This window comes from Nuphar pumila, chromosome 12 (genome assembly GCF_984573655.1).
Source record: "Nuphar pumila chromosome 12, dmNupPumi1.hap1.1, whole genome shotgun sequence".
Taxonomy (NCBI): domain Eukaryota; kingdom Viridiplantae; phylum Streptophyta; class Magnoliopsida; order Nymphaeales; family Nymphaeaceae; genus Nuphar; species Nuphar pumila.
This window is the reverse complement of record NC_143260.1, coordinates 73,532,626-73,676,804: the sequence shown is the minus strand read 5'-3', so window position 1 is coordinate 73,676,804 and position 144,179 is coordinate 73,532,626. Positions and strand designations below refer to the sequence as shown.

Below are 144,179 nucleotides of genomic sequence, written 5' to 3'. Positions count from 1 at the left end.
ACAACCCCTGGGTTGGTCTCCTTTTCTAAATTTAATTTTTACCAATCTTTTCCAAAAACAACCCCTGGGTTGATCTCCTTTCCAAAATCTGATTTTCATTCGTCCCTTCTCAAAATTCTATCTTCAAATTTGCCTTTTTTCAGCTTAATTCCAGGCCCAAAAATCCCCTTTCTGTATTAGAGTTTTCCTCCAAATCCAGCTTTATGCTGAACTTTCCTTCTAATTTCAGCTTTGTGCTAAACTTTCTCTCTAATTCTGGCTTTGTGCTGGAATTTCTTTCCAAAACCCGCTTTATGTTGGACTTTCCTTCCAATTTCCCAAATCTAGCTTTTTGCTAGACTTTCCCTCCAGATTCAGCCTTGTGCTGGAATTCCCTTCCAATTTCAGCTTTGGGTTGGGCTCTCCTTCCAATTCCAACTTTATACTGGACCTTCCTTCAAGATCTCTGCTAAGGATTCCATCAATTTAAATATCAAGTAAATTCCTTCACCAAGAATTCCAAGATATTTTGCCAATTTGCTACCAAAGCTATTTGTTGATCTCAAAATTTCATTGCACAAAAAGATCACCTCAAATTACCTCTATTATTCCTTTCAAAAGGGTGAAGCTCTTTGCAAAAAAGAGCAAAATTCAATTTATTTCCTATTGGTCAACCGAAAGGATGAAAGAAAAAGTCCCTGATATGGCCGCAAAGGAGCATTCAATAATGTTGAAAAGTCAAAAATGAATTGATATTGATCATAACTATGGCGCATTTCAAAGACAATTCTTTTGGCAATAAGGTAGTGCAAATATCCTAAGTGATAAAGAATCCACTCAATTTCCTCAATATAGCAAGCATAATCGATTATCTGCAAAAGAGATCTCTCAATCATCACCAAGTTGAAGGCGGATAGGCGAGTTAGACCCCTGGGGACAAAGAAGATTTGGATCATCTCCAAGTTGAAGGAGCATGTGACAGATCCTTTCAGGGAAAGTTCAAATCATCACCAAGTTGAAGGCTGATGCGATGAACCTCCCGACAAACCCTAAAAGATATTTGATTATCATCAAGAAATTTCAATCAAAGAGACAATATCATCAGTATAATTCCTAAGACAGAGAAGGTTTAAACTACCTCCAAGTTGAAGGAGCGTGTGATGTACCCTTCCAAAGAAAATCAGATCACCTCCAAGTTAAAAGAGTGTGTAATGTACCCTTCCCGAGAAAGTCAAAACATCTCCAAGATGAAGGATGATGTGATGAACTCCTCACCAAAACCCAAGAAAACTCAATGTCTCAAAAAGAGTATAAAAAATCATCATAGGAAAAGCTCAGATATCAAACTGCCAAAGTTGTCAGAAATTATCCTTTCTTATGTAAAATTCTTCCATCAATGTTCTTTCATCATTTGCTTTTATGAAACTGAGAATAATTCTTTTCTTTTCATATCAAGAAAATGAATGACGTCCTTGAAGAAGCCCAATAGCAGCAAAATTTGAATTTGACTCTTGAATCCATGGAGTTAATCTCGTTGGAGGAAATACTCTAGGTAAAAGAGGGAATATCTTTTGCACACACGTGTATATTTTCAATATTTGAATCAGTTACATTTTACTTTATTGGCAAATTTTTTTTGGCTTTCCTGATATAAAAAAAAAACTTGATGTCCATTTTGATATATCCTGGTGTTGCCTTTTTATTCTTTCACATAGTCGAGAGAGTGGCCTTATCCCTCTTCAAAAGTGTTGACTTATTCATCTTTCTCACTATCGAAAGAATCACCCTACTCCTCTGGATCGCCTTATTCATCTTTCGCATTGTCGAAAGAATTTCCCTGCTCCTCTGGATTACCTTATTCATCTTTCGCGCTATCGAACGAATCACTCTGCTCCTCTGGATCGCCTTATTCATCTTTCGCATTGTCGAAAGAATCGCCCTGCTCCTCTGGATCACCTTATCTGTCTTTCGCATTGTCGAAAGAATTGCCTCATATTATCTTATTCCCCTTTCGCGTTGTCGAAAGAATTGCCTCATATTTTCCTATTCATCTTTCGCATTATCGAAACAATTGCCTCATATTGCCTTATTCGTCTTTCGCTTTGTCAAAAGAATTGCCTCACTCATCTTCAAAAGAGTCACCTTATTCATCTTTCATATTTTTGAAAGAATCGCCTTGCTCCTTTTTAAAAGGATTGCCTGATTCGTCTTTCGCGTTATCGAAAGAATTGCCTCACTCCTCTTCAAAAATATTACTTTATTCATCTTCCGCTTTGTCGAAAGAATTGTCTCATATTACCTTATCCGTCTTTCACATTGTCAAAAGAATTGCCTCATATTACCTTATCCGTCTTTCGCATTGTCGAAAGAATTGCCTTATTCATCTTTCGCATTGTCGAAAAAATTGTCTCATGTTACCTTATATGTCTTTCGCGTTGTCAAAAGAATTGCATCATATTTCCTTATTCATCTTTCGCATTGTCAAAAGGATTGCCTCATATTACCTTATTCATCTTTCGCACTGTCGAAAGAATTGCTTGCTCCTTTTCAAAAGGATCGCCTTACTCGTCTTTCGCGTTGCCGAGAGAATCACCCTACTCCTTTTCAAAAGGATCACCTTATTCGTCTTTCGCATTGTCGAGAGAATCACACTGCCCCTCTTTGAAGGGATCGCCTTATTCATCTTTTGTGCTACGAAAAGAATCACACTGCACCTCTTTAAAAGGATTGCCTTATTCATCTTTCGCATTGCTGAAAGAATCGCCTGCTTCTCCTCGAAAAGATCACCTTATTCGTCTTTTGCATTATCGAAAGAATCACCCTTACTCCTTTTTAAGAGAGTTGTCATATTCATTTGTTCACACTAATAAATTTTCACCTTATACTTCTTCAAAAGAATTTCCTTGTTCATCTTCCAATTTGCCTCCTGCTATCTCACTTTCCTTGCCTTTTTTTGCAACCCCTTTCGGATCCTTTGTGCAAAATCCGAAAGTCCCATCATGGTTTCCCCATTCTCACGAGAAATCCATATATTTTTTCCCTTTCAGGTTAAGGGCTAAACCTGGACCTCATTTTTCGAGGTGTTTCCTTCCCATTCAGATAAGGGTAAAACCTGATTCTCATTCTGATGAGGTATTCCTTTCAGTCCCATCATGGTTTCCCCATTCTGACAAGAAATCCATATTTTTCATATCTATTCAGGTAAGGATTGTACCTAAGCCTCATCTCATGAGGTATTTTTTAAAAATATCCCATCATGGTTTTCCCATTCTGACGAGGAATCCATATATTTCTTCTCCTTTCAGGTTAAGGGCTAAACCTGAACCTCATTTTTCGAGGTGTTTCCTTCCCATTCAGGTAAGGGTAAAACCTAAGCCTCATTATGATGAGGTATTCCTTTCAGTCCCATCATGGTTTCCCCATTTTGACGAGAAATCTATATTTTTCATATCCATTCAGGTAAGGATTGTACCTGAGCCTCGTTTCATGAGGTATTTTTCAAAAATGTCTCATCATGGTTTTCCCATTCTGACGCGGAATCCATGTATTTCTTTCTCATTCAGGTAAGGGTTAAACCTGAACCTCAGCTTTTGAGGTATTTCTTTCCCATTCAAGTAAGGGTTAAAACCTGAATCTCAACTTTTGGAGATATTTTTGTTCCATCCAGGTCAAGGGCTAAAACCTGAATCTTTTCAAGAAGGCTATTTTGTCTCAGCCATGAGACTTCATCAAAATCTCTCTTTGTCACAATTTTAGGATTTTCATCGAGAGTCCCATCATGATTTCCTTATTTTCTTTTATCTAATTATTTCATTCTCGAGGATTTCGTCTTTCTCCAAGCCATTCAGGATAACATACTAAACCTGGGAATCATTTTCACAAAACAATTCTTCCACACTCAGTCTAGATTTTCTGACTGGGGCATTTTTTAAAAAAAAATTGGTGTGTTTTCTTTGCTACTAAGCTCGGTTTTCAACCGACTTAGCAGCAAAGAGGGGCATCTGTGAACACCCCAAATTTTTCAAAATTTCAAAAATCTTCTTTTTGCCCCTGGCCCCCACCTTCTGAGCAATTGGGTCAATAATTCTCGGATTCACTTGTTGAAGATCTAAAATCCAATTTCATTCTCTATATTTGACCCAATCCCGGATCTAGATCAGATATCTAAATCCAATTCTGAGCCCGGATCTTCTATTTTCAAAAATCTAAAATCAATTCTCTGTACTGGCTAAGATATTTGATCCAGATCCAATCTCCATTTGGATCCATTCCTCTCATTTCATTTTCTCAGTTCGAGATCCAAACTCGATATTTGCTCAAAACCTCAGATCCAGATCCATTTTGAAACTCATTTTTTTTAAAATCAATTCTGCTATTTCACAAAACCCTTCTTTTTGTAAATTCCTCAAAATTTCAAATTTAATATTTTTGTAAGGCTTTCAAAAACCTCATTTGGATCCCATTATTTAAAGCCCTCACATTCCCCTCATATTTCTAGATCTTTCTTTCAAAAACATAAAAGAAGAAATTTTCAGAAAGTAGCTCTACCCTCCTTTTTGAAAAACTCTTTTTAAAATATCTTCTTTTTGAAATTCTTTAAAACATTGAGGGACCAATTTTGAAAAACCTATAACGACTTCTTCCTATAAACAACCATCGAAGGGGAAGCCTCTCATCCATCGACCACCAAGCATCACGATCCATCCCTCGCATCTTTCATCCATCGCAAGGCACCAAGCCTTCTCCCCTCTCTCTCTTCCTCTCCTTCTTCCTTTTCCCTCTCTCTCTCTTTTTCTTCTGTTCTTGATCGACCAAAGGAAATCAGCCTTGCAACAGTAGCCAAGGTAAGACGATCCCCTCTCCCATTTTATCTACTGTTGATTTATGTTTTGATGCCTTATTGAATTCATTACAGTTTGTGCATGTTAATTCCATGTTTTATTCGTTATACATCGTTGCATCTGTTACATTTTTCCGGATTCAGTGGCTTTATCGCATCATATAATTATTTTTGTGGTATACATCTACGATTTTGGGAATTCAGCATCAGATTGGCATTGTCTATTGCAAATCCATTATATTAGTTGTTGTGGTTTGCATCCATGACTGCATCACATATTGGTAATCGGTGATGCTCGACAATGACATCATCGATTCACCAGAACATTACATTCCAAGCCAAATCATCGTCCTTGATTTCGTAGCATTTTCCTTATTATTGATTGTTTCAGCATCATTCGCATCATCTGTGTATTTTCGCATTCATTTTCTTAGCAACCCGTGTGTTTTTCATTCATCACAGCATTCGTGTGTCTTTTATTCATCACAACATTCATGTGTTTTTGATTCATTACAGCCTTATCTATGCATTTGCATATATCTTCCTAAGCATTCGTGTGTGTTTTATTCATCACAACATTCGTGTGTTTTTTATTCGGTATAGCATTATCCATATCATCTATGCATTTACATTTATCTTCTTAAGCATTCGTGTGTTTTGATCTGCTTCATAACATCACTCAACACCATAGATTCATCCATTCATCTGGTCATTTACTGTATTCCTATTTCCCTTCTGCATTTGACGCATAATAGCTTTCTCTGTTTTCTTGCATCGTTTGCATTCCACCAAATCACTTGTTGTCTCCACTGATTCACCTGTGGTTTTCACTGATTCATTTGTTACTTACTTGATTCACTGATTCACCTGTTGTTGAGTCAGTGAATCAGAGAAACACACCGAATGTGCTCTGCTATGCTGTGACATTATTTGCAAGGTATATTTGTGTCACAGAGCCATTGCATCATCATTTTACCCTAGCTGCATCCATTTCTACCTATGTTGCAACTTACTTGTGCTTCAAACTTAATATCAGTCATTGCCTTGCACTTACATCATATCTTTCAGTTTCCATTTTCTTTATTTTGAAATACAAGAGTGTTTCTAAATTACAGCTTGCCAAATCCCAGTCACTTTACTGTCCTTTCACGGGCAATACCCAGATGTGGAGAAGAATGCCTTAGTGATACCGTGAAGCATTCCTTCACAAACCATTATTCATCAAATTACCTAGCACATCAGAAGATTTATCAGACAGGAAAGGTTTAGAGTCTGATGGGGTGATGTTTCTTTCGCATTGGCCTTCTACTGGCTTATGTTTAATGTGCTGAATTCCATTTGTTAATGTGGCTGAAACCAATTGGTTGATATTGTATGAGATACATTGGATAAATGTTGTTGAAATCTATTTGACAATACTGCTGCAAATTGACTTGCTATTGCTGAAAGGTCAAATGAGTTTGAACCTTTAAATTGCCCAAAGCAGCCTGCTTTTCCATCATCACTTTCTGGAACCACAACCGGTAAACAGAAACCTGAAGCTGAGACAAATTATCCTCAAAGGCTTTGTAGACTCAACATCTAACCTGCAAGTAAATCTGAGGAGAATATGCAGCCTATTGATCGATTCGTTGTGGAGGAGTATTTGTTGGATGTGCTTTTTCTTTGTTTTTCTTTTCTTAATGGATATCGTAAAGAATATGTTGGATACATGGTTGGCCTGCTTATACCATTTCGATATGAGTATCTGATAGCTGAGACATTATTCTCTCAGCTTTTATTACTCTCACCTCCACCATTCAAACTGTTATATTATACACTGGTTATCATTGATCTTTGCAAGATGTGCAACAGTATCCTTCAGCCAGGTGTTGTAGCAGAGGTGCTGGAGACATTGATTTCATCTGCAGCTACAACTGTTGATGAGGAGAGAGGAAATCCATATTGGCAAGCATAAGCTGACTTTTATATGACATGTATTTTGTCTTGCCTTCCATGGGGAGGAGAAGAGTTGGTCGAGCAAGCTCCTGAAGAACTTGAGAGAGTTATAGCCGGTATTCAATCATACTGTAATATCAGAAAGCATGCTTATGATGTTGGGTTTTCAGCTTTATCATTCGATGATGAAAGTGCCATTAGTAGGGATGGATTTGAGAGTATCCATGGAGGCTATGGTATAGGAGAAAGAAACGATAGTGGAGAAAGGATTTTAGATTTTGGTTTGTCCTATGATATGATCTTAGCAAACATTTGGTTTAGGAAGAGGGAGTCTCACCTAGTAACATTTAAAAGTGGGGTTAATACGAGTCAGATAGATTTTTTCCTACTTAGAAAAAGAGATAGGGGTTGTTGCATCGATTGTAAGGTTATACCGGGAGAAAGTGTAGCTACACAACATAGAGTCTTAATTTTAGATCTTAGAATTAGACAATGCCGCAAAAGGGATAGACATAGGATACAACATAGAGTCTTAATTTTAGATCTTAGAATTAGACAATGTTGCAAAAGGGATAGACATAGGATAGATCCTAGATATAAGTGGTGGGCACTGAAAGGAGCTAAACAATGAATGTTTGTAGAGCGGGTAGTTAAGGAAGTTGATTGGTGTCTCAAGGAGGATTCAAAATCTATGTGGAATAAGATAGCGGGTGGCATGAGAAAGGTGGCTAAGGAGGTATTGGGTGAGTCTAAAGGCGGTGCACCGCTAGGTAAGGATACATCGTGGTGGAACGAGGATGTCAAATTAGCTATTAAGGTTAAAAGAGAGTGTTATAGAAATCTAAGTAAAAGTCGTGATAATGAGAATTTGGAGAAGTATATGATAGCAAAGAAGAAAGCTAAAAAAGTAGTTTGGAACGCGAGGGATAAGGTATATAAGGAGGTTTATGACAAGTTGGATACCAAAGAGGGTGAGAAGGATATTTATAGGCTTGCAAAGATGAGAGATAGGAAAACGAGGGATCTGGGTATGGTTAGATGTATCAAAGATGAAACGCAAAGGGTTTTAGTCAAAGATGAGGAGATTAAGGAGAGATGGAAAGATTATTTTGATAAGCTATTTAATGAAAGTCATGCTCAGGATCTTGGAGACTTTTCAATTCCTTTTCATGAGATGAATCGTGACTTCATGTGCAAGATTCAAAAGAAAGAAATTGCAGCGGCTTTGAAGAAAATGAAATCAAGAAGGGCAGTTGGCCCAGATGGTATACCTATCGAGGCTTGGAAATGCTTGGGAGAGAAAGATTTAGAATGGTTGACAAATCTTTTTAACAAGATTTGGCGGACAAATAAGATGCCTAATGAGTGGAGGAAGAGTACTTTGGTGCCTCTATATAAGAATAAGGGTGATATACAAGATTGCACAAACTATCGTGGTATAAAATTCATGAGTCATACTATGAAACTTTGGGAGAGGGTGATTGAGTCTAGGTTGAGGAAGATTGTCATGATATAGGAGAATCAATTTGGTTTTATGCCTGGAAGATCAACTATGGAAGCTATACATCTTCTTAGACAACTTATTGAGAGAAATAGAGAGAGGAACAAATATTTGCATATGGTTTTTATTGATTTGGAGAAGGCTTATGATAGAGTACCTAGGGACGTTCTCTGGTGGACAATAATGAAGAAAGGTGTTTCTCTCAAGTACATTAGTATAATTAAAGATATGTATGAAGGAGTAGTAACCAATGTCCGCACTTGTGGAGGGGTGACAACCAATTTTCCTATAACGATTGGGTTACATCAAGGATCTGCTTTAAGCCCTTTCCTATTTGCTATAGTGATGGATGAGCTTACGAGATCAATTCAAGAAAATGTGTCGTGGTGTATGTTGTTTGCTGATGATATTGTTTTGATTGATGAGTCTAGAGCTGGGGTTAATGCTAAGTTAGAACTATGGAGACAGACATTGGAAGCAAGAGGTTTTAAGTTGAGTAAGAGTAAGACAATACATGGAATGTCGATTTAGTAAGCAACAAAGTAGTGATGGGAGTGTAGTGAAGCTTGGTGAGCACGAAATATCGGTGGATGATTCTTTCAAATATTTGGGATCTATCATTCAAAAGTATGGAGAAATTGATGGAGATGTAAATCATAGGATAAAGGTTGGTGGATGAAATGGAAGAGTGCAACTGGAGTATTGTGTGATCGTAGAATGCCATTGCGGTTGAAGGGAAAGTTTTATAGGATGACTATTAGGCCCGCTTTACTATATAGTACGGAATGTTGGGCTGCCAAGAGACATCATATTCAAAAAATGAGTGTAGCTGAGATGCGTATGCTGAGATGGATGTGTGGAAATACAATAAAAGATAAGATTCGGAACGAGGAGATACGTAAGAAGGTAGGCATTGCACCCATTGAAAATAAGATGAGAGAGAATCGTTTACGGTGGTTTGGACATATTCGACGAAGGCCTAATGATGCTTCAGTTAGAAGGATGGAGAAATGGGAAAATATATTAGTTAAAAGAGGTCGGGGTAGGCCTAGGAAGACATAGATGGAGGTGATAAGAAAGGATATGAATGCTTTGAACCTCACCGAGGACATGGCATTGGATAGAAATGAATGGAGGAGAAGGATTCATGTGGAAGACCCATAATGATTTTCTTTGTTGGTTCATATCGCCGACCCCAATTGTTTTGGGATGAAGGCGTAGTTGTTGTTGTTGTTGTTGATGAAAGTGCCATAGGTTCTAATGAAAAGGATTTCTTAGAGGACTTGTAGGATTGCATCCAAAGTCTTTCCAGTAATGGATGAAAAGTAAATAGTGTTCTCATACCACATCTTTCTTCATTTAGCAGCATACGCATTGCATTTGCAAGAACACTTGCATTTGCAGGAACACTTGCATTTTTCCCTTTTAGCAACACCCTTGCATCTTCCATTTTAATGCACCTTCAGCACTTATTTAGCCTGGTAGTACTTGCATCCGCAACACATCATTCAACCACATTATTGTGTGTTGCAAGTCACCCAATTGCACTATTGTGTGTTACAGTTCAATTGCGTTGTTGTGTGCATATTAATCATGAGCATATCTTTCACCTGCACAGTATAGTAAATTAAATTAGCTACTTACTTACACATCACACACTTAGGCACATTGTTCACCTGCATTGGTTCACATTAGTTAGGCATATTCACATTCATCTTTGATATACTATTTTACCTGCACCTTAGTTAGGCACATTACTTACCTGCATTCCCTGCATATTATTTCAATTCATACATTAGTTTAATACATATTGATGACACTCACCTGCAGATAAGCATATCACTCAGCACTTAGTTTAATCACCTACATATTAGTTAGTCATTTGCAGATGAATTTTGCATATGCATTCCGTCCAATGTATATATTTCAACAACATTTTGCATATGCATTTAGTTCAGCTATGCATTTACATATCATTATGCATTTCTTCATAAGCATCATACTTAGGTAGATGCATATGCATTCTTTCATTAGCATAAGCACCGTACCTAGGCAGATGCATATGCATTCTTTCATTAGCATGAGCATCATACTTAGGTAGATGCATATGCATTCCTTCATTTAGAATAAGCATTGCACTTAGGCAAATGCATATGCATTTCTTCATTAGCATAAGCATTGCACCTAGGCAAATGCATATGCATTTCATTCATGCATTAGGCATCGTATCTTCATTAGCATATGCATTTCCATTATAGCTTAGGCATAACCATATGCATGTTAGTTTTGACATGATATTTTCAATTTCTTTTCTATATTTTGCATTTTTGTTGCCTTGTGTTATCTTGTGTTTGCAGGGAAGCCTGGAAGATGCTGATTTCTTTTCCTAGATTAAGAATTTCAATATTCAATTGTAATAATTTCATATTAATAAGAATTTCTATTTTTCTGTTTAGAATAAAATATATGAGCATATAGTTGCATTTTAAATTCTCATAATTACCTGTGGCATTTTCTTTTATTTTATTCTTCAAAAAGCACTATAGAAAAACACGAATGACACATGCAGCATTCTAATAAGAGGTAAATAACCCTAAGTAAATGATTTGCATTTATGGCTATAGTCAAAATGTGAACAATACTTAGAATTTTTATCTTTTATGGAATAAAATTTGACATACACTGATCATGCATATAATTCAGGGTTATTTTATATAAAAAATATGCATGATTTTATAAAATAATGTTTCAAAAACCCAATTTTATGTTAGTTTTCGAGTAAATGTGCTAAAATAATTTAAAAATAGAAAATGCATGAAAAATAGTTTTATTTTACATTTTTATGCCTATTTTAGTTTTTGTTATAAGTCATAGTAGTTTAGTTTTAGTTTTTATTAAAAATAAAAATTAAAAAATTAAAAATGGAGAAAAATAGTTTTATATTCATTTTAAGTGTTCGTTTTTTTTAGAAAAGAAAAAAATTTATATAGTTAGATTAGTTTTTGAGTTTCTTTATAAATAAAGAGTTTTGTTTTTTTTTTAACTTTTGAAAATTTTCATAATAAACCGATTTATACGGTTTTCTTTACTTTTAAAAATGAAAAAAAATATATAATAATAAAAACAAACCATTACATGGTTTGTAATTTTTGAAAATTGAAAAAAAAAAACTGAAAAAAATAACACAAACCGGCTTGAACCGGTTTGCATTTCTGAAAACTGAAAATATAATAAGTAAACCGGTTCCAGCCGGTTTGGATTTTTTTAAAACAAACAGCAAACCGGTTCAAAAATCGGTTTGCTTGTTTTTAAAACCCAGAAAAAACGAAAAGGGGGGGTCTTCCCCTGTGCGCCAGATTCTTCTTTTTCCCCTCTTTTCCCTCTCTTTCTTCCCTCTACCACCGACCATTCTACCCTCCTTCTTCCTCTTCTCCCTAGTTTTCTGTTAGTTCACGCCGGTGGAGGTCTTGCAGTCGGATGAAGGCATACAAGAGGAGGCCGACTTCTTTTCTAATCCTTCCAGGTGATTCACGGTAAGTCATCCGATCTTCTTCTACTTCTTCTTCTTCTTCCTCTTCTTCTTCCCCTAATCTGCATCTTCTTTTTCTTCTTCTTCCTCTGCATCTTCTTCTCTCTTCCTAATCTTCTTTTCTTAAATTTTTTTTTTTCTACTTCATTTGTAATTACAGTAGTCGATCAGTTTCATAAAATCAAAATAGAAAAAAAAAATGAAAAAAAATTCTGTTAGAGTAATTGTTGTTTGATTCTAAATTTCATTTTGTTCTTAATTCTGCATTTTGCAATTGAGTTTTAAAATCAGCATCAACATTATCATAATATCAAATGGTGAAATCGGATTGAATGATCGAGCATTGAATTTTTTTTTCTTTCGGCAATCTGTGTGGAGATTAATCGATCATCTGATCGATTATCATAGTTTTATCATATTAATCCGTTGATATTGTTCCAGCTACAGAGGCTAATTTTTGAAAACATTTGTTCTGAAAGCTAAATTTGTATTTGAGAATAAGTTGATTATCAATTGCATATGGTTGATAAACATGTGTTCCGGCGATGATAAATTTTCCGGCAATGATCTGGAGATTCTGGTAATAATCTGATGATCGGATTATTGCTTGCTTGGGTGAAGAAACATTCTGATCACTTGTTCTACTGAGCATCGGTAGTGAATGGAGTTCTGATCCATGACTGAGATTCCGGCAATTATTATGTCCATCTTGATCTGTCGGCACCTCATTTTTGCCGTGAAATTGTAATCTAGCAACAACAGTTCGTTTATGTGTTAATGTGTTGTGGATCGGTATAACCGGATAGCTGGATCCAGTTTAAGGGCCTAAACTACTATCTCTATTGTTGTTAATGATTTCTGAATTTCTGGTGTAATTTCCAGCTGATTGGATTAATGTTAGCAATGATTTTTAGAGGATTTTCATATTTTTCAATGATTGTTACTTACTGATTTTTACTGAATTCCATTGTTGATTTTTAATGAGCTTCATTGCATGTGTTCATTAAGTATTAGCTGGAGCAAAATTTGAGTTTCATTAAGAATTGTTGAGAATTGGTTGTTGATGTTTCATCTTAAAGATGAGTAATTCATTAGCTTGTAATTGTTTAGTTTAATATAACAATAGTTAATTGTTAGTTCATTAATAATTAGTAATTAGATTAATCAATTAGTTAATAGTAGATTTGATTACCATCTTTTGTAATAGTTAGCATTTTATTTCATGTCAATTAGTAGTTAGTAATCGTTTTTTTTACTTAGGGGTGTCATTTAGATTTTATAATTCTTGTAGTATAGTTTTATTCTTTTATCGTGTACTGCTCGTGTCTTTTGAATTGTGCAGGATAGCACGGGATTGGAGCGGAAGTGATTACGTGACACGAAGTACGAACAATAAAGCTTCTTTTTTACATTTTAGTTTAGAATTAGGAATTTAATTGGGTTTGTAAATATTGCACTTTACGCCCTCTGCGAAGGGTATTCATTTGTTGTAATAGTTAGTTGTTTTACTCTTCTTAAACATTTTACATTTCAAATAATTCGGCAATAAAGATTAGTTTAGATTTGTGTACTTGAATACGATATATTCTCGTTCCCTGAGTTCGACCCGGTCTCATCCACTAGTGAGAACCGGTTTTTATTATTTGATGTCTGGTTTTCACATGTTTTACATTTAAAAATCTTTTCAAAATTACAACGATTTAAAAGAAGACATCAAATTTTTGGCACCGTTGCCGGGGAACGGCGTAATATTAGTATTCACTTTATTGCCTAGTGTTTGTGTTGCATGTAGGTTTAGAACCAAGTATGTGCATATCTTAGAGACGAGCTTATTTTTCTGCACAGCCCACCTACTAGGAACTCCTTAGAGGTGACTGTGTAAGATTGGTACCGTACACATAGTTTTTATATTTCTTTGCATAATCTCTATTATGTGTAACTGCGTGGTGTTTGTTTAGTTTTTGTTGTTTTTAGTTTACTCGCTTTGTGGTTTGCGTGGTTTGGCCGCTTAGTGCGTTATTTAGGTAGAAAACCCAAAATTAGGACAAGTGTTACATCGGTCTACTTCAAGGTGTATGCACAGGCAACGATCACTCGACCCGAGCTAATTGAGTCCCGAGTTTCTTGTTAGGAGAACTCCTCATCTTATCACCATGGCTGAAAATCGGTCGTTGTTCCGTACCCTTAAGGAGTACTTCATGCCCACCATATACACTCCCACCTCCTGCATCACGAGACCTGATGTAGGAGCCAATCAATTTGAAATAAAGGCCAGTATCATTCAAATGTTACCATCATTTCATGGCCTAAGCAACGAAGACCCATATAGTCATATTAATGATTTTCTGGAGATCTGCTCGACAGTGCGGATCAACAACTTTGGAGATGACGCATTGAGGTTGACGTTGTTTCTGTTCTCTCTCAAAGATAAAGCTAAACATTGGCTAAAGGCTCTCGATACGGTTCAGATTACCACTTGGGAAGGAATGCAACGCGAATTTCTTAAAAAGTACTTCCCAATTGGTAAGACGAATCAGTTTCGTAAAGCCATAATCAGTTTCTCGCAGATTGAGGGAGAACAATTCTACGAGACTTGGGAGAGGATGAAAGATCTTCTCCGCAAGTGTCCCCACCACCAGGTGCCTCATTGGCAACTGGTGCAGTATTTTTACGATGGTCTGACCGAGAAGGACAGGCAAATAGTGGATTCATCATGTGGGGGCACTTTTATGCTAAAAAGTGAGGATGAAGCGTGGTCGCTTTTTGAGACATTGAGCGAAAATTCGATGCACCATGCGACAACTTCACGGTTCGATAGGGCTGCACCTGCACAGGATAGTACTAAGAAGGCAGGTATTTTTGAAATAGGGATAAACCTTGAGTTAAGCAACAAGGTAGACCAACTGTCCCAGAAATTAGATCAGTTTTTGTTGGGTCCCTCTCCTGTCATGCAGGTGTGCGCGTTGTGTGCGAGTCCTGCACACCATATTTTACAGTGCCCAGTTGCGCCACAGTATCCTGAGTTTGTCCAAGAGCAAGCTCAGATGGCTCAAAACTTCGCTAGGCCCGCACCCAATCCATTTTCCAACACTTATAATCCGGGCTGGCGAAACCATCCCAATTTTTCATGGCGCAACTCACAGATCCAACCCCCTAACCCTTCCCAGAGTCAACCCAGTCAAGGCGGTTATGCGCCTGGATTTCAGAGATCCAGTTATCCCCCAGCCCAACCTGTTTATACTCATCCCCAGTCTCATGAGCCTTCGCATAGTCAGTCCTTCGAGGACAAGATGCTACAAGCATTTTCTGATATTAAAGCGAATTTGAGCTCGCATAATCAGTCTATTTCAAAATTAGAGACTCAAATGGGGCAGCTCGCCGAGGCGCTTAGCAGGCGAAGTGAGGGGACACTGCCTAGCCAGCCTATTGTCAACCCTAAGGGAAAGGAACCCATGCGTAGCTTGCATATGACCAATGCACATAAAGAGCAAGCTCAAGTTGTAACCCTTAGGAGTGGGAAGCAGTACCAAGCGAGGGAGGCTGCAGAAGAAAGAGAGAAGATAAGTGAGAAGCAGTCTGTCCCTAAGGTTTTACCTCAGGAAAGCGAGAAGGTTCTTCCATCGAAGCCTTCACCATCCTACATTTCTAAAGCCCCCTTTCCTGAGGCGTTAGAAAGGCCGAGAGCATTAGGTAAGGCTGGAGTGAACATGCAAGAGATGCTTGAGATATTCAAGCACGTTCAGATAAACCTCCCCTTACTAGATGCCATCCAACAAGTACCTGCATATGCAAAGTTCCTCAAAGAACTTTGTACGCAGAAAAGGAAGTCGATGTCCCATGTGCAGAAAAAGATTTATTTAACCGGGCAGGTGAGCGCAGTATTGCAACATCAAACCCCACCTAAGCTCAAGGACCCAGGGACTCCTATCATCTCATGTGTCATAGGAAGCATCACTGTTGGGCGTGCATTGCTCGACCTTGGGGCAAGTGTTAACATCTTGCCGGGTTTCTTTTATGACCAATTTGGATTGAAAGAGATAAAACCTACACCTATGACTCTTCAGCTCGCAGATAGATCTATCAAGGTCCCAAGAGGGATACTTGAAGATGTTTTAGTCAAGGTGGAGGATTGTTATTTCCCTGTCGACTTCGTGATATTAGATATGGAGGGAGTTGATAGCCCACAGCAGACTCCTATTATTCTCGGTCGCCCCTTCCTAGCTACCGCCAATGCGTGCATCAATTGCCGCACTGGTGCGATGGATGTGCCATTCGGAAATAGGAAGATGCGGCTGAACATTTTTCGTGCTGCTATGGGGCCTGCGGTTGAGGAGGCTTCTTTCGAGGTTGATGTCATTCAAGACCTCGTAGAAGCAGAATATGCTTGGTTATTGAGTGATCCACCTCTTGAGCAGGATAAGGAATCACTAGAAGAGGATCACCTAGAATTACTTGAGAATCAGATAGGTGATTTGAATTGGATCGGGCACTTCGAGCCATTCAGAGGTAGACAGGATGGGAACACACTGCGCAGTGTCACAGATGACACTATTTTTCATAGAGAGCCCGATTGAGCCTGACTTCATGTCCATTGATCTCATGGACGATGAAGGATTTTTTCGAGGATCCGTCTGGCTGGGGACGTGAAACTTAGCACTTTATGGGAGGCAACCCATATCTTGTATATTATTAGGTTTGCTTAGAATTTATAGATTTTATTTTGTTTTTACTTTTTCATGAGTTTTTCATGTTCTTTTTGTTGCATTCTATGAGTTTCATGTTTTGTCATGTATACATTGCATTCATTACATTCATAGAACGTGTATTTTTAATTCATGTCAGGTCATTCTACTCTTTTCCCTCATTTATTTCTCTCATGTGCATTCACGTAGTTTCATATAAGCATGGGGGAGTGCCACTGGGACAGTGTCATTCAAGCATGGGGGAGGGTGTAGAGTGCACACATTGATATTTCTGTTTACGTTCTTGCACATGTTTACACATTTCTCATGAAAAGTAGATTTTTAAAGAAAGAGTTTGAACTTATATGAATGTTATTTCAAATCTGATGTTTTTAGAGGGTTTTTAAGCCCCACGAAATTTTTTTCTGACAAAGATCTAAAAATTATGGTTGTTTATGTGGATTTCAAAGAAATGATGATAGATACATGTTAGAATTTATTTTGAATCATAAATATGAATATGCACAGTTCCATTTTTGAAAAACTAAGCAAATGAACAAAAGCAAAAAAAATGAGCTCAAAAGAGAAAAAAATAGCATGTGTTGGGTTGTTTGGATAATTCCACAATCCTTAGTAAATGGAATTTAAATGTAAGTTGAAACTTTTAATTCCATTTCGAAAAGGAGAGTGGAAAACTTCGTGATCCTAAGTAACTGAGAACAGATACAAGTTGAAATGTTTGACTCTCACGTTATAAAGGTGAATGAAGGAAGTCACTTTTATGTCTTAGTTGATATCTTTTGGTATGTATTGAAAAAGTATAGAAGATATTGACATTGCACAAGGCATAAAAGCAGGCTACACGCAAGCTATAAGAGAAGAATAAGTGCGCAAAAAGAAAAAGAGTAAAAAAATGAAAAAAAAAGAGAGAAAAGAGCTTAAAAAAAAAAAAAGTTCAGTGCTTAGAAGTAATTGAGAAAACCTGTGCAGAAGACATATGAGTGAGGATAAGTAAATAATAATATGTTTTTATTGGATTTTCTAAGAATAAAACATAAATAATTATGATATTTAGAAAAGTGAAAGAAATTCTTTTTCTGTGGTGGTATATAAAAGACTCTAATTATGTTTGATTTTTTTTGTAACATGAAATATTTGTGAAAACAAAGTCTTTAATTACCTACTGCTTATGAGGATGTGTAATATTTTGCATACATGACAGAGATGTTTGTGGGTAGCATCACTGCAAACCCTCACGAGACCTTACTCGTCCACTGGGGTAACCCAGGGGTTGAAAGGGCTTGTTGCATGAGCTAAATGCAACTGTGATTCCTACGAAAGTGAGTTAGGTGATAGTTTGATTTCTTGCATTTTTCTAGTTTGCTCGAGGACTAGCAAAACATAAGCATGGGGGGGGTATTTGATCATGCATATAATTCAGAGTTATTTTATATAAAAAATATGCATGATTTTATAAAATAATGTTTCAAAAACCTAATTTTATGTTAGTTTTTGAGTAAATGTGCTAAAATGATTTAAAAATAGAAAATGCATGAAAAATAGTTTTATTTTACAATTTTATGCCTATTTTAGTTTTTGTTATAAGTCATAGTAGTTTAGTTTTAGTTTTTATTAAAAATAAAAATAAAAAATAAAAAATGGAGAAAATAGTTTTATATTCATTTTAAGTGTTTGTTTTTTTTAGAAAAGAAAATATATATATATAGTTAGATTAGTTTTTGAGTTTCTTTATAAATAAGGAGTTTTGTTTTTTTTTTAACTTTTGAAAATTTTCATAATAAACCGATTCATACAGTTTTCTTTACTTTTAAAAATGAAAAAAAATATATAATAATAAAAACAAACCATTACATGGTTTGTAATTTTTGAAAATTGAAAAAAAAAACTGAAAAAAAATAACACAAACCGGCTTGAACCGGTTTGCATTTCTGAAAACTGAAAATATAATAAGTAAATCGGTTCCAGCCGGTTTGGATTTTTTTAAAACAAACAGCAAACCGGTTCAAAAACCGGTTTGCTTGTTTTTAAAACCCAGAAAAAACGAAAAGGGGGGGGGGTCTTCCCCTGTGCGCCAGATTCTTCTTTTTCCCCTCTTTTCCCTCTCTTTCTTCCCTCTACCACCGGCCATTCTCCCCTCCTTCTTCCTCTTCTCCCTAGTTTTTTGTTAGTTCACGCCAGTGGAGGTCTTGCAGTCGGATGAAGGCATACAGGAGGAGGCCGACTTCTTTTCTAATCCTTCCAGGTGATTCACGGTAAGTCATCCGATCTTCTTCTACTTCTACTTCTTCTTCTTCTTCCTCTTCTTCTTCCCCTAATTTGCATCTTCTTTTTCTTCTTCTTCCTCTGCATCTTCTTCTCTCTTCCTAATCTTCTTTTCTTAAATTTTTTTTTTCTACTTCATTTGTAATTACAGTAGTCGATCAGTTTCATAAAATCAAAATAGAAAAAAAAAAGGAAAAAAATTTTGTTAGAGTAATTGTTGTTTGATTCTAAATTTCATTTTGTTCTTAATTCTGCATTTTGCAATTGAGTTTTAAAATCATCATCAACATTATCATAATATCAAATGGTGAAATCGGATTGAATGATCGAGCATTGAATTTTTTTTTCTTTCGGCAATCTGTGTGGAGATTAATCGATCATCTGATCGATTATCATAGTTTTATCATATTAATCCATTGATATTGTTCCAGCTACAGAGGCTAATTTTTTAAAACATTTGTTCTGAAAGCTAAATTTGTATTTGAGAATAAGTTGATTATCAATTGCATATGATTGATAAACATGTGTTCCGGCGATGATAAATTTTCCGGCAATGATCTGGAGATTCTGGTAATAATCTGATGATCGGATTATTGCTTGCTTGGGTGAAGAAACATTCTGATCACTTGTTCTACTGAGCATCGGTAGTGAATGGAGTTCTGATCCATGACTGAGATTCCAGCAATTATTATGTCCATCTTGATCTGTCGGCACCTCATTTTTGCCGTGAAATTGTAATCTGGCAACAACAGTTCGTTTATGTGTTAATTTGTTGTGGATCGGTATAACCGGATAGCTGGATCCAGTTTAAGGGCCTAAACTACTATCTCTATTGCTGTTAATGATTTCTGAATTTCTGGTGTAATTTCCAGCTGATTGGATTAATGTTAGCAATGATTGTTACTTACTGAGCAATGATTCTGGTGTAAATGCATTTTCCTCTTTTATCAGAATTAAGAGTAAAGATTAAATCAAGATATGTTTGTGGCCATAGTCATAAATATATCAAAATTTAATCTTGCTTTAAATTCTATAAAAGCGCAAAATCTATTTTAATCTTTCTTGGAATTTCAATAAAGATTAAATTAAAATATGTTTGTGACCATAGTTATGAATATATTAAAATTTAATTGTATTTTAATTCTATTAAAGAATGAAATTTGCTTTTAAAATTCCTATTTTAAACAAATTCTTTCAATGCATTCTTCATTTTGCATCATTATTTGCCATCTTTCCAAATTATCTCAAATCATTTTCGAAATTCCAAGTGATTTTGAAATGAATTTTCAGAAATATAGTTTTCATTTATAAGATTAAAAATCATTTTTTTTAACTTCCCTTTTATAAATGCAGATTTACCTTTTATTCCTCGACTCCATTCAGTTTTAAATCTTATTTCAAAATTCTAGTTTTTAATTCTTATTTCTGAACTTCACATTTTTGAATTTCATATTTTGACTTTGAATTTCATTTCAATTTCAAATATTCAATTCTTTACTTCTTTTTCAAAAATTCAAATTTTGAATTCTATCTTCCATCTCAAATTCAATTCTGAATTTTCATTTCAATTTAATTCTTAATCAAAGTTTGAGATTCACTTTGGAATTCCAAATTCAGTCTTTTATCACTCTTTTCCAAATTCATTTTCGACTTCAAACATTCATTTCCAACTTAGATTTAAGATTCCAAATGTTGACCTCTGAATTTTCACAAGTTTATTTCAAACTTGCAATTTCAACTTTTGATTTCAGTTTCAAAACTTCAAATTTCTAATTTCCTTTTCAATCTCAAAAATCACCTCAAACCCAAGTTTTTGGATTCAAATTATTCAAATTGCAATCTTCTTCAAATCAAGTTCAATTTCTGAACCATTTCCTAAAAAATATTTTCAAACCTAATTTCAAAATCACTTGGAAAATCCAGGTTTCTGAAATATTTTTAAGAAAAGCATACACATTTCTCAAAGTTCAAAAATTCATAGCACAAGCATGATTCCATGTGTATTTAGGATTTCAGAATAATCGCTCAAACAAATTTAGGCAAAGCAAAAGGCATGAATTCGAGCCTTGGTTGAATTACCCCTGGTAAAGGTGCCAGGAACGGTTGAACCTCGTACCGATGAGTGAATCATGTCTCTCCATTTTCCCGCAAAATTTTAAAACGAAGGCAAATAAATTTCAAAACATCTTTTTCAAAAGGTCAAATGAGACCTTGCAAAGGGTTTCTCTTCTCCTCTTTCTTTTTCCCCTCAAAAAGAAAAGGAAGAAAGGAAGAAAGAGAAAAAATTTGTAACAATCACACATATTAAATCCTCATTTAAATAAAAAAATATTGTTTTTACATCGAGACCATTAGAGCTTCAACATATAGATCTCTTTGGTCCAACTAGGACTAGTAGTCTTGGTGGAAAAATCTTTGGTTTTGTAATTGTGGATGATTTTTCTTGTTTCACTTGAGTTATTCTTCTTGCTAACAAAGTTGATATATCAAATGAGTTTATTAATTTTTGTAAGCATACTCAATTAGAAAATGGTTATTCAATATACATTAAAAGTGATTATGGTATAGAATTTGAAAATTTGGAGTTTTCAAAATTTTGTGATGAGAATGAATTCTTTCATAACTTTTTGGTACCTAGTACTCCTCAACAAAATAGAGTTGTTGAAAAGAGAAATAGGACCTTAGAGAAAATTACTAGAACCATGCTTTATAAAAACAATCTTTCTCGGTATTTTTGGGCCGAAGCCATAAACACATCATGCTACATCATAAATAGGGTTATGATAAAGCCTATCCTTAAAAAGACTACATATGAGCTTTACAAGGAAGGAAGCCCAATATTTTATATTTTAAACCTTTTGTTTGAAAATGTTTTATTTTGAAGAATGGTGAATATAATTTGAACAAGTTTGATGCCAAAAGTGATGAAGAGATACTCATTGTCTTCTAAGGCTTATAGAATGTTTAATAAAAGAACTCTTGTTGTTGAAGAATCAATTCATGTTGTATTTAATAAATCTAACCTCTCTCCAAATGAGAACAGTATTAATGAGGATATATGTATTTTTGAAAGCAAGGAAGATGGTGGAAACATGAACTAAGATAAAAGTGCATAAGAAAAGATAAACCTGCATTTGAAAGATTCGTAAAAGAAGAGAATCCAATACAATGATCTTTCTAAGGAATGGAGGTATGTCAAGGATCATCCAAAGGAAAATATTCTTGATAATCCAAGTGAAGGGATAAGAACCCGACTTAATTTTAATAATGTATGCAAGTTTCTCGGTTTTGTTTCTCAAATAGAATCTAAATCTCTTGAAGTAGCCCGTAGTTATGAATCTTGGATAATAGATATGCAAGAAGAACTTAATTAATTTAAAAGAAATTATGCTTGAGATTTAGTTTATATGCCTAAAGATCATCATATTATTGAGACAAAATGGATATTTGGAAACAAACTTGGTGAATCTGGCAAAATAATTAGAAATAAGGCTAAACTTATTACCCAAGGATATAGCCAAGAAGAAGAAATTGATTTTGTTGAAACATATGCACTTGTACTAGATTAGATGTAATTAGAATGCTATTAGCATTTGCATGTATATTTGACTTTAAATTATATCAAATGGATGTCAAAAATATATTTTTAAATAGATTTATTAAAGAAGAAGTTTATCTGCAACAACCCCCCAATTTTGGAGATCCTCATTTCTCAAACCACATTTTTAATTTAAAAAAAAATCTATGGTTTAAAATAAGCCCCTCATGCTTGGTATTAAAGGCTTAGTACATTTTTAATAAATCAAGGTTTTACAAAAGGTCAAGTTGATACTACTCTTTTCATAAAAAAGAATGAGCATGGCATTTTAATAGATTAAATTTATGTAGATAATATTATTTTTGGTGCTACTAATATTTTTATGCGTAAAAAAAATTCTATACTTATGCAAAGAAAATTTGAAATGAGTATGATGGGAGAATTAAACTTCTTCCTTGGATTTCATATTAAACAAAGCAAAGAAGGTATCTTTATTAGTTAAACTAAGTACACAAAGGAGATACTTAAGAAATACAGATTGCATAACTCAAAAGGAAGCTCACCTCCTATGTCTACCTCAACAAAATTAGAAAATGATGAAAAAGGTAAGCCTATTGACCCCAAACTCTATAGAGGTATGATAGGTTCATTATTGTACTTTATGGCTAGTAGACCAGACATTCTATTTAGTATGCGCTTATGTGATAGATATCAAATCAATCCTAAAGAATCTCATTTAAATGTCGTTAAGATAATATTTAGATACCTATTAGACACCTTGGACTTAGGTCTTTGGTATCCAAAAGGATATCTTTGTGAACTTATGGCTTACTCCGATGTGGATTATGCCGAATGCAAAATAGATAGAAAGAGCACAAGTGAAACATGTTATTTTTTAGTAGATGTTTGATTTCTTGGTCTTCCAAGGAGCAAGACTCTGTGGCATTGTCTACCATTGAAGTCGAGTATGTGGCTGCTAGTAGTTGTTGTGCTTAAATTTTATGGCTTATGCACCAATTATGTGATTTTGGTGTGAATTTAGATTATATTTCTCTCTATTATGAGAATACTTGTGCCATAAATCTTTAGAAAAAACCAATTCAACACTCTAGATCTAACATATTGAGGTTAGACATCACTTCATTAGAGATCATGTAAGTAAAGGTGATATAGAACTAAGGTTCATTGACACCGATAAATAATTAGCGAATATATTTACTAAATCCTTGAATGAAGAAAGACTCACCATAATTAGAAGAGAGCTTGGAATGTGCATGGTTCATGATTTTCTATGTAAATTTATGCTCTTAGATGAATATGATGCCTACTAACAATTGTGTGAATCTTTCAATGTTATGAGATTGATTTGTTTGCTAAATTATTTAAGATATATATATATATATATATATATATATATATATATATATATATATATATATATATATATATCTTTTGTCATTCTCAAAATATGCTTCGATCACATACACTCATCACTTTTAGGATTCAAGCCTACTTGAATCAACTCATGTCATCTTAAAAGTCGACCCCTTATCAATTCTGTCCTATTGAGTCTCAATTGGAAGCTCTGAGAGTCGATTCATCTATTTTAAGAGTCGACCTATCGCATGTTATGAATCAATTAGTCTCAAGAGTCAACTCACTGAAAACCTTGAGTCAACCCTTCATTGTCATTGAGTTCAGAACAAAGAGAGTCAACTCCTCTCTTTCGAGAGTCGAACCCCCTGATAAACCCTAAAATGCCTATTTAGGGTAGAGTCGACCCCAATTCTTCACTTTTGCTCCCTATTTCTCTCTCTCTCTCTCTCTCTCTCTCTCTCTCTCTCTCTCTCTCTCTCTCTCTCTCTCTCACCCAACTTGTGCCTAAGGCTTTGGCAATTCCAAACCAACACATTCCCTGTCAGGTGTGGATTCCTCATCGTCCATCGCGTGCATTTGCCCGTGTTCATTAATGGTGCAAATCCCTTGAAGAAACTGAAAATAGTGTGAAAAAGCCTTGCAGATAAGAAACACATGGCTCCTTCTTTATCCAAGAAAAGAGAGATGAGCTTAAAGGTGTCTCAGGAGACATCAAAACAAACAAGGAAAAGAAAGGTCCATTATAAAAAATCTCAGAAAATCCCTACTACTCCTTCCACATCCAACGAAAGAGAGGTCAAGTCCAAATCAAGCCAAGACACTTATGTTCCTCCATCTTCCTCCAAGCAAAAAGAAGTCAGAACAAAGGCTTCTCAAGACATATTAGCTCTCTCACCAGATTTCAACCACCGATACTTTCCAAGTAAGAATCATCAAGCTCTATTTGAACTTAAGTTTAGGAATAGGAGGGTGTTAAACAGTAAAAGGACCATTTTTACTCTAATATGAAAATGTTTGATAATGGATTCACTATGTTTGTAAAAGGGAAGCAAATAGAAGTAAATAGGGACATTTTCAATCGTATTTTTCATATGCCAAATAGGGGAATGGTAAATATGGATGACTTTGATAGGTGTGAAACTATAAGATTCATTCTGAAAATCCATCTTCATTTGGAGATGAAGTATTAAGTGATACAAAGTTTAGGGTGGATTATCGACTAATCCACTACATCATTGTCTCGATTCTGCTACTTATTAGTGGAAAACTGGGTGGAGTTTTCCTTCTTCAACTAATGTTCTTAGAAAGCATCATAAAGGGTTTGAATTCGTTCTTCAACACATGATGAAATCTTTCAAAGGTAGAGGAGGACCCTTGCCCTATGGGTCAGTTATTACTCTAATCTTGATATACAATGATGTAAATCTAAGAGAAGAAAAAGCTATACCTTTAGAAGGAAAAGATGTATATAATCAAAGTACTATGCATAGAATGGGTTACATATAGAAAAACCATAAATGAATTTTGAATGTAAGAAGATAATCAACATATGTTGAGGGAGAGGACATGCCTACTGAGACAAAGAAGAAGGTGCCTACTTCAGATGCACCTTTTACTCCTACATCAATTACCAAACCTTTATCTTCTAGGAGAACACAGACTGAGGGGGAGCATGGACATGACACCCAAAGTCAGAGGGATCAGTTGCTTCACGCTATTAGGACTGAGATCTTATTTGAATTGACTGACGTTTGGTAATTGTTAGTTGAGCAGCATGGCCACATCTTTGATCTTGAGGGTCAAATGAGGGAGTTCCAACATGAGATAAGGGGAAGCCTCACAGATATCAGAAGGGAGGAGTTTGAGAACCTCAAAATTCAGGCATCATCACAGAAGAAACATTAATAGATTCCGGATCATCTTCGCTCATTCGGAATTCCCTTTTCATCATCATGTTTCTCCTGTGTAGTTTAGGACCTTTTTTGGCTTTCGTGGCCTGTATGTGTTTACTGACATATACTGACTAATGACTATGTATTTTGTGGTCATTATGAGATATATCTATGATGGATACCTTTTTTGGATCTTTATATCTATTGTGCAATAGTTATATACAATGTTTTATATCTTTTGTGCATCACCTTTTTTATAGTGTCAAAAAGGGAAAGAGATGGTATCAAATGAAAATATATGAGCTTAATCCATATATGAAAATGAGCAATATGAAAAGAATGCAAAAATAAAATAAGAATGTTAGACTAGTTATATTTATCTTCTTATTGAATTATAACAAATTCACATTTGCATATTTTTTTCTTGCATCATTATTGGAAAGTTTTGTCATCATAAAAAATGGGGACATTGTTGAGCTCCTAGATTGATTTTGATGATTACAAAACTCTCCAAGGGTTAATATTTGAATCATAAGTATGTAGGGATTTAAGCTTAAATCATATGCCTATAAAGCTAAAAATGCAACTACAAATATCCAAAATATGTTTAAAAGAATATGTATATTTAATAGAATTAATTAGAGCAAAGTTGGCAAAGTATCTTGACTCTAGCGAGCAAGAGTCAACTCTTAAAGAAACTTCTATTCATATGAGTCGACCCAAGGAAAGACTCAAGCACATGCATGGATATTCACACTAAGAGTCGATCCTTAAGTGCATCAGAGTTGACCCTCAAAGAAATGCTATTATATCTATTCCAAGCAAATGGACCATATATAATGCATCTGTAGGCATGGTTGGCAAACTCTGCGAGTCAATTTTTCAGAAAATATTTAAATAAAATTCATGAAGCAATTACCGATAAAAATAGCATTTTTCTCATAATGTGAAACGAATCAATTCTTGCAAGCCAGTTATACTTAGGATGTTCGTCAATTCAAGAATATAAGCTCAAACACTCTAGAAGCCATAGCTTCCTACCTGATCGAAATCAAAGGATTCATGCGAGCCAACTTTCTTAGTTGCATCAATACGAAGATAATGGCCTACTTAGAAATTTTCAGAAAAAAATGCCGAAAAATCAACTTTTTTGCGGGACCCGCAAAAATATTGGTGGAACCCACAGAAATATTTCTCAGAAAAAATTCTAGAACATTCCAGGACCTTCCAGCACCTTCCAGAGAATATTCCATGGAATATTCCTTCTGGATAAGATCAAACAGTCAAATGGATAAGATCAAACAGTCAAATGGATAAGATCAAGCTGGATTTCTGAAAAATCCCAAGGGCATTTAGGTAATTGGGGTTGCTTAGCCCCTAAGCAACCTCCCCTATAAATAGAGGAGGCCCCCCTTTAGAAAAAATCGCCACCCCCCCTTTTGCTCTCTCTCTCTCCTCCTTTTCTAAACCTCCCCTACCTAGCCTAGCCCACCTTAGCCTGCCTGACCTGGTCCTAACCCACCTGACCTAGGTCTGAACCTACCTGACCTAAGTCTAAACCCAATTGACTTGACTTGAACCTGGTTTGGTTCAAAGTCAAAGTCCAAGTCCTTTTTTGTTTGAAGGTCGGAGTTGATCCTTTTTCGAAGTCGAGCCTCGTTCGAAGCGTTTGAAGCAATCGGAGTCGTTTCTTCCTCAAATTGAAGTAAGTTTGCTTCATTAATCCATCTCTCTCAAGTATTTGATTGTTTGTATATAGCATATACTTTCTGAAGTAGTGTCTTGCTTTAGTTCTTGGTTGATCCCTCTAGGACGCTTCGATGTTCACGCGCTCGCCTCGTAACTATCGTCGGATATATATATGTTCGAATGCGCAGTATATGCGTTCTTCAAAATAATATCTCACCCTAGTTCTTGGTTGAGCCCTCTAGAACACTTCGGTGTTCACTCGCTCGCCTCGTAACTATCGTTGGATACAAATCTAGGTGTATATCTGTTGATTCTGCCGATGCGTCCTATATCACACAGGCTATGTAATTTACCTTTGTCGTCGCGTCGTATGATGTCAAGGCTCCTGCTTTCTGCAATTTACGATTACTGCACTTCCGATTATGCATTTACTTACGCTATCGCGTTGAATGACGCCAAGGCTCCTGTTTTGATATATATGTAGAATATTTCGTTCAGTTACACACCCTGAACAATAGTATATGCATTTCCTTTACGCCGCCGTTGTATAAAGCACAGGCTTCTGCTTATACTACATATATGGCGCGTAAATGAGCGTTCAAATGGAGATCAACTCCAAATCGCCAATGCAATCCCCTTACCACTCCTCATTCAAGATTCTGCTTAACGAATGAAGCCTCTATTGGAAAGGCTTCGCTTTTTGGCAAAATGCTCTTTACGTAAAGACTAAGTCAATTACGTATGGCCTGGCTATGGCCTAGGGTTCCTGCAACCTAGATGGATGCCAAGTACTCACAACGGTGCGCATCCATTTCCCGAGTTAAAGCTTAGAGATTTCCCACCAAAGAGGGGAGATGCCGCTGAAATGGATAAAGGAAAACGCATGCTTTCTCTGTTAAAGAGAGGAAGTGCTGCTGAAATTCCTGAAGGTGCTAAGAATAGCTCAGAAAGAACATAGCAAGAGTGCTACCTAATTCATGGAACGCCTTCTACGATGTAGAAAGGTTCGTCACACCACTGCCGATAGAGCAGAGGAGGTGCTGACGGAATGGTTGGCAAAAGAACTGCCAAAACCAGTTAACTGGCACAACGATGCCCTTTGTTGGAACGATGTCAGAATGACTCGTCTCCCTGACACCTGCAAGAGCAACATACTTGTAAGAGTTGTTGCGCCAAAGTAGTGGTAGCGCCTTGACAAGGTCCTGAGCTTGTTGCGTAAAAATCCGCCGAGTAGCCGATCCATAGAGATCGAGTCATGTGCATGCTCATTGAGAATTATCAGACAACCAGACTCGTAAGGGCCTCTAAGCCGAAGTGTGTTGTTTCCACCGAAAGAGGTGAAGTGCTCGTCAAGGCCGAAGTGCCGAGAGCATAGTTAAGCATGCATATGAATAAAACATTTGTTCCACGGTGAAAACCGTGTGGTTGATTGGGGTCGGGTACATACTTCTCAAAGGCTGCCCTATAGGCATGCAATGTTCGTCAAGTAATTGTAAGACCGGCAGGCCCCTTTCAGAATTTCTCACCGAGGAAGACGGTGATGGAGCAACCTTGAGTGACATATATTTCACCCGAACCTGATAGAGTTCATTGATGGCTTCCGTCACTCAGAGGTATGGAGGTTGTGGTTGTCCTTAAATATCTAAGGATTGAACCCAACTACTGCAGTAGCAGAATACATTCGGATACCTAGTAAGGATCTCTTCTGGTATGTTGTACCATCCTACTAGGGGATGGGGTCAACAGGCCTATGGGGTATCTAAAATACATAGAATAATCAACCCCCAGATTGTCGCATTGTCGCCCAGATATGAGTCCCCTAAGCCCAGGGGGAGGTGCAATTATCGAAACAAAGCATTAGCTTAGGTACAGAAATACTTTGAATGTATGCGTGTATGTACGTTGTTGAGTCAGTCCTGCATAACCTTTGTGAAGGTGTCATGGTCGGTATACTACTGGATCGATTGGGAAAGAACTCCATTGATATTCGTACGACTAAGCGAAGCTCGGAGAGTTGTCCTTAGATTCGTAGGATACGGATGTGCCAAGCATAAAGGCTTGAGCTAGACATCCATTCGTGACCCTGAAGAGGTCAAAGCTAAGTCGTAAAGACTTAAGCGGTTATTCTAACTCACAGCCCTGAAGAGGCTTATGTAAAGTCATAAAGACTTGCGTGGATGTTCAACTCATAGCCCTAAGGAGGCTCTTGCGATATACGCTAAGTCTTGGAGGCTTGAGCGTTGTTATTACGAATTGCGACCCTAAGTGGTTATCGTATATACTTGAGTTGAATGGACGTATGATTGCATGCTTACCAGACCATCAGTGGTTCTGACCCAGTTTAATGGGGATTTCAGGTGTTGGACCTGCGTGGCGATATGCGAAGCATGGCGGCATCAAGTTTGAGGGTTTCTCTAGACAGGGTTATACGACTTCCTTTTATTGAACCTATAATGTGTTTCTAAGCAGTAATGTTGTAATAAACATGTGGTTTTCGATAAATGGAACACTTTGGTGGTCAATGAGTTGCTTGGCCACATACCTGCAACGTGCTTGGAGTTTTCTAAAATCGACGACTCATTATCGTCTGATTCCGCTGCTAAAAGCTTTTGTAAGTTCCGTTGCAAAGAAAAAAAAATAAATTCATAAAAATTGTAACTTAGCTTTGTTTTGGAAATCCGGGGCGTTACAGAATTGGTATCAGAGCCTGAGTCTGAGAAACCTGGTTCGAGATCCGTCTTGTCCACCATATCGCACTGTAAGTATATTTTATACTTTTTGTTCTGATCTGGGTGCATCTTGGTATAGATGGCAACTCATGACTCGAGAGGATACTGCTATCATTGCGGGATCATGCACGATGAGTGGGTATGCCCGTATGAAGTCCAAGACTGCCAGTTTTGTGGCGAGGATGTGCATTCCGCCAATGAATGCCAAAGGAAATATACCGCCGATATGGGTCGGCGGGGATCGCTTGGTCTTAGGGACGAGACCTCGCGTGTTAGTGGATCACACCATACAAGTGTTGGGAGTAGTCACACCCCCATTGACTTCAGATGAACTACCATCTCTGGTAGAATTTGACTTGAACTTCCTTGAGGGATTCAGTCAATCGCAAGGCTATCAACAGGCATCATGTACGCCTAGCTTGCACAGTCGGGATGAAGGATGCAACAACTCCTTCTATAATCCCATTATGATTTCGGATTTCTCGAATCATAGTGCTATTATATGGGGGAACGGAGCGGCTTCACAAGCGTCGAGCCTCAATAACCAAGGAGAGAGATATAACTCTTATTATCCCGTTATGATCTTGGACTCCCCGAGTCATAATGATACTGAATGGGCAAGTGGACCGACATCACTGATCTACCCACAAGATTCGCTTGAGAGTGCGGAAGTGCCGCCCAAGCCAAAACTCGTTGTGCCTGCACCAAGGCAGTGTGGAAGTAAGCGATATTTCGGGTTGTTTGGGTCAAGAAAGAAATCCAGTTCTTAGGAGAGACTGGTAATGTTTTGGAGTCAATAGACTCATGTATATAGTTTCTCAACGTCTAAAAGTTTGTCAGTGCGGCATGACGTTTTGTTTAAGGCAATGCTTGTGTAAATATGATGTATATTAAGTAAATAAAGCTTTGCTTAAGTATATACATTGAGAAACTAAAACTTGTTGCTTGTATGTGATAGATAAATGGCTCCTACGACGAGAAGAACCATGCCGAGCGAGGAGTCTCATACTCAAGGATTCCTGCTAGAAACGCTCAACAATCTGGTTACTGCCATCCGAGAAACAAGGTCAAAACCAGTCGCACATCGAAATGAGAACCTTGGGGGAATAACCTATGAAAAATTCCTCAAGCTCGATCCACCAGTCTTCGTCGGTAGAGCCGATCCTGAACTGGCAGAGAGTTGGGTCGAAGAGACAGAACGTGCCTTCCTGGTACTGGGAGTACCAGAAGAAAAGAAGACCAACTTTGGCACGTACAGGCTGAAGGACAACGCACGGAAGTGGTGGGATACCACTAAGATTATCCAGTTCTCAGAAGTTGAAGTCATTCCTTGGACTGACTTTCAGAGAGCTTTCATGGATAATTACTTCTCGTTACACTCCAGAAACAAAAAGAAAATGGAGTTTCTGGAATTGGAGCAGGGTGGCATGAGTCTGATCGACTATACCACCAAATTTCAAAATCTTGAGCGATACTGCTCCCGGTTATTTGAGACCGACCAAAAAAGGGCCGACAAGTACATCAACGGACTGCGAGAAGGGCTAAGGTCACGGGTTATCACCAGCATGCCCCAAACTTTTCAAACCGCTGTGGCAGCAGCTTCGAAAATATAAGTGGATTGGGAGCGATCAAAAGTGATCATAGCAAAAAGGCCCGTAGTTGATGGTGGGAACAAGAAGAGAACGTTCCCAAGTGGCCAGGGTTCACGACAACCCTTTCAAAAGAAAAGGTTCCAAGGTGGGAATGTTACTCAACAGGTCGTGAGGCCAAGGCAGAACATGGCTCCAAACAATCTGCAGTCCAACCCAAACTGCCCAAAATGCCATGTGAATCACGCAAGAGGACCATGTCCACGTGACACAGGTGGTTGCTTCTATTGTGGCAAGGTAGGCCACATTGCAAGACAGTGCAGAAAGAAGCTTGTTGATGAGTAAAGAAGGAATGTCGGATCTGCCAGACCCTCTCAACAAATACCACAGCGAACACAAGTCCAACGACCCCCACCTAGAGTAGAACAAAGGCCTGCTGCGGGTCGTGTATACGTTGTAACGACTGAACAAGTCGAAACCGGTGACCTCATTGAAGGCATCATACCTGTTAATGGACATGCAGCTTACGTCTTGTTTGATTGTGGTACTACTCATACATTTATCTCCGATGATTTCACCGAACAACTCCACGCTTCGGTGCAACCGGTGGATAAAATGATCGAAGTATACAACCTGTTGGGTTCACGCACCAAATGTATCCATTGCATCAAGAATTTAGATATAGAGATAGTTGGGCAACATTTGCCTACCGATGCCATCCTAATCGATATGGTACAGTACGATGTCATTCTGGGAATAAATTGGTTAGCCCAGAACCATGCCAGGATCTTATGCCGAGAGGGCAGGGTGATTCTATCACGACCGGGAATGCCTAAGATAGAATACCGGATATCCAAGCCAGTTCCACAAAAGCGGCTTATATCAGCTCTTAAGGTACATAAATACCTTGGAAAGGGTTGTGTAGCCTTCCTACTTAGCTTTTCAGCGGAAGGCTCAAATATCAAATCCCTTGAGAGTTTGGAAGTGGTTCAGGAGTTTCTCGAAGTGTTTCCTGAGGAATTGCCAGGACTTCCACCACTTCATGAGGTTGAATTTGGAATTCAATCCTTATCTAGGACTGTGCCAATATCCAAAGCCCCTTATCGTATGGCACCAGTTGAACTCAGTGAGTTGAAGTGCCAGTTGGAAGAACTGATGGAACAAGGGTTCATCCGACCAAGTATGTCACCATGGGAAGCCCCGGTGCTGTTTGTAAAGAAGAAGGATGGATCCCTTCGGTTATGCATCGATTATCGGATGCTTAACCAGACAACCATTAAAAATAAGTATATGTTGCCTCGGATTGAGGACTTATTCGATCAGCTCAGAACAGCGAGAGTGTTCTCCAAGATTGACCTCAGGTCTGGGTACCATCAGCTCAGAGTTAAGGAAGAGGATATACCTAAGACTGCCTTTAGAACGAGATATGGCCATTATGAGTTCGTAGTAATGCCTTTTGGACTCACTAATGCATCTGATGTCTTTATGGACCTGATGAACCGAGTGTTCAAGCCATACTTGGACACTTTTGTCATTGTCTTCATCGATGACATTCTCGTATATTCAGAAAATAAGGAACAACACAAAGAGCACTTGAGAATCGTCTTGAAAACCCTTCAAGATAATCAGCTATATGCCAAGTTTTCAAAATGTGAATTCTGGTTAGACAAAGTGATGTTCCTTGGCCATGTGATCTCAAAAGATGGAATCGCAGTAGATCCTGCGAAGGTCGAAGCTGTGATAGACTGGAAGCAGCCTGAAAATATCACTGAGGTCCGCAGCTTTCTTGGACTTGCCGGATATTATTAGAAGTTCATACAAGACTTCTCCTGAATCGCCGTACCGATGACGAAATTGTTGAAAAAGGGAGTCAAGTTCGAATGGACTGACCAGTGTAAGGAGTGCTTCGAGGTTCTCAAACAGAGGCTTACCACTGCCCCTGTCCTTACCTTACCTTCTGGTCAGGCAGGCTTCGTTTCTTATATCGATGCCTCGAGAACAGGTCTAGGTTGTGTGTTGATGCAACACGGCAAAGTGATCGCCTACGTGTCACGACAGTTGAGAATTCATGAGAAAAATTACCCAACCTACGATCTTGAGCTTGCCGCGGTGGTGTTCGCCCTTAAAATCTGGCGACACTACCTATATGGAGAGAAATTTGAGGTCATGTCGGACCATAAAAGCCTAAAATACCTCTTTTCTTAAAAGGAACTCAATATGCGGCAACGGCGATGGCTGGAATTCCTCAAAGACTATGAATTCACGCTTTTCTATCACCCTGGAAAGGCGAATGTCGTAGCAGATGCCCTTAGTCGCAAGACTGTTGGCACTCTGGCCAGCTTAACCGGACAATGGAAGTTGATGGAGGATTTCGTCAACTGAAAGTCATTCCTGGCTGATACAGGCATAATACGATTGTCAAGCCTGACAATACAACCTGAAATCATGCATCGGATCGTAGCCGAACAATTGAAAGATCCCCAGTACATGGAGCTAAAAACTCGTGCTGAAAAGAATGATACCTTCTTCCATTTGAAAGAAGATGGGAGAATATGGATGGAAGAAAGGATTTGGGTTCCAAATAACCCTGAGCTCAAAGAGGAAGTACTCCAGGAAGCTCATAGTAGCAAGTACACTATCCACTCTGGAGGTACCAAAATGTTCAGAGACTTGTAGAGAAAGTACTGGTGGAGGGGAATGAAAAGGGACGTGGCTACGTTTGTCTCGAAGTGTTTGATTTGCCAGCAAGTTAAGATCGAACACCAACGACCTAACGGAAAGATGCAACGAATCGAGATTTCGGAATGGAAATGGGAAGGCATTACGATGGATTTCATCGTTGGATTGCCTCGATCCAAGAGACAACATGATTCCATATGGGTGATTGTGGATAGACTCACCAAGTCTGCTCACTTTCTGTCAATCAACACCAGATATTCAACAGAAAGATTGTCGGGAAATCGTCAGACTCCACGGAGTGCCGACCACGATCATATCTGATCGTGACCCGAAGTTCACCTCCCACTTCTGGGAGCAGCTACAGAGAGCCCTGGGGACAAAACTCAAGTTCAGTACAGCGTTCCATCCCCAAACAGATGGGCAATCTGAGCGGACCATACAGACTCTCGAAGATATGTTGAGGGCCTGTATGCTGGAATGGAAAGGTGATTGGGACTCCCATCTAGCGTTGGCTGAATTTGCTTATAATAATAGCCACCATGCTAGTATTGGGATGGCACCATATGAAGCCCTGTATGGACGACCCTGCCGATCACCAATCCATTGAGGCGAAGTGGGTGAGCGAACCTTGGACTCGCCCATTGTCTTGCAGCATTACACTAAGCAGGTCCACATGATCAGAAAGAAGCTACTGACTGCTCAGAGTCGACAGAAAAGCTATGCCGATCAGCGGCGTAGGAAACTCACTTTTGCGATTGGAGACAAGGTCTTCGTCAAAGTCTCTCCAACCAAAAGTGTTTTCCGTTTTAGAAAGAAGGGGAAACTCAGCCCCAGATTTGTTGGTCCCTTCGAGGTTTTGAGCCGGATAGGAGAGACCGCCTACAGAGTAGCATTGCCACCGCAGTATACGCAGATACACAACGTATTTCACGTGTCAATGCTTAGAAAATATGTTCACGACCCTTCCCACGTCATCCAACATGAAGATATTGACATCCGGGAAGATATGACTGTGGAAGAAAGACCTGTTGAGATCGTGGACCGTCGGGAACAAGTGCTTAGGTCGAAGGTCATTCCACTTGTTAAAGTGAGATGGCAATATCACGGAGTCGATGATTGCACTTGGAAGCCTGAATTGGATATGCGGGATAAATATCCTAAACTCTTCACTTTGTACTCTTAGCTGAATTTCGCGGACGAAATTCTTTTAAGGGGGTAATGATGTAAGACCCGCAATTTTTCAGAAAATATCTAAATAAAATTCATGAGGTAATTACCGATAAAAATAGCATTTTTCTCATAATGCGAAACGAATCAATTCCTGCGAGCCGGTTATACTTAGGATGTTCGTCAAATCACGAATATATGCTCAAACACTCTGAAAGTCATAACTTCCTACCTGATCGAAATCAAAGGGATTCCTGCGAGCCAACTTTCTTAGTTGCATCAATACAAAGATAATGGCCTACTTAGAAATTTTTGAAAAAAAATGTCGAAAACTCAACTTTTTTGCAGGTCCCATGAAAATATTGGTGGGACCCACAGAAATATTTCTCAGAAAATATTCTAGAATATTCTAGAACATTCCAGGACCTTCCAGCACCTTTCAGGGAATATTCTATGGAATATTCCTTCTGGATAAGATCAAACAGTCAGATGGATAAGATCAAGTTGAATTTCTGAAAAAGCCCAAGGGCATTTAGGTAATTGGTGTTGCTTAGCCCCTAAGCAACCTCCCCTATAAATAGAGGAGCCCCCCCTATTAGAAAAAATCGCCACCCCCCCCCCCCCTTTTGCTCTCTCTCTCTCTCCTCCTTTTCCAAACCTCCCTTACCTAGCCTAGCCCACCTGAGCCTGCCTGACCTGGTCCTAACCCACCTGACCTAGGTCTGAACCTACCTGACCTAAGTCCAAACCCAGTTGACTTGGCTTGAACCTGGTTTGGTTCAAAGTCAAAGTCCAAGTCCTTTTTTCGTCCGAAGGTTGGAGTTGATCCTTTTTCGAAGTCGAGCCTCGTTCGAAGCGTTTGAAGCAATCAGAGACGTTTCTTCCTCAAATTGAAGTAAGTTCGCTTCATTAATCCATCTCTCTCAAGTATTTGATTATTTGTATATAGCATATACTTTTTGAAGTAGTATCTTGCTTTAGTTCTTGGTTGAGCCCTCTAGGACGCTTCGGTGTTCACGCGCTCACCTCGTAACTATCGTCGGATATATATATATATATATATATATATATATATATATATATATATATATATATATATATATATATATATATATGTTTGAATGCGCAGTATATGCATTCTTCAAAATAATATCTCACCCTAGTTCTTGGTTGAGCCCTCTAGGACACTTTGGTGTTCACTCGCTTGCCTCGTAACTATCGTTGGATACAGATCTAGGTGTATATCTGTTGATTCTGCCGACGCGTCCTATATCACACAGGCTATGTAATTTACCTTTGCTGTCGCGTCGTATGATGCCAAGGCTCCTGCTTTCTGCAATTTACGATTACTGCACTTCTGATTATGCATTTACTTACGCCGTCATGTTGAATGACGCCAAGGTTCCTGTTTTGATATATATGTAGAATATTTCGTTCAGTTACACACCCTGAACAATAGTATATGCATTTTCTTTACGCCGCCGCTGTATAAAGCACATGCTTCTGCTTATACTACATATATGGCGCGTAAATGAGTGTTCAAATGGAGATCAACTCCAAATCGCCAATGCGATCCCCTTACCGCTCCTCGTTCAAGATTCTGCTTGACGAATGAAGTCCCTATTGGAAAGGCTTCGCTTTTTGGCAAAATGCTCTTTACGTAAAGACTAAGTCAATTACGTATGGCCTGGCTATGGCCCAGGGTTCCTGCAACCTTGATGGATGCAAAGTACGCACAACGGTGCGCATCCATTTCCCGAGTTAAAGCTTAGCGATTTCCCACCAAAGAGGGGAGATGCCACTGAAATGAATAAAGGAAAACGCACGCTTTCTCCGTTAAAGAGATGAAGTGCTGCTGAAATTCCTGAAGGAGCTAAGAATAGCTTAGAAAGAACGTAGCAGGAGTGCTACCCAGTTCATGGAACGCCTTCTATGATGTAGAAAGGTTCGTCTCGCCACTGCCGATAGAGCAGAGGAGGTGCTGACAGAATGGTTGGCAAAAGAACTGCCAGAACCAGTTAAGTGGCACAACGATGCCCTTTGTTGGAATGATGTCAGAATGACTCGTCTCCCTGACACCTGCAAGAGCACCATACTTGTAAGAGCTGTTGCGCCAAAGTAGTGGTAGCGCCATGGCGAGGTCCTGAGCTCGTTGCGTAAAAATACGCCGAGTAGCCGATCCGTACAGATCGAGTCATGTGCATGCTCATTAAGAATTATCAGACAACCAGACTCATAAAGGCCGCTGAGCCGGAGTGTGTTGTTTCCACCGAAAGAGGTGAAGTGCTCGTCAAGGCCGAAGTGCCGAGAGCAGAGTTAAGCATGCATATGAATAAAACCTTTGTTCTACGGTGAAAACCGTGTGGTTGATTGCGGTCGGGTATATACTTCTCAAAGGCTGCCCTATAGGCATGCAATGTTCGTCAAATAATTGTAAGACCGGCAAGCCCCTTTCAGAATTTCTCACCGAGGAAAACGGTGATGGCGCAGCCTTGAGTGACATATATTTCACCCGAACCTGATAGAGTTCATTGATGGCCTCCGTCACTAAGTGGTATGGAGGTCGTGGTTGTCCTTAAATATCTAAGGATTGAACCCAACTACTGCAGTAGCAGAATGCATTCGGATACCTAGTAAGGATCTCTTCTGGTATGTTGTACCGTCCTACTAGGGGGATGGGGTCAACAAGCCTCTAGGGTATCTAAAATACATAAAATAATCAACCCCCAGATCGTCGGGTTGTCGCCCATATATGAGTCTCCTAAGCCCAGGGGGAGGTGCAATTATCGAAACAAAGCATTAGCTTAGGTACAATGATACTTTGAATGTATGCGTGTATGTACGTTGTTGAGTCAATCCTGCATAACCTTTGTGAAGGTGTCATGGTCGGTATACTACTGGACCGATTGGAAAAGAACCCCATTGATATCCGTACGACTAAGCGAAACTCTGAGAGTTGTCCTTAGATTCGTAGGATACAGATGTGTCAAGAATAAAGGCTTGAGTTAGACATCCATTCGTGACCCTGAAGAGGTCAAAGCTAAGTCGTAAAGACTTAAGCGGTTATTCTAACTCACAGCTCTGAAGAGGTTTATGCAAAGTCATGAAGACTTGCGTGGATGTTCAACTCATAGCCCTGAAGAGGATCTTGCGATATACGCTAATTCTTGGAGGCTTGAGCGTCGTTATTACGAATTACGACCCTAAGTGGTCATCGTATATACTTGAGTTGAATGGACGTATGATTGCATGCTTACCAGACCATCAGTGGTTCTGACCCCGTTTAATGGGGATTTCAGGTGTTGGACCTGCGTGGCGATATGCGGAGCATGGTAGCATCAAGTTCCAAAGTTTCTCTAGACAGAGTTGTACGACTTCCTTTTATTGAACCTATACTGCATTTCCAAGAGTAATGTTGTAATAAAATGTGGTTTTCGATAAATGGAACACTTTGGTGGTCAATGAGTTGCTTGGCCACATACCTGCAACGTGCTCAGAGTTTTCTAAAATCGATGACTCATTATCGTCTGATTCCGCTGCTAAAAGCTTTTGTAAGTTCCGCTGCAAAGAAAAAAAAAAGAAATTCATAAAAATTGTAACTTAGCTTTCTTTTGGAAATCCGGAGCGTTACAGAGTTGATCATTGACTCAACCAAGGTGTTAAAAAATGAATCAATTTAAAGGTCTTTAAAAATTAAAATGGCTAATAAAAACATTATCAGTTTCCAAAACAAGATTTTGGAAAGAGTTCCATACTTAACACTTTCCAAAGTAGGATTTTAGAAAGAGTTTATGGAAAGTCATTTTGCATTCTTCGTGAGTAAATTATGGTATTAATGGGGGAATGAGAGAGAGAAAGAGTAACACATTCCAACCTTAGATTTTTTGAAAGATGTTTTTTACTTTTCGTGAATGAGTGAACTTTATTAGTATAGAGAGCAAGAGAGAATTAAATTATATTATTTATATTAAAGTGAGAATTAAATATATCAGTTTATACCAGTTTACATATTTTATTAGTTTATATATTGCAGATTTCCTTGATTGAGGGTAACTAAAATATGTAAACTGGCATGCACTGAGATTTTTATAGATTTTTTTTATTTTTTCTAAAATTTTACTATACAAATGCGATCTAGATGCATGATTTTATAAAAACATACTCTTAGATCATCCAATAATGATGTATAAGAAGGATCTTTTAAGGATTGAAAATCAATGGCTCAGATTTTTTGTAAATATGAAAGCATAAAATCACATTTCTTTATCAGATTGTAATGATCCAATATTTGATTTCAAGCAAATAGACTATGCCGAATGCATCTGCAGGGTTAGATTTGCAAAAAAACCTATGAAAATCTTGGTTTATACCAGTTTACATATTTTGTTAGTTTACATATTTCAGTTTCCCTTGATCCAGGGTAGCTAAAATATGTAAATTGGCATACACCGATATTTTTCTAGATTTTTTTCTAAAGTTTGACCATACATATGTGATCTAGATGCATGATTTTATAGAAACAAACTCTTGAATTATCCAATTATGATGTATAAGAAGGATCTTTTAAGGATTGAAAATCAATGGCTTAGAATTTTTATAGATATGCAAGCATAAAAATCATATTTCTTGATCCGATTAAGATGATCCAATATTTGATTCCAAGGAAATGGACCATGTTTAATGCATTTGTAGGGCTAGATTTGCCAAAAAAACCTATGAAAATCTCAGTACATACCAGTTTACATATTTTTGTTAGTTTTTCTTTGATTCAGAGTAACTAAAATATGTAAACTAGTCAAATATGTAAAATGGCATCCACCAAGATTTTCATAGTTTTTTTTATTTTTTTTAAAAAAATTCACCATACGGATGCGATCTAGATGCATGATTTTATAGAAACAGACTCTTGGATCATCTGATTATGATGTATAAGAAGGATCTTTTAAGCATTGAAAGTCAATGTTACATAATTTTCGTAAATATGCAGGCATAAAAAACCACATTTCTTGATCTAATTATGATGATCCAATGTTTGATTCCAAGCAAATGGACCACGCTGAATGTATCTGCACAGTTAGATTTGCAAAAAAACCTATGAAAATCTCGATTCATACCAGTTTACATATTTTGTTAGTTTTCTTTTGATCTGGGGTAACTAAAATATGTAAACCAGTCAAATATGTAAACTGGCATGCATCAAGATTTTTCTAGTTTTTTTTTTCTAAAATTTCACTTTAAGGATGCGACGATCTAGATGCGTGGTTTTATAGAAACAGACTCTTGGATCATCTGATTATGGTGTATGAAAAGAATTTTTTAAGGCTTGAAAATCAATGGCTCAAAATTTTCCTAAATATACAAACGAAAAAATGAACACAAACCTGATATATATATACAGGTAAATTTGCATGCTAAAATGGATATTTTCATCTCTTAAAGTCGACTGCTAGCAAAAGTCTGTCAATTCTGCAAACTTTTCATGATTTTTGTATTGAAAGTACACTTTTGCAACTACAATCGCAAAACTCTTGATGAAATTTGCACGTAATGGATTTTAACAAGGATTGTCACAATTTTAGTACTATATATGCAAAAATCATGAGGGCTTTTTGCATCAGATATCGAGAAAAAATAGTGATTTCTATGAAAACATTATGCAAAAAAATAGGCCATGATTAATTATTGTCGGCTATTTTTTTTATAGCGACGATAATTTATCATCGGCTATATTAGTTTTAAAATTAAACAAAATGGATATAGCCGGCGATAACAATCATCTGTTATATTACTAATACCGACAATAAAGTATCATTGACTATGTTAGTTTAAAACCGATGATAAATATCATCGGCTATAGAATTTTGTGCCGACAATAATTATCATCGACTATTGATTAAAATCTACAATAATTATTGGCGTCTTATAATTGGTGATGATTCATTATCGTCATAATTATAAAAGATTTTTTGTGATGATTAATTATCATCATAATTTAAAATTGATGATAATATCGTCGGCAATATCTCTTCCCGACCTCTTTCTATTTATATTACCAACGGGATAAGAGTGATGATAAAATATCGTCTGCAATAGATATTTTTATTACAACATTATATGTCATCGGGATTAAATTATTAGTGACGATGATAATTTATCGTCGCTATTTTTTTGGTCGATAATAACCTATTTTCTTGTAGTGTAATTACAATCATTGGGGGCAATGTCTACATGTATGCTGATATTAGAAGTACTGAAAACTGATAGTGAGTGCACCAACCACCACCTATTATCCATGGTATATATATATATATATATATATATATATATATATATATATATATATATATATATATATATATATATATATATATATATATATATATATATATGTGTGTGTGTGTGTGTGTGTGTGTGTGTGTGTGTGTGTTTTGTTTGTACATTAATTTTAAGTTCTGTTTTGGCTGCAATTCAACTTGACATACCTTATAGGTTGGCATACATGTGAGAAAGAGAGAGGTTATGACTTTGGCATAGACTGCACCTTAGATTACTTCCTAGCATATAATAGTCAAAGGAAAGTGATGCTTAAGAACATAAAACAAAAAAAATAAAGATGGTTCACTAGAAAAGTTATAGAAGCAGTAGAAACAACTCTTCTTTTCAAAATAAATGAATGAACAAAATTGGTGGAAGCCATCTGAAATTCCAGATATGAAACCCAAGGAAGCATAAGAGAGATGTCTGAACCTGAAAAGAGTTACAAGTTAAGCTTCTTGGTTGTTAATTTGCTTCCTCAGTTTCTCAAAACCAGCAACACAACAACAATCAATAATGCAACAAGTTAAGATGTGAGAAAGGGAGAGAACCAAACATAGAAGGCAACAAAATCTTTATTTTTTGGTATCTTAGAAAACAAAGTGAAAGGATAAGTTATGAAGAATCTCAATAGTCATTTTTCAACTAATCCAACAATTTCCTTCTCCCCAAAAATTTATAAAAACCATATTTTTTAAAAACTTTTAGTTTGGTTCATAAATAAAGTGGATTTGGGTATATAATTGGGTTGGGTATGGGTTAGTTTGACTATATAATCAGATGGAGTATGAGTCGGTTCAGTTTAACATTATGTAGAATCATTTGGGCCAGGAATAAAATGTGGGTTCGGTCAAAAAAGGCTGGGTCTTTCATTTGCAATACCCAAGACCGACCCATTTTTCTTGTGAGTCCACATTTTGGACCCAACCAAAACCCATGGGTCTACTAAGATTGGGTCTGGTCAAATATAATCAGTTAAGGATGTTGGATCGGGTTGTATACACCTGACCTATTTATACCCCTATAAGTACTATAGTTAGATTGTATTCTAAATCATTTGATAAACAATACATTTACTAATTAAATTATCGTTAGTCGTTAATGCAAAAAAAAATATTTTATATGTAACTAGTGTTACAAAAAAAATATCAATAAAAGTTTTGCTTATCAAAGGACTTGCAACATTATCATATGCACAAATTCAACAAATATTTACTCCTTTATGTGAAAAACATTAAATATATTATAATAGAATATCTAATAAATGTTAATTCTTTGCATAATGTAAACCTTTAAAATATGTTTTCTATAACATGTACCAACAAGAAATGTGAATATGTATGTATAATCATATTTGCCATCACATGAATAAATATAAATATTCACACATGGACAATATTATGTTAAAGTTAACAAAAAGAATAACATATGAGTTTTTTTTAATGAATAAGCTAGGAAAATAGCATTATCCTACTTTCATTAATAAAAAAGAGCATTTCACTTTTTATGATCATGTAAATGACAAATAGGCTCCAATTATGAGGTTTACTTTTTCAATACGATAAGTATCTAGTTTGTGAAAGAAAGAAGTAATTCACATAAAATTGGACTAGGCCCTCAAACAAGTGCAACTTGTGCTAGCATGTCCTAACTTTCTATGCCAAAGCCAACAATCATACTTGCCATTGGATATAAGACATACATTTTTTTCATGCAATTTATCTAATTTAATGACATACACATTTCTAAGGAAATTTTCATAAAATTTCACAATATTAGATGAATTATCTATTATTCTACAATGTAATTCATCAAAGTATACTTTATGTCATTTATCACATAGTTGGCTAATGCTAAGAAGATTGTATTTTAGTCCATCTACATAAAAGATATTTTAAATAAAGGTAAAACTTTCGTTACCAATGGTTCTTACCCTAATGATTTTTCCTCTCCCATTATCTCCATAGACAACCGATTTTCCATCTTGCTTGATGCGAGAGTTGAAGTAGAATTTATCCCTGGTGATATGCCTTGAGCATCCAGTATCCAAGATCCATGCATCATCATCATCCTTAGCTCCAAGGCATACCTACAAGAGAGATAAGTTCAAATGCATGTTTTTGGTACCCAAATGTATTTAGGTCTACCAGTGTTAGTCTACAATTTTATTTGATCTCTAGGAACCTATATAGTTTTTACTTTGTGATTATTTTTTCAGAACTATCAAGTCTTATACACATGTCACTTTTTACCACAAAAATTACAAGTAACAAAAGGTTTACTAGATAATTTAGTTTTGGTAAATATATACACACTCCCTTTTGAGACCCAAGTACAATAGCTAATTTTTTCTTTACCTCCTACAAATTTTGTAAGACATTTGTTCAAATTAATGATATCTTTCTCAAGCAATTCATTTTTGACACAAAAATCAATTTTCTCTAACATCAAGTCATTTACTTCACCTTGCAAGCTTTCGTTGAGTTTAGTTAACCTTTTAACATTCTTCTCAAGGTCTTTGTTTTCATCTTGAGATTTAACAAAAAATTTTAATAATTCATTAAAGGCTTCTAAAACTTCATCAAAGGTAAATAAAGGGTGATCAAAATTAGTTACCTTCTCATGGATGTTCTCGTTGGCCATGAAACATACATTTGCTACTTCATGTTCACTTTCATCGGATGATGAGTCATATTTATCACTCCAGGTAATTATCATAACTTTCTTGCCTTTTCTCTTTTCCTTTGATTGTTCTTCTTCAATAAGAAACAATCTATTCTAATATGCCCTGGTTTCTTATACTCAAAACAAATAATTTCTTCTTTAACCTGTTTTTGATGATCTCTTTGTGAAATTTCTACCGCTTCCTTTGCCATTCTTTTATCATCTAAGAAATTCTTTGAACTTTCTTGATATCATAGCAAACTCTTCATCTTCACTCCCTTTTTTTTCTTCACTACTTGATTTAAGGAGACTTGATGACTTTGCTTTTAAGGCAAAGATCTTCTTTCCTTTTGTCTTGGTTTCATTCTCCTCTCTTTTTAAGGTGATTTCATGAGTGATGAGAGAACCCATGAGTTCATCCAAAGGCAACTTGTTGAGGTTTTTGGCTTCATTAATAGCTGTTAGTTTCGGGCTCCAAGTTTTGAGAAGTGATTGAAGTACCTTACTCACCAACTCCAGGTTTGAGTATTTTTTCTCAAGAGCTTTGAATGTATTGATGATGTTAGTGAACTTTGTGAACATTTCAGATATTGTTTCTTCGGGCTTCATCTTGAAGAGTTCATAATCATATACCAACATATTCACTTTGGATTGCTTCACTTGAGTAGTACCTTCGTGGGTAACTTCAAGTTGGTCTCATATCTCTTTGGCACTCCTACGAATAAACACATGATTAAATTTATTAGTATCAAGAATACAAAATAACAAATTCATAACCTTAGCATTGATGGTTAGTTTTTTGAAATCGAATTCCATCCATTTTGACTCATCTACCTCACTTGGTTTGAATGATACATTCATTATAACCTTCTATACCTCAGTCAATGGATTGAATAAAGATACGCATCCTAATTTTTTAATAGTTATAGCTAGATCCATTGAATAAAGGAGGTCAGATAGATAAAGCTCCCTCACTAAGTGGAGTTCCTACGATGTTTGCCATAAAAATCTTCTTCTTTAAATGGTAAAGTCCTTAATGAAGAAGTCAGGCTCTAATACCAATTATTGAGTTCTAATATGGTGAAACACCCAAGAAGGGAGGGAGGTGAATTGGGTTTTAAAATTCTTTGTTTCACACAAGAAAAATTGTTAGAGATAGGGAGAAGAAGATAATTCAAGACACTAAATTTATAGAGGTTCAGCCAATCCTGACCTACGTCCTCTCAACCTCATACTTAATCCACTAGCTTAACGGTGTTAGTAACCAATACAATTGTTTCATATCCCATGTAAAACAACAACATGAACTTTCTCAGCTCATGGTAGTTTAACCCTAAAGCTTACAAACAAAAATAGGTTGAAAACAAGTCACTCTTTTATAATACAAGTTTTGTATACAATAACAATCAAGAGTGAAATAAACTCAAAGCAAAATGCCTAAAATATATCCAACACAAGTGAAGAAATTCAAGATAGTTCATTGTCAAAAATCTTTGAAGAACTTGAATGCTTGAAAGCTTTAAATATTTGATGTACTTAAAGGTAGATATGATTTCAATTGTCCCAAAGCATTCCTTCATCATAGTTTTATAGTTGAGAATAAAAAGTAACCATTGGAGAGTCGTTGGGGTTAAAGAACACCTTTATCCAACAACTAGAAGTCCGTTAAAATCCTCCTGTTACATTTAGGAAAGGATCAACTCTTCTTTCACCGAGGGGCGACTCTCCACTTATGAGAGTCAGCTCTTGTTAATACATTGAGTTGACTCACATATTAGTGAGTCGACTCTTAAACTTGAGGGTCGACTCATTCAAACTCAGGAGTCAACTCAAAGATTCACAGTCAAAGAGAATGCATTATGTTGCTTGAGGGTCAACTCATCCTCCCTTGTGAGTTGACTCATCCTTTTCTGAGGGTCGACTCATGATCTGTAGGGTTGGTCGACTCATTCTACATAGAAAATGTGTTTTTCATTTAGATCTTTGAGGATCTACTCGTATGCACTTAAGGGTTGACTCTTAGAGTGAATATATATGCATGTGCTTGAGTCTTTCCTTGGGTTGACTCATATGAATAGAAGCTTCTTCAAGAGTGTACTCTTCTTCACTAGAGTCAAGATACTTTGCCAACTTTGCTCCAATTAATTCCATTGAATATGAGTATTCTTTTAAACGCATTATGGATATTTTTAGCTGCATTTTTAACTTTATAGGCATATGATTTAAGATCAAATCCTTGCACATTTATGATTCAAATATTAGCCTATGAGCTAAACCAATTTTCAACTTTATAAGCATATGATTTAACTCACTTATTTGTTCTAAACCTATGAGCTAATATTCACAGATGAACAGCAATGCAATATTGAAAAAATGAGCAATTTGGCTTTCCTCTATATCTTTACAAACATAACATCTATTAGGCAAAACAAATGCCTTTTGTCCTCGTATGGTCTTGAGTTGGTAAGTTATAAATATTTTCAACATAAGTTGTCCACGATGCTCCAAAGAGTTGACTGTTACGTTAGACAAAAGCATGACACATCTGAGTTTGGGACCTACTTCTAATGGAATTTCAAACTCTCTCACAGAATTCAGGTATAACTCTTTCTTGTTCTTACAAAGAAGGGTGGATTTTTCATCTAAAAGCAACAAAATTAAAGTCTAGATTGGTATAACGGAGCGAGATCATGAAATATGGACAGACCATTAGCCTTTTAAGCACATCACATTTGAGATTTCATCACTATAATTCAATAATATTAGTAGTTTGCGAAATTTATACAAAGTCGTTATGTTATTTTGTTTATCACATTATAATAATACATTACCTTAAAATTAATCATGAAACTAAGACATTTAAGCCCACATTTATACATGTAAAATTGTGTATTATATTGCATGTATCTTCTTAAATATGAGCTTATCAATAAACACACATATGAGTTGAATAAGATAATTAGACTAGTTATAATCACATTATCCTAACAGAAGAGTATGATATTTAAATCTCATTAGTGGAATTTTTTAGCTTGCTATCTAATTAAGCAAGTGTCCACACATGAACACAAACACTTGTTAAGTTCATATGATGCTAAAGTTCATTAAGCAAATTTCTTTATATTATCATTTACCATATGTGATTATTGTAGAATAGATTTGTCTGTGCATTCGATTTATCGTGTAAAATCACAGTTGAGTAAACTTGTCTGCACTATCAAATTTTAACAAATAAAATGAATAATTTGAACTACCAAAATTTGCTATTATCAATACGGGTGACTTATCAAACATGTCTTTGTAAGCAATATATTTTGCTAAATGTTAATGCTATTAATTATGAGCTTCTTTGTTAGTGAAAACTTTTATATATCATCCAACTATAAACATGCTTCTTCTTCGCAGTAACTAGACACCATTGTTACAAAAAAGAAAAACCAACATTTTACTTTGATACTCTATTTTGAAAAATAAAGAATAAAAGCTGTGATTGTTGGTTACAAGGGCAATCTTGTGACCAACTTTCACAAGATTCAAGGTAAAAACAATCCCAATTAGCAATCACAAGTTGTACTTTTCTCATGTTTAACTAACCTTGAGGAAGTGTTGTGATTGCGATTTACGATCACAGGATCAAGAGAAAATCCAAGAATTACATGGCCTTGTAAACATGCTACAAATCTACATTTTCTTTGCACAAATTGAAAGTGAATTTTGTACACTTGAAAACACAGTTCATAATACACAACACGATACAATGCGCTTATATTTCACGGGCATATTTCTTCATTTTTTTTCTTCGAAGAAATATTTCATGGGCATTGAAAGAAATGCAATGAAACCCAAGGCTGGGGTTGGTCTTAGGGGAAACATGAGGAGGTCTGCACTTGGAAGAAGGTAAAAAATTGCATGCCTGGCCATGTAATGTCTTGAAAAAGAAACGGGTCAGGGTTTTAGTAGCAAGTAAAATCTGGTTTTCACTTTAGTTTACAAGATTCTCTGAGAGAGAGAGAGAGAGAGAGAGAGAGAGAGAGAGAGAGAGGTGTACAAGAAGAGCAGGACGACAACTAAAAAAGGAGAAGAAATTTTATGACGAGATTTTTGATATTGATTGCATCTCCCAAAGAGGCCTACGTTACCATTGCCACCAGCAGCGGTTCTTAACATAAATCAAGAGGGGTATCTCTCCTCCTTTCTCATCCAGTTGAATTGTGTTCTCTCAATCGACTGCGAATTTGGTTGTGGGCAATCCTTTTTCTCCTCGAAAAGATCCATTTTGCCTCGCGATTCTGGGCTACCCAGTTGGCGTAATCGCGTTCTGGTGGTGTTTGGAGGGGTTTCTAGGTTGATGAAGGACTGGGTCGAAGGAATTTCGACCTGAAAACAAGAGGGTTCTATTGATAATTGTTGGGTTTAGGTTCGTTTTTTTCTTTTCCGGAAATTGCATGGGCGATCACCAAGCTTGGGGGCAGCCCAATGGCGGATTGGCAGAGGAGAATCCCCACCCATCCACGATCGCTCGTGATCGGTGGAGCCGAGTGGAGGAGCAGACGCTCGAGATAATATGCCGGATTCAGCCGACCGTCGTCTCGGAGACAAGGAGGAAGGCGGTCGTTGATTATGTGCAGAGGCTTCTCCGTAGATGCCTCGGTGCCGAGGTGAGATTCACTCTATTTTTTTTTTCAATTCATCCTTTTTTCGCCCCCCCGTATCTTGTATGCATGACCTTCTGTTTTTCTCTAACGCGAGTAAGTGGTTTTTGTTTTTACTTTTATTTGTGTGTTTTTTCCCTTAATAATGATCATGCCGACCCTAACTTTTGATTCAGTTCAAATGGTTGTTGTGTGGGTTTTTGATTTGTATGTGACGCTGCTTAATTTGGATTGTCAATGGAGCATGCGTAATTTGATCAAAGGTGGTAGTTGCTTCCTTCTGATTAATCAGCAATTGTGTTAGATTTTGACATGGGTGGTGTTGCATTATGGTCCGAGTTTCTTAAGATGGCATTTTTTTGACATGGGTGTTGTTGCATTATGGAGTGACTGTCTTAAGATGTCGTTTAGGTGAAACTTCGATGACATTCAGTATGCAGATTTATCGTGTACAATCTGGTCTTTTTAGTTCTTTTGGAGTTGCATTAGCTTGGAAGAAAGGATCAGGCATGTATCTGAGGACTAATGCCTCTAGGTTACCATCTTCCTTCAGCATGGTGTGGGAAGAGGAGACTCCAGCTTAGAATTAAAAGATTTTTCATTTCTGGTTGGAGAAACTAATACTGCTCTGGTGAGCTAAATGTTGTAAATTTGTATTTTTTGGCAGTTTTATTGTGAGATACTGCATAACTGTTGTGCAGGGCCTGAAGTTCTAGTGCACATGCCTGTATAATGCTTTTGATCTTTCATTTTGGCTCAAGGATTTACAATTGATGGATGGATCACTATTTAAAAAAAAAATATTAATGTAGGCATGGTTTCTTACTGCTGCCTATTCTGGTGTCGCTCATTGTAACTTTGGCAGGCATGCTTGTGTCTGTCAGCGATAGCGATCCTATATCCTTCTATCAATGTTTCCATAGAGTTAAGGCATAAGCGATTCTTATTGTTGTGCTTCATGTTATTTATTTATAACTTTAATACTGCAACCGTTATCACCTGATAATTTTAACTCGTTATGGCTAAATAAACAATTAAAATGACAATTCCTGCTTTAACATTTTTCTTTAAACTCCATCTTTGAGGACAATGTTTTATATATAATAATCTTTAGATTTTTTTAGGATTTCTCTATTTTGAGTTCATCATTTTGTTTTCTTCTGAGTGCTTTGTTTTCTGTGTTTTAAATAATTAAGATTTCGAAATGCTTTCACCATTTTGAATTTTGATATGCCAAATATTTAACTGTTATATTATTGTTTCTTTTGACTTCCTCTTGTAATAACATATCTTACAAGGGTCAATCATTTCTTGAAGATATTCAATGTCTATATCTGCAACTTGTCCATCCATTTACCATAAAAGGCATAATCTGTGTTTGTAATCAATGATCAAAAGTTTCTGTCCAAGATACTGACCATTTCTGCTTCGAATTTGTGGATCTTTGGAAATATTTTCTGGTTACCAAATTAGGGACCATTTGGCTGTCACCCAAAACAGCATTATGACAATGAGTTTACCAAAGTAGAGTTCGTTTAATTCAACATTATGTGTTTGCTGTCAAATTGAGGTAAAAATTTATTTTGAAAAATATGTTTTGAAGTCCCAAAACTACTTTTTAGGAAAAAAAGAAGACCCTTTTTTCCACAGGAATCATTTTCCTTTTGAGGGTTATTTCCCTTCTAATCTCCTCCCCTTCCTTGTTGCAATCCTTCACCAATGACCGCATGTATCCCCTTTCATTTTCTGGCATCCCTTTAACCATGGGTTAACTTGAAATGATTAGGGATGGTGTCATTCTACAACAATTTTGGAACCCCACCTCAACACCTACCCTCTCTGATAACTAGAAATGGCTGGCTTTATCGTGCTTCGCGATCCTCATTGTCCTCTTCCCTATTCGAAACCCCAACCTCACTGTCCTTGCAGCAAGTTTTCATACAATGTGGGATATGGTTTGTGGCCAGGAATGTTGCTCTCAAATTAACCTTGCAAGCTTACTTTATTGGGTTTGCCAGCAGAATTGCTCACCCATCCATGTGGGGTGATCCAGTTCACATGTGGGTTGATGGACTCACCAAATGACTCACCCATCCCCTTCTAGAACAGAAGAAACCAATGGATTGAACTGTAATGAAATGGTGGTCTTCAACAAATGCACAAATAACTCACAAACAAGTGTCTATTGGAGACACTACAAGCATGACCCTTGAAAGGGTATAAAAGGAAGAACACTTGAAAAATAAATAATACTTTATTCATGAACAAAATGCTTAAGAAGCATGGATGGTTTACATTGAAGGGGTTCACCCCTATATATACAAAAAAGTGGAAGAGAGAGGAAAGCTCATTTTGAGCTCTCCAAAAGAGACGTTGGATTCCAACGTCTCTTAATATAGCTGTTGGACTACAGTCCAACAACATTTATTATTATAGCTGTTGGACTATAGTCCAACAACATTTATTATAGCTGTTGGACTACAGTCCAACAACTATTTGCACAGTCAAGTTCTGGATCAAATATCTAGTTTCTATTGAACTAGATGCTAAAAAAGAAAATAAAGAAAAATAGAAAAAGAAAATATAATAATATTAAATAATATATATATATATTACAGTTTACATTTTAACACTCCCCCTCAAACTTACGGTACAATGAGCGAAAGTTTGTCTAAGAGGAAGTGAAATCTGGGAGCAGCGAGAGGCTTGGTGAAGAAGTCTGCTAATTGATATTCTGATGTAACATTATGGCAGATCAATGGTTCCATGTAAGTATTCCTCTCTGACATAGTGACAGTCCATCTCAATGTGTTTAGTGCGCTCATGGAATGTCCGGTTGCTTGCAATGTAGATCGCACTTTTGTTGTCACAACACATCTTTGAAGCTTGCGTTGCTTTAGCTCCCATATCCGCTAGCAATCGTCTGAGCCAAACAACCTCCATAGTGGTGGTTGCCATGACTCTGTATTCAGCTTCGGTGGATGAAAGAGAGACTTTCTGCTGCTTCTTGCACCTCCACGAAATTAAGGTTTCACTTAGGAACACACAAAAACCAGTAGTTGAGTGTCTATTATTGGGATCACCTCCCCAGTGAGCATCAATATATGCAATTAAATTTAATGAAGATGAAGCAGACAAGAAGAGTTCTCGTGAAAGAGGGGATTTTAAGTATCTAATAATACGCAAAATCGCTCCCATGTGCACGGAGGTGGGAGCATGCTGAAACTGACTGACTGTATGAACCACATGAGTTATATCTGGCCTAGTAATGGAAAGATAAGAAAGAGCTCCAACAAGCTGTCTATAAGGAGTAAGATCATCAAGAAGTTCTCCATCATCAATTTTCATTTTAACATTGACAACTTCTGGAGTGTCTACTTTCTTATCATCTGTAATTCCAAACCTGGAAACAATATCAAGAGCAAATTTAGATTGAGATATCAAATACCCCCGAGGGGAATAAGCAACTTCAATGCCTAAAAAATATCTTAATAAACCTAAGTCAGTCATTTCAAAGTGAGTTTTAAGAAGAGATTTGATATTTGCAACTCCCTGTTTGTCGCCTCCGGTGATGATCGTATCGTCCACATAGAGAAGAAGAATAATGATGCCTGCATCAGATTTCTTAACAAACAAAGCAGTGTCAGTTAAACAAGGTTGAAAATCAATATCAAGCATAACATGACTAAATCGGTCATACCAGGCTTTTGAAGCCTGTTTAAGACCATAAAGAGCTTTTTCTAGACGAAGAGCTTTACCCTTAGAGATACTAATACCAGGTGGGGCTATCATGTATACTTCTTCAACGAGATTCCCATTCAGGAAAGCATTTTTGACATCTAATTGAAAGATATGCCATGTTCTAATGGAGGCCAAGGCTATTAAAGTTCTAACAGTGGTCATACGGGCCACATGAGCAAATGTTTCTTCATAATCGATGCCATACTCTTGGGCATATCCTTTTGCTACTAAACGGGCCTTATATCTTTCCAGGGTCCCATCACTTTTGGTTTTGACTTTGTATACCCACCTACAACCTATAGGTTTCTTACCTGGAGGAATATCTTGTATCATCCAAGTATTGGCCTTTTCTAGTGCATCCAATTCTATTTTCATGGCTTCTATCCATTCTATATGATTTTTTTTGCTTGAGAATAGGATGATGGTTCAACATATGATTGTATTAATGTAATGGCGGCCCTATACGTGGGTGAAAACGATTCATAAGACACAAAATTTTTTGGAGGTTTAGAGATTCTAGACGTTCTTCTAGGTGAGACTTCAGAGTATTTTTGTAATGCACATGGAAGATTTTGCTCTCTACGTCTTGAATATTGTAGACTAACATCCCTATGGATTTGCTCTTCATTATCATCATTTTCAACAACAATAGGACTTTGATCATTGTCAAGGTCACATCCAACATCACATTCATTGGATTTTGAAGTTGGATCAATTAAAAACGAGTATTCAGTGACATCCTTGGATTTTTCAAATTCAAAGAAGCTTTCTTTTTCCAAAAAAGATACATTTCTTGACACATATAATTTGTCATTTTGAAAATCGAAACACCTGTAGCCTTTTTGATTATCAGCATATCCTAAAAAGGCACATGGGATTGCACGAGGAGAGAGTTTGTCATTTCTGTTGGTGAAAACAAAACATTTGCATCCAAAGACTCTTAATCTAGAATAATCTGGAGTTAAATTAACAAGCTTTTCTATTGGAGTTGTATTCTTTAATGAGGAAGATGACATCCTATTAATGAGGTAGGTGGCAGTTAGGACCGCTTCAGCCCAAAAACTTTTTGGAACTTGATTTGCAATTAGCAATGTCATAGTAGTTTCCATAATGTGCCGATGTTTGCGTTCGACTAGGCCATTCTGTTGTGGAGTGTGTGGACATGATCTTTGATGTGTAATACCATGTAAATTGAAATAGTCTTTGAATTCGTTGGACATAAATTCTTCCCCTGAATCAGTGCGAAAAACAGAAATATCATTTTGAAACTTATTTTTAACCATTTTATAAAATATTTGGAAGTTAGCAAAGACATCAGATTTATGTTTAAGAAAATAAATCCAAGTATGTCTAGAAAAGTCATCAACAAAAATGACATAATATGTATAACCACCTTTGGAAATAACTGGTGCGGGGCCCAAAACATCCGAATGTATTAACTCAAGTGGTCGTGAGGAAACAAAAGTTCTACTAAGAAATGGTAACCTTTTCATTTTGCCAAGAATGCAGTCTTTACAAGAAAAATTTTCAGAATTACAAAATTTTTTCAAACTTGGAAAATATTGAATTTTAGATATATGAGGATGGCCAAGCCTTTTGTGCCATAAATCCAATTCTAATTTCTGAATATTATTACAAAATACATTCTTGGGTAATTCCAAAAAGTCCATGTAATAAAGTCCTCCTTCTCTATGGCCTTCCCAAATCAGCTTCCCTGACTGGCGATCCTGTACCCAACAACCATGAGAAGAGAAGGAGATATTACATCCATAATCAGATATTTGCGAGACAGATAAGAGATTCAAATTAAGTTTAGGGATATATCTAACTTCTGGGATAAAAAATCTTTTGGATTTTTGAAGATTTTCAAAACATCCTATTCCTTTTACTTCAAGAGATGTGCCATCGACTGTGAAAACCTTTGACACACTTGAGTTATTTTTAAGACATTCGGATAGACTATTAACATTTGGGGTCATATGAAAAGAAGCACCAGAATCTAAAAGCCAAGGAAAGTTACCTGGACCGGAGAAAGATGCAACTGCCGCTCCAGTTGAGGCTTCGGTTGAGGAGGATACCCCTTTGAGAAGAGGTTGAAGGATTTCCATCAGTTGAGCCATAGACACAGGTGCATCTTGATCTTTTGACTCAGATTCAACAGATGCAACTCTTTTTTCTTCTTTTCTTTTTAACCCCGGTTCATGACAATGATGACAAATAACTTTTCTTTTATCAAAGTCGCCGTTTTGCCTTCCAAAATGAGGCGGCTTGTAAGTACGAGTATGATTCCCCGGTCTAGATACAACTAAAATGGAGTCATCATCAACTTTTGGAGTACTTTTTCTAAGTCTATTTTCCTCCATAGTGAGCTCTTCTATAGTATCAACAATAGAAGGAATTTTTCCACGATGTAAAAGGGCCGATTTGGTGGATTCAAACTCCGGCCTTAGACCATTCACAAATTGATAGAAATGTTTCATATCGAGTTGCTATTGGCGAAGCTCGATGTCTTCGGCACAATGCCATTTGGGCTCAAGAAGAGCCAACTCTTCCCAAAGTTCGGACAACTCATTATAATATTCTCGAATAGTTTTATCTTTTTGAGTCATTGTCCGAACTTTATCTTGTAAATTACATACATGTGCAATATCTTTAAGGGAATACATGTTTTTGAGGTATTCCCAAGCCTTATCGGCATGCTCAAACTTAGCTAGACTAGAGCATTTTTTAATGTCTATGCTATTGATGAGCCATGACATAATTTTTGCATGCCCTATCCTCCATTCTTTCCATTTCTTTTCATTAGTGGCTAACGCCTTACTCTTCTCTTCTTTCGTTAGAGGAACCTTTTTATCACCCTCTTTCTTGGTAAGAGATAGTTTAGGTTCCAAATCGGAACCATCCACTATACCCCATAAACCTTTTCCCCAAATGTGGTGTTTCATAATTGAAGCCCACATTACATAGTTAGTATCATTTAGCTTCATAGGAATGATGGTGATCTTATCATTGTCATCCATCTTTTACAAGGGTAAGAGAGGAATAAATAGGAGGAGAGAGAGAGAGAAAAATAAAAAGAAAAGAAAAAGAGTAGACAAAGGAATAAGAGAGGATACAAAACCAAAATTTTTTGTAGCACAAGTTCGCCTTTCTTCAAACAAATCTTCTTGAGCCAAGAACAAGGTGATGAAACACCTTTTGTAAATGTGGCACAAAAATCGAGGCAGAAGCACTTCAAGATCTAAGGATTTCTGATACCATGTAATGAAATGGTGGTCTTCAACAAATGCACAAATAACTCACAAACAAGTGTCTATTGGAGACACTACAAGCATGACCCTTGAAAGGGTATAAAAGGAAGAACACTTGAAAAATAAATAATACTTTATTCATGAACAAAATGCTTAAGAAGCATGGATGGTTTACATTGAAGGGGTTCACCCCTATATATACAAAAAAGTGGAAGAGAGAGGAGAGCTCATTTTGAGCTCTCCAAAAGAGACGTTGGATTCCAACGTCTCTTAATATAGCTGTTGGACTACAGTCCAACAACATTTATTATTATAGCTGTTGGACTATAGTCCAACAGCATTTATTATAGCTGTTGGACTACAATCCAACGGCTATTTGCATAGTCAAGTTCCAACAGGAACTTGATTGGATCAAATATCTAGTTTCTATTAAACTAGATGCTAAAAAAGAAAATAAAGAAAAATAGAAAAAAAAAATAATAAAAGAAAATATAATAATATTAAATAATATATATATATATATATATATATATATATATATATATATATATATTACAGTTTACATTTTAACATGAACCTGAGACCCTTGCCACCACCTTGTTGTTGGGATACTTGTCTTTGTCCTGGATACAGGCCCTCTTAAATTTTAATGAAATTTTTATAAAATAATTTTGAAATCAAATGTCATTAAACATGCATCTAAACTATGCTTTTGTTAAAAAAATGAGTTTTGCATAAATCATTTTTTTAAAATAATTTCATCAAAGATAATTTTCTAAATGTCATCCAAATGGGATCTTAATATTTAGTGAAATTATTTTCTACTTATATGTCATTTCTTCTTTTCCATCTTATTTTCATGAATAGCTCTCTGTTTTTAAGAAAATTTGGATGATGGCTCTATTAGCTTCAATGTCAGATGGGCATGTGATTTATGTTTCATTGCTAGTTTGTACTTTTTTGGCTTATACAGTTTTGTCTTTAATTGGAAATGTTTCAGAAAGTACATATATGATCTTAATTTTTATTGTTAACCCACGAATCTTGTATAATTTTTTATTCTATGGACTGATTTATTGCAGTTACCAACTTGTAGCTTTGATTTTTTTGGAAATTACTGTTAGCATGGAAGGCGTAGAATGTGTCTTTTTTTTTTAATATTTCTATGGGCTTATCTATTGCACTTACCAAGGTGTAGCTTTGGAAGTAATTCTTTGGAGAATAGCTGCATTTTTAGCGAAATATGTGACCATCATTGTCCACCATTTCACTGCTTGATAACCTTGGAGATGGCAATGAGTGGCTATTTATTCTCACAAAGCTGATTAATTATAGTAGAAGAAATAATAGTTGGGGTTGTTGGTTTGTAATGTGGAGGGAGGAAAAGCATGGACATTTTATCCGATAATGCTTATAACTTTCCAGCCTGTATGTTGTAGTTTTGGCTAGAGTATATGTGCAGACAACTAAAATTGTTGCGAGAAACAAGTGATATGCGACAAGTTTGTGGGAAGGAAATTTTTGGATCCCATGTGGCACAGACTATGGGGCAAAGCAAATTGTGCATGTGCTTGGTGATTAACAGCAATCTTTTTGGTAAACATGTCTGGTTTGATACATTGTTATGTAATTACCTGTGGACATCTGAGTTCTGGCTGGGGACGTATCAAATTCTAATGGATTTCAGACTCTCCTGTCTAGCTATCTTTCTGCTGGTTGCTTCTTTATTGACATCCTCTCTCATGCCTAAAAACTTCATCTTCAATGATACTACAATCCATCACCAGAAAAATGATTAATTATGGTCTTTTATTGAAGTATAGAAGTATATGGTTGAGAAACTGAAAGATTGAATGGTTTCAACCATTTATGTGCTGCATACGTTTTTTTTAATTTTACTTTTCCCCTTTTCCATTTTTGGTCTCTTTTTGAAAAGGAATGAAATTAATGTTAGTTTATGCAAGGATACATTAGGCATTTGAGTTTCCTGGAGCCCTAATTCCTGCTTACCACTTTTACCTAGAAATGTTTTTCACTTTTGAGGATGTACAGCACCTGACGATGTTGAGGCCACTTAGTGTAGACCTAGCTTCTTAGTCCTGGTTATTATTTGTGACTGCAATTTTCTGTTACAATCTAATTTCATTTAGCTGGCCTTTTGCATTCTGCTGGTTAACCATTGACATGTGGTAGACTAAAATAGGTTAATTTTAGTAATTCTAAATGTCTGGAAGTATTATCTTGTGTTTGGACTCAATAAAATACGAGTAATTGTGGCCTATTTTTTTCGGGTGATTCTTTGAAGCATCTTTCTTTTTTTATGATATGCTACTATTGGATGCATATTCCTGTTAAAATATATATACTATGTATATATGTCTCTCCTATATATATATATGTATATATATTTTTGTATTGCTCACTAGGGGTATTTATTCTTTTTACACCTTGTAATTAGAACTGTCCACTAGGGACAGTTTTGACTTTTTTGTATTTTTCTTTTTTCTTTTCTTTTATTGATTGACCAAGGGCTCTTTGTTCTTTAACCATAGATCCATTGGGAGCATCCCCAACGGCTCTATGGGAGCCCCCCCTTGGTCCCCACTTTGTATAAATAGGGGCTGTTAGCCCCCTTTGTTTCTTAAGCTTTTCTTAAGCACTTAATACATTATTTTTATTATTATCGTGTTCTTGCTCTACTTTAAGTGTTAGTTGTGTTTCGCCCTTTGTGGCTTCTTGTATCTTGCCCATTAGTGGTTTCTTGCTTATGTGTGTGCACTCTTTGTAGCCCTTTGAGGCATTCTTCTTGTGCACTTGAGTTTCATTACATGGTATCAGAGCCCCTAGGTGTTTGACACTCATGGGCCTCAACTTATTGTTTTGTGTAAGACATATTCTTTTCTTCTCTCCCTTTCTCTTCTTCTGTCATGGCCGACAACAATGCAAATATAGATCTCTCATTCAAATTGAATGGATCCAACTATAAAATATGGGCAGCCACTATGGAGACCAACCTCAAGGAAAAAAACTTTGGGGTTATGTATGTGGTATGGTTCCCAAGTCACAATTGAAGCTCACCAAGGAGGGAGATCAAGAAAAAACCTTGAGTGATGAAGAAAAAAGAAAAAGCTATTCAAGACTAGTAATCCAAAGTAGAAGATTGAGAGAGTGATCATGCTAAGACACTAGCATGGTTCATGAGCAATATGGAGCTCAAAATTTATGCTAATCTAGCTAAATTTAGAAAAGCAAATGAAACATGAATCATTATGAAAGATATGTATACTCATAGAGACTTTGATAGACATTATTTTTTATAAGAAAAAGTGAGAAATACTAAGCAAGGTGACATGAGTATTAGAGACTATTATAGTACTTTGTCTCCTTTATGAGACAAACTGGCCCTTCTTGAACCTCAATGGTCAGGAAGTGCTATTGAAATAAGGCAACGAGAAATGAAAAGAGAGATTCTTTCAATTTCTACATGGCCTCCGTCCCGAATTTGAACAACTAAGAGGATCATTACTTCATAGGACTTCTCCTTCTCTTAATGAAGCTCTTCTCGAGCTTTGTCAAGAAGAAACTCGCTTTGCTATGATCAAAGATAGTGATGAAGTAGATGCAGTTTTTAGGCCCGGGAATAACATGAGAACATATAAACCTTATCATTTTGTGAAAAATAACTACAATGGAGGAAGAAAAATTGTATGCCATTTTTGCAATGAGCCGAGACATATCAAACCGGATTGTCCCAAGCTTAAGTGAAAAGTGGCTTTCATTGGAGAAAGGCCCCCCAAAGCAAATGAAGAATCAAAGAGGGATGGAGACATTAAAACATCCATTGCTCAACTTATAGAAACTCTCCAATAATTTATGAAGAAAAACTCTACTCCATCTACATCCGGTGTTGCGGTCTCATCACCTCCTGGTATGTCTTCTTGGATACTTGATTTGGTTGCATCCTTTCATATAAATCCGAATGCATCTCTTTTATCTGAACAAAATACCATCTCTTTTAAACTATGTCACATGGGTGCGGGTGCGGGGATTCGACACTTTCAAAAAACCCGGGTGCGGGGGTGCGGCAAAAATATATATAAAAAAAATATATATAAAGTCCAAAAGTTGGACATAAATGACCCTGGGTGCGTTGACTGCACCCAGGGTCAGGTTGACCGCATCGGGTGCAGGTGCGGGTGCAACACCTAGTTGGAGATGAAAGATTTGCAATGCTCGAATTCTTCCATGCATGAAAGCTGAGAAACAGAGAGAGAGAGAGAGAGAGAGAGAGAGAGAGAGAGAGAGAGAGAGAGAGAGAGAGAGAGAGAGAGAGAGAGAGAGAAAACCGATGCCCAAAATTGTATGGGTCAGCTGCTATTCTAATCTCTTTATAATAACATACTAATACAAAGATCAGGGTACTAAAATACCCTTATTACAAGAGAATAAATTACACAGTGCCATTAATGAAATGGCAATGATCACGGGTTTGGATCTCCTGACCCGTGACCCGTAACAAGAGATACACTTCTTTTCACCAAGGTTTTAAAACCCGTGACTCGGAACTCGACTCGTTCTTTATTGACTCGTGACTCGGCGGGTCAACTCGGTGACTCGGCGGGTCAACTCGGTGACTCGGACCGGGTTTTGTTAACTTTTGATTTTAAAAGAAAAACAATATATAAATTGTCAGTCCATGGGAAAAATGTATTATTCAGTACAAGAGTGATTCATCACGCCAACACCTTCATAGCCCTTGGGCACTACATGATCCCAATGGCACTGGTATCCTGTGTGATTATGGATTGCAGTCACTTGGATCATGCAATATACAGAGAATGGCAGGTCGAGTTAAGAGATTTATTATTTTGGACAAATAAAGAACACATAATGGAGTTGGACAGATTTTCTGCACCATGCATCACCTTGAAAGAATTCAAACAGCTATTAGCAGCTCGAAAGAAGATAGAATAAAATTTTCGATGCCTAAGATTAGAGGTTAGGAAAAGTGAAATTGCTGCAGGCCTTAGATTCATGATGCCCAGCTCTTAAATAAAAAAGATTCCAATTAGACAAAGGGCAGAAGCAGAGACAGATGATGTTGGTAAAATGGCCCAGAAGCTGCACCAAATGCTACAGACTGGGGAAAAGTATCATTGTATAAGATAAACTATCATTTACAAGAACATAAAGTGGAAAACTAGACGTTGCCTTGGACCTCTAGTGGTCCACGGAAGGGTGGTGATGGGGCAATGTTAGTTATAGAGGCAGAGTTTTTTTATGAAGTTGTATCATCATGTATGTAAAGTAATATGCGATATTCAGATAAGGAATCCTTAGGTCCTAACTCTCCAATCTCCATGTGTCTTGAAAGAAATCCCCGCTTTTAGATGCATAGAATTCTTTGTTAATTGGGTTTATAGACTAGAATGCTTTGTTGTTTGATTTATATACTATAACAGTTATTTGTTCAAAAAGATCTTTCCTGACAGTCCATGGGAAAGATGTATTATTCAGTACAAAAGTGAATATGTGTGTGAAATACCCAAAAAATCAAATTTCAAACATCCCAGAACTCGCCCGAGTCAAGCCGAGTCAGCAACCGAGTTTTCGCAGCCCGAGTTAAGCTTGCCGGGTTGACTCGCTGGAGGGCCGAGCCGAGCCGAGTCACCGAGTTGACTCGGCGAGTTTTAAAACACTGCTTTTCACCCTCCCTCAAGTTGTGCATGGTCTTGAACCATGAACAACTTGCCTTTTAACATCCAAAATCCGTCTTTTGTCAGTCCTTTTGTAAATATATCTGCCACTTGATCTGTAGTTCATACAAATTCGGGCTCAATCTCTTTCTCTTCTGCTTTTTGTCTCACAAAATGTTGATCTATTTCAATATGTTTGGCACAACTGTCATGGATTGGATTAAAAGACATACTAATGGCACTCTGGTTGTCACACAAAAGAAGTGATCGAGATATCGATTCTCCTACTTCTGTCAGTAAATGTCTAAATCCAAGTAGCTTCAGCAGTGGTGGCTGCCATTGATCTGTAGCCTCTATAGTGGATCTGGCAACAACCTTTTGTTTCTTACTACTCCAATAAACCAAATTCATCCCAACAAACACGCAATAGCCGGATACTGATCTGCGTTCATCTGGATCTCCCGCCCAGTCCGCATCAGAATAAACAGTGATCTCATGTGCATTTTGCCCATTGGTCTTTCTCTTATATAAAAGGCTATCCCCAATCGTTCCCTTCAGATATCGAAGTATCCGTTTAACCGCTTCCATATGCCCTTCACATGGTGCATGCATAAACTGAGATACTTGATTCACAGAGTATACTATATCAGGGCGAGTAAAAGTGAGGTATTGTAACATACCCACTATGCTACGATATTGTGTAGGATTTTCATATGGATCTCCATCTTGAGAGCTAAGCCTTTGGTGAAGAACGCTAGGAGTTCTCAAGGGCTTGCAATCTTTCATACCTGCTTTATTGAGAACATCAATGGTATACTTATGTTGAGTGAGAGTCATCTCTTCAGGGGTACTGTCGACTTCAACTCGAAGAAAGTATCGTAGTTTGCCAAGGTCCTTCATTTTGAATCTCTGATTCAAGAGATGTTTGACTTCTTCAATGTGCTCATTGAAATTACCAGTGATGATAATATCATCTACATATATCAACAACAGAGTAACTGTGTCTTGGTTCTTAAATATAAATAAGGAGTGGTCAAGAAGTGATTTCTTAAAACCATATTTTTTTATTTCAAGAGAAAAACTATCGAACCAAGATCGAGATGCCTGCCTCAATCCATATATCGCCCTTTTTAGTCTGCATACATATTTTGTAGGATTGCCTTCTGCGTAACCAGTGGGTTGTTCCATATATACTTCTTCTCTCAAATTTCTATGAAGAAAGACATTCTTCACATCAAGTTGGCTAATAGTCCATTGATGTTCAATAGCTAAAGAAAGTATGACTCTGATTGTCCCCATTTTCACCACTGGACTAAAGGTTTCATCATAGTCCTGTCCTTGCTCCTGTGTAAAACCTTTGGCTACAAGTCTCGCCTTGTATCGCTCTATAGTCCCATCTGGTTCATACTTTATTTTGTACACCCATTTCGAACCAACAATATTTCTGTCAGGTGGTCTTGGTACAACATCCCACGTACCACATTCATGTAGAGCTTCTATTTCCTCATTCATTGCTTCAATCCATCTTCTGGAATTTGATGCTTGGGAGAACGTTGTGGGTTCATCTTCTTTGCTCAAAGTTGTTAGAAAGAGTTGAAAATCTAATGAGAAATTTTCATAACTGACCCATCTTTCAATTGGATGACGAGAACGAGTGAATCTTCTAGCATCAACGATGTTGGATGTAGAGGATGTGTCCATTTCTGGATTAACTATGGTGGGCGGCTCTCTTTCTCGTCGAGTGTAAACAAGACCTTTATACCTTTCTGGATCCAAAGTTGGGTCTGTATTTTCATGGGCAATCATCTCATCAGCAGACACAGATTCCTTATCCTTTTGAGTACAATTTGAAGGGCAGACATCACTAGCTCCAGAGAAAAGTTCATAATTCAGCTAAGGATAATAAGTCTCAATTTTAGAATTTGATTCTGAAGAGCTAGTACATCGACAATCAAAATTCAATTCATCGAAGATGACATTTCTTGATATTTTGATGCGCTTGCTCACCAGATCATAACACCTGTACCCTTTATAGTCATCAGCATAACCCACAAACCTGCACTTCAGGGCCTTGTCCTGAAACTTATGTCTCATTGAACTATCAACATAAACATAGCATAAACAACCAAACACACGCAAATCATGATAGTTGAGATGTGCACCAAATAGAGAAAAGTAAGGAGACTTGTTTTCCAAAATAGTCATGGGCAATCGATTTATCACATGAACTGCAGAATGAAAGGCCTCTGTCCATAAAGTAATCGGAAGATTACTATCATGCATCATGCTCATCTCACTCTCAACAATATGGCGATGCTTCCTTTCAGCAATCCATTCTGTTGAGGTGTGTGTGGGCAAGCCACCCTTCTCCTTATCCCATTACTTTGAAGAAAGTTAGTAAAGTCAATGGAAGAAAATTCACCTCCTCCGTCACATTGGAAATTAAGAATGTTTTCAGAAAATTGGTTTTTGACAAAGGAATGAAAGTTTCGGAACAACTTGAAAATCTCAGATTTGTGTTTTATGAAAAATATCCAAGAATAACGAGAATAACGAGAATAACTGTCAACAAATATAAGATAATATCTAGTTCCAGATATGGAAGCAACTGGGGCAGGCCCCCAAACATCAGAACAGATAATCTCAAAAGGTCTTGAAGCTCTTTTATTTATAGAATGAAAAGGTAAGACATGACTCTTACATAAGAGGCAACTAAAACATTTATTGTCATTGACATTTATTCTTAAACTTGACTTGGGAATGAGGTTATTTGAAATAAGCTTTTCAATGAAACTACTACTGCAATGACCTAGACGACCATGCCAAAGATTTGGCTTATTGATTTCAGAGACACTAAAGACACATGTAGAATTCTCAGAAGGCAACGATGAGTGGAGCTTCAAGTTTGGGTCTACAGGGCGAATATGTGCTGAAGGATCTTCTTGAAAAACATACATATTGCCTTGCCGTTTTTCTCTAGTGAACGTCTCCTTCGTGCAGAGGTCCTTGACAAGAACAGAAGATGGAGTAAATTCAACTGAGGCTTTGATATCATCAACAAGTTTAGAAACTGAAACAATGTTTTTCTTGATGTTAGGAGCATAAAGAACTTTTGAAAGGTTGATAGAAGATTCTGACAAGGGTATAATGGAATTTCCAATATGAGAGATAGAGTGGTGGGATCCATCCCCAGTAACTATACTACTTCTACCAATGTAAGGAACAAGGTTTAGGAGCTTACCGGCATCACCAGTAACGTGAGTTGCTGCGCCAGAGTCCACGTACCAAGGACCTTGCTCATTCTGTTTCAGATTCAATCCTGCTAAAGCTGACAACAATAACTCCTTTACTTCTTCGCTAGTCCTTGTAGTGTCTGTGCCTCTTTTTGCTTCAGTTTGTATTGATTTTCCTTTATTTAGGGGATTGAACCAGCAGTTAGCTTTGATATGCCCCTTTTTATTTCATAGAAAGCAAGTAGGAATTGACCTTTGTCTTTGTGGATTGATATATGTGTTGGGTGTAGGCAATAATCCACGACCTCCTTGACCACTTCTCCCTTGTCCTCCTTTTCCCTTGATATCATAGTTTCCTCGTCCTCGTGCATAAGTAATCCCTGTAGCAAGAACTTCTTATGCCCCAGTATGCATAGATGATTCTTTAGAAAATCCCTTTAGGTTCATCTCATATTATAATAATTTTGCACGCAGATTTTTAAAGTTGGGCAACTCAGGTAATGTAACGCCCCAAAATTTCGACTTGTGATTTCAAAAACATTAGCGAAAAACCTTTCAAAGATTTAAAGTTTTTACTTTTAAAAACAACAGCGGAAGACATTTAGAAAGGAGCACAAGTCAATAATCCTGGGTACGTTAGCTGAAAAACCATCACTCACATGAACAACTTAAAGGAATGGAGAAAATAAGGTAATAAATTAAAAATCTGCAGTTTATTACATAATGAGCATTTTTCCAAAGTTTCCTAATAAAAAAAAACTCTAAAACTCAGAGCCAAGCTGCCAGCAGAAAGAAGATAAATCTTGAGCTATATTGCACCACGCCATCGGCCGCCCGTGAAGTCCTACTCCTCACCTGCCCATGAAATGGGTCAGTTTCATAACAAACCAGTAGGTGCACGAATAGATAAGTAGAATGAAAATAAAACAGGATATTCATGAGATAAGCAATTATTATATTAAAACAATCAATACAATTGTAATCTATTCTAACAAGTGTAATATTGCAAAGAGCTATTGTTCGAAGCAGTTCAAGCAGTGTAAGTCTCAATCAGCTACAACTATTCAAAAATATATTCTTTAAGTTTTGATATTAACTGGCTTGTTGGTACGCACAAACGCGAAACGTAGAAACAGCTGAGACCGATCCGGGGGTTTATTATGTTAGGTGTTTTCATTAACCCGGATGGCTGACTGAGTCCGCTCCTAAGGGAACAGTCAGTGACTAAGAGAGTAAATCCCCAAAGGCATTCGTGGCCCATGGATGCATCTAACTTCTGCAGAAGTACCTGAGAGTTACCATCTAGGATAATTTATGGTAATCCCATTTCCCCTAACTCCGATGACTGGGGAAGCTGAGTCTTTTACCCGTGGGGTGGTTGTTAACAACCTGTCCATCGGAGTTTTTGTACCATCCATCCTCTCCCTTGATGAACCGTGAAGGTCGAATGGGTACGACGGGGGTTTCTTAACCGCCGCCCCATCCTACATGCTCTGGTCTATTAGACTCACTCGAGCATCTTGCCTGTGAAGGCGAGTTGTCACCTTTTATGTGATCTCAACATTGTGTTAAATGCACGCATCGAGGTTGCTACAACCTCGTCATTTACCCATCGTAACACACATGGGACATACTTATCCAAAAGTACGATCGTACCCACCCAGAGGTACAACTACGATGAGAGGGCAACATATAATGTTTTATGATTCTTTTGGTTCATACATGACATGTATTGCTCTTTGAGCAATTGGCCTGTGGAGGCCGGTATTATCTCATTGATATCAATAAAGTATTGATGGTTCACTTCGAGGTACTCAATGACCTCCCATACTATTTGTATCATACCTGTCTTAAGGTTTGATTACGATAGTAAGTTCATGGGTTTCTCGATAGATAACCCATCACAGTGTTTCATAAAAATCAGTATTATACTTAGCATGCTCGAATACTAAGAAACAAGAAGTCTCATACAAGATTCATTAGACAATAACCAGTAAGGCATCTACAGTAACTTACAACAGTGAGCAAGGCGGAAGTACAATAATAAGATCTTTCTAGCAACGAGTCTACTCGTAGAGCTCTCAATAAGCATGAAATTTCAAAAGAATACGGATGCGGAAACACAACACAGACAATCACCAGTTAAGTAATCCTATAGGTAAGCATGTATGCCAAATAAACCATTCGATCATGAAATCCTTATATCTTATTTCATTCATACAAACTCTTCGTGCGACTTTCCCCTACCTCGGGATGTCGTGCAACTGCGTGCGTCTACGGGTGTAGATGATACGAGGCTCAGGCCGCGGAGCCAGAGCGGGGTTCGATACGAAGTCTGCAAAAGTGTGAGTATTCAACGCTACATTTTTTATCATGTGAAGAAAAGAAAGTAAGGCCTGTCGATCGAAAAAGAGAGAGGCAGCAGGGGTGTGCCCCTGTTTGCCGAAATCAGAAAAGCGACAACAGCGGGGCGACAGGGGCTGAGCCCCTGTCGAAAGCACCGAGGCGGCAGGGGGCCAGCCCCTGCCGACAGCAACGAAGCGGCAGGGGGCCAGCCCCTGCCGACAACAACGAAGCGGCAGGGACTGAGCCCCTGCCGACAGCCACGAGACGGCAGGGGGCCAGCCCTTGCCGACAGCATCGAAACGGCAGGGGCTGAGCCCCTGTCGATAGCCACGAGACGGCAGGGGCTATCCCCTACCGACATCAACAAGGTGGCAGGGGCTAGCCCCTGCCGATAGTCAAGAGGCGGCAGGGGGCCAACCCCTGCCGACAGAGAGAGGGAGAGAGATCGGGACGGGGGTGACAGGGGGCAACCGAACTCCCGTCGGTTTCTCTATCACCCACAGGGGAGAGGGGGGTGTCGCAGGGGCCATTGCCCCCCTGTCGGCACTCCGACGACCCCCCATAGAGAAAAGGGGACGACAGGGGCCCCGTAGGCCACTTGTCGGGCCCCTGATGGGCACAGGGGAGGTGGGAGGCCGCGACAGGGGCCGTGCGCCGCCTGCAGGCCTCCCGACGAGGTGACAGAGAGGGGGGTTGAAGAGGGAGGAGAACGGCGTACCTGGGAGGCGGTGGCCGGTGTCGGCGTGGGTCGCAGCGACGGCGGCGCTGGTTGCGTGCCCAGGGAAGGAGGGGTGGTCGGCGCGATGGGGGCGAAGGGCTGTGTGCCTCCCCTTGCCCTCCTGCAGTGCTTTTAAAGGCCTCAGGGGGGGCGATGAATGGGGAAACCCCGATGGGTTTCTCTTTTCCTCCCGAAATCGCAGGAGAGGGGGGATGCGGCGCTCGGGAAGAGGATTTAAAATCCTCTTCCTGAGTCAGGTTACTAAAACCCTAATGATGAGGGGCCCGAGTCCAATACAATATTTTTTTTTTTTGAAATGTGGGTTTTACATCCTACCCCTCTTAAAAGAATTTCGTCCGCGAAATATTTATTGCCTTAAAGAGTCAAAATACAGGTCAGGATATCTTTCCCTGATATCGTTCTCAGGTTCCCAAGTACATTCGTCAATTCCATGATGTTGCCACTGAACTTTTACAAAGGAAATGGTCTTTGATCTTAGCACTTGGTCACGACGATCGACGATCTTCACAGGTCTTTCTTCGAATGTCAAGTCTCCTCTAATGTCCACATCATCATAATGAATGATGTGCGATGGATCGTGAACGTACTTCCTTAACATGGATACGTGAAAAACATTATGGATCTGAGCGTACTGAGGAGGTAACGCCACACGATAAGCTGCTCCTCCAATTTGCTCCAGGATTTCGAACGGTCCGACGTATCTAGGACTTAGCTTTCCCTTCTTCCCGAACCGAAATACGCTATTCGTCAGAGATACCTTGACAAAAACCATCTCGCCAATTTCGAAGGTAAGCTCCCATCGACGTTTATCTGCATATCTTTTTTGCCGACTCTGAGTGGTACGGAGTCGTTCACGAATCATTTGCACTTGTTGAGTATAGTGTTGCAAAACTATAGGTGCCTCCAATCTTCGTTCGGCAACCTTGTCCCAGTAGACAGGTGATCGGCATGACCTCCCATATAAAGCTTCGTATGGGGCCATCCCGATGCTCGCATGATAACTGTTGTTATACGCGAATTCCGCCAGACTGATGTGGGAATCCCACTCTCCCTTCCAATTCATCATACAAGCTCGAAGCATGTCTTCCAAGGTCTGAATCGTACGTTCCGACTGTCCGTCAGTCTGAGGGTGAAACGCAGTGCTGAACTTCAACTTTGTGCCCAAAGCCAGCTGAAGTTGCTCCTAAAACCTTGAAGTGAATCTAGGATCACAATCGGAGATAATCGAGACTGGAACACCGTGCAATTTCACAATCTCTCTAACATAGAGATCAGCGAGACTATCCAACGATTGGTTAAGACGGATAGGTAGAAAGTGAGCAGACTTGGTGAGTCTATCGACAATCACCCAAATCGCGTCATGCTTCCTCCGCGTCTTCGGTAGGCCGACTATGAAATCTATGGTAATATCTTTCCACTTTCATAGAGGGATCTCTATCTGCTGCATGACCCCACCGGGTCTCTGGTGCTCGATCTTGATCTGCTGACACGTTAAACACTTCGAGACATACTCAGCCACGTCTCGCTTCATACCGTTCCACCAATAACTCCGTTGTAGGTCCTTGAACATCTTCGTGCTGCCAGGGTGAATGGTGTATCTAGACTTGTGGGCTTCCGCCATAATTTCATCTCGTAAGACCGGGTCATCAAGAACCCAAAGGCGTTCCTTCAACCATATACTTCCATCCTCCTTCAGACGAAAAGGTGTATCTGCCAGTATCGCTTGAGCCTTCAACTTCTCGTAGCGTGCATCCGTTTTCTGCCCATTGATGATCCTAGTTAGTAGCTCAGGTTGAGCAACAAGGTGGGATAAACCGATTGAACCTTGAGTGATTGCGAAAGGTTCTCAAGAGGCTAGGTCTTCGACCAACCTCCATCCAGCAAATAAGGCATTAATCGAAACTTCCGTTGCTTTGCGGCTGAGGGCGTCAGCCACGACGTTCGCCTTTCCTGGGTGGTAGGAGAGGGTGAAGTCGTAATCCTTGAAAAATTCTAGCTAACGTCACCCCTATATATCCAAAAATGGATAACACCCAAATCCACAAAGAGACAACACAACATAAAAATATAAATGTCTCTTATTAAAAAGAGAGAGAGCTCTCAAGAGTGAAGAATATAAGAGCGGTTCACCCCTATATATCCAAAAAAAAGGAGAGTGAGGGATGACCTTATGGACTTAAAAGAAGAGCCACATAGGGGGCTCCCCATGGAGTCGTTGGGGGCTCCATCGACTCCATGGTGGGGCCCCTTATGTGAGTAAAAAACAAAAAGAAAAAAAATAAAGTGCAAAAATAAATACAAAAGAAAGAAAAGAAAGGGAAAATAACAAGTACCCCTATCGGGTACTTGTGAAATGACTAAAATACCCCTATTGGGTATATTAGACAATATATATATATATATATATATAGAGAGAGAGAGAGAGAGAGAGAGAGAGAGAGAGATTACATGTATTTTAACACCCTCCCTCAAGCTTTACGGGGATATAACCAAAAGCTTGTTAAGGAGAAACAAAAAACGAGGAGCAGCAAGGGCTTTAGTGAAGAAGTCCGCCAACTGGTCCTCGGATGTGACGTAAGGTAGTGCTATGCTTCCTCTTAGGTATTCATCACGTACGTAATGACAGTCCATCTCGATGTGCTTAGTACGCTCATGGAAGGTGTGATTGCTTGTAATATAAATTGCGCTTTTATTGTCACAACACATCTTCGAAGGAGTAGAGATGACAATGCCCATATCACTGAGGAGACTTCTTAGCCATACAAGTTCCATGGTTGTAGTGGCCATAGCACGATATTCCGCTTTCGTTGAGGACAAGGATACTTTGTGCTGCATCTCCAAGAAATCATAGAGTTACCTAAGAAAACACAAAAACCCGTAGTTGAGACTCTGTCATTGGGATTTCCTCCCCAATCAGCATCAGTATAAGCAATTAAATCAAGTGATGAAGAGGAGGAAATAAAAACTCCCTTAGTTATGGTGTTTTTGATGTATCTGACGATCCTTAAGACTGCACTCATGTGCACGATTGTAGGTGCATGTTGAAACTGACTGATAGAGTGGACGACATGAGCTATGTCTGGCCGAGTGATGGATAAGTAGGTTAGAGACCCAACAAGTTGACGGTAGGGAGTAGGATCCTCGAGAGGTGTTTCATCTTCCAATCTTAACTTTGCATTGATGACTTCAGGGGTTTCTGTCTTTTTATCATCGGAGATACCAGACTTGGAACAAATGTCAGCAACAAGTTTCATCTGAGAGAATGTACCCTCGAGGAGAGTACGCCACTTCAATTCCTAAAAAATATCTTAAGAAACCAAGGTCAGACATGTCAAAATTTTCTTTTAAAACTTTCTTAATATCATTAATTCTTTGCTCATTACTTTCAGTGATGATCATATCATCAACATAAAGTAGTAGAATAACTACTGAAGACCCTGCACTTTTCACAAACAAATCAGTGTTAGTATAACATGAACGAAAATTCAAACTTGTCATTATATTACTAAATCTATCATGCCAAGCCTTTGGGGCTTGTTTCAAACCATATAATGCCTTTTTAAATTTAAGAATTTTATTTTTACCAATACATATTCTTGGTAGAGGATCCATGTAAACCTCTTTATTTAATTCACCATTTAGGAATGCATTCTTAACATCTAGTTGATAGATAGGCCATTTTTTGACTGAGGCAACGACGATAAGAGTCCTAACACTAGTCATCCTAGCTACAGGTGCGAAAGTTTCTTCATAGTCTATACCGTATTCTTGAGCGTGTCCTTTTGCTACTAATCGGGCTTTATAGCGTTCTAATGAACCATCACTTTTAGTTTTAATTTTGAAGACCCATCTACATCCAATCGATCTCTTTCCAGTGGGTAATGAAGTTATTTCCCAAGTTTTTGCCTTTTCAAGGGCACTAAGCTCTAAGTTCATAGCTTCGACCCATTGGGGAATGTTTTTGGCTTCATTATAATGTGAAGGTTCATGAAATGAGTGTAACGCAATTAGACACGCTCTATACCTTGGAGTTAGAGACTCATAGGAAACAAACCTATTAGGAAGATTGAAGATTCGGCCAGATCTCCTTAAAGAGGTTTCTTCTATGTTGGACCCTTGAGAGTATTTTTCTAAGGCGCTCATTTGAGATTGTTGACCACGCCTAACATAGGTTTGGATTGGTCTATCACTTTCATTTTCAACATTGTTAAGAGGAATATCCTCTAGGTCATTCAACGACTCATTAGAGATTTCCTCTTCTTGAGGAGTCTCATCTTCTTGGGAGAGAAGATTAAATAAGAAAGCATATTCACTTTCGTCAATATCTTTAGTTTTCATACAACCATTTTCATTTTCCAAAAAGGTTATATCTTTGGTTACATAGAGTTTGTTATTTTTCAAGTCAAAACATCTAAAACCCTTTTGATTTTCTCCATATCCTAAGAAAACACATTCAATAGCTTTAGGAGATAATTTGTCTCTTTCATGTGTAAGGACAAAACATTTACACCAAAAAATTCTTAATCTATTGAAATCGAGTGTTCTTTCAAATAGTTTTTCATATGTAGATGCATTTTGTAAGGATGAAGATATCATTCTATTTATCAAGTTGAGGTTAAGGCGGCTTCGGCCCAAAAACTCTTTGGAATTTCCTTGGAAATAAGGAGTGTCCTAGTGGTTTCCATGATGTGTCTATGCTTTCTTTCGGCTAAACCATTTTGTTGAGGAGTCCTAGGACACGATCTTTGATGACAAATTCCATTTATTTCTAAATAATTTTGAAATTCATTTGATAGATATTCTCCACCCAAATCGGATCTAAGAGTAGAGATATTACTTGAAAATTGATTTTTGATTATCATATGAAATTTCTTGAAGAAGTCAAAGACTTCAGATTTTAAATTGAGAAAGTAGATCCACACATACCTAGTGTAGTCATCAATGAAAGTAACGTAATAGGAGTATCCTCCTTTAGACATGACCGGAGAAGGACCCCAAACGTCCGAATGGACTAACTAAAATGGTCTTTTGGACACAAAAGTTCGATTTGGAAAAGGAGTGGATTTCATTTTGTCAAAAATACAACTCTTGCAAACAAAATGTTTCTCATTACAAAATTTCTTTCCAAATGGAAAGGAGTACATTTTTGAGAAACTTGGATGTCCAAGTCTTTGATGCCAAATTTCAATATTTTTATCTTGGACATGGTTACAAAAAGAGTTAGTGGGAAGTTTCAAGTTGCTCATGTAATAGAGATCTCCCCTCCTATGACCTTGCCCAATCTGCTTCCCGGACCGGAGATCCTGTATAGAGCAATCCTTAGTTGAGAATGAGATTTCACATCCATGATCACATATTTGAGCAACAGAGAGGAGATTTAAATTAAGTTGAGGTACCACTCTCACGTTTGGCACAAAGAAATCTTTGGAAAAATTTAAAGTTCCAAAACTTTTTACTTGTAAAGATGTAACATCGACAGTTGAAACATAGGAGTTTTTAGAGTTATTACACAAATCGGAAAGCTCATTTTCAAGAGGGGTCATATGAAAGAAAGCTCCAGAATCAAGGATCCAAGAAGACATACCTGGAGGAGAGGAAGAAACTATGGTGGCACCCGAGGTTGATGGTATCTTGAGTAGAGTTTGTAGTGCTTCTGATAGTTGAGCAAGAGAAAAAGACTCCTTCCCTTTGATAGTTTCTTTCTTCTTTTGAGTAGCTTCTTCAACGGAGGCAACCTTATTTTTAGGTGCTTCATTCAACTTAAGGCAATTAGGTCTTATATGACCCAGTTCTTGGCAATGATGGCAAATGGCTTTTCTATAGTTGCCATTATAATTATTTTGCCTTCCAAAGTGTGGAGACTTATAGGCTTTCACATGGTTGCCGGGTTTAGATATGGCCAAAACGTCATCTCCTCCTTTAATCATGCCAAGACGAGTTTCTTCTTGGCATATTTCAGCTATGACATCTTCCAAGGGAAGAGACTTAGATCTATGAAGAAGGGAAGATCTAACTTGTTCATATTCGGGCCTAAGCCCATGTAGAAATTGGAAAAAGTGTCCTTTTTCCATTTGTTCTCTTCTTAGTTCCACATCCATACTAGAAACCCACTTTGGTTCTAGTAAAGATAACTCATCCCATAAGGGTCCAAGAGTGCTAAAGTAATCCCTTACACTCATTTCTCCTTGCTTGATAGTCCGGATTTTTTCTTGGAGGAAGAATTGACGAGCAAGGTCTTTTTGAGTAAACATACCTTTCATAAAGAACCATGCTTCATTAGCCATCCGAAATTTAACAATGTTGGCGCAAATTTTGAGCTCCACATTGTTCATGAACCAAGCAAGAATCTTCGCATGCTTACTTTCCCAATCTTTCACTTTAGATTGGTGATCTTTAATGGCCTTCATGCGGGCATTTCCTTCAAGAGCTTTTTCTTGATCACCATCCATCTTGGTGAGTTGGAGTTGTGGTTTCGGAATGGTGCCCATAACGTATCTCCAAAGTTTTTTACCTTTGAGGTTGTTCTCCATGGCGGCGGCCTACATCATGTAGTTGGAGCCATTAAGTATAAAGGAGAGATCAATCTTTTGTTCCCCTTCCATTTAATCTCTCACAAGAAGACAAACAAAGAGAGATACAAAAAGAAAAAAAACAATATATAACTACTCAACTAGCTATATTAAGAATCAAGAGCATACACAAGGCTTTGAAACCATGTAATGAGATATGCGGAAAAACAAAGAGTGCGATAAGCACTTACAACATCCACCAATGGACAAACGAAAGGGATAACACCCAAATCCACAAAGAGACAACACAACATAAAAATATAAATGTCTCTTATTGAAAAGAGAGAGAACTCTCAAGAGTGAAGAATACAAGAGGGGTTCACCCCTATATATCCAAAAAAAGGAGAGTGAGGGATGGCCTTATGGCCTTAAAAGAAGAGCCACATAGGGGGCTCCCCATGGAGTCGTTGGGAGCCCCCAACGGTCATAAATGTGACCGTTGGGAGCCCCATCGACTCCATGGTGGGGCCCCTTATGTGAGTAAAAAACAAAAAGAAAAAAAAATAAAGTGCAAAAATAAATACAAAAGAAAGAAAAGAAAGGGAAAATAACAAGTACCCCTATCAGGTATTTGTGAAATAACTAAAATACCCCTATTGGGTATATTAGACAATATATATATATATATATATATATATATATATATATATATATATATATATATATATATATATATATATATATATATATATAGAGAGAGAGAGAGAGAGAGAGAGAGAGAGAGAGAGAGAGAGAGAGAGAGAGATTACATGTATTTTAACACTTGTCAGCTCTTCGGCAAACATAAAGAGAGAGGGAGGGCATGGCTGGGGCTGCTGGCATTCTGGCGACCCTCCGACGAACACAGGAAGAGAGGGAGGGAGGGAGGCAGGGCGAAGGCAGGGCCTCGCCTTGCCTTCTGCGAATCCAAGCGACAGGGGCGAGGCTCCCTGTCGAACGAGATTCTCCAGCGGCAGGGGTCCAGGTCCTTGCCGAACGAGAGAGAATCGAAGAAGAAGGAGATAGAAGAAGAAGAAGAAGAATACCTGAGAGGGTCGACGTCGTCGGCGCTGTCGCACGCAGGGAGCGAGAGATAGATAGAGAAGGAGGAGGGAGGCGCAGGCGATGGGAGCCCTCCCTCCCCTCAGTGTGGTTTTAAAGGGGGATCGGGGGATCCCAACAGGGAAACCCCAAAGGGGTTTCCTGTTTTGCAAGGGGAAAAGGAGGAGGGGGGGGGGGGAGAGGGTTTAAATGAACCCTCGCCCCCGCGGCTTTTAACCCTAGCAGGTTAACGGCCGAGTCTGAATTATTATTATTATTATTATTTTTTATATCGTGGGTTTTACATTAATACACTCCCATAAACTGCATTTTTATAATGAGCTAAAGATAATCCGTGATGGATAGAAGTTGTGAACGAGCAGATAGCTGTACCGAGGACATAGTAGATCATCCGGATGATAAAAATGTGGTAGGATCCAAATTGGTTTTTAAGATCTAGTATAGATTTGATGGGAGTATGAAAGGTACACGACTCATTATGTTGAGAAAGGATGTATGCAAAAATGTGGCCTTGACTATGATGAAGTCTTCATTCCCTTAATCCAAATGGGAACCATTCACACAATGCTTTCTCTAACTAAAACCTATGGTTGGTACATCAAATAACTTGATCAAAAAAGCCTTTTTGTGTTTGAAATCTCATTTAACAGGTGTATGTGAAGTAGCTGGTTGAATATAATAAAGAAGATGTTATACACAATGCATGTTAGTTAATAAAAGCAATCAATGGACTCACATAAATGTCAAGTTCTTGGTTTGGGAGTTTTTCATAATGCTGTTCTTGAGTATGGATTCTATCAAAATCATATCGATTACTTCCTATTTTTGTATATAGAAGAGTCAAATGCATCACAACCATTTTGTTTTATGTAGATGATATTGTTAGTACAGGTAATTTCGAGCAGCTCATAACTAAAACAAAGCAATTCTTTCAAGAGATTTCACATGGAGCTTGGCCTATTGAGGTACTTCTTCGAATTTGAAGTAGATTGAAGGCTTGATTTTGTAGTTTTATCTAAGTTTGCCAAATTCGAATTTGAAGGGGGAAATGATATGGGAAATGGAAGTGTGAAGCGATGAATTTTAAAATTTATAGGAAGCAAGAATCGAGGCAATTTGAAAGTGAAGTGGGAATCGATGACGAAGCGATATAAGACCCAAATGAGAAGCGAATAGAAACTAAAATAAAAATGACTATTAGTACATTTCATGACTTTTTAGTGTAAGAATTAAATTTTTGTCAAAATCCAAAAATAGTAGTTACGAATTTAGAGAAAGCATGTGGAAAGTGAAGGAAATGTGACAGGAAGCACATAGAAAACATGAAAAGAAGCATGAGAGGACATATGGGGAGCATGGATGAAGTGCATGGGAAGCATAGAAGCGTGGGGGAATCAAGATTCTCATAAAGTTTTGGACGTGTGGAGGGAAGCACGTTCCTCATCTATCTAGGAAGCTTCCGATAATTCTAGTTTTATCACAGCATAAGTATGCTAGCAATTTGCTCAAAGATCAGGCGTGACCAACAACTTTACCAACATTAAAGAAATACTTGCTTGGGAAATGAACAGTAGTTTCAGCACCCAAAAAGATATGGTAGTATTGCTGGTGTGCTACAATATCTCTCGACTAGACCTAATATCATATGCTATGAATCAAGCCTTTCAATGTGTGAAATGAAATTAGCAAAACTACAATAGATGGCCACTAAGGGCTACAAGAAACCACAAACACAAAGTGGTCACTAATGGACCAAATACAATCCCACAAAGGAGATAGTAAAAAAAATATGATTGTGTTAATTCACAAAATGCTTAGACAAGCATTACTTTACAATAGAGAGAATGACCCTATTTATAGAGCCAAGCAACAACAAAGGGAGGCAGTCTCCAACGGTCATAAACATGACTGTTGGGAGCAGTCTAACAACTAGTTGGACTGCCCCAACAGTCATATTGACCGAAAAAACAAAAAAAAATAGAAAAACTGAAAAATAAAAAAACAAAAGAAACAAAACAGCCTCTATTAGGCTGTCCCTATTACATTGGAGTAAATGACCAAAATGCCCTGATATATATATATATATATATATATATATATATATATATATTTTAACACCCCCTCAAACATGTGGTGAGATCAGTGAAAGTTTGTTAAGAAGAAAAAGAAAATGCAATTAAGTATTTTGGTGAAGTAATCCACGATCTGAAATTCATATGGTACATATGGTAAATCAATAGTCCATTTCAAGTGTTCTTCTCGAACATAGTGGCTATTCTTCTCGAACTTAGTGGCAATCTATCGCAATGTACTTCGTTCATTCATGAAATATATGATCACTGACTATATATATACCCCTTTTGTTGTCATAGTATAGTTTTGAAGGTTCCGAGACATGTACTCCCACATCTTTAGGCAAAGACTTCAACCACACGACCTCGGTTGTTGTTGTAGCCATTGCCCTGTATTCAGTTTTCTTGAAAGACAACTATACCTTCTATTGCTTTTTACATCTTTAGGATTAAGGGAGTCACTTAAGAACACACAAAAACCCATAGTTGTGTTAAAATGTAATAAACATTTGTAATATATTTAGTTAGTTATTCTAGTTGCATAGTCTAGTTAGTTTGTAATTAGGATTAGGTTGTCTTTTTTACTTTTTGGACTTTAGTGCTTTTTGACCAAGTCAAAAAGCACTTATTTCATTAGAGTCGTTGGACCCCCCAACAGCTCTATTAAGAGCCGTTGGGAGTCCAACGACTCCCTCTTGGCTCCCTATTGTGAGCATTATAAATATGGGGTAAAACCCCTTTGTACAGTATACTTTTGTTTGGGCTTTATCCCACTTTAATGAGAAATATTTTTCACTCTTTTGTGTGCGCACTCTTTTGAGTATTTCGGTTTTTATAAGTGTGTTGTATGAACCAATGTTTTAAAACTCGCCGAGTCAACTCGTTGACTCGGCTCGGCTCAACCCTCCAGCGAGTCAACCCGGCAAGGCAAACTCGGTTTGCCAAAACTCGGGCTTGACTCGGCCTGACTCGGCCGAGTTCTGGGATGTTTGAAATTTGATTTTTTGGGTATTTCAGAATAAATTTTTTTTCTTGCATCAATAGGGAATAATTAATTGGCTTGTATAATTTGATCAGTTGTCTTGAGAATTTCTTCTTTGATTTTGTTATGGATTTTCTCACACATAGTATGTAACCCATACCTTCTCTCAAATATCTTTCTATTTTTCAAATTACTGAAATGACTATAATGTTAATTTATTTTTTATGACTGAATAGGATCATAACATTGAAAAGAACTTGTCTTTAGCTATGTGTAGTTGGAAGTGTACACTACATGAGCAAGTTTCATGTGCTTGTTATGACTGTGATTCTTGAGCCTATAGTATGGCTGAATTTCTCTTACAAAGCACATTGGATATCCTTCATAGTTTCATCTCAAAAACTATAAGCCTCGGCCCCTCATTCTGCTGTTCAATATTGTCTTTTATTAGATGATTTCCTTGTGAGTCTATTCTGCATAATCAGATACTGTAGCCAATTTTTTCTGCCAGTCATCCTAGTGCAGCTTAAAAGTGTAATTCTATGTTGTACATGGTTACTTTTGATATGTGGGCATGTTTCATAATGCACAAGTCCAATATTTTCTGAGTCAGGATCAAACTCTGATTTTGAAGTGGATTGGGCCTACAAAAGGTAGAACCTGGTGAACTGGCCATTACAACATTTATGAGTTGGTCAGGTCTCATCAACTTCAGTACAGACCAAGCATGGACCATTTTAAAAAGTCCCGACTACAGACATATTTTGCCTAACATGAGTATATGAGTTTATCATCTCTTGTTTATTGAAAAACATGGTTTGAGACAAATTATATATTATTTTCTTTTAAAATAAAAAGTTAACAAAACCCGGTCCGAGTCACCGAGTTGACCCGCCGAGTCACGAGTCAATAAAGAACGAGTCGAGTCCCGAGTCACGGGTTTTAAAACCTTGGTATGAACCATTGTGTTCATTGTGAAAGATCATTTGTGAGCTTCTTTTGAAGTTCTTTTGTGAGCTTCCTCTTCTTACATGGTATCAGAGCGATGGTTGTGATCAAGTCATTTATTTCGGTGCATTGGGAAACATGCCACTCAAGTTTTGATAAATAAGAGACATTCTTCATCAAGATGGTAGAGTACATCTCCTTTCTCTATTATTATTTTTCTTCCATTTCCTTATTAAAACCTTGTAAAATGGATGACAATAATAATGTCACCATTAAACCCATCAACCTTAATGATTCAAACTACGTCACATGGGATTCAATTATGAAGCACCTTATATGGGGGAAAGGGGTTGTGGGGATTAGTAGATGGAACCGACTCAGAACCTAAACTAATCCTCACAAAGATCGATGGTGAGAAAGAAATACCTCTTACAGAGGTAGAAAAGACTATAGCCATTACCACTTAGGAGAAAAAGTGGAAAGAATGGAGAATGGGACACGTCAAGATTATGTCTTGGCTCATAAGTAGTGTGGATATAAAAAAATGTTCAAGTCCTGCAAAGTTTGAACATGCAAATGATGCTTGGGACTATCTTAAGAGAATGTATTCTCTCAAAGACATTACACATGTGTGCAATCTACAACATCAAGTTCGAAATATGGTTCAAGGGGACAAAAGCATTAAAGAATACTATAATGGCTTGTACGAGTTATGGGAAGAGTTAGCTCTTCTCGAACCAAAGTGGCATTGTCCACAAGACATCGAACTCCGCTAAAATCAAATGAATGCGGGGCACTTTTTTTAATTTGTCAATGGACTAAGATCGGATTTTGAAGCTACCAAGTCCATTCTTCTTCATCGAGGAAAGGTTTCTTCAATTGAAGATAAAATAGAAGAATTGAGCATAGAGGAAAATTGGCTCAAAAGTAGAATTGACAAAAGTGATGATGACTCGGTTCTAGCCGTATCTAGACCGGGGAATCATGTTCGCACTTACAAACCTCCAAACTATGGATGAACGAATGACAGAAATGATTTTGAGAAGAAAAAAGTAATTTGTTACTACTGTCGTGATCCAGGACATGTAAAAACTTACTGTCCAAAACTAAAGAAACCATATGAAAAGAAGGTTGCCTTTGTCGGACCTCCACAAGAATCCAATGAATCTTCTATTGAAAGCATGTCTCTAGCACAACTAGTGGAGGCACTTCAACCATTGCTCGAGGGGGCGTCTTCCTCTACTGGAGCTGTGGTTTCTTCCATTAGCACCTCAGATCCAGGTAAATCTCTTTGGCTTCTTGACTTAGGTGCTTCTTTTCATATGACCCCAAATATTAATGTTTTATCTAAATGTCATAACTCAAATGGGTCAAATGTGTTTACTGCTGACGGAACATCTCTTGAAATTAAAGGAATATGAAATTTTGAAAACTCTAAAAGGTTTTATATTCCACAAGTTAGATATATTCCTAAACTCAATTTAAACCTTTTATCTGTTTCACAATTTAGACCATGGATGTAATGTTTTCTTTTCTTCTCGTGAATGTCGAGTGCAGGATCACCCGTCAGGAAAGCTGATTGGGGAAGGCCATAGAGAAGGAGGCCTGCACTACATGAATTTTTTGGATATACCTAAGAATACATTATGTTGTAGTGTTCAAAAAGTTGACTTAGACTTATGGCACAAGAGACTTGGACACCCTAGTGTATCCAAGCTCTAGTTATTTCCAAAGATGGAAATTTTTTATAATTTTGAGACCTTTAAATGTGAAAAGTGTATTCTGGGCAAAATGAAAATACTACAATTTCAAGAGAGAACCTTTGTCTCTTCTCGACCACTAGAATTAATACACTCAGATGTGTGGGGCTCCGCACCTATTAGCTAAGAAGGTGACTTCATTTATTATGTAATTTTCGTAGATGATTTCACAAGACACACTTGGATCTATTTTCTTAAACACAAATCTGAAGTCTTTTCACACACTTTCAAATATTTTATCAGTTAGTTAAAAATCAATTTAAATATGATATTTCAATTTTTTGCATTGATTCAGGGGGAGAATTTTTGTCCAAAGAATTTAAGGATTACTTAAACTTGCATGGCATTATACATCAAAAATCATGTTCGTATACTCCTCAACAAAATGGGTTAGCAGAAAGAAAGCATAAGCACGTCATAGAAACAACAAGAACCTTACTGATCACACATCAAGTACCAGAGTTTTTTTGGGCCGAAGCCACGTTAACCACAATTTATCTTATCAACGGGATGCCATCATCTTCCTTAAACAATATATCTCCGGTTGAAAAACTTTTTAAACAAATCCCAAATTACTCCAGGTTAAGAGTTTTTGGGTGCAAATGCTTTGTTTTTTCAAATAAAAATGATAAATTCTCTCGTGCTATTTCATGTGCTTTTTTAGGATATGCAACTCACCAAAAAGTCTATAGATGCTTTGATCTCAAAACTAGAAAATTATACGTCTCAAGGAATGTATCCTTCCTGGAAAAAGAAAGTTTTTTTGAAAACGTGAACTCTAAGGAAATAGATGAATATTCTTTTCTATTGGATCTAGTTCCAAAAATTGTTGAAGATGATATCACTACAAATCCAGAAGAACAACTCAATATGACAAATTCAGAAACTCTTAATCCTTCTGATTGCATTAAGTACTCTAGGTAAAGTAATTTAGAGACACCTTGTGCTCTCGAAAAATACACTAAAGAACATAACAAGTACCCACTAGAAAATCATCGAGAGTCTCTAAAGTTCTCAAAAAATTTGTGTGGTACGAGTCTTTTTCACCAAAGTATCAAGCCTATATTGCAGTAATACATTCCTATATAGAACTCTCTAACTATGATACATCAAAAGAACAATCTGAATGGGTAGAAGCAATGTCAGTAGAATTAAAAGCCTTAGAAAAAGCAAATACTTGACTATCCAAGATCTTTCATCAAAAAAAAAACCTATCGGATGTAGGTGGGTGTACAAAGTAAAAACGAAGAGTGATGACACTCTTGAAAGATTTAAAGTTCGTTTAGTTGCCAAAGGCTATTCCCAAGAATATGAAATAGATTATGAAGAAACATTTGTTCCAGTTGCTAGAATGACCACAGTTAGGATCCTGATAGCTCTAGTATCTTCAAAGAAACAACATATATATCAAATGGATGTTAAAAACACATTCCTCAATGGGAACCTAGTTGAAGAAGTATATATGAAATCACCACCTGGTACTAATATTCCCAAAGGAAAGGCTCTTCGATTAAACAAAGCTTTATATGGACTTAATCAAGCCCCAAAGGCTTGGTATGATAAATTTAGCCAAGTTATGATTGATTTTGGTTTTCAATTTTGTCTTACTGACACTGCGTTGTTTGTTAAGAATTCTAATGCAGGTATCATCATTCTTCTTCTCTACGTAGACGACATGATCATTACTGTAAGTGACAAGTAGGGAGTTGCTAACATTAAAAAATTTCTCAAAACACATTTTGAAATGAGTGATTTGGATTTTTAAAATTTTTTCCTTGGCATAAAAGTTGCTTATTTTTTTAGAGGCTATTTGCTAACTCAGCCTAAATTTGCCTTGGATATTATTGGCAGGTCTGGTATCACGGCCGAAAAAAGGTTGACACTTCCGAAGTTGTAAACATCAAAATGAAGATTGATGATGAAAAACCTCTTGAAAATCCAACACCTTACAAACAACTTGTTGGGGCACCGTCTTACCTCTCTATTACCAGACTTGATATTATACATGCCGTCCACACAGTGAGTCAATATCAACATGCTCCTGTTAAATTATGTAATCAAATAATGTAATCTAATATATATTTATATATATTAGGTAATACATATACATAATATATGTATATGTATCTACCTATTATATATATAAAATATATATTTATTTCACCTTAGCCGTAAGGGTATATTCATCATTTTACACATATTTTCCTTAAGAATATGTATATAATTTTACCTTTTTTTTTTCTTTTATTTCTTCTTTCTTTTTTCTTTTTTATTCTTTTCTCTTTTGCTTTTGGCACATGGAGGGGCCCACCCAACATGATCGTTGGGCCCTCCAACGGTTATAATTATAACCGTTGGAGGGGTCCCAATGATCATATTGGGAGCCCCTCCATGGCTTCTCATTATGGCTTTGGGTCAAAGCCCAAGTATTCAATAAAGCTTTTATTCATTTTTTCATAGTGCATTTGTGAGACTGCTTGGTTTGTGCTTTTGTGCAAAGTGTTCTTTGTGTTCTTATTGTGCATATGTGCACTTGTCTTTCATCAAGAACATTGGGTCTTGATTATAGTATCTTGTTAAAGATATTTTTACATGGTATCAGAACTTGGTTTGAGGAAAAAAGCTCGTGCATTCTCCACATTCTTGGGTGCCTCGAAAAGTGTGCCTTTAAGCCATTAGAGATTGGAATGGATTATTTCTTTCGGCCAATATTTTAGAAGTCTTCTTTGTCAAGAAAGACTTAAAAATCTATTGCGGTACGTGTTCTTTTTGTATTTCTATCATCTCTAATGGGCGAAAAAGACTCCCACTTCTCCCTTGGTTTAAAACTCAATGGTTCAAACTATCATGTTTGGGCCGGTAATATGGAAGCTCATATTAAAGGGAAGGGGCTTTGGGGGTATGTTCAAGGTTCAATACCGGAACCCGAACCAAAAATTACCATTATGGAAAAAGGAGATATAAAGATTCTTGAAAGAGAAGAAAGGCAAAGAGCTCTTGAAGATTATTCAAAGAAACATGACAAATGGGAAATTAAAAGCTTCAAGATCTTATCTTGGTTTTTCTCATCCGTTGAAACTAAGATCAATGCCAACATCATCAAATTCAAGAAAGCTTCCGAAGCTTGGTTATATCTTGAAAAAGTGTATACATCAAGAGATTTATCACACAAATACTACCTTTAAAAGATGGCATTAACCCTATAACAAAATGAGATGACTATTCAGGAATACTTTGCCGAATTGTCTTCCATTTGGCACGAGCTTGCTATGCTAGAACCCAAATCGAGTGGTGAAACTATCGAGCTTAGACACAAGCAACTTGAGGAAGATCGTTTTTTTAATTTCCTAAATGGCCTTAGACCCGAATTTAAACAAATTTGGTTATCTCTTCTTTCACGTCTCCCTCTATTGAAGATGTTATTACTAAATTGAGTGGGGAAGAGACCCGTATGGGTATTAGTAAGAGCAAACCTAGCATCCTTGCTTCTTCTTCTATTCAAGAAGAGAGTGAAGAGTGAATGCCGTTTCAAGACTGGATAACAATGTGAGGACTTACAAACCTCCTCACTTTAAGAATCAAAATCAAGGAGGAAATGGGCACAATGGAAAGAGAGACTATAACAAACTAACTTGTCATTTTTGTAAAGAACCGAGGTATATCAAACCTATTTGCCCAAAATGGAAGAAATTGCTTACAATGGCTACCACATCTCAACCGGAAAAACGACCATCATCTTCAAATGGGTCTCTATCTTTACAACAAATTATGGAAGCTCTTCAACCTCTTCTCAAGGGAGGAACTTCCGGAGCTGCTATGACAACCTCTTCACCCTCGGTAAGATATTTTGGCTTTTAGATTCCTGTGCATCATTTCATATGACCTCAAGTGCTTATTCTCTTTCCGAATATTCTAAAAACTCTTTTCCATCTTTTGTCTCAACGACAGATGGAACATCTCTTGAAATTAAAGGCATAGGCAATTTCGAAAAACAAGAATTTTTTATTCCAAAAATTAGATTCATACCAAAACTAAATTTGAATTTGCTTTCGGTTTCTCAACTCTCGGACCATGGTTGCGATATAAAATTCTCTTTTGATAAATGTTAGATACAAGATTGCCGGTTCGGGAGGTTGATTGAGGAAGGCTCTAGGAGAGGAGATCTCTACTATGTTGACTCTCTCCAAGTTCCCAAGAATCAATTTTGTAATGTTGTCCAAAATAAGGATATTCATGTATGGCATAAGAGACTTGAACATCCCAACATTGTTAAAATTTCATATTTACCTTTTGTTAAACACCTTTGGAAATGAGATTTTGTATGTAATGAATGTATTCTTGGGGAAATGAAAAGTTTACCCTTCTATTAAAGATCTATGTTTACAACAAAACCTTTTGAAATCGTTCATTCCGACATATGGGGCCCGGCTCCTGTGATATCTAAAGGAGGATTCTCATATTATGTGATTTTTGTTGATGATTACACTAGGTATTGTTGGATATATTTTCTCAAACATAAACATTAAGTTTTTTCGACTTTTAAAACTTTTCATATGATGATTTTAAATCAATTCAATAGAAACTTAAAAATTCTTAGATCCGGCTCCGGAGGAGAATACCTCTCAAATGAATTCAAGAGTTATCTTGAAAGTTGTGGTATTCTCCATCAAAAATCTTGCCCAAAAACTCCTCAACAAAACGGATTAGCCGAACGAAAGCATAGGCATATTATTGAAACAACTCAAACTCTCCTTATTTCACAAAACATTCCAAAAAACCTCTGGGCTGAGGGAGCCCTTCAGTCTATCTTATAAATAAACTTCCATCAAAGAATTTAAACAAAATTTTCCCTTTTGAAAAATTATACGAGAAGGAACCTGACTATAGCAGGTTAAGGGTTTTTGGTTGCAAATGTTTTGTCCTTACGGATAAAAATAATAAGCTTTCTCTAAAGGTCATTTCTTGTGCCTTTCTTGGTTATTCGGAAACCCAAAAGGGTTTTAGGTGTTATGATGTTAGAAATGACAATTTATATGTATCCAGAAATGTGAGTTTTTTGAAAAATCTTAGTGGTTTTGAAAGTCTAAAAACTCATAATGAGAATGTGGATTATTCCTTTCTGTTTGAATTGTTAGCTAAAGATGATGATACAAGTGATGATGAGTCAACTCAAAATGACTCAAGCGATAATGAAATCGAGGAAACTATCACTCCTCTGCTCTCTCTGCCACATCAACATATCGATGAGGGATCATCTAGAGATCTCATCACCTATGTTCATAGAGATAAAAACACCTTCAAAAGTGCTCTTGAAAGATATGATGACACCAGTAGGCCTGTCCCTCCTAGAGAAGAGAACCTGCGAAGAACCGAAAGACCTAGGAAAACTCCCTCTAGGTTTATCTCATAGGACTCTTTTTCACCTAAATATAGGGCCTGCCTTAGTGTCATTCATTCTTACGTAGAACCTAGAAATTTTGAGGAAGCACGAAAATGTTTTGAATGGGTAGAAGCTATGGAGAATGAATTTGGTGCTCTAAGAAGAGCCAAAACTTGGGAGTTCCAAGATCTCCCTAAGGGTAAGAAAGCAATAGGATGTAGATGGGTATTTAAGGTAAAAATTAAGAGCGATGGATCCCTTGAGAGATATAAGGTTCGTTTAGTTGCAAAGGGATATAGTCAAGAATATGAGATTGACTATGAAAAAACTTTTGCTTTTGTGGCCCGAATAGTCACTGTCCGATGTCTCATCACCGTTGCCTCTATCAACAAGTGGAACATCTATCAAATGGATGTTAAAAATGCATTCTTAAATGACGATCTGAATGAAGAGGTATATATGGATGCTCCACCTGGAATGGGCACTCCCAAAGGGAAGGTGCTTCGCCTTCGAAAAACACTTTATGGTTTAAAACAAGCTTCCAAGGCTTGGTATGATAGATTTAACTCCGTAATGTTAGAAAATCTTTTTTCTTCCTATTTCACTGGCACGACCTTGTTTGTTAAAAAAACCAATGCAGGGATTGTAATCTTGCTTTTGTATGTGGATGATATGCTTATAACCGGTAGTGATTTTAAAGGGGTTAAAAGCATAAAATCAATTTTGAAAGATAAATTAGAAATGTCTGATTTGGGTTTTCTAACTTATTTTTGGGGTATTGAAGTATCATACTCTCATAGAGGGTATTTTTTATCTCAAACTAAACTTGACTCTGAGATTATCGATAGGTCTGGTATTACAGATGATAAGGTTTGTGAAACTCCTGCTATAGTAGGAGTTAAGATGAAGATTGATGATGGTATTCCTCTCTCCGATCCCACCTCTTACAGACAACTTAGGGGATCATTGATGTATCTAAGTACTACTAGACCAGATATTTCTCATGCAATTCATACTGTAAGTCAGTTTCAATATACACCAACATCAGTTCACATGAGTGACATCTTGCGGGTCGTAAGTGTTAAAATGTATCTCTCTTTATGTAAATATATATGTCTCTTTTTTCTTGTAAAACCCGAAAGGGTATTTTAGTCATTTCTCTTCATTTTGCGCATATTCATAATTATGAATATGCTGTAATTCTTTTTGCTTTTTTTTACTTTTCTTCTTTTCTTTTCCCTTTTTTGTCTTTTTTTTTCTTTATTTCTTTGTTGACTCAAAGTCAACCTTGGAGGGCTAACACTAGCTGTTGAGCCTCTCCAACAGTTAGAATTCTAACCGTTGGAGGGGCTCCAACAGCTAGTGGAGCCCCTCCAAGGCTCCTTTTCCCTCTTATAAATAGGGGAGTTCCCCCTTTGTAAACTTCACTTCTTGGAGCTTTTGTTCTCCATTCTTCTCAATAAAATTCTTTATATTTTGTATGCCTTTGTGTATTTGAGTTTCTTTATTGTACCTTTGTGTACATTTATGCACATTGGTGGTGTTGTGCTTATCGCACACTTTATCTCATTTTTGAGATATGTTCACATGGTATCAGAGCTAGGCTTAAAGGAAAAGAAGATCGTGCTTTTTTTCTCTTCATTGGAGTACCTCGTAAAGCGTGCCATTAAGTTGTGGTGGTTGGAGTGAAGATTCGGCTCTTCATCCTATATTTTAGAAGCTTCCTACATAAAAAAGGGACTCATTTCGCATTGTGGTACGCATTTATTTCTCTTTGTATCATCTCTAATGGGCGAAAAGGATTCTCACTTGTCTCTTGGCTTCAAATTGAATGGAACGAATTATCATGTATGGGCCGGGAATATGGAGGCCCATATAAAAGGGAAGGGGCTTTGGGGATATGTTCAAGGAACTATTTCCGAACCCGAACCAAAAATTACTACCCTTGAGAGAGGGGAGATCAAGGTTCTTGAGGGAGAAGAAAGAGAAAAGGCTTTTGAAGATTACAATAAGAAACATGAAGAATGAGAAATGAAAAATTACAAAATACTCTCATGGTTCTTCTCTTCGGTTGAGACCAAAATTAATGCCAACATTCTAAAGTTCAAAAAGGCATATCAAGTATGGGAATATCTTGAAAGAATGTATACTTCAAGAGATTTGTCCCATAAATACTATCTCCAAAAGAAGGCTTTAACCCTTCAACAAGGAGAAATGTCCGTTAGAGAGTATTTCGCCGAGTTATCCACTATTTGGGATGAACTTGCCCTCCAAGAACCTAAATGGAGTGGTGAGGCTATTGAATTGAGAGCCAAACAATTAGAAGAGGATCATTTCTTTAACTTTTTAAATGGGCTTAGACTCGAGTTTGAACAAACTAGATCCTCTCTCTTGTCTTCTTTCTCTTTTCCTCCATTGGAAGATGTGCTTACCAAATTAAGTGGAGAAGAAACTAGATTGGGAATGAATAAAACCAATCTAAGTGTGTTGGCCGTTCCCTCTAAAGATGAGGATGAGGGTGCTTATGCCGTCTCAAGACCGGGGAATAATGTTAAAACCTATAAACCCCCTCATTTTGACAAAAATCAAGGAGGAAGAAAAAATGGTGGGCATTATGGAAGAAGAGATTATAGTAAGATCATATGCCATTTTTGCAAAGAACCGGGTCACATTAAACCGGTATGCCCTAAATGGAAGAAGATGGTGGCTATGTCTACTACTTTTCAATCTACCAAGGAGGAAGGTCCATCAACTTCCAACCATGCTACTTTGACTCTCAATCAAATCATGGAAGCTCTTCAACCACTCCTCAAGGGACCAGTTTCCGGAGCCGCCATGACCACCTTCTCTCTTCCCTGTAAGACTCTTTGGCTCTTAGACTCGGGTGCATCCTTTCATATGACTCCAAATGTTTTTGCACTTTCTAAATACTCAAAAAATTTGTCACCTTCTTTTGTCTCTACCGCGGATGGGGCTTCTCTTGAAATAAAAGGAATTGGTGATTTTGAAAGACAAGGTTTTTCTATTCCTAAAGTTAGATTTATACCAAAACTAAATTTAAATTTGCTTTCCGTCTCTCAACTATCGGATCATGGGTGTGATATCAAATTCTCATCAAATAAATGTTGGATACAGGATCGCCGGTCCGGGAAGTTGATTGGGGAAGGCTCTAGGAAGGGAGATCTTTATCTCATGGAATTTCTTCAAATTCCAAAAACCTCTTTTTGTAATGTTGTCCAACATAAGGATATAAATGTTTGGCATAAACGCCTTGGGCATCCAAATATTGTCAAGCTTTCATATTTACATTTTGCTAAAACCTTATGTAAAGACAATTTCAATTGTAATGATTGTATTCTTGGTAAAATGAGAAGCTTACCTTTTGGACAAAGAACTATGTTTTCAACTAAGCCTTTCGAAATTGTGCATTCGGATGTTTGGGGACCGGCACCCGTTGTGTCTAAGGGAGGTTTTTCGTATTATGTTATTTATGTGGATGATTTCTCAAGGTATAGTTGGATATACTTCCTCAAACATAAACATGAGGTTTTCTCTACTTTTAAGGTTTTTCACATGTTAATACAAAATCAATTCAATAGTAAATTACAAATTCTTAGAACCGATTCCAGGGGAGAATATCTCTCAAATGATTTCAAAAGTTATATTGAAAATAATGGGATTGTTCATCAAAGGCCTTGTCCCAAAACTCCCCAACAAAATGGGTTGGCCGAACGAAAACATAGACACATAATTGAAACTACAAGAACTTTGCTAATTTCTCAAAAAATTCCAAAAAGATTTTGGGCCGAAGCGGCTCTTGCATCGGTTTATCTCATCAACCGACTTCCATCCAAAAACTTGAATCAAATATCTCCATATGAAATCTTGTATAAAAAAGAACCCGATTACAATAGGTTAAGAATTTTTGGTTGTAAATGTTTTGTTCTCACCGATAAGAATGATAAATTATCTCCCAAAGCTATTCCTTGTGCGTTTTTAGGATATTCGGAAACCCAAAAAGGTTTTAGGTGTTACGATATTAAGAATGATAAACTATATGTTTCAAGAAATGTAACCTTTTTAGAAAACATAAGTGGTTTTGAAGAACACAAAACCCATGAAGATAATGCCGATTATTCTTTTTTGTTTGAACTATTATCTAGAAATGAAGATTTTTTTAGCGATGATGAATTAAATGAGAATGAGGATATAAGTGAAAGTATTCCTCAAACCATTCATGATGAAGAAAAAATGATAAATGAACCAATTACCTATACTCATAGAGATAAAAACACTTTTAGAAGTGCAATAGAGAAATATAGTGATTTTAGTGAATCTTCCAACAACTCTTGAAGAACTGAAAGATCTAGGAAAAATCCTTCTAGATTTATATCCTATGAGTCTTTTCTCCAAAGCATAGGGCATGTCTTAGTGCCATTCACTTATATCAAGAACCTAGAAATTTTAAAGAAGCTAAGGAAATGATAGAATGGAGGGATGCCATGGACAACGAACTTAGAGCCCTCAACAAAGCCAAAACGTGGGTTTTTCAATGTCTTTCAGAAGGAAAGAAAACAATAGGATGTAGATGGGTTTTTAAAGTCAAAACCAAGAGTGATGGCACTCTCGAAAGATATAAAGCTCGTCTTGTCGCAAAAAGATATAGTCAAGAATACGGCATCGATTACGAAGAAACCTTTGCTCCTGTTGCACGAATGGTTACTGTAAGGTGTTTGATCACCATTGCATCTATTAAAAAATGGAATATTTATCAAATGGATGTTAAAAATGCATTTCTAAATGGGGACCTTAATGAAGAAGTTTACATGGATGCTCCCCCTGGTATGAACGTACCAAAGGGGAAAGTCCTTCGTTTGCAAAAAGCGCTTTATGGTTTAAAACAAGTCCCTAAGGCTTGGTATGATCGATTTAATGATGTGATGGTTCAAAATGGTTTTTCCTCATGCTACACTGACACTGCTCTGTTCGTCAAAAAGTCTGATGCAGGAATTGTGATTTTACTGTTGTATGTTGATGATATGTTGATAACAGGTAGTGACATAAAGGGCATCAGAAACATTAAAACCACTTTAAAAGAAAGGTTTGAAATGTCAGACCTGGGGTATCTGACTTACTTTCTTGGTATCGAGGTAGCCTACTCTCATAGAGGCTATTTTTTGTCTCAAACTAAACTTGCCTGTGAGATTCTTGACAGATCAGGTATTACTGATGATAAAATCTGTGAGACCCCAAAAATTGTGGGATAAAAAATGAAGATCGATGATGGGAAACCTTTGGAGGATCCTACCCCCTACCGGAAACTTGTGGGATCTCTAATGTATCTTAGCATCACAAGACCGGACATCTCTCATGCCGTGCATACTGCAAGCCAATTTCAGCATGCTCCTACATCCGTTCATATGAGTGCCGTTCTCCGAGTTGTCAGCAAGGGAGTTTTTCTTTCCTCATCTTCTGAGTTAAATTTGATTGCATATACTGACTCTGATTGGGGAGGTGACCCAAATAATCGTCACTCCACTACAGGCTTTTGCATTTTTTTAGGTGAATCCCTGATCTCATGGAGATGTAAGAAACAACAGAAGGTGTCTCTATCATCCACCGAAGCAGAATATCGAGCCATGGCGTCTACAACTATGGAGATTGTCTGGATTCATCAGTTGCTGCAAGACATGGGGATTCCAATTCAAGAACCCACAAAGTTATGTTGTGATAATAAGAGTGCAATCTATATTGCTAAGAACCACACGTTTCATGAGCGGACAAAGCATATTGAGATGGATTGTCATTATGTCCGTGAGGCATATCTACAAAAAGTCATCGATCTTCCTTATGTAACGTCAGAATATCAGTTGGCAGATTTCTTCACCAAGGCGCTTTGCTCTCCAAGATTCAACTTTCTCCTTAGCAAACTTTCGGTCATTGTGCCCTAAGTTTGAGGGAGGGTGTTAAAATGTATCTCTCTTTATGTAAATATTTACATATATATATAAAGAGAGATACATATACATATATATACATCACGTATATATGTATATGTATCTATCTATATATCTATATGTAAATATATGTCTCTTTTTTCTTGTAAAACCCGAAAGGGTATTTTAGTCATTTCTCTTCATTTTGCGCATATTCATAATTATGAATATGCTGTAATTCTTTTTGCTTTTTTTTACTTTTCTTCTTTTCTTTTCCCTTTTTTGTCTTTTTTTTTCTTTATTTCTTTGTTGACTCAAAGTCAACCTTGGAGGGCTCAACACTAGCTGTTGAGCCTCTCCAACGGTTAGAATTCTAACCGTTGGAGGGGCTCCAACAGCTAGTGGAGCCCCTCCAAGGCTCCTTTTCCCTCTTATAAATAGGGGAGTTCCCCCTTTGTAAACTTCACTTCTTGGAGCTTTTGTTCTCCATTCTTCTCAATAAAATTCTTTATATTTTGTATGCCTTTGTGCATTTGAGTTTCTTTATTGTACCTTTGTGTACATTTGTTCTAAGTGTTCTTATGCATTTGTGCACATTGGTGGTGTTGTGCTTATCGCACACTTTATCTCATTTTTGAGATATTTTCACAGTAAGATACATAAAAGATACACTAAATAAGGGAGTATTCTTATCATCTTCTTCTGAATTAAAATTAATTGCTTATACTGGCTCTGACTGGGGAGGTGACCTAAATAACCGTCACTTCACCACTGATTTTTGTGTATTTTTAAGAGACTCACTGATCTCATGGAGATGCAAGAAACAACAGAAAGTGTATCTATCCTCAACTGCAGCTGAATATCGTGCCATGGCAACTACTACCATAGAAATTGTATGGATTCATCAGCTACTAGAAGACATGGGGATCACATTAGAAGGGCCCACTAAGCTATGCTGTGACAATAAGAGTGCAATTTATATTGCCAAAAACCATACCTTCCATGAGCGGACTAAGCACATTGAGATGGACTATCACTATATTCGAGAAGCCTACCTGAAGGGAGTCATTGATCTTCCATATGTTACTTCAGAATATCAGTTGGCAGATTTCTTCACCAAAGCATTGTGTGCTCCGTGATTCAACTTTCTCCTTGACAAACTTTTGGTCATCCTACCCTAAGTTTGAGGGGGGGGGGCTGTTAAATTATGTAATCAAATCATGTAATCTAATATATATTTTTTAGATATTAGGTAATACATGTATCTACCTATTATATATATAAAATATATATTTATTTCACCTTAGCCATAAGGGTATATTCGTCATTTTACACATATTCTCCTTAAGAATATGTATGTAATTTTACCTTTTTATTTTGTCTTTCTTTTTTCTTTTTTATTCTTTTCTCTTTTGCTTTTGGCACATGGAGGGGCCCACCCAGCATGATCGTTGGGACCTCCAACTGTTATAATTATAACTGTTGGAGGGGTCCCAACGATCATATTGGGAGCCCCTCCATGGCTTCTCATTATGTATAAATAGGGGTGTTCCCCCTTGAGTTTGGTTATGGCTTTGGGTCAAAGCCCAAGTATTCAATACAACTTTTATTCATTTTTTTATAGTGCATTTGTGAGACTACTTGGTTTGTGCTTTTGTGCACAAGTGTTCTTTGTGTTCTTATTGTGCATGTGATGGGAGCTGTGTTATGCATTATTCGATATATCAAAACTTCAATTTTTTGAGGACTTTTTTTATAACTGCTTATACTGATGCAGATTGGGGAGGTGATCCCAATGATCGACACTGAACTATTGAATTTTGTGTGTTTTTAGGTGAATCATTGATTTCATGGAGATGTAAGAAGCAACAAAAAGTATCTCTCTCGTCAACTGAAGCCGAATACAGAGCGATGACTACAACCACTATGGAAGTGGTCTGGCTAAGGCGTCTGCTTCATGACATGGGTGTTGAAAGTACAACAGCATCAAGACTATGCTGTGATAACAAAAGTTCTATTTATATTGCTAGCAACCGGACATTCCACGAACGCACCAAGCATATCGAAATGGATTGTCACTACGTACAAGAGGAGTTCCTTCTATGAGATATCGTAGGAGTTTGTTCAGCCTGCACAGGAAACAAAGAAAAGCTAGAGAGGGAGATGCACAATGGCTGGGGCAGCAGACGTAAAACTCAACCTCGAAGCCCTAATCTCTTTACATTAAAAGGCTTTTACAATGGGGACTAAAATATCACACCATAACATTCATCCATTAATGAGAGAGACGCCAGCTGCATAGTTAAAAGGATTGACGTGCGTATGGATCTGGATCCAGATCCAGATCCAGATCCATGCGCATGCTCTATTTTAACACCCTCCCTCAAGTTATACATGATTTTGGAGCATGTACAACTTCTTCAATGGCCAAAATTGACGTGTTGTTAATCCATTGGTAAACAAGTCTACCACTTGATCTTCTGTTCGAACATGACGTAGTTCTATCTCTTTCATCTTGACTTTCTGCCGTATCAAATGTTGATCAATCTTAATATGCTTCGTTCTGCTATGCTGAATAGGATTACACACAATGTTTATTGTGCTTTATTGCATAGAAGAAATGATCGAATAATTGTCTCCCTAAGATCACTCAATAAATGTCTAATCCATGTAACTTCTGTCGTGCTTGCAGCCATCGACCTGTATTCAGGCCTCTGTACTTGATCGTGCCACTGCCTTTTGTTTTCTACTGCTCCAAGACACTAAATTGTGTCTAATATATACACAATATCCAGAAATAGATCGTCTCTCATACGGATCCCCTGCCCAATCTGCATCTGTATAAGTGATGAGTTCATGTCCTTTATGTAGGTTATCGTTCTTGCGATAAACAAGTCTGTCTCCTATAGTTCCTTTTAAATAACGTAGAATGCGCTTCACAACTTCCATATGACCTTTCGTTGGAGCATGCATAAACTGGGATACCTGATTGACAACATAAACTATATCAGGTCTGGTAAAGGTCAAATACTGCAGCATCCCTACAAGGCTTCTATACGTTGTAGGGTTGACACAAAGGTGGTCATCTTCAGAACTCAGCCTTTAATGTAATACACTCAGAGTGTTGATTGGTTTGCAATTCGTCATCCCGGCTCTTTCCAGAAGATTAAGAGTGTATTTCTGTTGCATGAGTGTTAATGTGTCTTTTTGTCTGTCAACCTCTACAACAAGGAAGTACCTCAACTCCCCTAAATCTTTCATCTTGAAAGTTTTCATCAAAAACCGCTTCACGTCTTGCACATGATTATTTGAACTCCCAGTGATCACAATGTCATCAACATATATAAGAAGTGTAACAATGTCTGTCTTCTGGTAAATAAAGAGCGAGTGGTCCAGAGAGCATCTTTTAAAACCATAGCCTTGAATTTGCATGGAGAAACTTTCAAACCAAGAACGAGACGCCTGGTTCAACCCATACAGAGATTTCCTTAGCTTGCACACTCAGGCGGTAGGATCCTTCTCGGCATACCCAGGGGGTTGCTCCATATATACTTCCTCCTTTAAATTTCTATGCAAGAATGCATTTTTAACATCCATTTGGCTAAGCTTCCATCCTCGGTCGACTGCAAGGATATGATGACACGAATTGTGCCCATTTTGACTACATTCTTTTCTTCTAGCTGAGGTACTATTTCCCAAGTCTAGCACTCATGAAGAGCTTTCATTTCTTCATTCATAGCCTCAATCCAATGACGGGATTGAAGAGCTTGATTAAAACAAGTGGGTTCATTCTACTTTGTGAGCTGAGACAAAAACAACTGAAAATCAAGAGAGAAGGTCTCATAACTCACCCATCGCTGAATAGGATGCCTGATGCGTGACGGCCTTTGAGCCGGAGCATTAGAGATGATTTCCACATCCTTTAGTCCTGTATTTCTATCCCTTCTATTATATATTTGTCCAGAGAAGCGTGCAACTGGAGGTAGCTCAACTGAAGATGGCTCAACATACATCTGTTAATCATCCAACTCTTTACTCAAGTCGAAGGAAGGACAAGTCGCCTGACATGTCTCTCCTGTATTGGCAAAAAGATCTGCGCTCATCCATGGATCATATACCTCTACTTCTCGAGATGACAACTTTTCGGAGTCATTGATCTGAAAAATTTGCTCATTAAAAACAACGTTCCTGGATGTCCTAATACGTTTTGTAGTAGGGTCATAGCATCGATGGCTTTTGTATTCATCCGCATACCCAACAAATCTTCACTTAGTGGCCTTGTCCTGAAACTTATTTCACAAAGATGAATCAATATGCACATAACATGTACAACAAAAAACACGCAACTCATCATAAGAGGGATGTTGCCCAAATAAAATATAATAAGGGGATTTCCGATCGAGAAGTACCATAGGAAGACGATTTATGACATGAACAGATGTGTGAAAACTTTTGTCCAGAGACTAATGGGCACATTGCTGTCATGTAACATGCTCATCGCGTTTTCAACAATATGCTTGTGTTTCCTCTCCACAACCCCATTTTGTTGAGGGGTATGGGGGCAAGAAACATGTCGACTTATTTCTTTATCCCGAAGAAAGGCAATAAACTCGTTCGATGAATACTCACCTCCACCATCACATTGTAAATGCACAATATCACATGAAAATTTTGTTTTGACCATTGAATGAAATTTCCGAAATATTTGGAAAACTTTATGCTTGTGTTTCAAGAAATATATACAAGTATAGCGGGAATAAGAATAAATAAAGATAACATAATAACGACTGCCAACGAGAGAAGGAATAGGTGCGGGTCCCCAAACATCGGAACAAACAATTTCAAATGACTTTGAAGCTCTTTTATTAATAATATGAAAAGGAAGAACATGACTTTTTTCAGAGTTCACAAGATGAACATTTTTTATTCTCTAAAAAGGAATATAAACTAGACTCTAGAAGAAGACCATCAAATACAAGACTTTCAACGAAACCCCGACTACAATGTCCCAAGCGACTGTGCCATATATCTGTCTTATTACAATGAGATGAATTAAAAACTTCCAATGAAGTGAAAGACAAAGACTCTGAAGACGAAGACACTGAAGAATGCTTGGACGACTTCAACTGGAGAACTGGAATTGAGGGAATCTCCTTGAAGACGTACATGTTTCCTTGTCGCTCCCCCTTAGCGAACGTCTCCTTCGTTCGTAGATCCTTAACATAAACAGAAGAGAGAGTAAATTTGACTGAAGAATTCATATCGTCAACAAGTTTAGCTGCAGAGACAATGTTCTTTTTAATATTAGGAGCAAGAAGGACATTGGACAAGTGAAGTGAGGACTTTGACATAGGAATATGTGCACTGCCGGTATGGCTAATGGAGTGATAAGTTCTATCTCCCGTAACTATACTACCTTTTTCAAGATAAGGCAATAAGTGAGATAACTTACCCGCATTACCTGTGACATGTGTGGCAGCACCGGAATCAACATACCATTCTCCTTGTTCATTTTGCTTGATCGTCATCTGTGACAATGCTAATAATAAAAGTTATTGCACATTTGTAGATGGCGCTTTCGTGTTCACAGTAGTAGCTGACTTATTCTCAATTTTGTTTATTTTTCCTTTATTCTGCAAATTAAACCAACAATCAGCTTTCACATGTTCTCTTTTGTTACATAAGAAACAAGTGGGCACTCTCCTCTGATTCCCTGTAGTAAAAACACCCGAAATATTAGGTGTAGGCAAGATACCATGTCCTCCCTGCCCAAAACGTCCTTGGCCTCTGCCTCCTTGATGCCCTCCGTTCCCTCGTCCAAAACCTATAGAAGTGTCCATGGCCAAAACTGAATGAGAACGAGCTGATTCATTTCCTTCTGCCCTTTGTTTCATAATCATCTCATGCTGGAGAAGTTTCGCTTGAAGGTCGTCAAAGTTGGGCAAGTGAAGAAGACATGACAAAGCTGTGGTAAACATGTCAAAATCAGGGCCCAATCCATTAAGGAGTTGTTGTACTTTATCTTTATCTGAAATAACACTTCCAATAACAACCAATTGGTCAATAATACTCTTTAAGCGGCCTATGTATTCCACAACTGTTATTGAGCCTTTCTTCAAACTTTAAAACTCATTTTTTTAGTACATAACTTTTGCTTCTGATATCTGAGAGTATGCCTGAGACAACTTACTCCATAGATCTGTCGCAGTGCAATCATCTGAAAGAGTAGCCAACACTTCTTAAGAGAGTGTTGACATAATATAAGCAACCAAAGACTGATCCCGCTTCCTCCAAGCTGTATACTCTAGATTCTTAACAGATTTAGTAATTGTGTCACCCTTCTCATCCTTGGTTTCCTGCAAAATAAGCCGTGGTGGTACAAGAACAAAACCATCCAGATGTTCATCGAAATCCTGACTCCGTATAAATGGAAGTATTTGTCTCTTTCATGTCAAGAAGTTAGAATGAGTAAGTTTTTCTGTAACGAGCTGATTCAAGAAATTTGCAGAGGGACCGAATGACGAGAAGTAATCCATATCAATGGAACAACGAATAAGCAATCAAGACGAATGAGAAAAAAAACTGATTTGAGATTACTTAATCAATTAGCAGAGCTTCAATGAAACATGTACTTGTGCAACCAATACCTTGAAAGGAAATCCTTTTTTTTTTTTTAGTTTCAGAATTAAGATTGTAAACTGTTACAATCTGCCTATAGACGTTGCACAGAAAACACTAATTTTACTGCTGATTGAAAAAGAGGAAGGACTACAAGACAAGTTTGTGAAAATCTGATATAACGGTGAATGCCAACAAATGGGAAGCAATACGACAACAAAAAAAAAACTAATATGAACGTCCAACAATAAAAAAAAAACTTCAGCAATATGGGAAGCAAAAGATTCACAACTTAGATTGAGATGGAGATTTTGGCCAGAATTTAGTTGACTTAGAAAAAAGAATCAGATAGCACGAAGCTAACAAATTCAGAACTAAAATTTATTGTAGAAAGAGAAACCCACAGAAAGAAGAAGAATCAAAGAGGAGGAAGAAGCTGCAATCATAGAGGTTGCAGTCGTTGATGGATGACGTTGATGACGTCGTTGATGGTGAAAAAGATGCTGTAGTCGTTAATGGTGAAGAAAGAGAGGCAGATGATGTTGATAATGAAGAATACTATGAAGAAGAAGAATGAACGAGTATTCACGGTAGAAGTTTAAGAAAGAGAAATCAAAGAGGAAACAAAAAGAGGGAAGAAGAAGAATAAACGAAGATGAATTAAAACTTGCTTCTTCAGATCTCGTTGAATATGCTTATGGTAGGGTTCCGCAACCGAGGCTCTGATACCATATGAGATATCGTGAGGGGTCTGTTCAACCTGCACAGGAAACAGAGAAAAGGAAGAGAGGGAGATGCACAATGGCTGGGGCGGTAGATGTAAAACTCGGCCTCCAAGCCCTAATCTCTTTACATTAAAAGGCTTTTACAATGAGGACTAAAATATCACACCATAACATTCATATTATATAAATGTCATTAATGAGAGAGACGTCAGCTGCATAGTTAAAAGGATTGACGTGCGTATGGATCTGGATCCAGATCCATGTGCATGCTCTATTTTAACACCTTTATGGCACCATTGATCTACCATATGTTACCTCAGAATATCAACTGTACGATTTCTTTACCAAACCTCTCGCTGCTTCTCGACTTCACTTTTTCTTGGACAAAATTTCGGTTATTCAACCGTAAGTTTGAGGGGGAGTGTTAAAATGTAATAAACATTTGTAATATATTTAGTTAGTTATTCTAGCTACATAGTCTAGTTAGTTTGTAATTAGGATTAGGTTGTCTTTTTTACTTTTTGGACTTTAGTGCTTTTTGACTTGGTCAAAAAGCACTTATATCATTAGAGTCTTTTTGGACTTTAGTGCTTTTTGACAAAGTCAAAAAGCACTTATTTCATTAGAGTCGTTGGACCCCAACGACTCTATTAAGAGTCGTTGGGAGTCCAACGACTCCCTCTTGGTTCCCTATTGTGAGCATTATAAATATTGGGTAAAACCCCTTTGTACAATATACTTTTATGTGGGCTTTATCCCACTTTAATGAGAAATATTTTTCACTCTTTCGTGTGTGCACTCTTTTGAGTATTTCGGATTTTATAAGTGTGTTGTATGAACCATTGTGTTCATTGTGAAAGATCATTTGTGAGCTTCTTTTGAAGTTCCTTTTGTGAGCTTCCTCTTCTTACAAGTTGAGTATCGATTATTGGGATGTCCTTCCCAGTCAAAGTCAGTATATACAATAAGATTTGATGATGAAGAAGAAGATAATAATCCTTTAGATATAATATTTTTAATGTATCAGACTATTCTCAACACAACACTTATATGGACCAAAGTTGGCACATATTGAAATTGACTTGCAGTATGCACTGCATGCGCAATATCCGGTCTAATGATAAACAAATGCGGTACTGATCCAATGAGTTGTTTATAAGGAGTTGAATTATCCAACAAGACTACATATTGAAGTCTCATTTTGGCGATCACTTCTGAAGGATCAACGTTTTTTTCATTTGTGATTCCTGAACGTGCAACTATATCAGCTGCAAACTTTATCTGAGACAAGATGTATCATCTTGGCGAATGGCTACTTCAATACTTGAGAAATATCTCAAGAAACCAAGGTTAGTCATATCAAAAATTTTCTTAAGCATAAATTTAATTTCTTCAACTCCTTTCTTATTACTCCCAGTGATGATCATATCATCAACATACATGAGCAAAATAACAAGCGTAAAACCTGTAGATCTTATAAAAAGAGTAGTATCAGTATGACATGATTTTAAACCTAGATTATAGTTCTACTAAACCGATCGTACCATGCTTTAGGGGCTTGTTTGAGCCCATATAAAGCTTTATGAAGGCGAAGAACCATATCTTTTTCAACACTTAGACCGGGAAAAGGATCCATGTAGACTTCTTCATTTAAATTACCATCTAAAAAGACATTCTTAATATCTAACTAATATATGAGCCAATTTCTAGTGGATGCTATGACAATAAGAGTGCTAACAGTGGTCATAAATACGACTGTTGGGAGCAGTCCATTAGCTAGTTGGACTGCCCCAATAGTCATATTGACTGAAAAAACAGAAAATAAAAAAAATTGAAAAACAGCAAAATAAAAAACAAAAGCCTCTACTAGGCTGTCCCTATTACAATGGAGTAAATAACCAAAATACCCCCTGATATATATATATATATATATATATATATATATATATATATATATATATATATCATATTTTAACAATTTGTGCATGCTTTTAGAATGTCACAAATGGAGTAAGTATGCCAGCAGTTTGCTCAAAGATCGGGCATGGCTAACTTTACCAACATTAAGGAAATGCTTGCTTGAAAAATGAAGTGGAGTTTCAACACCCAGAAATATATGGTAGTATGGCTGGTGATATCTCTTGTTGACCAGACCTAATATGATGTTTGCTTTGAATCAAGCCTTCCTATATGTGTATGCTCCTAGAATGTTACAAATGGAGACATTAAAAAGGATCTTGTGCTATTTCATCGCAACCTTGATGGATGCAATTATTTCTAAAGTTCCTCAAAGCAAAGATTTTGCATCATTGCCTTTAAAGGTAATTGTTAGTTCCGGTGCAGATTGAACAGGACATCATAGCACTAAGGTGTCTACATTTGGTTATTGCTATATTTGGGTAATCATTTGATTTCATAGAGCAATAAGAAACAACACACTGTTGCTCGATCCAACACTGAGGCTGATTATAAGCAATGACATCAATTGCTTCAGAAGTTACATGGGCGAGAATTTTGCTGACCACTGTTGGACTTCTCCTTTCCAAATCAATTTTATGTTTAGATAATAAAAGTGCAGCAGGTATATCATTTAATCCTATCTTGCAGAAAACCATATCTTCCTCTTGCATGGTGTATTGGTTATGACACTTTATTTGGTAATACATATTTGGCACACAAAAATGTTCTTTTATTGTGCTATATTTAAGTTTTCATGCATATTAATGAAGCGTCATTAATTATGAAATGCAAAATAGTACCTATGCAATGGTTAAAGTTTGCTCATTGAGCTGCCTACACACAAGCACACATTCTTTTATTCTTTTGTGTTTCTCACAGGTAGCAAATAATTGTTTACTCTTCCAATATACTTCGCTTCCATTCAATGTAGAATGATTTTGCTGGACTTCTCTTAGTCTCTGTCACATATGTGTGGGTGCGGATGCGGCGATGCAGCACTTTAAAAAAACTTGGGTGCGGGGGGGTGCAGGCAGGGTATATATATATATATAATTTTTAATAGTTTTAAGTTAACACTACGTGTATGTGTGTGTCTTTATGTATCCCTGTTACATAGCTTGGTCTTCCTTTGTATCTTTTACCAATACTTCTGGTTGATCGCTATGGCTTTTCCTTTGATGGTCCACTTTTTTCTCCCTCACTGCGTGTTGCATATACTTTCTTTTTCTATTATTATAATGTGTTAAAGGTTACAAAAGCTGCAGTATTCAAATACTTGTGTCACATACTTTGTATTCTGCAACTTCTGTTGTGAACATAGTAAGTTTGCTAGAGTGCTTCTCAGATTCAATAATAAAACCTTTTGCTATTGGTTCTCCACTTATTGCGGCAATATTCTTTAGGTTTTCCCATTTGGTTCAGTACCATTGAAAACTTATCTTCCGGATGGTGATATTGATCTGAGCGCTTTTAGCACTTTTCAAAATGTTGAGGACGCTTTCGCCAATGATGTTCATATTGTCCTTCAAGGAGAAGAACAAAGTAAAGCCGCAGAGTTTGAAGTGAGGGATGTACAGTACATTCATGCAGAGGTTCATCTTCTTGTTTCTTTATCATCTACTTTGTGTGTAACTCGTGGTCTTCTTAAGATGCTATGTAATCTTTTTTTTGTGTATCATGTTTCTATGATTTTTTTCTTATAGATTAAAATGATGTAAACATTTTCATGGTTGTGGGTGCATCAGTTATACCTATTAACAAAGTGGCATGCATGCTATGGAAGCAGCTTGGCATTTACTTCCAAATGAATATTTTGGCAAGTTCTATTGGTTTTACTCTCTCTCACACACACATGCACAAAGTGAGTATTACTTACACATGCGAGTCCCTACAAGCTACCAGCAGCAGCTGCAGTTCATTTAGTCTACACAACCCCCATAAGAACTATGTTTTCTGGTTGCTAACATCTCCCTATCTTCCGTCAGAACCTGTTCTGTTTACTCTTTGTCTACTAGTTGCTAAAGTTTTTTTTACTTTAGGAGGAAAGAAGTGTTGAATAGTCCTTCAAATTTTATTTTTAGGGAGACTCTTATGAGAACTCATGACTATCAGATTTTTGGTGTCGATATATTTTAGCATACCCAAGACAAGAAGAGCAGATGAGATACACGAGAAGAGGGATTTTCCAAATCGTTTTCCTCCAATTGGGAATATCGTGAGATCATGTATATATGTGCTTCAGTTACAAAATACTTTCAGTTTCAATAATACCCCAGGTCAGTCTCATACAAACATTATACAGGAAGGGGTAAAACAAGAACAAAACAGAAATATAAAATAACAAGTCTAGCCAGATCTAGATCCAATTGGATTATCCCAGATCCAGAACCAAGGTCATGTCTCAATAACCTCCCTCAAGTTGTACATGGTAATCACCATGGACAACTTGGACTTTAAATGCCAAAACCTCCGCTTGGTTAACCCCTTTGTAAACAAGTCGGCTAGCTAATCTTCTTTTCCAATAAACCTTACCTCCAACTCACTATATTCTATTTTGCTTTTTAATGAAGTGTGATTGATCTCTATATGTTTGGTCTTGTCGTGATGCACAAGATTTAACAAAATTTTAATTGCACTTTGGTTGTTGCAAAATGGAATAGATTTAGGAATCCTTTCATCCAGATCACATAACAGCTGTCTGATCCATGCTAATTTTGAGGACGCTAAAGCCACTGCACGATATTCAGCCTCTGTGATTGATCGTGCAACAGCCTTTTATTTACAGCTGGACCATGAGACGAGATTTCCACCTACAAATACACTAACTCAATATTGTCCTTTCAGTTGGATCACCTGCCCAATCCGCATCTGAAAAGGTCATCGTTGTAAGAATATCTTCACCTTGTACTCTTTTCTTATAATGAAGTCCATCACCAAGTGTTCCTTTTTAGTAACGGAGAATTCTCTTTACAACCTCCATGTAACCTGTTCTTGGCTGATGCATGAATTGGGAGACTTGATTTATAACATAAACTACATCTGGTCGAGTAAAGGTCAAGTATTGCATCATACCAACAATACTCCTGTATTTTGTGCGATCCTCGTACAACTTTCCATCATTCATGCTAAGTCTCTGGTTGATAGGGCTTGGTGTCATTAAAGGCTTGCAATCAATCATCTTGGTTTTCTTTAGAAGATCAAGAGTATACTTGTGTCAAAACAGGATCATCATTGATCCTATCAACTTCAACTCCAAGGAAGTACTTTAACTTACCAAGAACTTTCATTTTGAGCCTCCTACTCAAAACATCTTTGATTTTTTGGATATGATTATCTGAGCTACCTGTAACAATAATATCATCCACATAGATAAGTAATATTGTCATATAGTCTTTACCTTTGTGGATGAACAAGGAATGATCTAAGGAAGATATGTAAAAATCATGCTTTGGAATTTCTAAAGAAAAACTTTTAAACCATGAACGAGAATTGAAAAATCTCGTTAGCTAAAATTTAGAAAATAAAAAAATTACAATAATGAGAACATAACAGGTTTAGATCATTTTCTATTTGCAAAATGTAAATAAGGTATAGAAGCTTTTTGACATGTAGAGAAAATAATAAGGGAGAAGCAAAATAAGTTTAAACTTTAAAATATAGAAAAGGATTAATGTGTGTGTGTGTGTGTGTGTGTGTGTGTGCATGCACATGCTTGCGCGTATGCCTGCTTGCTCAAGGTTTTCTAATGCTTATTTTATTTTCAATACTATGTTAGATGGGTACTTCAAAATACCCAGTTAAACATGTTGATGCTGGTATTTCTGGGTGCTGCCATACACACACATTTTATTTAAATGTTTTTCCCGTTTGGCTACACCATTTTATTGAGCGGAGGGAAGATGGATAGTGCTGATTGCTATTACTCTAAAGGTAAGTGCACTATTGGTGTAAAAGGAATTCTTCTATTTCAGTTCACATTTGTATATACACAAATATAGATATACATTTAAGTAGCAAAATTAAAATACAATATTAATTATATCTATGTGTGTATGTGCCTCAGACGAAAAAGGAGCAAGATCAAATGGTTTGCTACTTCTAAGTGAGTTTCAACAAAAGAGCTTTTGTGCTGTTTAACTCTGTGATGAGTGTCATATAAGAAAACAATTTTAGTTTATGTATAGGGCCTATTTTATAAGGGGAAAGAAAGAGTTGTTCCTTTTCCAGCATTTGGGTAGGGATCCATAGGGCACAATGATGCTTTCAAGCCTTTGCGAAGGTTGAATCAGCATAAAGTGCCTATATATTGTGAGAGCGATTCAGGTTTCCAACTTCCTTTTCTATCCTCCACAGTTGAAGTGTTGCAAGCATTGGTGAAAGGATGGTGCTACTACATAAATTGGTGGATTTTGCAAGAACATCCTCATGAGGTCATTGTTGAAATCTGCCCATTTATTGTCATTGTCCCTCCTAATGACCCTCCCATCTCTGTCTCCCCTCCCAAAATGAGATCTCAATCAAGACTGGGATTCCCTGAATCCCCTGTCACCACTCCCAAACAGAGCCTTAATCCTCTTGACAAATTATGTTATTGCTCATCTTTATTAACTGCATAATTAGCTGAATTGCACTCTTGGGCTCCAACCAAGTCTCCTTTGGAACCATTATTTGCTCAAGATTTAGCAGTTGCGCTATATAACAACCACTTGTATTTATTTTTTAGGTCTTATATGAATCTCATCGAATATTTGGTGAGCTTCACTCCATACATGTGTGACACAAATACACTTGTCATGAATTCTCTGCATGCCTACCTTCTTGCAAGCCATCTTCACTACCATTTTTTTACAATCACCACTCAGCCCATACCCTATTCTCTCTTGACACTTGAAAAATTTTACGCAGCTGTTGAGAGAATTGTTAAAGCATGCAGGCAAAAAATAATCCATCAAAAAGGATAACCTCAATGGTTTGGGATTTCCAATGAACAATTTCTCCTTCTGGCAAGTCTTCCTTGACCATTTACTGCATTCATGATCTGCAATGGACACCTAACACGTGATTTCAGCAAAAAATTGGCTTGATTTGAGTTACAGATCTGGCAGAGACAGCTAATGCCTCTTCTAACTTTTTTATCTTAAAAAATGTTACCTTTATATTGCCAAGAGGTGCAAGGTCTAAAACAGGTATGTAGGAGGATTTATTTGTATATTTTCAAGTAGGAAATGATAAAGCATATCAACTCAATGGGGTTTTTCCATGTGGATGATTGATGCAGAGCAGGATCGACCCAGATCCATACAGCCTGACCCAGGCAGAGGACCGGACCTGCACGAAGGGATCGAGGATCGGACCCAAGTAGTGGATCCAACCCAGATCACGGTACCACGACGTAGGGATGATATACCCCTGCATACCTACTCCAGACGAGCACAGGCCCGGACGTCCCAGATTCAGCAACAAACAGGAGTCGTCTCGGGTCCAGGGCCGGACCCGAGACCCGGATCCAGTTGAACCCTTTAAATACCCATCCTAGGGTTGCGTGCGGGACTGACTATTGGAATTTTTTGAGTTTTTCTTTCATCTGTCGCAGTCTGCTTCAGCCTGCATTTTCTTCTTTTGTGATTTCTTTCATTCCAGCCTATAGTTCATTATTTTGTTCGTTTCCTTTCATTCTTCATTGTAGCTCTTACCGAGTTCGTAATAAACTTTTGATCAGATCGATTGATCTGATTCCCTGCGTCACATTTCCATTGAGATTTGTTGTTGCATGACTGTTCGTGCATTGGAGAATCAGCATCAGCGTCAGCCCATTAGCAGACCATCGTCGGTTCCTTCGCTGCATCAAAGAGCATCAACACAACACCCATTAACGTGAAGTTTTGGTTCCTTCACTGCATCAAAGTGGTATCAGAGCACCAGCCCTCCTCCTTCATCAACGGCATGGCGCAAGAAGCGAGGAACGATGCTATAAGCAGAAAAGAGCGGGAGGAAACCGGCAACGAGGATCCGATGATGCGGATGATCGACATGATGACCAAGATTCAAGAAAACATGCTACGCGTATTAAGCAATGACGTAGCCGGCATATCGAAACGACTGGATAGAATCGAAGATCGGATCGTGGTCATCGAGTCGTCCGGGGAAGCGCACACGCCTTCTATGCTGAAAACGGGAGCGAGACTTCTATGCTGAAAACGGGAGCGAGATTAGGTGACGGCGCAGAAAGTCAAGCACATGCTGCCGCAGCTGAACCAGGCCAACCGATCTCTCGTGGTCGCGCCACCGCCTCGAATTTGGTACCTTCCCTAACAATGGATTCTGTCACGGCTGCTAATCTGGCCGCCGATGTTTGCCAGCCAAATCATGGGGCTCTGGCCGTGCCTCCCAGCGTTAGCTCGGGTGCGCAGGCCTGGCCTCGTGCTATTGTGCCTGTGCCGCAGCCCGGGCCTGGTTCGCAAGGCCCCAGCGTGACGCTGGGCCAGGTTGCTGGCACAGCAGCGTCAGCCAGGGCCAGGGCTGATCCGGCCCACTTTCCCAAGCTTGCGCGTAGGGGCGCTGCTGCAGCCCACCAGCGTGCAGGGGGTAACGGGTCCTTGTGGATGGGTCTGAACCCGAGAGGGTCCGGATCGGACTTTGTGACAGCGGGACCCAGACCTGGATCTCAGGGACCATCCTTTGGGTCCTAGGGAGTGGGTCTGAGTCTCGAAGCCCCATACCCGACCTACCCAGTTGGGTTCGGTTCGTGGTTCGCCCCGAATCAGCCCCAACCCACTACTTTTGAGCCCCAAAATAGATCCAATACCGACCCAAACCTATATCGGACCCGGACGAAGCTCCCGTTTGAATTTAAGCTGGGTCAAAACCAGACCCATCTTGTTACAGATCAAGGATCGAGTTCAAACCAGACCTTCTTACACCACAACTCGATCCATGATCCCACCTACCCCATTCTGGGTCCGACGAATAGTTTAAGACTTGACCCGATCCAGATCCAATCGGGTGAATCATCCCAATACTACACCAACCAAACCCAATACTCGTACCAGACCCAATCTGTTAACCCGTCCCCGATCTAGGACCCGGTACCATACCCAACACATTACCCCTATCCATTTCTCACCAACCCAGAACCCACATCCCGAGCAACCCTTCCACCTTTAGTAGGACATCTAGTCATACCGGTGCCACAACGCCGACCGCAGATGGTTCCCACCCACGGGTGTGCCAGACCGAGGCAGTTTCCAGCAATCGCCATGCAGATTCAGCAGGGACCGACACAACCTGAGCACCGACCACACGTCGTTGGAGTTCGTCAGCACCAGCCTCCAGGCGAGCAGTACCGTGAAGATGGTGATGAAGCCATGTTGGATGATGACGCTTTCTGGAATGAGTATCCTGCAGGAATGATGGAGGGTCGTTAGCAAAGAGCACCGGAGCACCCCTCCACGTACGGGGTGAAGCTAGACCTTTCGGAGTTCACAGGATGATTCGATGCGGAGCAGTTCTTTGACTGGGCCTATGCCGTATAGTTTTTCTTTGACTACCACACTGTAGCTGAGCACCGTCGTGTCTTTCTAGCTGTAACGCCCCAAAATTTTGAACTTTATAAACCCTTTGAAATAGTTGGAAAAATTCATTTTCTTTACAAAGTTTATTTCTAAAATCAGCGAAAACGATTTCTTTAAAAGAAAAAAAGGACAAGTTTGACAACTTTGGGCACGTTAGTGAGAGAACAAGGATTTACCATGGACGATCTGCAATTTACTTAGGAAACCGTTTCTTCTATAAAAAGAAAATGTCAAGTTTGTACAAAATCCAGATTCTTCTAGGAAAACCGTAACAAAAACCCAAAATGTCCAGAAGAACTACGTGCAGAAATAGTGGATCCTGAGGCCATCTCGCAGTCGCGTCATCGCCTGTTGCACACCTATTTATCACATGTGCCCATGAAATGGGTTAGTTTCGTGAAAAACTAGTAGGTGAGCACAAGAATAGAAAGAACTGAATAAGGCATAAATAATTAATGCAGTAAGTAGTAACTGAACAGTAAGCGGAACGAGCAAACTAAGCAAATAAGCTAAGTGACCCTACTTAAGCAAATAAGTCAAGCAAATATTTTGATCAAGAAAGCTTAAACAAGCAATTTGCACAAGCAAGCTAAGCAGATAAACTGAAGAAGCATGCTAAACAACTAAGTCAAGCATGAAGGCTAACACATGAGCTAACACATAAGCTGAACTGCACGCGAGCTAAAAGCTAGGAAGCTGAGTGTGTAACAAACTGAAAGGTGAGCATGCTCAATTTAGTTATTTCTTGTTAACCTGCCATGTAGGTACATACATGACACGTGAGTCGAAACAGCCGAGACCAAGCCGGGAGTTCATTATGCTATGTATTTTAAGACACTTCAGTTGTCTGACTGAATCCTATTCCTAAGGGGACGACCAATGGTCGAGAGAGTAAGCCCCCAAGGCTTGATGGGGATGCATCCATAGGGCTATCTTTTGGTAGCTCCTATCCCCTAACCTCCGATGACTGGGGAAGCTGGGTCTTTTGCCCGTAAATAGCCATTAATGGCCTGTCTATCGGAGTTGGTACCCTTCGTTCTCTCTCTTGGTGAAGCCAGGTTGAATCGAGCGCGACGGGGTTTTTTAGTCGTCGCCTCATTCTTTATGCTCTGGTCCATTAGACCAAACGAGCATCTTGCCTGTGAAGGCGATCCCATTTTTTTATGTGTTTTCAACAACGTGTATAAAGCACTAATCGAGGTCATAAGACCATCTCATCCAATCGTCGTAGTATTAACATGCCTCGCATGTTCAAGAGTATACTACGAGGAAAGGGATATAGGTCCTCAATAGGAGCCTCAACAGTGTGTTTCGCAAAGATATAATGTTTTAGAAAGTTATTTTAACATTCTAAATCTTTCGAAACGATCAACAACTTGCCTACATATGGCATGCAATTTTCTCGAATCTCGCATCCGATAACGCAGTGTCTGGATGCTATGCAAGTCTCAACACTAGTCTTGGTAAATGGGCTTCGCAAAAGAACCCGTCGCTCAACAACTTGATCTTGCTCCAGATCAAAGATTTTCCTTAAACATATCGGGTATACGAAAATAGTAGAAAGGGTACTCCTCCTGAATACGCTGAGTCGGGGAGGCTTAGATGCAATAGCGCATCACTCAAAAAAAAGGGGGCCTCAAACTTTACCGGCAGAACTGTGCAATCGAAGAACTGAGAACCTCGCAAATGACCCAATTAACTTCAAGGTTGCGTTGTTTAAGCCTCAAATCCACCACGGTTGCGAGAGCGAGAGTGGTGGAGGCCGAAGCAAATTCTATGAGGTCAAAACCATGAAATTCTACGTGAAGAATGCAACAGGGAAAAGCATGTGCGATGGCAAGGCAAAAATAAAAGACAACAATGCGACAAGCAAGAGCCTGGGCGCGAAGCGCGACAACAAAGCAAAATGACAGAAATAGGAAGTGCGAAAGCAAAGGACAAGGATCGCCAAACCGTGTCCTTGAGCAAAAGACAGAAAGCAGTAAATGCGAAAGCAAAAGCCTGAGCGCAAAGCATGGCGGCAAACAGAAACAGGAAATGCGAAAGCAAAGGACAAGGATCGCGAAACCGCGTCCTTGAGCAAAAGACAATAAGTAGTAAATACAAAAGTAAAAGCCTGGGCGCATAGCGTGGCGACAAACAGAAACAGGAAATGCGAAAGCAAAGGACAAGGGACATGAAACCGCGTCTTTGAATTAAAAGCGTACTTATATACATATATGTATATAAATATGTAATTAAGTCTTTTCGATCTTTAATTATTTAAGCTTGATTCAATTATTTAAGTCCTTGTGCAACTTCCCCTACCTTGGGATATTGCGAGGAAGAAGTCTTCGAGCATAGGTGATCATTGGTTCGGTTCGCAGGGCGAACGAGCTCCGTTGCGCAGACTGCAAAAGTACGTTGTTAGCATGCACTTAAACGAATAAGTAAGGACAGGGAGAAGACTCGGCTTCTCTGAAATACAAGGCAGGGCCAACAGTCCCTTCTGATTTGAAACAGAACGGGGCAAGAGCTGATAGCTCCTACTAGCTCGTAAAAGAGGAGGGGCAGGGGCTTGCCCTTGTCGGAATAAAAAGAGGGGGCAGGGGTGTCGATCCCTGCCGAAAACCAAGGAGAGGGGCAGGGGCTGATGGCCCCTTGCCAGACATAGGAAAAGGAAGAGATGGAGTGCAGGGGCCAAAGGCCCCATGCGACTTTCAAGAGAGGAGGCAGGGGGCCCCTGTTGGTCATTGAGAAAAAGGGCAGGGGCCATCGGCCCCTGCTCGACTTAAAAGAGGAGGAGGCAGGGGCCAATGGCCCCTGTCGACCTCGACAGTCATCGGGGCAGGGGCCAGGCCCCTGTCGATGCTTTGGAAAAACAAAGCAGGGGCCCTTTGGCCCCTGTCTGTAGCTAACGGGAAAGGAGGCAGCGAGAGGGAGGGGACTCACCTGAGGCTGCCGGAGAGGAGGAAGGTCGCCGGGGAGGTGGGAGGTCGTCGGGCGGTGGTTGCCGAGATGGGAGCTCGCCGGAGAGGGGGAGCCGAGCGAGAGACACAGAGGGAGAGGGGAGATGAGAGATGGCAGAGGGGGAGAGAGAGCCGACTGGTGAGGGTCACCGGAATGGGAGCTCGCCGGAGAGGAGGGAGGTGCTGGGGAGGGTCGGAGCTAAGAGAGAGAGGAGAAAGCGGGAGTCCGGGGGAGGGGTTTCAAATGCCTCTCCCTTTCCCCTCCTTTGCCCTTTATAAAAGAAACATAGGGGACGGGCGCCCCCTGTGTGTCGCCCCTTGAAACCCCCCTAAAGCCCCCACCAATGGGCTGGGACCCGGGTCTGGATCCGACCCGTATGACCCGACCTGGGTCCAATTTTTTTTTTTTTTTTTGGGGGGGGGAGGGGTTACACTAGCGTCCACTCGGTTGAGAGGCCTAGTGCAGACATGGTGGGTTGAGCTGCAGAGGTCAAGGGAGCAGCAGGGACTAGAGCACATACAAACATGAGAAGAGTGTAAGGAAACGACTTTGAATATATAAGGTTCAATAATGAACCAATACACATGCACATGAAGTGCGAATATACCCACTAAAGGGGAAAACACAAGCACATAATGTGCTAACACATAAACCCACAAAGGGGCAAAAATGCCTATAAGGCATAAGTTAATATTATTGAAGAGAGGAAGGGTGTAACACCCATTACATGGAGCAAAAGCTCCTCCAAAGGAGTATGTTAATTACAAGAGGGAGACCCCTATTTATAACACAAGAGAGGAGCCACATAGGGGGCTCCCAAAGGAGCCGTTGGGAGCCCCCAACGGTCACATTTGTGACCATTGGGGGCTCCCCAACGGTCACATTTGTGACCATTGGGGGCTCCCCAATGACTCTTTGGAGAGCCTCCCTAGGTGGCGCAAACCACAAAAAATGAAAAAGAAAAAAAGAAAAAGAAAAATAAAACCCCTATGCCTAATAATAGAGAAATATATATTTTATATATATAATTAGGAAGATACATATGCATATATACCATATATATATATATATGTATCATCCTTTATATATATAAAATATATATAAGATTACAAAGATTGAATGATACATTTTAACACCCCCCCTCAAACTTTGCGTGGGGGAACGAAAAGATTGAAGAATGCAAGAGGAAGAATCTCAAGGCTTCAAGAGCCTTCAGTCCGAATGTCATTGAAATTTGCAAATGTCTTCCTCCAAAGCCTTTAACGATGAGCACCTTTCATGATCTACCAAAGGTACTTCTTTTTCTCTCATCTTCAAGATCCTGTGGAACAAATCAAGAAAAGGTCCAAGTAAAAAATATCTTTGCACTTTAATCAAGTGAAATATTCTAAATAAGATGAATTAACCAAAAATCATATCATATAATTCATCCAAAAGTAATGGTGCAAAAAAATATTCTATGCATAGTAAAAACACAATTATTTTATTTGAAGCACAGGATTTGATGGAACAAGATAACTACTTATGTATGCAAAATGATTTTAGAAAACCAATTTTTCATAATCATATACCATGTTGAAGAGGGAGTGAAAACAAATTACAAGAATGCATAATGCATTCATAAAGTCCAACATTGGACAAACATAACCTCATAACAAGGAATAACATAATCGTCCACAAGGGACACCACAAGAAGCCTACGAAGAGGCATAAGTTGCACATAATTTATTGAATGAGGGTCAAAAGGCCATAATGAGCATATGCATATAATATCATGAAATGAATCAGCACCTAAAAGAGTCATTAATGATCATGCTCCAATCATACTTTAGTCAAGTAATATTATATGAACCGATAAGATAGAAAGACAAGTGTTATTGATTTTAGCAAGTCCTTTGAAAGCAATTTCAAGAGGGAAATGCTCAAAAGAGTGTATAAAACACGAGTTCAAAAGGTTTTAAGTCCACTTAAGAGGCAAAATAATGAGAGTTATTTGAGTAGAGAACCTTACACATTTAGGAACATCTCACTCAAATGATTGCAATTACAAAAACTCATTTTGCATATCAAATATAAAAGGTGACAAAAAAATCAATTTGATTTTAAAATATGCATATTAATGATATGATTCACTTGTATCTTTAAAAGACAAAATGTGAATGAAATTTCACAAATTTCAATAATAATTCATCCATTACAAGCAACTACCTCATTAGTCTTCCAAAACCCACAAATCAAATGTGTAAGCTACTAGATCAAGAACATAAATATAATGCCATTAAAGACCAATGACACACACAACGGTGTGTAAAAGAACCTCTTGTCTACATGTAATAATATTTGAAATGAGTGCATCAACGATAAGAACAAGAGAATGCACGCCAACATGGATCAAAAACATCTCTTGTCTACGTAAAAATACACTCAAGACCAAGTATGTTCAGCTACTAGAACAAGAGTATCAAGCCAACCATGGGCTAAAACACAATACATCTCTTGTCTACATAAAATGGCACTTGAAATGAGTGAAAGAAGCCAACCATGGGCATACATCTCAGCGACTAGAACAAGGACACAAATGCCAACATGGACTAAAATCACACACCATGGTGTGAATTAACGTGCCTTGTCTACATATAATAACACTCAAGACTAGTGTGTTCAGCTACTAGACCAAGAGAACAAAGCCAACAAAGGGATACCAACACATAATGGTGTAATAATATGTCTTGTCTACATATGATGACACTTAGATAAGAGATATAAGAGGAGAAGACTTTTGAGGCAATAAAACTTGTAATGACAAACATATAAATAAAACGTTGGACAATATTTTGAAAATAAATATGTGCACATACGCACAACAAGAACACTTGGAACACTTGTGCACAAAAGCATGTAAAAGTATCTTTAACAAGATACTATAATCGATGGAACGATATAAATGTAAGAACATACACATACCAAGAACACTTGGAACACTTGTGCACAAAAGCACAAAACACGAAATCACAAATGTGCACATGCACTCATAAGATTCATAAGGAATAAAAGGTTGGGCAATAATCCCCAACACCCTTGAATTAAATATACCTTAAAACATTTAAGGTTCCAAGACACCATATATCCATCACATTTATATATAAATAAGAGCATCCATAAGATCAATGGCCAAAAGAAAATGAGTGACACACTCATAATTAGAGATCATATAACAAATCATTCTAGAGTCCCAAGGTGCCCATAACTCACCTCAACAACCATCTTTAATATGGTAATTGGACAATCTAAAATGACATAACACAAGGTGCCCTTAACTCACCTCAACAATCATCTCTAATATAACAATAAGGCCATACAGAAAGGATTGATGCATCATATATGTAAAACCCGAAAATTTTGAGTATAAAATTTTCCAAATTTTTGCAAATTGGGCCTAGATCCAAATTGCAGATCCAGGACCCATAAAGGGGGGTAATTAGGATTTATTTATTTGAAATCTTGATTTAATGATAAGAATAGATAAATAAAATTTTTTCAATTTTAAAATTTTAATTTAATTCGAGGATCCACAGTGGATCCATTTGGATCCACTTGTGGACCCATTTTGACTTGGGGCCGGGTTGCGGGTCTCGGGTTCGGACCCGAGCCCCACCCCATATGTTCTGCCCTGTATAATGAAAAGGGCAACCCGATAAAGGTTGCCCGATAAAACCTAATACAAAACAGAAAGGGGGGCGCAGGGGCAGGGGGGTTACGCAGAGCGTAACCACCCCGCGCCCATCTCGGCAGAGAAGGGGGAGGCCTAGGGCCGATAAAGGAGGGGAGTGGAGAGGGGCTCTTGCCCTCTTCACTCAGCCTCATCTCTCTCCCTCGTCTCTCTCGTTCTCTCTGTCTGTGTGCGTGCGCCGGAGGAGAGGAGGTCGCCGGTGAGATTCGGCCACCAACAACCACGACAGCAGCCGTGAGTGGAGCCTTGGCCACCAGCCACCACCGAAGGCCACGACAGCCTCCGATTGCCGGAAGGATCGTCGGAAAAGCTCCAAACAGGTACGGGTCTTCTTGGAAATAGGGTGAGGGATCGAATAGGGATTCGATTCCGTGCGTGTGTTTTCGAGAGAAGAAAAAAAAATCGGGGGTTTTGAGTAGTAACGACAACCGATTTGGGGGTTTAGCTGACAACCCCATTTCGGAACCCTAGCTATGGTTGGGGTTTCTGTGCCTAACCCTAAACCGAAAACATTTTTTTTCCACCCAACTGGATTTGGGTATTTTTCTTGCCTAATCCCACCCTGCAGAATCCCTAAATCACAACGATTTGGGATTCGACTGGGGTATAGGATAACCCCAGTCGTGGGATTCCTGATTTTCCCGAAATGGACAACCCCAGGTTTGGGGGTTTCCTCTTTGGGGACTCGATGAACCTGATTGTGGAAGCCTGGGGTCGATTTGTGATAAAAAGAAGATTATGGTGCATGTAAATGAATTTACAAAAGAGGGAATCTGATTGTTTTCTGGTTGTGGTTCTGGTTTCTATTTAAATAAAATTTTATTTCCCTAATTGATTCTTGATTTAGTGTAATTTCTGAAATTTTAGTACTTAGCATGTATTAATGTGGTGATTTGTTGGATTATCCTGGATTTTTGGCTGTATTAGATAATGGCTTGGAGCCAACTATATGAAAATTTAATGCATCGGCTGTCCTATTAATTAAAGTGTGTCCATAGGGCACTGTGCACTTTACTTGTTCTTTCAGGCATGAACTGCTCTAACAATCATCATGAGGAAAACTGTACATAGCTGTAATCTTGAGTTGGATATTCTTTTTAGTTAATTAATGATTTCAGACTTTAGATGGTTGCTTGTGTACAAAGTACTTTTTGTGATTTCTTATCCACATCAGCTACATTCAGGGTTTACCTTTACATGAAGTTAAATTATCATCTGTTATATTAAGCTTGAATCTCGGGTTAAGAGCATACAGAACTGATAATTATAGTCTGTGTCTCTGCTGGAATGAAGTTCTAGATGAGTGAAGCTTGATTAGGGTGGAACGACAACCCTGATTTTAATAAGAGTGCTTTATACTTCACCTATGTGGAACAACGTCCTTGCATACATTTCAGAGATTTTGATCCATTATCGTTTAGGTGGGTTTGTTTTCCTGTTAAGGGTTTATCTATATGTAAGGAATCCTGAAGGAGTGGTCTTATAGTTACTGTTTTTGAACTAAAATTTCTGAGCCTAATATTAGCATCCAATACTTCTGTCAACTTAGACAAAATAATCGATATGAATGAGTAGTCTCAAAGCTTTTAAATATCATCCAACTTGACTGATTTTAAAGTTAATAGTAATTGACATTAAGGCTGGGATTGAACTTGTGTATCTTTTTAAAAACAAAACTATTTTTCCTTACTGAATAGCTTTAATAAAAATTTTGCTGGAAATGGACTAGTTAGGGACCCACTTATCTTTGGGCTGTGTTACTGCCATATAGGAATAAAAATTCTGTTGTAAAACAGGGAGTTGTACGAATGCGGCAATGGGGATAGGAACAACTTGAATGGTTGTTGGTATACCTGCATTAGATTAATTATGTTTGAAAGGGGCAGCCCTACGTACCTGTAATGAAATATGCGGAAGAATCCAAGAATGCTAAAGCATTCACTATGTCCTACACGGACAAATGCAACAAGCATAAGAGAGAAAATCCACTAAGGGATATACGAAAGGCCTTATAAAAAGGCTACACACATGAAAAATAATATCACTATTATTGAAGAGGAGCTCTCAAGAGCAATACAACATACATGGGGGGTTCCCCCTATTTATAAGAAAAAGAGACCAAAGGGGCTCCCAATAGAGTCGTTGGGAGCCCCCAACGACTCCATTGTGGGGCCCCTTTTCGGTATCCAAAAAATACAATTTTAAAAATAAAAATAAAAATAAAAAATAGTAAATTAAGAGAAACAAAATAAGTACCCCTATGGGGTACTTTGTGAAATGACCATAATACCCCTATCGGGTATTATGGTATTATTACATATGTTTTAACACCCCCCCCCTCAAACTTTACGGGGGGAATGACCGAAAGTTTGCCAAGAAGGAACAAGAAGCGAGGAGCAGGCAGGGCTTTGGTAAAGAAATCTGCAAGTTGATATTCTGAAGTGACATATGGCAGTGTAACTGTCCCACGAAGATATTCATCACGTACATAATGACAGTCCATCTCAATATGTTTAGTCCTTTCATGAAAGGTGTGGTTGTTGGCAATATAGATGGTACTTTTGTTGTCGCAACAAAGCTTCGAAGCCCCGATAATTTCGACTCCCATATCTTGAAGAAGACTTCGAAGCCACACAAGCTCCATTGTGTTAAAATATAAAACTGTACATATATGTATATATAATAATATTATATTATTATATATATATATATATAAATACATTTTTCATTTCTTTCTTTTCTGTAATTTTTTTCCTTTATTTTTATTTTTTGTCTTTATGTCATCTAGTTCAGTTTGAACTAGAATGACTGTTGCTAGTCAAGTCCTGTCCAGACTTGACTAGCAATAGAGCTGTTGGACTGACACATTCCAACAGCTCTAAATAGAGCTGTTGGACTGTGCCCAACAACTCTATTGAGTCCTCTTTCAGCTGTGTATATAAAGGGGTGCAGCCCCTCTTGTATTTTACTCCAATGCTTCTTAAGCAATTGGTTTTTCATATCAATAAAGAATACATTTTTATTTTTATTTTGTTTCTAGTTATACCCTTTTTAAGGGTTATGCTTTAGTGTCATTCTTGACACTTGCTCTTGTTAATCTAAGCTCGTGTTTCGAAGATCCCCATTTCATTTCATGGTATCAGAGCCGCGGAAGTACTAAATCTTGAGGAAAAGCTGCCTCGGTTTCCGTGCCCGTTTGCAAAAGTGTTCGCCACTTGAAGAGAAGTGTTTTATCACTTCATTGGAGAAGATTTCACATCTTGTTGTATTGTTTTTTTTTTCTTTCTTTTTCATTTTCCTTCTTGTTTCTCTTCTATCCCTATTCTTTCTCTCCTTGTAATCGATGGATGACAATGATAAAGTCACCATCATGCCTATGAAACTAAGCGATACGAACTATGTAACATGGGCTTCAATCATGAAGCACCATATATGGGGAAAAGGCTTATGGGGGATTGTAGATGGTTCCGATTCGGAACATAAGCTATCTCTTACTAAAAAGGAGGGAGATAAAGAGGTCCCTCTATCGGAAGAAGAGAAAATCAAGGCTATTGCCTCATACGAGAAGAAATGGAAAGAATGAAGAATATCTCATGCGAAGATAATGTCATGGCTTATCAATAGCGTTGACATTAAAAAATGCTCAAGTCTTGCCAAATTTGATCATGCCGATAAGGCATGGGAATACCTTAAGAATATGTATTCCCTTAAAGATATTGCACACGTGTGCAACCTCCAAGAAAAAGTTCGAATGATGACACAAGGAGACAAAACTATTCGTGAATATTACAATGGGTTGTCCGAACTTTGGGAAGAACTTTTCCTTTTAGAACCAAAGTGGCATTGTGCCGAAGATATCGAGCTTCGTCAGAAACAACTCGATGCCGAACATTTTTACCAGTTTATCACTGGATTAAGGCCGAAATTTGAAACCACTAAATCGGCCCTACTTCACCGGGGAAAAATTCCTTCTATTGTTGAAACTATTGAAGAGTTAACAATGGAAGAAAATCGTCTCCGGAAAGGTTCTTTAAAAATTGAAGATGATTCCGTTTTAGCCGTGTCTAGACCAGGGAATCATGTTCGATCATATAGGCCTCCTCACTTTAACCGACAAAATGGTGACTATGATAAGAAGAAAGTTATTTGTCATCACTGTCATGAACCGGGACACTACATGCCACAATGTCACAAACTTAAGGAGCTGAGAGAAAAAAGAGCTGCAATTGCTGGATCGGAGCCTAAAGATTAGGATGCACCAGTTTCCCTGGCCCAACTAATGGAGATTCTTCAGCCTCTCATCAAAGGTGCCTCTTCCTCATCTGAAGCTTCAACCGGTGCAGCAGCCTCATCTTTTTCTGATCTAGGTAAAATTTCTTGGCTTCTTGACTCTAGTGCATCTTTTCATATGACCCCAAATAATCAAAGTCTATCCAAATGTGTTAAAAATAAAACAAGTGTGTCAAAGGTCTTTACTGCTGATGGGACTTCTCTTGAAATAGAAGGAATAGGAAATTTTGAAAAAATTTATAAAACAAATTTTTTTTTTATTCCAGAAATTAGACATGTTCCCAAATTAAATTTAAATCTTTTATCTGTATCTCAAATTTCTGATTATGGGTGTAATATTTCTTTTTCTTCTCATGGTTGTTGGGTACAAGATCGCCAGTCAGGCAAGCTGATTGGGGAAGGCCATAGAGAAGGAGGACTCTATTACATGGATTTTTTGGAAATGCCGAAGAGAGCTTTTTGTTATAATATTCAAAAAATAGAGTTGGAACTATGGCATAAGAGACTTGGTCACCCACATATAGCCAAAATCCAACATTTTCCAAATCTAGGGAAATTTTGTAACTCTGAATCATTTGATTGTAAAGATTGTATTCTCGGCAAAATGAAAAGATTACCATTTCAGAACAGAACCTTTTTCTCTTCAAGACCACTTGAATTAATACACTCGGATGTTTGGGGTTCTGCACCAGTAATTTCTAAAGGAGGATTTGTTTACTATGTTATTTTTGTCGATGATTTCTCCCGACATACGTGGATGTACTTTCTCAAACATAAGTCTGAAGTATTTTCATACTTTCAAACTTTTCATAATATGGTTAAAAACAAGTTTCAAAATGATATTACTATTTTTCACACAGATTCAGGGGGAGAGTTTTTATCCACAGATTTTCAAAATTATCTTAAATTGCATGGCATCACACATCAAAGATCTTGTCCTTATACACCTCAACAAAATGGACTGGCAGAACGAAAACATCGCCATATTATAGAAACCACTAGGACTTTATTAATAGCAAATCAAGTCCCGAAATACTTTTGGGCAGAAGCTGCCTTAACTGCCACATATCTCATTAATAGGATGCCATCTTCTTCGTTACAAAATATCACTCCCATTGAAAAACTTATGAACATTTCTCCAGACTACTCTAGACTAAGAATATTTGGGTGCAAATGTTTCATATTTACTGACAAAAATGATAAACTTTCCCCTCGTGCGATTCCCTGTGCCTTTTTAGGATATGCTGAAAACCAGAAAGGTTATAGATGTTTTGACTTCAAAAATAATAAACTATATGTGTCTAGAAATGTTTCCTTTCTTGAAAAGGAGAGCTTCTTTGATTTTAGAAAATTAAAAGACGTCACTGAGTACTCCTTTTTGCTAGATCTAACATCAACATCTGATGAATATGACCTTGACTGTAACTTTGATGATGATCAAAGAATTATTGATCTTAATGTTGAAAATGAAGAAGTTCATAGAGATACTAGTATTCAATATTCCAGGCGACAAGAGTCTAATCATCCATGTGCACTTGAGAAATATTCTAACATTCCAACTAGACAATCAACCCGAATCTCGAGGCCTCCAGGAAAGTTTGTATCATACGAGTCTTTCTCACCCACATATAGGGCAGTTATTGCATTAATTCACTCATACGAAGAACCATCCACATATTTTCAAGCAAAAAATGATATCAAATGGATAGAAGCCATGAAAGCTGAATTAGATGCACTTGAAAAGGCTTCTACATGGAATATTCAAGATCTTTCTCCAGGGAAGAAAACTATAGGATGTCGATGGGTTTATAAAATTAAAACCAAGAGTGATGGTACTCTTGAAAGATATAAAGCCCGTTTAGTAGCCAAAGGTTATGCCCAAGAATATGGGATTGATTATGAAAAAACCTTTGCTCCGGTGGCTCGTATGACTACTGTCCGAACCTTAATTGCCTTAGCTTCTATAAAAAAATGGTCTATTTTTCAAATGGATGTCAAAAATGCTTTTTTAAATGGAAAGCTAGTTGAAGAAGTATATATGGAACCCCCTCCTGGTCTAAGTATTCCTAAGGGTAAAGTCCTTCGCTTAGAAAAAGCTCTTTATGGACTTAAACAAGCACCAAAAGCTTGGCATGATAGGTTTAGTCGTGTTATGATTGATATTGGTTTTCAATTCTGTTTAACTGACACTGCTTTGTTTATTAAGAATTCTGATGCAGGGATCATTGTGCTTCTTCTTTATGTGGATGATATGATCATCACCGGAAGCGATAAACAAGGAGTTGAAACAATCAAAACACTTCTTAAATCTCATTTTGAAATGACTGATTTGGGCTTGTTGAGATATTTTTTAGGCATTGAAGTTGCTTATTTTCCTAGAGGATATTTATTATCTCAGACTAAATTTGCTTTTGATATTGTTTTCAGGTCTGGTATTACTGATGATAAGAAAATCGACACTCCAGAAGTTGTTAATGTTAAAATGAAGATTGATGATGGAGAACTTCTTGCAGACCCTACTCCTTACAGACAGCTTGTCGGGGCACTATCCTATCTATCCATTACCAGACCAGATATAGCACATGCTGTTCATACAGCAAGTCAATTTCAACATGCTCCTACTTCTGTTCATATGGGAGCAGTCATGCGTATTATCAGATACATCAAGTCCTCTCTTTCACGAGGACTTTTCTTATCTTCCTCCTCTTCTCTTGATTTAATTGCATATACTGATGCTGATTGGGGAGGTGATCCCAATAACAGACACTCAACCACTGGCTTTTGTGTCTTTTTAGGGGAATCATTAATCTCGTGGAGGTGTAAAAAGCAGCAGAAGGTATCTCTCTCATCCACCGAAGCTGAATACAGAGCCATGGCAACCACGACCATGGAAGTAGTTTGGCTCCGACGACTGCTTGCTGACATGGGAGTTGAAGCAACAAAGGCTTCACAAATGTGTTGTGACAACAAAAGTGCGATCTACATTGCCAGTAACAGAACATTCCACGAATGCACCAAACACATCGAAATGGATTGTCACTACGTCAGAGAGGAATATCTACACGGGATAATTGATCTGCCATATGTCACTTCAGAATATCAGTTAGCAGACTTCTTTACAAAGCCTCTCGCTGCTCCCCGATTTCACTTTCTCTTAGACAAACTTTCGCTCATTGTACCGTAAGTTTGAGGGGGAGTGTTAAAATGTAAAACTGTACATATATGTATATATAATAATATTATATTATTATATATATATATAAATACATTTTTCATTTCTTTCTTTTCTGTAATTTTTTTCCTTTATTTTTATTTTTTGTCTTTATGTCATCTAGTTCAGTTTGAACTAGAATGACTGTTGCTAGTCAAGTCCTGTCCAGACTTGACTAGCAATAGAGCTGTTGGACTGACACAGTCCAACAACTCTTAATAGAGCTGTTGGACTGTGCCCAACAGCTCTATTGAGTCCTCTTTCAGCTGTGTATATAAAGGGGTGCAGCCCCTCTTGTATTTTACTCCAATGCTTCTTAAGCAATTGGTTTTTCATATCAATAAAGAATACATTTTTATTTTTATTTTGTTTCCAGTTATACTCTTTTTAAGGGTTATGCTTTAGTGTCATTCTTGACACTTGCTCTTGTTAATCTAAGCTCGTGTTTCGAAGATCCCCATTTCATTTCACATTGTAGTGGTTGCCATAGCCCTGTATTCTGCTTCAGTAGAAGACAATGAGACTTTCTGCTGTTTCTTGCACCTCCAAGCAATTAGCGAATCTCCTAGAAACACACAAAAGCCAGTAGTTGAGATTCGATCATTTGAGTTTCCTCCCCAGTCAGCATCAGTATAAGCTAGTAAATCTAAGGAAGAGATTGAGGATAGGAATAGCCCTTTAGTCAAAGTATTTTTAATATATCGAATGATCCGGAGCACAGCACTCATATGCATAGATGTAGGAGCATGCTGAAATTGGCTTGCAGAGTGCACAACATGAGCAATATCGGGCCTGGTGATAGTCAGATAGGTGAGGGAGCCTATGAGTTGCCTGTAGGGCGTAGGATCATCCAGCAGAACTCCATCCTCCAGTCGTAGTTTAACATTGATAACCTCGGGAGTCTCTACCTTTTTATCATCTGAAATCCCAGATTTGGAACATATGTCTGCAGCAAGCTTCATCTGTGACAATATATACCCTCGAGGAGAGTATGCAACTTCTATACCAAGAAAGTACCTGAGAAAACCCAGATCAGACATATCAAAATTATGTTTTAACATATTTTTAACTTTAAGAATTCCACTTTCATCATTGCCAGTGATGATCATATCATCAACATAAAGCAGAAGGATGATAATACTATTACCTGCATGTTTAACAAAAAGAGCAGTGTCAGTATAACATGAGCGAAATCCCAATTGTAACATGATAGCACTAAATCTATCATACCAAGCCTTAGGGGCTTGTTTAAGACCATATAAGGCTTTTAATAACCGAAGGGTTTGACCTTGGTTAACACTGATTCCCGGCGGAGGGTCCATATATACTTCATTCAACTGACCATTAAGAAAGGCATTTTTAACATCTAATTGGAATATAGGCCATTTCTTAGATGATGCTACCGCAATTAAAGTTCTAACGCTTGTCATGCGAGCCACGGGAGCAAAAGTCTCCTCATAATCGATGCCATATTCTTGTGAGTATCCCTTAGCAACTAATCTAGCTTTATAACGCTCTAGGGAACCATCACTTTTTGTTTTGACTTTGTAGACCCATCGACATCCTATAGCTTTCTTATTTGGAGGAAGGTGAACTATTTCCCAAGTTTTAGCTTTATTTAAAGCATCTAGTTCAACTTTCATTGCTTCAACCTAATGAGGTATACTTTTTGCTTGATTATAATGGGAGGGTTCATAGTAAGAATGCAAGGCTATTAGACAAGCTCTATATTTAGGTGAAAGAGTTTCATATGAGACAAACCTATTAGGTGGAATTGATTCTCTAGAAGAACGCCTAAGGGAGGTTTTTTCTAGGGGTTCATTAAGCCGCAAGAATTTTTCTAAAGCACTAATAGGTTGGGCTTCCTCACGCCGAGTGTATACTTGGAGATTGTCACCATTAGTTGGTGATACATCATTATCATGAGAATCATGAGTATTTTCTAAAATTTCTGGATGACTCAAAGAGTCATCATTTGAATCTTATAAAAGATCACTGATAAACATATAATCAATTTCATTTGATTTTTCTAATATGTCAAATCCATTTTCATCTTCTAAAAAGGTTACATCTTTGGAGACAAATAACTTATTGTTTTTATGATCAAAGCATCTATAGCCTTTTTGATTTTCACCATATCCTAAAAATACACATTCTATTGCTTTAGGTGACAATTTATCTCTTTTATGTAAAAGAAAAAAACATTTACACCCAAAAATCCGAAGACGATTGTAGTCGGGTGTCATATTAAAAAGTTTTTCATAAGGAGAGATATTATTCAATTTTGAAGATAGCATCCTATTGATTAAATAGGTGGAGGTTAACACGGCTTCGGCCCAAAAATTTTTAGGAATATTTTTAGAAATGAGTAAAGATCTAGTGGTTTCCAAAATATGCCTATGTTTTCTTTCCGCTAGACCGTTTTGTTGAGGAGTTCTTGGGCAAGATTTTTTATGACAAATGCCATGTTGTTTTAGATATGATTGAAAATCATTTGATAAGTACTCTCCACCCGAATCGGATCTAAGAATGGATATTTGACTTTGAAATTGATTTTGAATTTTTGCTTGGAATTCTTTAAAGAAGTTAAAAACTTCCGATTTAAAGTTAAGAAAATAAATCCATACATATCTAGTATAATTATCAATAAAAGTAACATAATATGAATAACCACCTTTAGATAGAACCGGAGATGGCCCCCAAACATCGGAATGCACCAATTCAAAAGGTCTTGTTGTCACAAAGGATCGAATAGGAAAAGGAGTAGACTTCATTTTGCCAAAAATGCAATCTTTGCAATTGATATCTTTTTCTTTACAAAACTTGTGTCCAAAAGGAAAAAGATACATTTTAGAGTAACTTGGATGTCCAAGCCTTTTATGCCAAGTTTCAATATTTTTGTCTTGGACATAAGTACAAAATGAGGTATTTGGAAGCATTAAATTATCCATAAAATAAAGGTCTCCCTTCCTATGGCCTTGCCCAATCCGCTTCCCGGACCGGAGATCCTGCACAAAGCACCCTTGGGATGAGAAAGATATTTCACATCCATGGTCGGCTATTTGAGAAACGGAAAAGAGGTTAAGATTTAATTTTGGAACTATTCTAACTTTTGGAACAAGGAAATTTTGAACATTTTTAGAATCAAGAGTTCCAACACCATTTATTTTGAGAAAGGTTCCATCGGCTGTAGAGACACAAGACATTTTTGAATTGGTGTGCACATTGGTTAATGCATTTTCATGAGGGGTCATGTGAAAAGAAGCTCCGGAATCTAAAATCCAAGAGTACGTACCGGGAGATGATGATGAGGCAATTGCGGCACCGGAGGTGGAAGAAGTAGCCTTTAGAATTTGTTGGAGAGCCAAGGAAATTTGTCCAAGAGTATCTTTGAGATCCCCGTTCTTGCCGTCATCTTCCTTGGTGGATGATTCTTCAACGGAAGCCACCTTTGGCTTGAATGCTCCATTTAGCTTTGGGCAAACGGGTTTAATATGTCCCGGCTCATAACAATGATGACATATAATCATTTTTCTCTCACCACTCCCTTGCTTACCAAAATGAGGTGGTTTGTATGTTTTGACATGATTGTCGGGTTTAGATACGGCAAGAACTTCATCAATGCTTTTACCCATATTATGTCTAGTCTCTTCTTGAGTAATCTCGGCAATAGCCTCTTCTAAGGGAGGAAATGTGGATCTATGGAGGAGTGAGGATCTAACTTGTTCAAATTCGGGACGAAGCCCAAATAAAAATTGAAACAATCTATCTTGTTCCATTTGTTTTTGTCTTAGTACCACATCCTCCATAGATACCCATTTAGGCTCTAAAAGAGCCAATTCATCCCACAAAGGGTTTAGAGCACTATAATAGTCTTGTATGCTCATGTCACCTTGTTTTGTGGTTCTCACTTTTTCTTGCAAAAAATAAGCTCTTGCAAGATCCTTTTGGGTAAACATACCCTTCATAAAAAACCAAGCTTCATTTGCTCGGCGGAATTTAGCAATATTTGCACATACCTTAAGTTCAACATTATTCATAAACCATGCTAGGATTTTTGCATGGTTACTCTCCCAATCTTCCATTTGATGATGATAGTCTTCAATAGCCTTGAGACGAGCATCGCCTTCAAGTGCTTTCTCTTGATCTTCTTCCATCTTTGTGAGCTTAAGTTGGGGTTCCGGAATGGTCCCCATTACATAACCCCAAAGCTTCTTCCCTTTGAGATTATTCTCCATTGCGGATGCCCACATCATGTAATTTTTCCCATTGAGCTTGAATGATAGATCGATCTTGACTTCCATTGCTACAAAATGGAGGTGAGAGAGAAAAAAAAAGTAGAGAGATACACAATTTTACCTTAGAAGATCGTATGGCTCTGATACCATGTAATGAAATATGCGGAAGAATCCAAGAATGATGGTTGTTCATGTGAAATGATGGTTTTTCAGCTAACGTACCCAAAATTTGTTAACTTGTGCTCCTTTCTAAATGTCTTCCGCTGTCGCTTTTAAAAGTGAAAACTTTAAGTCTTTGAAAGGTTTTTCGATAATGTTTTCGAAATCACAAGTTGAAATTTTGGAGCGTTAGAGACTTCTTCCCAACCAGGAGAGAATGATGTAGAGCAGGATCGACCCAGATCCATACAGCCTGACTCAGGCAGAGGACCGGACCTGCACGAAGGGATCGAGGATCGGACCCAAGTAGTGGATCCGACTCAGATCACGGTACCACGATGCAGGGATGATGTACCCCTGTGTACCTACTCCAGACGAGCACACGCCCGAACGTCCCAGATCCAGCTGCAAACAGGAGTCATCTCGGGTCCAGGGCCGGACCCGAGACCCGGATCCAGTTGAACCCTTTAAATACCCATCCTAGGGTTGCGTGCGGGACGGACTATTCGAATTTTCTGAGTTTTTCTTTCATCTGTCGCAGTCTGCTGCAGCCTGCATTTTCTTCTTTTGTGATTTCTTTCATTCCATCCGATAGTTCATTATTTTGTTTGTTTCCTTTCATTCTTCATTGTAGCCCTTACCGAGTTCTTAATAAACTTTTGATCGGATCGATTGATCCGATTCCCTGCGTCACATTTCCATTGAGATTTGTTGTTGCACGACTGTTCGTGCATTGGAGAATCAGCATCATCGTCAGCCCCATTAGCATACCAGCGTCGGTTCCTTCGCTGCATCAAAGAGCGTCAACGCGGCACCCATTAACGTGAAGCTTCGGTTCCCTCATTACATCAATGATAGACAACTTATGCAATACACTCCTTGAAGGGTTCTTGTGGAGATTCTTAACAGAACTTATGATCAGCAAAATAATGATCCTCAAGTTCTTCCTCCTAGACATGCATTATTATCTCTGATTTTAATACATGTCTTTCTTTTGGGATTCAGGAGGAAAAAGGAATTGAATATAATCCTGCTGTCCAATTTTCCCGTGTGATTTTGAAGGAGTTACATTGATAATTGCTACCTATTTGGCTGTATTATATGTTTCTGGTTTCAAATGGTGCATGTTACCGAACCTGTTTCCAAGATTTACATGTATTACTTGTCACAGCTTCACTTGATTCCTTATCGTTTCTGTTTTCAGGTCAAGCTAGTTAAGTGCCTTGTCCAGAACATTGTTGTGGACATCTCCTTTAATCAGTTAGGAGGACTTTGTACTCTCTGTTTTCTTGAGCAGGCAAGAATTGAGACTTTTATTCGTGATGTCTAATTTGGCATTCAGGCACTTGATAGTGTGTTGCTTTCCCAGGTTGATTCGATGATTGCTAAAGACCATTTATTCAAGCGAAGTATCATATTGATTAAAGCTTGGTGTTATTATGAGAGCCGCATTCTTGGTGCCCACCATGGTCTTATTTCCACGTATGCATTGGAAACACTGGTTCTATACATTTTCCATCGTTTCCATTCCTCCCTGCATGGTCCTTTGGAGGTAAAGCTACTTATGAGAGGCTACAATAGATTTCACCAATTGAGCGTAGCTTATCTGTGCAACAGTATTTACTGAACTTGCATCATTTGGCAGGTTCTGTACAGGTTTCTGTACTATTTTAGCAAGTTTGATTGGGATAACTATTGTGTCAGTTTGAATGGTCCTGTTCCAATATCTGCTCTTCCAGAAATGACAGGTAAGAAATGATCTACAGATGTGTGCTTGTATTCTACACACTACTAACTCTGTAAGAACTATGAATTAGTTTGGGTTTGTTTCGTGTTATCTGCCTTATTATCTTATGATATGTTCAGTTCTAGAAATTATGGGAGTGTCAATTATGAATGATCTGATCAGTTTCTTTCTTAATTCTGTCTTTTACAAGATTTTGATCTTTATTTGCAGTGGAGGCACCAGAAACAGATGGGAGTGATTTATTGCTTAGCAAAGAATTTATTAGAAACTGCATGAAAATTTATTCAGTTCCAACAAAAATGCCTGAGAGCTCACGCCCATTTCCTTTAAAGCATCTGAACATAGTTGATCCTTTGAAAGAAAACAACAATCTTGGGCGCAGTGTCAGCAGAGGTCAGCAACTCTTGTTCTGTTTCATTGGCTATCCTTTTCTTTGTTTGTATGTGATTCTTCTGCAATTACCTGTAAACGCCATACTCAAATCAAGACAGGCTGAGTTTCTAGACATGCAACTGAAGCCATAACTGTTTTCTATCAAGTGTTTGGATCTTACCTGACATGTGATGCTGACTGGTGTCACATACTTGATGGCTTAGTGTATCCATTTAGTCATCTTGAATTGAGTCTTTCACTGTTTCGTTGCTTTATCTCCAGAAGGTTTGCCTCAGAAAGCTTGGAATAATAAGTGAACCTTTGCTTCGTACCTTTTATCATGTTAAGTGGTCACCTTTTGATGTATTGTCCATTTCTTGCACAGGAAATTTTTTCAGGATCCGTAGTGCATTCTCATATGGTGCTAAAAAGCTTGGGCGGATTCTTCTTTCTTCAGAGGAAGATGCAGAGGAACTTAACAAGTTCTTTATGAACACATTGGATCGACATGGAAGTGGGAAACGGCCAGATGTGCCAGATCCTAGTCCCATTTTTCTTGAAGCAACATCACTTGGTGTTAGCACATTCAGAGCTTCATCGAACTTTGATGCTGATGGATCTATGGAGGATCAGAGGTTCTCCAAAACAGTCTCTGTTGAAAGTACTAGCACAGCAACTGATTCTTTATGTGAGGACACTGCTAGCCTTAGGATGGAAGACAGAGAAGACCATCATGGTGCTAAGCTTCAAAGAGGGTCAAAGAACTTCAATGTACAAAATGTGTCCCGAAGCAGTTACAAGATGGGTTACAACCCCATGAGATCAGAGGGTGATGCATCTGTTGAAGGGGCCATTGTTTCAGGAAGCCGTCTGGCAGGAGATGCGAAAGATCTTGCCAGCAACAGAATTACGGTTCCAGGATTTACAAAAGAGACCAACATAGGTTCTGATCATGAGCCATGTACTTCATCATCTGGAAGAACTGCTGAGGTGCCCCATCTTCGATTTTCTCGGTCAAATACATATCCTGGAAAGATGTTGGTTGCCTTTATTGATCAGTCAGAAGTTTGCACCTCCGATATATTGGAGAAGGTGCCTTCTTGGCAGCAATCATCCAATGATCGAGTTCACCTTTTTTCAGATGATACACAGAAGAGTATATCTGTAACCAGTGGTGCACCTCGATCTTGTAGAAGCAATGAGAGTTCATATGGTTATTTACTCCATGATTTGGTTTCCTACCCAGTGGAAGATGTACGCCAGACCAGCCAGTCACAGGTAATTTCCACTGGCATGGTTCCTTCTGGAAGTACCAGTGACATGTTACATGCTGGTATTAGGATTGGAGCTGGTGGAAATTATGAGGCTGTCAACCATTTGTCAGACCTAACTGGTGATATTGACAGCCATATGCAAAGTTTAGAATGTGGCCGTTGGTGCCATGAGTCTACCTTGCTTGGGCCTGTCCTTCCTTTCCATGCAGTATCAAGTTCCTATCTTCACAACAGACAGGCATACGAAGGCATTCATCAGCCTTCCCAATCAAAGCACATGTTACCATATGTGTCTGCAAATGGAGCAATGATTGGTCCTCCATCCTCTACGACTGGCAATTATTATCATATGAACCCACCTATAATTTCTGGTGGCTTCAATATTGAAGATTTGCCCAAGGCTAGAGGAACTGGGACATACTTTCCCAACATGGTATGTTGTTTCTGAAAATTTGGGAGTAACTGTTTACATTTTTCTATTGATTCCTTTAGTTTCTCACATTTTAGGCTTATACAGAATCAACGTATGTACAAGGAGAGGCAGTCCCCAGCTAGAGGTAGACACCATGTCATATATAACCACATATCATCCCAGAGACCTCGTAATTATGGACGTGCTGCTATGGCTGCCACCGATGTCAACTCAAGTGGACAGCAGGGTATTGATGCAGGCTTGCAGGAAAGGGGCAGTAATGAGCCCTCTAGACAAGAAATGTTAAAACCATCCTATCCTGCAATCGTCCCCAATAACACTGGGTGGCCAAAACTGGCATCACCAGCAACAGAGCCAGTTTACCCTTTCAGTAGTGGCCGTGGCAAGTTGGCACCTTTGGAAATCTCAAGTGGTAGGCCAATTATGAGGCATTCTCCCAGTACAAATGGACTGTCTCCGGCCACTGAGGGGCTTGAGTTTGGTTCTTTAGGGTCTCTGCCTTGGAGTTCTCTACAACAAGAACAGAATAGAAAACCAGAACCGAGCTCTGTATATACTGCAGCTTCTGGGGCTATGTTGCCAATGCCATCTTCACAGAGACCAGTACATGGGCGCCAGGAAAAGTAAGTGTGCAATATGTTTTACTGCTTCACTGTCAAGTGTTACCTTATTTCCGGTTGACATTTGCTAATCGAAAAGTGCAGGGCCCCACAGTCGTATCATCTGAAGGATGAAGACTTCCCACCTCTTTCTGTTTGAGTGCATCTAGGAAGGTGTCCTATAGAGATAAACTGCGAACAGTAGAAAAAGAAAAGCAGCAAGCGCTAACAAAGTCTGAGCTTAGCCTGATTTTAAACTGTATAGTAGTGGAAGGGGCGGTATTGTACATGTTTGCCTGATTTTTTTCCCTTTCTGTTGTCATATAGTGGCTACAGATTAGTTTTTATATTGAAAGGCTCTCTATTTCCCCTTCCTTTTTTAGTGGGTGGGCAGCCAGCATACATGTTGCAAATGATCTTAGAGTGATTCCACTAATACACAGTAGAGAAAAAAATTGGCCAGTTGCAACATTGATAGGATCTTTGAATGTAATTCCCCTGTTATTGTTGATTTGATCTTTATACATCATGCTCTATTGCAACTGCAGAAGCGAGTTCCTGCTTCAAAATATTTCTGCATATTTTGGCCCTCTCTGTTTCTTGAATGGCTGCAGGCAGGCACACTGAAAACATGTTAGACTTGGCAAATTGCATTCCTGGATGATCCGGTGTTGTGGTTGGTTTCCATGCAGATGATGATTTTTTGATCTGAAACTAGTGTTGGGTGTGTCAGTGTTGTGAATTTCATTGAAACACGGGTTTCGACCCTGGTTGTTTGTTTCGGAAAGAAGAGTGGAGCTGAAGTAGATTGCTTCAGTCTAATATCCAGTGATTGGATTAGTAGGTCACCAATTGGCATGCAAGGATGATGCTTTGGATGCATGGAAGTAATGATCTGAAGGAAATGGATGGGGAAAGATTAACAATTCTTCCATCTTTGATTAATGAGCTGTGAGCAAGAAAACTTACAGGAGCAATGGTTGTCCCCAGAAAATCCACCAGCTCAGATCCAGGAAATGGATTCGTCCATGGAATGTGGCTACATGGAGTTGTAGGCCTTTTGGCACTGAACTTTACAGAGCTTGCATGCCAGGGAACATGGTGAAAACAGAAGATCCCTTCTGTTTTCTTTTTGCTCAAATGGAACTTTCAACCTTTGCAAGCCAGTAAACATGGATAAAAAAGAGAGGTGGTGGTAATGTGTGGTTCAATCATGGATTGGCCATTCCATCTTCTCTCCCCTCTCCTCCTTCTCCCAACCACACAAAAATTTCTCCAGTGTAACTCACAGAGTGCATGCCAGGGAACAAAGGGGGGAGAGGGATGGCCAAGGTATGATTCCATCATCAGCAGGCCCTCCCCTGACTGTCTCCTTCCAACCACCTTCTCCCCCACCCAGCCCCCCTCCCCCATTGGGAAGAGTGTGGTGTCCCCTGACTGCTTGTTTCTCAAATATTATATGTTTTGGCATGACTTGCTGTTACTCTGTTCCTCTAGAACAACCTAAACATGGAGATGAAATTCCAAGTTTTTGCTAAGTAATCATTTTATGCTTTCAATTTTCCAGCCAAAGCATAGATTAGAAATAGAAACCTCTAGATTACAAGATTTTGTTTGGGTTAAGTATCCGATCCCAAATCACGCATAGAAGCTGTGGAACATGTTGGGGCCTTCATTAACAATCTCAATCCACTTTGCCTGATTGGATATGGGCATGGTACCTGACCAGCCCATACACAATGCCATGAGCATAGAAACCCATTAAAATGCTCACATAAGTCAAGCACATACAACCGTGCAATGACTGGATATGGATAAACTAAAAACTAGATATCAATAAATCTGGATCTTACCACATCCAATTTGGATTTTGATGCACGCTGCCACGCATTTCCAATGAGTAGAAAAAAATATTACGTCATGGATGGGTCCGTGTGAAATAGATCTAGTTGAATACAGACTTGAATGCATGGTTAACATAGGTGCACCTGGCCTGCAACAGACGACCTCACTTGAAATGAATATGATCTGAAACTAACTGTTTGAAGACATGCTCCACACATATCAGGTGTTCTTCAGATAGTACAGGCTGGATAATGATTGATTTGAATTTGAAGCAGTAGGTCTTGGTTCAAACTAAGTCTAACGGTGTAGAGTTGACACTGGGCCTGAAATTTACATGGTTATAGATTTTGCAGAAAAGAGGTTCGTAGCAAGAGTTGTCCATGTGAAAGGTGCAAATGAATACATAATTTGGTATAGTCCATTCAAATCATTACAAAATTCAACTTGTATACCTTTTTATCCCATGTATAGGAAATTGGATATGGATAGGTCAGACTGAACCCAATCCAACTGCATTGTAGATAAAGACTAATCCCAAAAAAAGAGTTTTCATTTGATCACAGTGTGCATGACAAGTAGGGGTGGAAAAATCGGACCCGACCCGTCAACCCGCTTCTTAGCTGGGTTAGGGTTTGGCTTAAACGGGTTTGTGTCGTAAATGGGTTGACCCGCCTAACCCGTTTATTAAATGGGTTGTGTTCATGTTAGGGGTATGCCAACCCGTTTGACCCGTTTAATAAATAGGTTAGGCGGGCGGGTCAACCCGTTTACACGAACCCGTTTATATATATATTAACTTATCTAACCCTAACTCCGACCCACCAACCCGTTTAATAAACGGGTTAGGCGGGTGGGTCAACCCGTTTACACAAACCCGTCAACCCGTTTAATAAACGGGTCGCCATGTCGTGTAATCGTGTCGTGTCGACCCAACCTGTTTATTAAACGGGTTAACCATATCGTGCTGGGTTACCTGTTTAATAAATGGGTCATGTTCGTATTTGCCACATCCTACCCGTTTAATAAATGGGTCGTGTTCGTGTTGAGTTATTCTGACCCGCCAACCCGACCTGATTGCCACCCCTGATTTAAACCAGCAAAATATGTAAATCCGTATGCATCAAGATTTTTATAGGTTTTTTTTTTCTAAAATTTCACCTTACAAATGAGATCTACATGCTTTGTTTTATATAAATAGACTCTTGTATCATCCAATTACGATGTATAAGAAAGACCTTTTAAGACTTAAAAATCAACAGCTCAAAATTTTTATAAATATTCTAGCATAAAAATTCACATTTTTTTATCCGGTTACATTGATCCAAGAGTCTATTCTAAGCAAATGGACTACAACGAATGCATATGCAGAGTTAGATTTATAAAAAAAATTATAAAAATCTCAACTCATACCAATTTACATATTTGAGTTTTCCTATATATATATATATATATATATATATATATATATATATATATAGAGAGAGAGAGAGAGAGAGAGAGAGAGAGTAATGCATTGGCATTTTTTTTCACATCTAACACTATAGATGTGATCTATAGGTTTTGTTTAGTGAGAACCGACTTTTGGATCACCAGAATATGACTTGTATACAGGTCTTTTCGGTGATCCAAAATCAATGGCCATGAAGGAATCAATTTTTTCGGCTCATAAAAGTATATTTTTTTGTCAAAAAAATATGATTCAAGATTTGATTCCCATTAAATTGAGCATGCTAAACACATATAACGGTTCAAATCTATCATAAAATAATTCAAACTATAAGGCAGAACGAGAAAAGTGGGCCTAATATGTTTAGTTCTCATATATATACATATATATAGGCAAGGGTATTGTTGAACGCCCTTCCCATCAGCCGAGGGCACACACACACTTACTCGTGCATGCAGGCATGCATGTTTTGTCAATAAAAGGGCATTTAGCGGCATTTGTGACTGCGCTAAAGGCCTCACAGTTACATGCCCTTTCAGCAGAAAAAAATTTCTGCTGGTTAGTCCAACCCCTTCCATCCACTGTTTGGGTGTCCACTAATATGCCCGGCTCTCTCTCTCTCTCTCTCTCTCTCTCTCTCGCTATATATATATATATATATATATATATATAGTAACACAAGTGCGCCATTTCCTTGTGGACATAGATTTTGAGGACTTTTTTTTAACTGACTACATGGATGTGATCTATATGCTTATATGCTTGCTTTTTTGCTTTTGTAAGTATAGCTCTTAGATCACCGGATTAGGCCATTACCTTATGTAAGCAGGTTTTTTAGGCTTGAAAATCGATGGCTTAAAATTTTTGTAAATATTCAATCACCAAATTGTCAAGTCATGTTTTTTATCAAAAAGACAAAACATTATCTGACTGTTGATTCCTAGTAAATGGACTGTGCCAAACACATATATGATCAAATTTGTTAAAAAGTTGTCATAAATTCCCCTTCTACACATTGGTTAGAAGTTTATAAATGCGCTGTAAGAACGGACCTGGGATCTCACGCAAGTTTTTTGACACGATAGAGAGAGAGAGAGAGAGAGAGAGAGAGCAAACCAGCGTTGTTGCCGAATGTAGCACTTTTATAACCATGGCAACTCTTGAGAAGGGTGACGCTCGTTCCATCTAGCCATTCAGTACGAGTTAATGAAGTTTAGGTCACTGCGAAATATTTATTTGTTGGTTAATGGAAATAATTTTTCTAAATTTCCCCTAGGATTTTAGGGCTTGAATTACTCATTTGATGCATATAATAGATACTATTGTATTTTTGAAGTATGGTGTTTTAGCTTTGGCTATTCAAGGTTTTTTTGGCTGGAACTGCTAGTGGTTTTATTGATTTTCAAACACTTAAAGTATTCTTGCTGTTTCTGTTTTCCTCGAGAGAACTGAAGTACCATGGTAAGGTAAAGGCTATAATAGATTCACTCAGGGGAACAGGGTGTTAAGCTACTTTAATCTGTTTTCTGAAACGGGGTTGAGAAATTTTGTGTTCAAGAGGTGTATGACATTAATGACGTGAAATGGTGGTAAAAATTGATGCCTCAAATTGTAGTTCCCTCCTTAATACGATCTTGTTCAAGTGATCAGCAATTGTGAGCATAAGCATTTATGTGTTTCCTTGAAAATTTTGCTCTATTGACCTATGTTATCATGGCAAAGCCATGATGATATCATACTTCTCATCACATGGGGAGGTTTTAGGGCTCTGGCCGGCAAGTTTGGCTATGGGTGGGGATAAAGATCAGACGTTATGTGGTAAAGCTGTGTTGATGGGAACTAGTTCTGGATCATTAATTTTTGTAAATGACTGTCAAGAGCCCTCAGTGTCTTGTGTTTGCTTTCAAGGTGAGCCAGTTCAGTGGCATTGGATGCCAATGTTGGGCCGTATGTGCACACAAAACCATAATAGATGAAACTAAGCAGTTGCCCATAAACTTCTGTCATGCTATCAAGTTAGATTTTAATGCGAATAAATGGTAAACATTTCAATCATGCTTGAACACAGGGCACTTTTTTTTCTATTATATAAAAACATGGGGCACTTGATATGGACATTTCAGGTGTTAATTTCAGTGGGAGCAAGAGTTTGTTGCTGGAGAACCACTCTAGTTCAGTCAGCTGGGCGAGAGGGTGGATTATGGCAGAGGTAAACATCACTCTGTTTGCTGCTGCTGGGAACTTCCAAAAGGAAGATTACCTGGCCTCAGTTTAGATGTGTATATTTCCTGCATTTTGGAATGCCTAAACCTATGAACCCTTGTTTGAGATGTGCTGCTTGGAGTCATTTCGTCTCTGGACTTAAACCAACCCCTAAAAAAATGTGCAGTACTCTGCTGGGTTAAATTTGAGCCTATGGTCTACCTTATTCTGAGATGGAGAATGCCCAACCTTCTCTTGTACTTGATCACCAAGTGTTTGCCTTGAAAATGGATGTTGCGAGCCTGAGTGGTGTGTTATAGAGAACAATTATTCTAAAAAGAATATAAAGACTCTACCTTTATGAATGGTATTACATTGTCACCTGTCCGACGTTCAGCATTGGTGCCATTCTGACCTGTTATGTTGAAATTAACAATCCTGAGAACAATACCTGAAATTAATCAATGCATTGAAAAAGATGTTAGGAGCTTTATGTTCCAACATATCGTCTTTGTTCTTTTTAGATTTTCTTGGACTTTTTTTAGATGGATTTCATAATCAAAGGTGTTAGACTTAGAACCCTGAGATTGTTCAGATTTTGAAGAATCCTTGGGGTTCTAAGGTCACGTTTGGAAGTTGAAAAAAAAAAACAGAAGAATTCTGTATGAAATTTGAAAAGAATAGAATCTTCTTAAGCCATTCCAAACGAATGAGCATTTTTTCATATGAAACATTTTCAAAATTTGGTCGGATTCTCATATTCATTCGGATGAGAATCTACGTTTGCAGCTTTTCTACACAAAAACCTCCTATTCTCTCTCGCTTACCAATTTTTAGTGGCTTGCAAGGGTCGCTGTTTGCAGTTATGTGCTTGAAACATTCGAAGTAAAATGCTCTATAGAAATACATTAAAATTTGTCGATAAGCTGAACGTGGATTTGGACCTCAAGTACTGCGAAAACTAGGAGGTTGTATTTTCTTTCTTCTGTTGCAATTTAAATCCAACTCCATGCTCCCCCTGACCCTTCCTCGTCTCTTCGCTTTTTAAAACATGAAGCCTTCCCTTTTTGGAAACTAAAGAGAAGACAAAAAGAATGGAAAGGAGAATATAACAAAACAGAAAAAGACTAAAAATCTTAATGTTCGTGGAAACCAATTTTGAATTGGATGTTGGATCGGCCGGGGGTTCCCACCGCCGGTGTGGTGCGCCGGCGGCTCTGTCATCACCTAGCATACAACCCCTGCAAAGAAGAAACACACAACGTACCTGAGGCGGCCATTGACGAGCTGTTGTGCTTGTCGAAGAGGGGTTTCCTTCAACTCAGCCGATCTGCAGCCACCACAAGCGCATGCCTCCGAATGCTACCGGTGAGTCGACCTCTTCCCTCCTAAAATTTTTGTATTTGCACTCTCCATGGGTTGCTTATGAAACCCTTTTTATAATCACCGAATGGAAACGGTTAAGCAACCGTTTCACTTTTATTCGGTAATGGGTTTAACGTAAGGAGCAATTTATGTGGGGAAGCGTTACCCACATCGTGGGTAACCACCACCAACGTGGTGGTTTAACCCAACATTCTCCCACTTGTTCCGACGATAAACCCTTTAACCAGAAAACTTTATGGGAATAACTTGATGAATAGAATGACCTTTTTATTCTATTCTAAAGGTCCTTAGTTGAATCTCTAATCCTTAGGAGATTGACAACAACCATAATGAGAATCAAAAAACTGAAAGTGATCACTTTATTTATATGCATATGTCAAAAAAGAGTTTAACAATCCCATCCTCATTACATGTTCGGAATATAATCCCGGTGCTAGCCCTTTAGTAAGAGAATCAACGATCATCTCTTTGGTACCAATATTGACAATATGCACTAAATGATTCTCCGTCCTTTCTTTAACAACAAAATACTTCAATTCCATATGCTTGCATGACGTAGTACTTTTGTTGTTGTTCGAAAATGACACTGCAGCTTCATTATCACAGTAGACCTTCAGTGGCTTCCCAATGGAATCAACCACCTTTAACTGTGATATGAAGTTCTTTAACCATATAGCTTGCGATGTAGTCTCGTACAATGCTATGAATTCTGCCTCCATGGTGTGGGCAGCAGTGGTCGTTTGCTTTCCACTCCTCCAAGAGATCGCTCCCCCAGCAAGTAAGAAGACGTACCCAATAATAAACTTTCTACTATCAAGGCATCCTCCTAAATCCACATCTGAGTAGCCAATGACCTCGAGGTGATCAACTTTATGATATGTTAACATATAGTCTTTTGTCCCTTGCAAGTACCACAAGACTTTCTTGGCAGCCTTCCAATGGGGTAAACCTGGGTTAGACTGAAATCTGCCAAGTACCCCTACTACAAAAGAAATATCTGGTCGAGAACATGTCTGCGCGTACTGCAAGCTGCCAATAACTGATGCATATGGATAAACACTCATCTGTGCTTTGTCAATATCGTTCTGTGGACAATCCTTTAGGCTCAACTTGTCACCTTTTTATATGGGTGTAGAACTAGGAGAACAATTCTCCATCCCATATCACTTTAATACCTTATCTATATAGAATCTCTAGGAGAGGCCTAGAACACCTTTTGCTCTGTCTCGACGAATCTCTATGCCAAGAACATAAGCAGCCTCACCCATATCTTTCATATCAAAATGTGATGCAAGAAACTGTTTTGTCTCTGAAAGTAACTTTATATCGTTGGTTACAAGTAAGATGTCATCCACATACAACATCGATATAATGAACTTACTCCCACTTTCCTTAAGGTATATACATTGATCAATAATGTTTTCTGTAAACCCAAAAGTCACAATGACTTGGAAAAATTTAATATACCACTGTCGGGAGGCCTGTTTAAGTCCATATATTGATTTGTTAAGCTTGCATACCAAACGATCATTTTCAGAGAAACCAAGAGGTTGTTCCATGTATACCTCTTCATTCAGATCCCCGTTGAGGAACGTTGTTTTCACATCCATCTGATGTAGCTCTAAGTCATAATGAGCTACGAGGGCCAAAATAATCCTCATTGACTCCTTAGTGGAGACAGGAGAAAATGTCTCATTATAGTCAATGCCCTCCATTTGGGTGAATCCTTTAGCAACCAATCTTGCTTTATGTCTCTCTATGTTACCTTTGGAGTCCTTCTTGGTCTTAAAGACCCATTTACACCCTACGGGCTTTACTCTATTAGGTAACGTGACAAGATCCCACACTTGATTTTTAGCCATAGAGTCTAACTCTTCTTTCATGGCTTCTATCCAGTGCGAAGATTGTTTGCTTTCAACAGCTCCCATAAAAGTCAACGGGTCATCATCCATATCTATGAAATCACCAGGCTCCTAAAGGTACACCACATAATCAGGATGTATGGCAGATCTCCTAATCCTTATGGATCTCCAAACAGGTCGTTCCTCAGGCTCAGATTGAACCTGATCATCCTGTTCGTGCTCTTCCGCATTGTCCACAATAGGTTCACTTTGGATTTGTGCATTAACAATCGAATGATCAACCACACCATCATTAGGAATAATAATGTGGTATCTTTCGATGTTTTCCTTAACAGGTGATGAAACTGGATCATGTACTTCCTCAAAACCAAGGCTTTGAAGTGCACTCAATCAACTGAACCATCTTCTAGGAATTTTGCCTTATCTGTTTCATCAATCTGTGGTGAATGAGATGGACAATAAAACCTGTACCCTTTTGATCTTTCTGGATAACCAATGAAATATACACTGGTTGTTCTTGGATCAAAGGCTTTAATGTGAGGGTTATACAGTTTAGCCTCTGCAGGACATCCCCATATGTGCATATAAGACAGTGATGGTTTCCTACCTGTCCACAACTCGTAAGGAGTTTTAGAAACAGATTTCGTAGGAACCTTATTCAAAATATACACAACAGTCCTTAAGGCTTCACCCCACAACTTTATGGGAAGTGTTGAATAATTCAACATAGCTCTGACCATTTTCTTAAGAGTACGATTTCTCCTTTCAGCTACACCATTCTGATAGGCACTACTAGGCATGGTATATTGAGGCACAATGCCTTCCTCTTTAAGAAATTGCGCTAATGATCCTTCCCTTTGCCCCATCTCAGTAAATCTACCATAATATTTGCCACCTCTATCAGACTTGACTATCTTAATAACCTTACTGATTTGTTTCTCTACTTCTTTCTTAAATTCCTTAAACATCTGAAAAACATCAGATTTTTCAAAGATCAAGTAGAGATACATATACCATGAATAGTCATCAATAAAGGTAACAAAATATTTTTCGCCTGTGTAACAGGGGGAAAATGGTCTACATACATCCGTATGGACTATTTCTAATATCTCACTATTGCGTTTAGCACCCTCTTTATATGTGTTTGTATCCTTAGCCTTTATGCAATCAACACATGAATCATTGTCAGTAAAATCTAGAGATTGCAAGATCCCTTCATTTACCAGTCTCTTTATTCTCTTTTCAGAGATATGACCCAACCTTCGATGCCAAAGCATGTAATATTTATCATCTGCTATGCTACGTTTATTTCCAACCAATGCGTATTCAGAAGTCAGAGACTCCTGAGTTTGGATCTTCATATTCAATCTATATAAACCATCATAAACTGATGCAGAACCAATTTCAATTAAATTTCTGAATATGAACAATTTGGAATTTTCAAACTTAAAACAATATCCAAATTTATCCAACTTTGAAATTGAAATTAAGTTTCTACTATACGATGGAATATAAAAGACATCATGAAGATCTAATACTAAGCCCGTATTCAGAGTAATACTGCAGGTTCCAATACCCTTCACATGTGAACGCATCTTGTTTCCCGAATAGATGCTTTTCTCATGCATTGTTGGTTCCCTTCTGCTCAGGAACAACTGTAGACAGTTGGAAATATGAACAGTAGCACCAGAATCAATCCACCAGCTATTTTCAGAAATATGTAATAAATTACATTCATGAGAAACAAATGACAAATTACCTCTCTTTTCCAACCACTTCTTATACTTTATGCAATCTGCCTTCATGTATCCCTTCTTCTTGCAAAAGAATCACTTTATGGGAGCAGAGCTGGATTGCTTGTCTTGGGATGACTTATCCCCAGTTGGCTTCTTCCTAGCATTTCTCTTAAATGCATTCTTCCTTGGTCCTACCTTGGACGTATGAGAAGCCATATGTGCACTCTGCACCTTCTCACCTTTCATCCTCTCTTCTTCTTAAACACACTTGGACATGAGTTCATTAAATGTCCATTCATTATTATGTGTGTTGTACGAGATTTTGAAAAGTCCGTATTCCAAAGGTAAGGATGTTAGGACTAAATGCACTAGAAAAGAATCAGATATGGTGAGCTTCATGTCATTTAGCTGAGACGCTATGTTTCTCATCTCCAAAATGTGCTGGTGAATGTTTCCCCCTCCAGTATATTTCATAGATATGAGTTTTGACATCAGGGTACTGACTCTAGCCATGTTTGAACTCACAAACTGTGCCTCAATGGCATTCATGAATTCCCTCACTGTTCTGCATTGTGGGATAGCACTACGAATGTTCTTAGCTACTTTAGATTGCAAAAACAACAAGCTAAGCCTATTCGAGCGCTCCCACTTCTCAAAAGCAATCTTTTGATCAGCAGTGCTTTGATCAGTGAGGGCAGCGGGTTCATCTATCCTTAGGGCCAAATCTAGATCCATATACCCTAATGCAAAAAGAATAGTTTCTTTCCAATCACTAAAATTAGATCCATCTAAAAAAAAGTATAGAGCTAGAGCCATCTAATATCACAAAATTAGAAATTGCATGACAAAAGACATGTATCAGGAAGCATTCGTACGAGATTAAAACTTTAGTGGAAAAAGCAAAATAATAAAAAAAAGGCCCTTAATATGCTTCTTTCCAGGCGAGTGAAGGGGTCATCGGAGTCCTACTTTGGTAATAACTCTGACACGCGAAACCACTTCGCCTACCGACCATATTCAGTAAAACTAAGGTTCTTATGAAGATAGACCATCAACACAAGGTATCTTTGGATAATCATGTGTGATGTA

General features: G+C 38.1%; 1 protein-coding gene across 1 annotated transcript; it reads left to right on the top strand.

The window, feature by feature from the left end:
* Positions 1–48,422: 48,422 nt before the first annotated feature.
* LOC149821022 (uncharacterized) lies at positions 48,423–133,181 on the top strand. The gene is made up of 9 exons (XM_089983403.1): positions 48,423–49,049; positions 103,443–103,631; positions 129,392–129,484; positions 129,557–129,739; positions 129,833–129,935; positions 130,145–130,327; positions 130,692–132,013; positions 132,098–132,636; positions 132,718–133,181. Exons 1-9 carry the CDS (start codon positions 48,837–48,839, stop codon positions 132,770–132,772), a joined length of 2,880 nt encoding a protein of 959 aa, XP_089839529.1. The 5' UTR covers positions 48,423–48,836; the 3' UTR covers positions 132,773–133,181.
* Positions 133,182–144,179: the final 10,998 nt, after the last annotated feature.

Bases quoted from the DNA above. Each gene is read 5' to 3' on its own strand.
- LOC149821022 (XM_089983403.1), top strand. From the start codon at position 48,837: ATGGGCGATCACCAAGCTTGGGGGCAGCCCAATGGCGGATTGGCAGAG. The intron at 132,014-132,097 runs GTATGTTGTTTC...AGGCTTATACAG, and splicing joins GGACATACTTTCCCAACATG to AATCAACGTATGTACAAGGA. The intron at 132,637-132,717 runs GTAAGTGTGCAA...CGAAAAGTGCAG, and splicing joins GTACATGGGCGCCAGGAAAA to GGCCCCACAGTCGTATCATC.